The 121,896-nt window shown below is 45.7% G+C and overlaps 3 protein-coding genes across 4 annotated transcripts; 1 reads left to right on the top strand and 2 right to left on the bottom strand.

Moving 5' to 3' along the window:
• Window positions 1-15,148: 15,148 nt before the first annotated feature.
• PASD1 (PAS domain containing repressor 1) lies at window positions 15,149-58,898 on the top strand. The gene is made up of 22 exons (XM_072336350.1): window positions 15,149-15,289; window positions 35,763-35,854; window positions 37,317-37,373; window positions 38,470-38,624; window positions 38,894-38,985; window positions 40,521-40,610; window positions 41,313-41,433; window positions 42,130-42,243; window positions 43,063-43,181; window positions 43,914-43,996; window positions 46,356-46,462; window positions 48,118-48,265; window positions 50,007-50,088; window positions 51,190-51,313; window positions 51,529-51,698; window positions 52,088-52,162; window positions 52,579-52,737; window positions 53,338-53,532; window positions 54,175-54,371; window positions 54,738-54,830; window positions 55,065-55,272; window positions 56,278-58,898. The coding sequence occupies exons 3-22, from the start codon at window positions 37,342-37,344 to the stop codon at window positions 56,446-56,448; spliced, it is 2,535 nt and encodes an 844-aa protein (XP_072192451.1). The 5' UTR covers window positions 15,149-15,289; window positions 35,763-35,854; window positions 37,317-37,341; the 3' UTR covers window positions 56,449-58,898.
• A 617-nt stretch (window positions 58,899-59,515) lies between these two features.
• Window positions 59,516-92,215, bottom strand: TBC1D8B (TBC1 domain family member 8B). 2 transcript variants are annotated; one of them, XM_072334736.1, is made up of 21 exons: window positions 91,988-92,215; window positions 85,416-85,526; window positions 81,688-81,806; window positions 80,893-81,118; window positions 80,201-80,441; window positions 78,531-78,738; window positions 76,905-77,069; window positions 75,410-75,559; window positions 73,030-73,180; window positions 72,021-72,235; window positions 71,479-71,596; window positions 70,504-70,789; window positions 68,726-68,855; window positions 67,710-67,808; window positions 66,477-66,545; window positions 66,033-66,273; window positions 65,121-65,186; window positions 64,759-64,842; window positions 63,744-63,800; window positions 63,371-63,468; window positions 59,516-63,146 (listed from the first exon to the last, which is right to left on the bottom strand). In XM_072334736.1, exons 1-21 carry the CDS (start codon window positions 92,115-92,117, stop codon window positions 62,736-62,738), a joined length of 3,375 nt encoding a protein of 1,124 aa, XP_072190837.1. In that variant the 5' UTR covers window positions 92,118-92,215; the 3' UTR covers window positions 59,516-62,735. The 2 variants fall into 2 exon arrangements, with proteins under 2 accessions (XP_072190837.1, XP_072190838.1); XM_072334737.1 differs by lacking the exons at window positions 59,516-63,146; window positions 63,371-63,468; window positions 63,744-63,800; ... (5 more) ...; window positions 68,726-68,855; window positions 70,504-70,789 and adding an exon at window positions 70,935-71,060.
• A 2,837-nt stretch (window positions 92,216-95,052) lies between these two features.
• Window positions 95,053-120,582, bottom strand: RNF128 (ring finger protein 128). The gene is made up of 7 exons (XM_072336513.1): window positions 120,109-120,582; window positions 107,950-108,197; window positions 102,257-102,328; window positions 101,088-101,170; window positions 98,671-98,767; window positions 98,056-98,224; window positions 95,053-96,481 (listed from the first exon to the last, which is right to left on the bottom strand). Exons 1-7 carry the CDS (start codon window positions 120,542-120,544, stop codon window positions 96,363-96,365), a joined length of 1,224 nt encoding a protein of 407 aa, XP_072192614.1. The 5' UTR covers window positions 120,545-120,582; the 3' UTR covers window positions 95,053-96,362.
• Window positions 120,583-121,896: the final 1,314 nt, after the last annotated feature.

Below are 121,896 nucleotides of genomic sequence, written 5' to 3' on the forward strand. Positions count from 1 at the left end.
TTGCGCCCAGATATTTTTGTTGTCAGCATTTTCTTTCTTGTTGTATTTTTGTAGCAAACAAGAAAGTGAAATTCTTTATGAACTCCTTCCCCTTCCCCTCTCCGTTCCCCTCCTTTTTCCCATCTTTTGCCTTCTTTTCATCTTTTCTCTTTTTGAAATATTGACAGAGCTTTTCTGATGGAAATGTGAGAGTAATGACAATTCACATTTTGTGGCTGTTTTCTTCCTTTATCCATTTAGCCCCACAAAGTAATGCAAAGGTGATGGCTACTCATGGCAAATACATTGCTCTTGTTTCAGTGTGGAGTAATAGAGCCTTTCTGTGAAGGCCAAAGCTGGGTAGATACACCCATGGGATTGAAAGCAATGACAATGATCAAGATTTTAATAGTCACCGTTAAATAGCCACGGTGCTGTAGTTGGAAAGAATACAGTCAGGGATACTAAGTTATATTACTTCTGTTATTTGGCACTCATGGCAACGCTGATGCAAGACTTCCCTTAATTCAAGAAGGGTAATGAAATGCTGCAGAAGACTTAGGGAGTGTGAGGAAGTAGAAAATGTGTATGTTGGTGAAGGCCTCCAGGACTACCTGATTGGCTTTGTGGAGTAAAAGTCTAGAGGTTACTCTGACTGCAGCCTAGAGGGAGCCAATATTCTCAGCAAGGTGGAGTTACTAGCAAGTTCTTCTGATTAGCAGATAAGTGGATAATGAGGGCCAGTGCGTAGGAATTGAAGTTGGAAGAATTCCCAAATCAATTAAATATGTACAGATTGTGTGATTACGGAAGGACTGGGTCAGAACCTCCTGTGCAGAATAGCTGCAAGCCCAGACTGACTTTCCAAAGCACCAATGGCTGTTAGCTGAAGAATGCTCGCAGCCATGGATGCTGGCAGCACCAGCTCTGGCACCAACTTGTGCAGGTAGCATATAGTGGTTAGCATGCCAGTGGTCTAATGCAGTGTGCTTGAGCAGAAGTTCAAGCAGGGGTTAATCCAGACATCGTATGTACTGCAATATGGCCCATAGTCCTGGTGAGCTGACCAAGGAGGATTTACAGTATAAGAACAATATTATCTTTTATAAATGCTGTGAAGAAATCTAACACTGTTTGGCCTGATTTTCAAAGATACAGAGCCCCAGCAAGGAGTTTAAATTTGCATAGCATTCATGAAAATCAAGCCATAAACTTTCCCCACTTAATCTAAGAGAGAAAGAGATAAGGCCTCTCCACACTGTGCAGCAAGTCTGCGGCATGATCTGAGCTCAGAAGATCCTGATTAATCTTTCCATCACTACTTCTTCCCCACTTCTAATTAACTCTGCTTTTATGTCATCAATGCAATCTATTATACAACATGGACTATATAAATTCCAGGAATAAACCCCTGGAATACACTCACCAGCATTCCCACTCAGAACTGCAATAACCACAAGCACATCCTGCCTTTAATTATACAGAAGAGGTTTCGGTGATTTGGTGTCCTACATCAGTATTAGAAAGCTTGGGCACAGAATTGCTATAAATCAAGAGCTTTGCTGCTCTCACAACAAGCCCACTGGGAGCCTGACTTTCTCAAAGAGCTTAATTAAAGAGTGCTTATTGATAGCTCACCCCTGTAGCCCATTAGAGCTCCGCAGAGATATCTGTTCTCCAACATCACTGTGAAAAGTGGGACAGCCCTTGCTTCTTAGGAAGCTCTGTGTTCTTAATCACTTCCTTAGATGTCAATATGGTCCTGGTGATCTTACAGTCATGTTGCAATTAGTTGCTGATAGGTGTGAACAGGGCATATCTGAAAAACTCTATGGAGTCACTCTTGACTAGACAGTTATTCAACACGGCCACAATTTTCCACAGTACTTTTTCTGGCGATATCTCAGTGCACTTGGAAAAGTGAGATTAATGTGTGGCATTTCCAAAACCACTCAGATTTTTTCCTCAGAAGCATGTAAGTTCCTTCCCTCTGATGAATGCAGCTCCTTGTGACTTACAGAAAGTAAGAACCCATGTTCCTATCTCACTAAGGCCCTTCAAGATGTTATTCAATTTTGGCTTGAAATCCACATTGGAGTGGAAGTTGTGCAGTGGTGCATCAGCCTGCTGATGGCAGAACCAACTTTGTTGTTACACGTGAGTGGTTTAGGTGGTCCCTCACCTGTTGGGGAGGTTCATATCCTTCCATATGGAAACAAGCAATGCAAACAGCGGGATGGCGAGAAGGGAGCAGTAGCATTTTAGACCTGTGCGGGCCACTTGTGGTATTGTCACCTGCACATGTGAACAGAGGGGGTGATGTTGTCCCTTGAGTTTGACTGGCACCACCTATGGTGCAAGGCCACTTGCACTGTGGTTGCTGGGCCCATCTCGTCCCCAGCCTGCAATATTCTCTGAGCTGAGTGGAAGCCATCATGCACAGGCACTGCCCAGAGCTGAGGGAGCTTTGTAATTTGATTTGGACTTATAACTCCACGTTGCAGAGGCAGAAGTGGCCACCTCCCTTGACTCTGGCCTTGGTGTTGCAGGGGGCACAAGCTGCTCCACCAGCACACTGTACAATCCTGGCTCTTCTGGCCAAGCTGCATCCCAAAGGAGCTGGCAGGATTCACTAATTTGGGTTTGCCCATTACTAAGTATTATTTCCCAATGCACTTATGAAGCCATCCTACCTCCAAACTCCAATAAGTCAGAAAGGTTTGGAAGCTTCAGAAGAAATTTCGGACAGCAGATATGAGATCTCATGGATCTAGTTGTTGTCCTTATTTTGAATGCTCTTCTTCCATCTTTCTCATCCTTCGTGATTGCAGGCATTAATCTAGAATTATTTTTCATTAAATTCTGGCCAACTGAACGTACCAGGAAGATTAAGGAGAGAAGTATGGGCTGTCATCCTGCTAATGGCTGTATCCAAAGCAAAACTGGTTTTAACAGAACCATGTGATAGACAGGAAGTAATTTGCAGTGGTGTTGCGAGGAAAAGGCTCCTCTGATTTGTGTTCATTATTATAGCAGGGCTTTGTGAACTTACTGTGGGAACTTGTGTCCTTCACTGTATGGGAAGCAAGCCAGACTGCTTTAACCATGTGTATCGTCATTGCCTTCCTGATGCGTGCTTTCCTTCTCTTTCCCAAGGAGGGAAGAAAGAGTTTGCAGGATCCTCACAGAGGAGAAGTTTGTCCTGGAGACAAATTGGCTCTGGAAAGGAAGTTCTGCCTGTCAGCAAGTTATATGTTATAATATGTGAAGCTGGCAGTCACTTGCTTATGCCTCATGGCTCATGTGATGATTTGTGCACAGTTCCCCACCCTGATGTTTCACTGTGCTCTTTTTGTCCAGATGCAGATCTGCCCAAACACAAGTCCTTTGATTGCCTTTGGGCATAGGTGAGGAAATGCTGCAAGCCCCATGATGCCCCCACTCAGGCTGCACCTCCCCTGCTGCAGCCCTGAGCAGCCAGTGAGAGCAGAGCTGCTGCAAAGCATGCCACAGTGCCTGCAAGCCAGGTGGATTTCTGATATTAGGCAAACCGGCTGCATACCCACCACTCTGCACTCAGCAGATGACAGCTGATAGCTTTAGGTATGAGCTGCAGCATGCTGGGTTTGGAGATCTGCTCAGGGTTTGGAGACCTGCTCAGGGAGCGGTGCTGCTGGTGGGGACACTGCCCAAGTGCAATGGGTGCCAGAGCAGGGCAAGCACAGGACTTCTCTGCCAAGTGCCATTGTCTTCCCTTGACTTAACAGGCATGTGGAGATGGAGATCTCCAGAGACCTGGCAAAGGAAGAGAAAACGTGGCTCCACTCCCCTCACTGTCCAAGTGCTCTGACTTTGCAAGGAGTGGAGTTAGGCTCCTGGTTTGAAGCAAGGAAATTCAGCAGCAGACCATTCCTGAGCAGTCTGAGGGAGCATCCCCTGAGACAGCAACTGCCTTTGAGCAGTGTGTTTAATGAGAGATAAAATATAATTGACGGTTCCTCTGGGCAAAATAGCATATTTATAGAAAGAGCCAGCCACATCAAACCAGCCCATTTTATTAAGCTAAACCTCACCTATTCATCTGTTACCAGAGGAAGGGATGTTCCTCTAGTCTGGCTGAGTTGCTAAGTTGTTTAGTGGTGATCCTCATGTACCACTGCTTACAACTCAGCTTGACCAGAGCACTGCCTCCTCACTAGTGAATTTGTGCTGTTATGGCTCCACGCAGGGTACTGCACACAAGTTATTGCCACAGGAAACCGAAATCATTTTTCTTCTCATGTCTTCATCTAAAGCTGCACTTTATTGATGATGGAAATGCTTTTAATAAGAAAACCAGAAGCATTACCACACTGGCATGGAATGTTGTAAAGCATGTGATTGGGGTGAGGTACAAAGTAAGGAAGACTCATTGCTGCTGTGAGGCTGACTCTGATGAGCAGAGATCAAAATCCAGGCTATTCTATCATCCTGACTTTTCTTATTCAGAGACCACGCTCTTCCAAGGCTGGAACGCCAAGGTGGCTTTCTCTTGTTCACTGTAGTAATGGTGGCTGTGAAGGGTGCAGCTCCCTCTTTTGTGCCTTCGTTGCAAGCGGATGGCTGTATTCCACAGATGCTGACATACAAAGGTGATGTAGGCTGGTGCTGTGTGCTTGCTTGCCCTCCTGACCAATATATTCTGTGAATGGTATTGTGGAGTGTGTTAGTCATAGGTATAGCTGTGCCACATCTGGAGTCCTTATTAATAGAAGAAAAGCCTGCTTGTGCCGCTGGGTTATATAAAATGAAAAGAACTAGAAAGACACGGGGCAATGGCACTGCCATTATTTTTCAAGCTTTAGATTTGTGTGAAGTAGAGATATTAAATTGCGTTTACATCAGAGGGCGGCAGGCATGAATTGAGGATACCGGGCTGAACTTCAAAATGAATAACAGCAACTAAATTTCTACCTCAAAAGCAATAAAATGAACATAATTACTCATTAATTGCAAAGTCTGGACCGTTTGAATGAAATGCAGTCATTTAGCTCAATGTTGTAATTGCAGTAATAATGAAAACCTCAATGTTGTGAAGCTTTTTTCCTTTTTAACAGAACTTAACCTGATTTAACTTCATATACAGTTGGCACATGATAGCAACAATATTATTAATAATCGTTTGTTATCATTGGCAAAATAATAACATCGTTGTGAAGTGTCATAGAAAATGCCCCACTAGATTTTGCCAAAATTCACTCTGAAAGGCTTTATCCTTTATGCATCTATGGGAGAAGAGATCACGTAATCTCTAGTAATCTTGGACAAGAGTTAGAAGTTTGTATTCCCAGAGAATTACAAAGTATTCTGATTGAGGACAGTGATAAGTCTTGGGAATAGTAACTCCCATCTTCACAATGCCTTATTGGTGTTAATGAGTACTTCCCAATACAAGAATAGCTCGGTAGTTATCATAGTATAAATATTAACTAATGATGGGTTGAATTCTGAATACTTTTGAAGATGGAAGTGCTGTGTTCAGTGTTACAGTTACATCGTGGAGGTAATTTCTAGACGCTGAAATCACTAATTCCTGTCTGTGAGGATAATGAGTGAGAACAAAAGTCTTTTTGGCCTGGTGGTAACAGCAGTGTGATGCATGGTGGTTGTGTACCAACATCCTGGCAGCACCAAAGGCTATGTGCTGTGCTCAGTGCATCCATAGCACAGCTAGTGGGAGCCTCAAGCCTTTCCTCTCTCCTTGGTATGGCTTCTTTAAAATCTCTTGGTCTCCCTCTATTGTATTTAATGTTCTGTGTGCTTGCGTAGTTCCATTAAGCCACACAATCAACCCTGGGGAATTTTATGTATCACTTTTCATGTAAATTGGCAGATTTCCACCTGATAAACTGACTGAGCAAGTTTTGAACCCATTGGCTCAGCCCATTCCTCTCCTCAGAGAGGACTGGATGCTGCCAGCTGCTCCACATACGTCTCCTACACTCTGAAATGAAGGACTGAGAACCTGAGTATGTTAATTCTCAAGGTACTTCATACCAATTCATACCCAAAGCTGCTCTTTCCTTCCGACTTTAACCCGACTATCTATAGCAGTAAGAAGGATGAGATTTTCCTCGTTATTTACAAAAATAATGCTGGCAAGAAAACTGTATTTTGCACAATCACTCCTCAGTGTGAGATACTTACAGGCTAAATATATACAACTAAGATATGTCTTTGGGCATCTGTTTTCATGCTGCATTCTCTCTATGAGCTGCACAGAGATGGCTTTCTTTAACATCAATGCATGCAGCGTGGGTAGATCTGAGCGCAGAATTCTGCCTGAAGATTTCTGTTGTCTTTTTGTTCAATCAAAGGATACGGCTCTAATTTCTCCCATTTGTAAATTGCACACAAATCACAGTCATATGCTTGGCTGAAAGTCTCGAGTTTTACCTTCCAAGCTACTCTAAAAATACATCTCAGGCTCTGCAGCCTCCCAGCTTTAAATCTAGTGCTCTAACACGCAGGGTAGCCTAAAAGAGCATGCATCCTTCATAGCACACAGCTACGGTCATGCAATCGTTGCAGAAGTGAGTTGATACTCACAAAGGCTTAGTTCCCTTGCAGCATTGCCCAGACTGTATTTTATGAGGACACACAAGCAACGGTGCCCTGTTTTACCATTCTGAGGGGATATTTAGAATGTGTGAGTAAATTTGCTCGCCACTAGACACCATCAAGGGACACCTTCCCACTCTTTTTTTGGGAAGCATAAACAATACCAGTTTTGTAATCAAATTAAAAACAAATAAGACATTTGTCCAGCTTTATTTGTACAAGTGTCAGACTTCAACAAAGCTTAATGTCCTTCCCTTACAGTGCATATCGTTCCACAGAGCTCTCTAAGGCAATTCTTTTCAGTCTTACAGGTCACTCTCCATTCAACCATCATGAGCTGGCACTGAGCCCCACCCAATGAAATTTTGCTTGTTTCCAGCATGCTGTCTAGGTTTTTGTTTGCTAAATCAATGAACATTTTCAGTTTATATTCCTCCAAAAGAGGAAGGGTCCTGATACAGAGCTATTCAACCCCTTTGTAGTTGTGAGCAGTGGAAACCCTATACAGAGAGGAAAATCACCCTTCCGAGGCTGACAGATCAGTGCTATCTCTGATGCCTCAGATCTGCTTGCTAGACTCAGAATGGGTTTGAAGCCTGCCTTGTGGATATCCACATTTCCAGCACTTGGAATGCAAATGTTTTTACCTCTTTTTAATTTCTTGTGCAGCCCTTCAAGTCTGTAGCCTTTGTGAGCAGGGAAAGCTGAGCACACAGACCACTGCTTCCAGCTGGACAAGGAAAGTTTGCCTTGCCCCAGTACAGGCGTGGTTATGGGGGCAGCCTTGACATTTGAAGCTCACTCTCAAAATGACTTGGTGTAGGAAAGACATGTATTCAACCCAGAAAATCAGCTCCCCCCAAAACAAACAAACAAACAAAAACCCAAACAAACAAAACCAACAAACCAAACAGTCCATCCTTGATTCTTGTTACAAGTCATCAGGCAGAAGTGTTGCTGTGTCTGAAAACCCCAGTGAAAGGCAAAGTTTCCTTGTAGAGAGCAGTTCCCATGGCTCTTTCTGTCCCCCTGCATGCTAGCACAACCCCAGACCTGCCTGGGCTGGGTTGGGGCCAGCTTGTCCTCATTCAGGCCCTGATACTGCGAGGCAGCAGGTAAGCCGATCAGCCATCCCAGCCAGCTCCAGCAGCCCAGACCTGAAATAGAAACACACAGCTGAGGAATGGCTGCACACTGAAGGATCTCCAGTGTCCTCCAGAGGGAGGAGGAGGAGGGCACCTTGCTCTGAGATCATTCACTGCTCTCTGCCCTCAATACGCCTCATTGAGCACTGCCAGAAGCTGATGTCCACATGGGTTTTGCCCATGGCAAGCAGGAGATGGCTGAGTTCGGCCCCTCTGGCTGTGGGCCCTTGTTTTAGAGGAAGCTTGTTGAAAAGTTGAGGGCTGTGTACCGAAGCTTCAAGGTATTATTTCTGTTGCTAAAAACAAAAAGAAATATTATATTTGTTACTCAGTTGGGGCGGCACGTGAATAGTGTTTTGTAAGATGCTGTTAAAGGATACACTGGGTCCCTACAGGACGTATTGGATCACAGAGCTTTAGAAACAATGCAAAACAAAGGAGGAAAAAAAAAATTGGAAAGTAAACTATTGCCTCTATGTGCCAATGGAAAGTAATTTAATTATGGAATGAAACTGCTGTACAACACCGCCAAGGGGGCAAGCAAATGGGAACCTAACAAAAAGGAGCAAACTGTCAGTCTTTCAGTGCGCAACCATTTTGTTCTGAACAGCAGCAATTATGGAAATGTGCAGAAGAGCGTTTCAATGATGATAAATCTGCAATATGTCAGGGAATATTTGGAGATTCTTATTTAATTACTGTGACTGCACAAATTAAACAGTGGAAAAAAGTTGTCAATGCTGTTTTTTTTAAAGCAAAGTAATAGATCCAGTGCCAAAAGCAACATGGTTAACGTCGACAGCTAAAAGAGTTTCCCTCTAGGCTAAGCCCTGTGATAAAGAAGAGATGTCACTTGTTAGGCACTTTTGAACATGTTTGGAAAGGTTAGGAAGTAAATAGCCAGAATGACTACAGGTTGGTTCACTAGCGGTTTGCTCAGCCATATATGTCATCTCAACGCACCGTTTGTGTTCCAGGTTACCCACAGTTCTTGATGACAGTTTGGTGCGTTATTTCTTCCCCTTCAGGAATCACTTGAATCCTGGGGGATGCTGGCCATCCCCAGTGCTGCCTGCGGGTGGCATTTCAGACACAAACACACCTCATTTCTGATAGATAAATAACGTAAGGCGTTCCCCTGGTGTTTGTCTAAGAGACATGGCTGCAAGTGCCAGTCCCAGTACTGTTGTGCTGTGAGGGCTCATGCAAACTTTTTGCCTGATTTTCTCATCTGTAAATGAAGCAAAGGGTTTTTTCTTGTTTATTCTGTTTTGGTTTGTTTAAAGGTTCACCTTTGCAAAGTGCTTTAGGGTCTAATATTGAAAAGGAATCTAAGAAACAGGTAATAACCAATTGTAGACACCAGGCAATACCCCACTGTAAAACATAGAAAAGCAATGGCTGCGCCTAAAAACCCCACGCCGAGCTGCTGTCAAGGACACAGAATTTGTAGGACGTATGAATGGGAGCGTTTCCTTATGAAGATGCAGCATTGAAGTGGGTTGTGAGCCACGATCTGCTGCAGTTGTCATGGCAAGTATTCGCATTTCCCATAGCAACAGAACTGGTAAATAACTGCATAAAACGCTGCATTAAGTGACCAGGGCACAAGTTAATTCTCTCATCGGCATCCTTAACTTGAGCACTCTTCTGTAGATGAAGCACTCCACTGAAAAGCGAGCTTTCCTTTGTGACATGTTTCCTCTTCATAGTTTCATTATGATTCACCCACCGGTTGCTGCGCCAGTGACACGCTCTGTGCCGCGCACGCACTGCTGTGTGCCGCCTCGGTGAGCCCAAGGAGATGATGACGGGGCAGCAAACCCGCAGGGAGGGCCGTTTTTATAGCACTCTGTGCAAGCGTTGCCTAATGCAGGTCAGCCCAAGTTCTGGGAGTGAAAGGACTGAGGCTCTACAGGAAACAATGCGCTTTTAAAATTATTGTCTGAGTGTCTCTCTCTTGTTTTTCCTCAGTTGAAAGGACTGTTATTCCGCAACCTAGCGCTGCCGTCGGTGTCAGAGGCAGGCAGAGAGGTATTACGTGGGCAGGGCGGGGGGATGAAATTTACGGGGAGCTAAAAGATGCTTTATAACACAGCCTCAACTCTTCATTAATTGTGCTCCAAAATGAGAGGGTTTTTCGTTTCCGTTGAAATAAATTTGTTGTAAGCAACCATTTTCCAGAGAGTGGCTGTCATGGCTTTGCAGTTCTGTAATTTTGCTATCAGTTTTCCACATCATAACATCATGATAAAGCATGGATAATTTTGACGGTGTGGTGGTGTCTGGAGAAGCTCTGGGCTGGATCCACAGAGCCAGGCTGTGTGTATGAGGTGCTGAAGGCAGAATTGTGTACAGGTGGGGATGGCCTCCATGAGTAACCCTGAACCTTGCTGGCAGATGGTTAGTGCAAAACAAACAGGAACCAAGTGTCTGAACCCTTTCGCTGTGGGCAGGCTGGAGGTGTCACAAAGGTGCCCAGCCAGGCGGGATGCAATGGGCAGCCTCAGGGTCTTTGTGAGAGGGTAGCAGTTCCACACAGGCACCTTACTGGGGCCAAGAGGAGAGACAAGATGTCCAAAGGAGAAAAACCCAATCCATTTCCCATATGTCTTGCCTCTGCAGAATGACCCAAGTTCCATGGCAAGCAGGTTCATCAGACTGTTGTTCTTTATCCCTTGCTCACAAACCCTGACCAAAGGTGATGGCATCCCTACTTGGATAAGGAAACTCCAACTGTATATTCACTTTCTGTAGACATTATAGTCAATTCATTGATGGTGCTCAGCACCTCCTCTGTGCCCAGAAAAATGCACGTTTCTGTGAGTAGAGAGTGCATCCCACGCAGTTCTGTCTAATTCTTGACACATTTCAGTATTGTTTAGTGGTGAAACTCTGTAACAAAGTCTCCCAGACTTGCATTTTAACTTGCTTTTGGGCAGGTATGAGCACAGCATCTTGGCACCAGCGATGCCTGGTGCTTTCGGTCTGTCTCACACCCAGGACTAGATCTCTGTGGAATATCAGATCATTTATTTTATGCATTCGTGAATTTATTTAGAAGCCCTCGATGCTTAAATAAACAACTACATCAGTACAAGGGCAGAAGGAAAACAGTGGGATGCACCCAAGGACCAGGTTGAATTGGGATCAGGGATACACACTGTTTTCTTTCCTGCGTGTGTCCTAAAAGACCATTGCAGGAGATGTTTGGAGAGCTGTGCCTCTGTGCTTTCAGCCATGGGTGATGTTCCAGCCATGGCATCACTTGGTGCTTGGACTGCAGAATCCAGGGGTGTTTGTCCCTTTAACAAAATTGTTATTGAGTTTTTATTCTATGATGTCAGTTCAGGCCCCTCAGTAGCTGATTATACTAATCAGAGGTGATTATTGCCTATGCCCACTTAGCCCACATTTAAATGCGGCAGCCTGAATTTGTCTTCAGTGCAGCTTCCAGAAGATACAAACCCAGGATCAAAGCAAATTAATGCATAGGTGTGTTATCCTATAGGATCCCACCAAGATACAGCTGGAGGAGCTTCAGAGTCTGGATGCTCACAAAACAGTAAGGAGAGAAGGGGGGTGGCCCTGCTTTTGCTATTGCAAGGCTTTTTCCCCACTTCTTTATGGCAGGCAGAATAGCAGAGCATGAGGATTCTTATTTACAACAGACAGTAACAGTTTTTCCTTTATAAAAATAGTAATAATTGTTTAAAGTATGAGCATCTTCATTAAAATATTCTTCTATTCCTTTTCCTGACCTGGTCTCTGACTTTGGTGTCTCTCAGGTTTCCAAATGAGTACCAACATATTCTACGTGGTTGCAGAGGAGATGGATATCACTCTTGCTTCCACAAGAACCACCTAAAACTACACTCTACAGAAGGTGCTGGATGAGGAAAATGAAGATGGTTGGTCCCCTAAAGCTTAGGTGGTAATCTGTGATTAAGTTTGTGTTCCCAGTCCTTTTGAGAGGTTGCATGAAGCTTCAAAGCAGCACTCAGGTGCCAGGTTGGACACCAAAGGGGAATCCCATTCACATTAGAATAAATGTGGTTGTGTTGTTTTGTTTTTTTTTTCTCTGCCTTTAATGGAGTTTCCATTCCCTTTTCGGAGCCTAAACGAGAGTGGGATTTTACCCATCTTCTCATATGACTGTGGTGCAAACCTGACTTTTCATTTTAGTCTTTTTGAAGGGGGAAAAAATGAAGGCAAAGCCGCGTAGGCCCCAAGAACAGATGCATCTGCAGAGGGAGAAGCATGCTAATACTTGTGGGGTGCTGCCCAGAGCACAGGGCTGCACATTGACAGGCTCTGAGGCAGTATATCTTGTATATTACAAGTAAACGTGACTAAAATATCCCAGACACTTCAGCTATATTCTTTAAATTCAACCCACTAATGATTTAACCACCTCCCAACTTTGATTTTGTTAAATAACTAATACCATCATTCGGAGCCAAGAACTTAATCTGCGGAAAATTCTACCCTTGGAGAAGATGAAAGTGACTTCAGCAGTGTTAGGCACACACACCTACAGCACTTGATCCTGAGAATAAAATGAAGTGTGTATTCAAATCAGCCTATTCCTTCATGTAGGTCCCCATGCATTAACCTAAGCCCCAGTGTCTGCATCAAGGACCCGTAGAGATGTTGGAAAGCAGAGATCTGAAAATGGGACAAAGGCACCAGAACACCACCAGGCTGTGAGGGAAGTGCCTGTCTGCTGCTCTGCACCCACCATCACCATCATAAAAGGCAGAGAGTCTCCTCGGTGGTATAAGTATGAAAAATAAGTGTGTACATTGGAACATAAGGGTGAGATAGCTCTGTTTCTCAGGCACAGCTCAAACGAATACAGGACAACTAAAGAAGGAGCTTAAATTCTTTACCTGGCACAGTATTGAGGTACCAACAAAGTGCAGCAGTGCCAGCACGATACACTCCATGTCCTGCCAGTCCCGCAGCACAACACCTGAGCCACATCCCAGGGCCCAGCATAGACTGCACTGCCCCAGCCCCTGTGGATCTAGGCAAGGGTGCTGTTTCTGCTTTGTTTCCTCTGTTCCCCTCTATCCTTTTGGTGTGGCTTACCCCAAGCCTCCCTGTGGCTGCTGCATAAAAAAACAGAGCATCACGTTGAAATTACAGGCATGCTTTGCAGTGTGACAGGGTTGGGTGCTGGTTTGGGTCTTGGCACTGTGTAAAGGTTCCCCAGAGTGCTGGGTACATACCACAGGGGCAGGCTGTAAACACATACGTGTAAACACATATTTTCTTTGCTGTTCTTATTTTATGACCAAACTCAGTCACCCTTTGGCTTTATAGCTACTGACATGTCCTTGCAACGCAGCGCTGTCAATAATACCGACCGCTCCAAGGGTTGTTCTGTGTAATGGGTGCCAAACTACAGTTGCCCACCACTGTGGTGTGCTGAGCAGTGCATGGGTTCTCTTGTGCCAATGTCTGCCTCTCCGCTCCTGTTTAACTTCTGGAGGGATCTTAGCAGAGAGCGCATTCTTCACAATGAGGTAATTAAAGCCATCCACATGGAAACTCCTTCAGCTTTGCCACAGGGAGAGCAGCCCCACGCTCGCTCAGCCTGCTCCCTGCTGTGGCTCTACCTGCCAGGAGTCTGGGTTCGAACACTTAAATTACAGCACGACCTCTGGTCAGACCATCCATCACATTACTGTGCTTAATGCATGCCATGACATCCCACAGGGTTTTGCTGCATTGTAGCAGTGTTGGTGTTGTTTGCTGAGCTCACTGGGCTCGTAGGATGGGCTGTTCAGGCTTGACCTTTCTCTGCAGGCGGAACCAGCATGCATCCCGCAGCTGGATACAGAGCTATCACTGTGCCTGCAGGGAACCCAGCCCTCTGGGGCCGCATCCTACCTGCGCAGCCCACGGCATCCTTCTGCAGGGGCTCAGCTTTAAGCATCACACCTGCAGAGCACGTGGTGCTCTCCCTGGGATGGAACCAGTTCCCCACATGACTCTCCGTGCAGGCAAAAGCATCCTCCCAGTGACTGCTGCTCACTTAGCTGGGCTGCTCTGCAGAACCACATCCCAGCTCAAGTGAAAAGCAGAAGAATGCCACATTTGGCAGCTACTTGCACCTTGCCCGAGAGAAGGTGGAAAAGAGTTTTGTTACGTGGACCAGAGAAAGGGTTCCTTCTTTCATGGGACCAGGCTGTGATCCCACAAAACACCAGTTCTCAGTGGGAAAACAAGCTTTGCCATGTGCGGCAGATCACACAGCCACACCACACTTCCTCTCCTGCAAGAGAGCAGAAATAATAACTGAATGAAGAGGTACCCATTCCCTTGCCCTCATCAGTAACAGCAGACGCTCCTCAGGGTTATCAATGTAACATCCCTTTCTGTGGTGGCATTAGGTTTCCCTGTAGCAAAGTCCATCTTCCAGAGCCTCCTTTGTGCTCCGTTCTGCCCCCGGAGCTGTGCCAGGGGGATGGGGCGATGCAGAGCGGGAGCCCTGAGCTGCGAATCAAGTATCGCCGTGGGCAACACCGCAGGCAGCAGCGCTCAGGTCTGCAGCACCGCAACCACGCAGCGGAAAGCAATAAAGCCGACCTGTCGGTGTGAATGTGCTGCCTTGGAAGGGACTTACAGGATGCGGGTGCCCGCAGCGAGTGAGGTGTAGCTCGGGGACCCTAATGATGCCTTCAGCCTTCAACGCCAACGCTTCAGGTGCTTCCAGAGCCAAGAGAAGCGGCATTGAAGTCCCGTCCATTAGCGTTAGCCAAACGAACGAGAGAGAAGCGACCGCAGCGCCCCGGCCCGCTGCCCCCGCCGTCGGCACGGGATGCTGCGGGAGCGAGCGGGGTCGGCGAGCCGCCCCTGGCCCTGGGAGGAGGGGAGAGATTCACGGCGAAGAAAGGGAAGGAAAAAAGGAGTCCTATGAGGAAGGAAGCGGCAAATGTTAAATCAGTGACTCATGGTGCGGAATGACTAATCACGTCAAAGAGCAGCTTGTTTGGGGCACGGACTCGGTGCCGAAAGCCGGTTGGACAAAGAGTTGCGCTGCCGTGCCCGGCGGAGCTCGGCGGTCGGAGCGCTCCGGTGCGTTCCCCGTGGGTCCCGCGGGCTCCGCGTGCCGGGCAGCGGCCCCGCCGTACCTCGGCCCCACGGCGCGGCACTGACCCACTTTCCGCCGGCCCCACGCGGGCTGCGCTCCTCCTGCGCGCTGCCCCGTCCCGTCCCGTGAGCGCGGGGCGGGGCCGCGTTCCGCGGGTGGCGGCGCGGGCGGCCGCCGGTGGCAGCGGGGCGGGAGGAGGAGCGCGCCTGTGCAGTGCCGGGAGGCCGGGCTCTGCCCGCCGCCGCGTTACACAACCGGCCGCCGCCACCGGCCTCTCCCCCGAGTCCCGCCGCAGCGCGCCGGCAGCTCGCACCGCCCGCGCCCCCCGCCCGCCCCATGCCGTGCGTCCCGCGGGCAGCGGCGCCCCGGGCCGGGCGGTGACCCCCGGCGCAGCGGGGGCAGCGCGCCGGGACCGGGCATGGCACTGAGAGCGACTCCGGAACGCGCATCCTCCTCCCGGGCGGTACGTACCCTGCGGGACCGCCGGGGGGTCACGGGGGCGGAGGGTTCCCGTCTCGCTGCGGGGGATCCCCGCTTAGCCCTGCCCTCGTCAGACACCCGGCGAAGTTTCGGGAATACGGGAGATATCCAGCGGCAACTTTCACGCCGAAGTCGTGTCGCGGTCCCAAAAAGCGGCGCGGGGCGGAGGGCGCAGGCAGCGGCGGGCGCGAGGGTGCGGGGAGCCGGTGGGGATGCGGGGAGCCGGTAGGGCTGCGAACTGCGCCGTCCTGCCGGTGGGAGCCTGTGCGCTGCGGGCTGCCGTGGGCTCCATCGGAGTTTCCTCGTTCTGCCGCCGATTTCGGTCAGTTTGGCATCGCGTTTTTCTGAAAATACGGTGCAGATCGGCTTCGAAATGAATGTCGCGCCTCACTGTAGAACGTAAAAGCCAGGCTGAAAAGTTACTCTTCTCACGGGGGCTGCGGGAGCTCTCGGTTGTACAAAGTGTTTCCGCGAGAAGCAGAAATTCGGGGAGGTTTGAGAGCTCCTCGTGTGGTTCGCCCACGAATTGGGTTTGCGCGAGGTAACTCCACGGGCGGCCGGCGCTGGGCTGGGAGCGGAGCGGAGCCGGTCCTTGCCGCTGAGTGTGCGCGGTGGAGAACCGCCGGGCGGCAGCGAGCCCTCCGTCGGGTGCCTTTCTCTATGGCGGGGACGAGGATGCAGCGGCCGCGGTGAGCCGCTCAGGTGCCCCGAGGGCTGCGGGCGGCCGGGGCAGAGCTGTGCGCAGCGGGGCTGCCCCGTGTGCCCGGCGAGCGGCGGCACTGCCGGAGCTCGCGGCGTGCGAGGAGTCGCTTTGTTTTTAGCAGAATGACGGCTCCCCTATGTCCTTAATTTGCTGGATCGCTGCTCAGCCATCCTCACCATGTGGATACGGGAACTTGCCTTAAAGGAGCAGCGTTTGTGGCTTGTGCGGTCTTCATAGGTCGGTCCTATGATTGCTCTTTGAGCAGAGGTGTTTCACGAGGATGCGGTGTGAACCTCTTGCTCTCAATATAGTGCAACACCGCGTACCGTTCTGTTGGAGAATTTCTTTAATTCTTATAAACTTCCTGGGCTGCAGCTCCTTGCTGTAGTTATCCTCTGGGACAAAAGAAGATACATTCATATTTCTGGTTTTCTGGAAAATACATTCCAAAGTCAAGAGACTTCTCCTGTCATGCACTGATCAGAGTGGATCAGCATGTCGGTGATGTGGTGCAGAGCATCCTGAGCACTGAGAGCGTGGCGAGGCTCCAGGGCTGCCCAACGGCTGGCCCATGGCACAGAGGGGAGGCTCCTGGGGAAGCCATGTAGGGAGGCTGTATGAGTGGAAGGCATCGGTACCTCTTGGGCTGCCCGTGTGTTCACTGCTGAGTCTTGAAAGCTTTTCTGGATGATGTTCTAGGAAAAAGTAAATGTCTGTAAGAGTGGTTATTTCTGTTCCTTTGTTCCGTTCGTTCAGAGCAGTGGGTCAGAATTACTTGATCTAGAGAAAAAGTAGAATTGGTTTGAATGTTTTTTGCTATGCTACGTGGCATTTGGCAGAAAGTCCTGCAGCGGTTCCTGTTTCTTCACCACTCCTTTTATGTCTCAAATTATTTCACTTGTTTAAGATACATTGAGTACTCAAAACCAGCTCAAGGTTAGGCATTAAATGTAGCAAGTGGGTAGGTCTTAATTAAAGTCACATCAAGTTGGAAGCAACATTCGATTTCAGAGACACTAGTGTCAAATCCAACTTCTGCTCATCAGTAATATAAGAAAATGGTGCCATGGCTTTACAGTTCGGAAGGAGGGCTTCTCTATGCACACAAGTTGCATTGTTTTGGCCTGAATTATGCAACTGGCCAAGAATGATACAAAGGGTTTAATGCCGGCATAGCTTGTTCCTTCTGAACTGGAGGAATGAGCTGTGTGCCTGTACCAGAGCTCTGAATCCAGGCTTGTGTTGGGGTAGTTATGGACTCTAGGGGAATAACATCTTTAACCAAAGTAGTAAAATGAAAACCACGTGGAACAGTGCTGTTAGTGTTAGCAAAGTGATCCAACTCTGTTTTCCTTACACACCTCCTGTTTCCTTGTTTCTCTGCTGTTTCTGGTTGTGTGTAGCCCGTGGTCTTGTGCTGCGCCAGCCACCAAAGCTTTGTCACCAAGGCCCCCTGAGCCCTGCATTGAGTCCCGGCTGGTGGCAAAGCTGCATCTGCAGCAAGCCCTGCCACCTCGAGACCATCAGGTTTGGTCAGAACACAGGGGCACGTGCGCTTAATGAGAGAACTCAACCTACTTCATGTTCCATTATTGGCTTTGGCCTTGCCTACACAGAGAGATTACACCAGTTGACCTTAAGTCCATTTTTAAAGTGATTTGATTAACCTGATGTGACCTTGTGCATGGGCGTTCTTATTTTGGTGCAAATGAACTTATTTTGCTTTAACCAAAACCTGTCTTTTGTCAGCTTAGGCAGAACTGAAATAAACCATGCCCAAACTGAAAGGAGAACTTGTGTCTGTATATAATGACACAACCTGTGCGTGAAAGCGGGGCCTTCTGTAGGATCTGGAGCAGAGTGCGGTGTTCAACAAATCTGTAGGAGACCAGCAGCTATTCATAGCAAAGTTAAAACACAAAACAAAACAAAAACAACAGCAGAGCCCACAAGTCAAACCAAACCAAGAAAAACTGAAACGACTTGGTGGGACAAAAGGAGGAGTCCCAGTGATCTTGGTTCTGGAAAACCAAAAGCAGCACACCAGGCTTGCAGTGAGGCTGTCCTGGGGCTCCTCAGCTGCAGAGAGGGGAAGTGTTTGCATTCTGTACACGCAGTCCCAACCCAGCTGAAAAAAGTGGTGCAGGGAACTCTAGGCGTGCTGGCTTGAGTGCAATAGTACATGGTGTCTCATGACATATTTTGTAGGAAAGAATAATTAGACATGGAAATAATGAGGAAGAAGAATAAATTGCAGCAAGATTTTATCAAAGATGGATTGTGGCAGACTAATCTAACATCTTTTGTATATAGCAGATTTCTTAGGTGGGGTAACGCAGGAATGTGATTTATGTAGAGCCAAGCACTTGATACCATGCCCCACAGGACACGGTTGCTTAAAATGAAAGTGGTGGCTCAGTGGAAGAGCTGAAGGGTAGGGATGTCCAAGCAGAAGGTATGGCAGCTATATCCAAATAAAGCTGTATGAATGGAGAGTGGTGCTCACAGAGCCTGGGGGGCACTGGGACAGTGAGAGTGCCGTACTGCTTCAGGCCATGCAGCATGGGGGGGTGTGGGGAGCTCGGGAGGGTGGGGTCCATACGGAACAGCAGCCGACTGCCATATGAAAGGAATTTAGATGACTTTGTTGATTGGAGTGATAGAAATGACATAACATTTAATAGCACTGGGTGCAAAGCCGTGTCGAGTTTTGCACCTGTAGATCAACAAGAGTTTCCAGTGTGAAGCAGGGCTCAGCGTGACGTGAACAGGAGGGAGGGACACGTGGCACCGGTTGACCTTGAGCAGGCAGTGGGATGCTGCTGTTGGGGGCACCAGCGCCATTTGTGGGCATCTGAGGAGGGTAATGGGGCAGATTCCAGGAAGTGTGGTTTCATCACTGCGCAAGGGCTTTCTGCTGCCAGTGGAGCGGCCCAATGGGATCTTGCATAGTTCTGGAGAGCCAGGGCAAGAAAATGTTAAATTAGAACAGCAGGAGGGCTAGAGATGTGGTCACACAAACGAGCTCTCTATTGTATGACGTGAGAGTAAACAGCTTAATTTGTTTAGCTCTGGCCAATTGAACAAATGAAGGGATGGTTTACAGTAAGTCTTTTTACGCACAACTGAGACTCAATAGCAAGAAGGAGGAAAACCTGTGTAAGTCAAATGTTAGCAACCACACAAGATTAAGTTGTGTAAGTTGGTCGTGAATAAATTTGAATGGGAAATTAGAAGAAAGCTTCCAACCACGTAAGGATTGAAGTTGTGTAATGGTCTTTCAATTAGGGTGGTTTTGAGATAGATCTTGATAATCTTATGAAGGAGATTACACAGTTAAATTGGAGAGAGAGAGTTCCTGGAGATAGGAAATTCAGTTTGCAGAATTAGTCCTTTGGTCTCCGCTGTGTTTATATTTTTAATGTAAGGTTACAAGGAGAATGGACCTGGTTTTGTTAGTAGTAGCTACATTGACCATGGCTTCTGCTGTGTCCTTGGGAGGTGGGGTGAACTTGCTGGTGGGGTTAACTGTAACTTTGTTGAGGGTGTGAGGATGTGTTCTGGGTCATGGCTGTAGGGTGAAGAGGTGCTGTCAAGTCAGCCCTAACAGCTCTGACTCCTGAGGTTAGAGAGCTGATCTTGATGTCCTCTCTGCTCCCTCACTACCTGATGCTCCTAAAGTTTGTTACAAAGCTGGACTTAGAGTGAGCTCTGCCCTCGTACTGACCAGAGCAAAGTGCTGTAAATTGTGCACACACACAAAAAAAAGAAATAGGAGGTTGCGGGCCATTAGGGTTGAGTTAGTATTTTTAACAGGACGGTTTTGTTTTAGGAAAGTTGGTGTGTAATAATGTACGTTGTATTTCATTTTCATATTACGAGAGAAAGAGGAGGAAATGGAAGAATAAAAGATACAAAGCAAGCAGGAAAGCACAAAGGAAAACAGCTTGACTTAGCCTGGAGCAGAGATCCCGTACCTGATAAGCTGCCTGTTAAGAGAAATTGAAATATGGAAAAATGACAGTGCAGATGAGGATAACACGGAGATTGCAGATGAGGAAGTGTGCTAACCCGGCTGCTGCTGAAATGCGTTGGGTCATCTGACTGTGCTTTGTATTCTTAGCAAACACGATTGTATAATTGATTAATTTGCCGACATTGCTGTAGCGCAGCGCTATGGTAACTGAGAGGCTCCCCAAACATTGGCTGTGCTTTAGCCCAGCAGCAGCTCAGTGCCACACAACCATGCATGCCTGCTCCCCAGGTGGGACGGGCAGAGAATCAGGAAGGTAAAGGTGTGAGAGCTCGTGGGCTGAGGTAAAGACAGTTCCCTAGGTGAAGCAAAAGCCACGCATGCGAGCAAAGCGAAACGGGGGGCTCATTCACACTTCCATGGGTAGGCAGATGTTCAGCCACTTCCAGGAAAGCAAGACCTATCATACATAATGGTTTCTTGGGAAGACTGACACCATTGCTATGGGTGTTCCCCCTTCTTCCCTCCTTACCCCAGCATAATGCTGTATGGTACGGGACACCCTTTTGGCTGTTCTAGGTCAGCCGTTCTGGTTCTGTTCCCTCCCAGCCCCTTGCTGGCAGGGCAGCTCGCAGAGCTGGGTGTCCTTGGCTCTGTGTAAGCACCGCTCTGCAACAACTGAAACATCAGTGTGTTATCACCACTACTTTCATCAAAAATGCAAAACACTGCATCATACAAGCCTCTGCGAAGAACATTAACTCTGTCTCAGCCAAAACCATGACAACGCTGTCCCAGAGAGCACTGCGAAATGCACCTGTCCTTGGGAAGGAGGCAGGGAAGACCTGGGCTGGTATGTACTGATGGGATGCTCGGCAGCCATGCAGGAGCTGGCTTTGACCAACAGCCACCTGCTGCATAGCAGGTGGGCCAGAGACAGCTGTGCCACCTGACAGAGGCAGGGGGCACCCATGGTCCTGAGCACCACGAGCTTGGACTGCAGTATTGCTGTCAGCAGCTGTCATCCATGCTGCCCTCAGCCCTGGCTCCGGGCTGGGATTTAGGCAGGCCCCTGTTGTCCCCACAGCAGTGTGGCATCTCAGCAGACACTTAGGCCAGACATCACGTTCCCCACCATTACTGTTCCTTCTGCCCTGTAAGTGATGTATAAGTCAGTGTGAGGTGCTTTGTTGGGTGCCAGGCATAGGTTGATTAATTGACTGACTGGTACCTAAATGCAGATATATTTGTAGGTGTATTTACTCTTGTTTACAAACTGCCCAAACCTAAGCAAGATTTTCAAGTGTGTAGCAATGGCAGGAATCATATCCATAAAAATGCTAATCTCTTCTCTTGCCTCATCCGTTCAACCCACAAACACACGCATACGCACATGCGTAAAAGAAATTAGTAAGGTCTGTTTGTTCTCTTCTGGGCTCAGCCTACTTTAATCTGACTTCATCTCACAGCTCAGCATGGCATGTTGCTTCAGGACTGTGAAGTTTTGACCATAGGCACCATGCTGGGTAAACCATTTTTTGGAGAAATAAATAAGCAGTAGATGAGCCGATAACAGCTCCCTTGCCATTAATTGGTTTGCATACACACGGCAGCACTCTGAGAAGGCTTTTAAGCGAAGGCAGAGGCTGTATGTGAAAGGGCTGAGCTGTCTGGCCCCATGGAGGCCAAGGCTGAGCTCGCATTTCTGTTTGCTCAGTAAGTGCCAATCCCACAGTATGTCTTTATGGACTGAGGAGGATGCTATGTGTTTGGCCCAGTGTCGGCTTGTTGCAGCAACCAGCAATTAGAGAGGCAATAATAGCTGGGGAGGCGACAGCCACGCTGAGGAAGTTTGGCTGTAAACCTGTTTGTCCCGTCTCCAAGCACAACGTATGCATCCATGATTTACAGTAAATTCGAAATACTCTGATCAAACTGTTTCTAATCACATTTTATTAAGTGATGCATTAAGTAAGTGCTTGCATTAAGTGAGTCATATGTGACAAAAAGACAGCCCTTTGGTCAGCCCCGCTAATGCTGAGTATGTCAAAGAGGAGTACCAGTGATTTGCTTTTCACTCGGTAATGGGAATGGCTTCATTTGGGGCAAGCCTCCAATGGAAGGGACACAGTAGGAACTTTTAACAAAACAAACGCTTTGTGCTAATCTTAACACCTACGTTTTCTATTTAATCTCGCTTATTGCAGGGAGCTGGGCCTCAACATTTACTGGAGACAGTGAGTCTACGCAGAAAAAAAATGAACTACTTTATTTTCTTTCTATCAGAAGCTCTGGGGTTGGCTTCCTGCATGGCAGCAGTGATACGGAGCTGTGGAGTGCAGGAGGGAATGTGTGCTGGCCCTTAGGGCCAGTCCTGCTCCGTTCTGCTTCTGCGAAGCTTGTTGCCTTTCTTAGCTGGGGGTTCTTCATCTCTTGGGACTCGGTTCTTCTGCTCTCTGTGTCTCATTGGGGATGGAGCAGAAGTCCACAACTCAGGAAAGTTTGCACAACCCAGGAACCCTTGCTGAAAATTCTGTTATTTGAGGAGAGCGTGTGCAGTTCTGGTTTTCTACTTTCAGGAAATTATTTGGTTTGGAAGGAGGGTGTCCCAGAAGAGGTTTGAATAGGAAAGCGTAACTGCAACAGTCCTGATGTCCTGTCCATACAGGGCAAAGATCCCACACCAAAAATGGGAGAAAGTGAAGTGCAGTGGACTAAAACTGGCACTGAATGGTTTGGGAATAAGAAATGAGTCTGGATCAGAACTCTATCTTCCCAGCGCACAGTTTAGAATACAGAGTTGAATTCCTCGAGTGTATTCCTAGCTGAAACTGCAGCTAGTAGAGCAGTTAAGATCTCGAGTCCTTGGCTGATGTGATGGCTGATAGTAGGCTGTCGTGACTAGAGGAGAATCTCTGTTTTCTTGAGAGGGATGGAAAAATACTAACTCAAAAGAGGACGACAACTTCTATGTTTTTGTTTTTATTTTTCTTTTTGAAGGAAAGCATATAAATATTAATAAGTGATCCGGCTGGAATAGCATCTTTCTTAAAGTTGTTGTTAACGACTGCGTGAACGATGTGAATTTGATTGCACAGTGAGTAAAATGTTATAAATATAAATCATCTTATTTCAAAAGCTGCTGTACCCAGAGACTAGTCTGGGGTTTTCCAATATAGTCCAGTTTGTGTTGTTCAAATGAGAAGCTATATCAGTGAATAAATTGGATGATCAGCTGCTTGACGTAGAAGGCACAGTGCTTATTTGTGGTGTGTTGAAGTCCTAGGAGAGATAAAATGTCAGTTTAATCTTCTTTAGATTGTGTTTGAAATGTACTTTTTATGAGGCGTCTCTAACTGTTCCAGAGTTTACTGCTCAGACAGATACGTAGACTTTGTTTCTGTTTGACCGACAGCTCCTCGAGGTCCTTTGCAAGCAAATGCAGGCAAATTTCCTTCCATTATTTTTATTTGCTTCCTTGACCGTGAAATAAAATTCGTAGCAACTATTGGTGTTGCTGAAAGTTTTCTTCTGACCTGGCTTCTGTCATGAGATCTGACTGCTAGCACAACCAATGTACAATACCAATGGGAGCAGTAATACCAATCTCGTTTTGTCTTTGGCATCTTTGACATAGGACTGAGGTGCTCTGCAGTTGATCTGAGAAGCTCTTTGCAATAATGAAGAGCGTGGAGTTTAGAGGCACTCCGATAAATACTTTCTTTTTCTTCATTTTTTAAGTCTTTGAGGTAGACTTACTGCGGAAAAGAGGATTGCTGGAATACTTAAAATAACCAAGCATTAGTTTTTTTCCTATGTTTCTAACAGTGTCACAGCTTTGAGAGTCTGCTCATAGAACAGCAGAAGTGTGGCATTTAATTTGGTGCCTTTTCTGGCACAAATGTCATGTTTTATTAAGGAATTATTAGAGTCAACTTAACCCACAGCTGATTTTCCTCCTATCCTTGCAACACTTGCAGTATCTTCAATCAGAAGAGAGCCCTGGTAAGGAAGCGTTGCTGGAAGGAGGACATGCAATGCCAGAGTCTGGCAGAGCAGGATTGCTCTTCTGCATAGAGGAAGCAAACAGGTGTGAGATATTAAAAACTTATGACAGGTATAGGGAGATAATTCCCAAGATAATTTGATACCAAGCTCTGCTCCAGCTTCTATCTCCTGACAGGCTTCCGAAGCCCTAGGTCATAAGGTTAGAGAGAACTGTGGGCTGGTGGTGTCATCCTCACCTGGTGCTGCAGGCCTTCCCCACCGCAGCCCGTGCCACCAACATCAGATAGCCTGTCATCACCCTTCCATTAAGGATGACTGTTTCTAAAACATTAGCATTCATGTCAGGACTAGAAATGGATCGGCACAGGCTGAAATCATTGTCAGGAACAGATGTGAGATACCTAATCAGTTATTTCCCAAGGAAAATGAATTTGATTGCGTGAATAGTTGTAAATATTTAATTCAGCAGTTCAGCTACTACAGCAGGGGTAAACAAGCTTCTGCCACTGTTGAGAAGCATTTTGTGGTACTGCACTTGATTTCTCATTCATTTACACTTTAGTGTTGAAGGAAGCAGCGTGGGTCCTTGGGTCACTGTGGCAGCCCAGCTGTATGCAGGGCCTGCATGTTTTGCCACTAGGGCACGATCACGGCTCAGGTTTTGATGTTGACATGAAAGTGACCATCTGAGCACCCAAATAGTGCTCTGGGCCCAGCCCCATGCTGGCTCCGGTGCTGAGCCATGGCAGGGAGAGTGGCTGCTGTTCCTGGTGGTAATTAAACAGTAATTAGGGATACAGCTTTAATTTCATGAGCAGTTGCCAATTCTCACTTATTGACAACAGAAGTAAATTGAGTTGGAAGGAACATTCATGCTAGGAAGGACGTGATGCTGATTTCTGTGAGCTCGCAGGGAGTTTTACTGTTGACCTTTTGCAGAGGGGCTGTTGAGAGGAGGAGAAGGAAGGCGGGAGATTGTTTTTCTTTCTGCCTAACTGATTGTTTTCCTCGCTTGAGTTTAGTCTAAACCACTGTGAAGCTGGCTCGTGGTTTGTAGGGGACGTACGCGACAGCAGTGCACGAAGAAGGAGGCTGTGAGTACAGATGATATTTGCCTCTCCAACACAGTGTGAAATCCTAAGGAAACTGGGACTGCTCTCTAAAGGTCACGGACATTTTTAACTTCTGCAGCTTGCTTCATGCCACTGCGTAAGTCTTTGTCAGGGGTCGTGCTGGCCTTGGTGGTGTTACGTAGTCCGACTTCCACAGAAACAAGATCCCCTTTAACCCCTATGGTTTGTGAGCATGTACATGGCAGCACCTTTCTTTCCATCAGCTGGTTCTGATGTTTATCTTCTCAGACAGACTGATTTTATTGTGTTAAACACAGTGTGGACAATGCTGGTATATGTGGTTTAGGGTGCTTTGGTCAGGAAAGCCCTGAGTGACAGATTTGTGTCTGTCCTCATTCTGGAAGGCACAAGCCAGTCTCACTGCCTTCACCCAGGAGTTATTCAGAGCGGTGTGCCAACGAATCTTCCTAGATGAAGGCCTGCATTCTGCAGCACACTTTGCACTCTATTGTGGGGGGATGCCATCTGATGCTACAGCCATTTCAGCTGTCCAGGTCTCTAACCTGAGAGCCAGGGAGTGCCTGTGTCTGAAGGTGTGGATCCACTGTCCTTTGCAGCCCTGCCTGCACAGCCAGGATGCTCTGCAGGAGAGTATTGCCCAGCACTGCTGCCATTAGCTACTGCCTAGAGGAGAGCTACCCTTAGAGAGATGGACCCACGCTTTTAACTTACCGCTTGTGTTTGAGTCCTAATTTGGACTCAGAGTAAGAGGATTCTTAATACTAGGCTAATGCAGATATGAAACAGAACATATCTTTAAAAGTTCTGCATGCTCACACTATTATTGCAGTCAACGTAGAGCACTCTGTTGTCCAAAAAAAACCACACGTGCCTAATTTCATGGTCTCTCATCCTTTAGGGATGTTTCCAGATCTCTGTCCCACATCCTCCCCTCTGCCAAAGGTGAGGAATCCCTAACAGCCTGCAGGTAACGAGGGACTGTGTGCCCTCCAGCAGGATCAGAGCCCTTCCTCCTGTAGCATCAGGGCTGGAGCATGGGTCAGACCAAGCCTCTTCAAGGGTCAACAGCAGGAGCGTGTCTGTTTGATCCCTTCCTCTCCCCAGAGTCTCTGTGTTTACTCGAATCTTTTTTGTTTGGACGTTGTCTGGGAGGGAGGCATCTTTTTTGGTCTTACAGAGCTTAAGGAAAAAGGCCTCCAACAGAATCCCCAGAGCAAAGCGAACATTCAGCCGTGCTGAGTCATATTTTGTTATTTTGGCTGATTATCCAGCCAGCCATGCAAAAAAAATCTGCAAGGGAAAAAAATGTGTGTGAATATCTTATCTGCGTGACAGAATGAGGACTTGGGTCTTTGTGCATAATATGTGTAACAATAATGACCCAGTATTAAAGTGCTCCAGTGGCTGTCGTACTTGTAGTCTAAAAATGGTAGCAAGTAAAAAGAGAGAGAGAGAGAAATGTTGATGTGCATCCTCTCCTTTTGTCTCTCAGAGCAAAAGTTCTGCTTTCTCATTAAATTTCCAGTGTGCATTTGCAGTAGTGCGCAGAATGAGGAATATGGTTGTGGTTGGTTGTTTAAATATTCTTCTAATCCCAAAGCTTTCAGAACAAATCACACCTTTTGAGGAGCTAGTTCAGAAGTGACGCGGGCAAGATATCACAAGAGAACGTTGGACGTGAAGTTAAATGTGACTCAGCGAAGGGAAAGAGAAGGTGTGTAGGTTGTTCTAAAGAAGGAAGGAAAACCAGCTATATTATTAGCACTTCCAGTAGCGTACATGGTAGCAGTTCTTCTTGGGAAAAAAAAAACCACGTAGGCTTCAAGAACTCAAGTCCATCCTTGGTGTAACCACAATGGAATTACGGTTGGATCAGCAGCTTTGCTGGTTCACAGGTCTTCTACTGTTACTGATGAGCATTACTTGGACCAATATGCGTTTACTGTCTATGTTTAGTATCTGTCTTCTTCACGGTAAACAAGGAGAAAGTTTGGTAGCCACAGAAGATACTTTGCATCATGCAGTCCAACTGGGGCAATCGTTAGCTATTCTCAGCTCAAAAGAGCTGCTCCTAAAGCTGGCTGAAGCACAAACCTGTGTCTGGGGTCTTTGGGACCCCCTTGTAACCACATTATGTATTTGTGTGCAGAAAGCAAAACATGGTTGGCAAATTACCACCTCAAGACAACTGCAAGGTGTTTTGGGAACTCTTAGTAATGAGATGCATTTTCTCCCAGCAATGCTCACGTCCAGTGCTTAATCATACACTTGAAACATTTGGGCTCAGACCTTACGAAAAGTGTTTACTTACTTGGCTTCAAGTCACAGGCCAAGAAATAACTTGATCGGATTAGTTGGGGTTGAATAGGAACGGCAGCAAATAGAATCAAATGAGTGTGAACGGTGCTGCTGTACTCTGCATTAGAAGAATATCTGCCAGCTGCCGTTGCAGAGCATAATCCTGCAAGATGCTGACGCCTCCGGTTCCTGTTCCCTGAGGGAGCAGGCGGGGCTGCTCTGGCGTGCAGTTTCCATCACTCACCTGAGTGAGTTTTTTTTTCCTCTGAACTCCTTCTTTTCCCTCTTACATAAAAGTTGGTTCTTCTGTACCTCCTCTTTTTGGTAAGGCTCTCCGTGCTTGCAGGGATGGGGTGCGTGGCTGGTTATTCTCAGCCGCAAGATTACAGCGATGGCAGCAGCAAGGTCAGTGGGGCATGAACACACAGCTCAGCTGGAGAGCAGATGTGAGCAGATCATTTAAGGGAAGCAGCTGAAATTCTCAGAGCCAAATGAGGATAAGATGAAATTTTGAAATGTAAGCGCTTTGTTTAAATTCCTTTTTACTTATGCACGTCGTACCTGGAACACTGCAGAACTGAACACACTGAGAGGGGAAAGAAGTTTCTTTCGCTTGAACTTGGATGCGTGAAGCCAAAGATATAAAATGAGGTCAGTTAGCTCAGCCGCAGCGAATCCTTTGATATTCATTTAATGGATAAGTAGATAAAACTCTAAGCAAGCTTGCATGCGAGACTTTGAATTTAAACTACTAAAGCTCTTTATAGTTTTCTCCCAGATTCCTCACGTAGGGCAGTACCACTGCTCAGATAACTAGTGCCCCATAGGGGAGCACTGCATGGCCTCAGGGCTCTTCTCTCCTTCTGCCCAGAGTGGAGCAGAGAGGTGGGCTGGCTCTGGGAAATGCCATCATCTTGGCAGTGCCGGGGTTGGAGATTTGGGCTGAAGTCGATAAGTTTGGATCAGCAGCTGAATTCTCCTCTTCTGCAGGGAGGCTTTCAATCTAGTTTAGACCTATCATCTCTAATCCTTTTGTCATAATATTTCCTTTTCATTTGTTGGTTTTTTTTTGTTGTTGTTGTTTTTGAATAGCTTCCTTATGTATTGAGTTCCAGAAATTCCAGGCTGGTGATACACATGAAAAACAGATTGCAACAGAGAGCAGATTAAATTACTCAGGTCTAAGATTACTGAGGCAGAACTATTTCTTTTTTTTCTTTGCGTTGTTTTAAAAAGGAAGGAGAATCTCTTTTTCACTTTGTGTTGTTTAACTGGGAGGAGTTTGCGCTCAGTGAGCTCTCCTTCCATCACTGCTCACTCAGCAGCCACCTGAGGAAAAAATAATGAACTGTTGTGTTGGCTTTTTTTTTTTTCCTTTCTTCATTTGAAAATCAGTTCTTATCAGTGCAGCATATTTAAGGGAGCTCTAAGACTGCAGCCTGATGCTTCAGGAAGCTTTTTTTAGGAGGGAAGGTTTGACCGAGTGCCAGTAGACAGGGCTAATCGTCGGGACATCTGGATTCACTTCTTAACTCTGCTGCCTGACCTTGGTCAATGATTTAGGTCAAGCTTTTCTGAAATGTGCCTTGTTTATAGGTACTTGTGCTAGGTTTCAGCATTGCTGAAAATGAGGCTGTGACTGTGTTTACTCTTTTAAATCCAACTTCTCAAAACTGGTGCACTCTTAAAAAGAGACAGAAGTGAAGTGTGTGCCCTTGTTTCCTTGCCGGTACAACAGCGATAACCGTGTTTATAGACTGCACTGTAGAAGCAGTAGAGGAGAAAAGGGATGGCAGCGAGCCACTTGCATCGCATCAGGAGAGTAGATGTGGTTGATAGAAAATCCCAGGGAGCTGCACAAGAACTGGACTTCCAAGGTCTCCCACTGCTCATCTGGCACTACCTAGTTTGTTCCTGAGGCAGCAGCCCAGAATTTGCTTGTCAAAGAGATGGTAGATCCATCTTACTTTCAGAAGTGATAGAGCAGTACCTCACTTCTGCAGCTCTCCGACCTCCAAGAGTGGTCAGGCGCTGGAATGGGCTGCCCAGGAAGGTTGTGGAGCCACTGTTTAAGAAATGTTTAGATGTTGTATTGAGGGACGTGGTTTAGTGGGAAACATCTGTGAAAGGTGGACGGTCAGACTGGATGATCTTAGAGGTTGTTTCCAACCTTGGTGATTCTATGATTCTATGATTCTAAGGTCTGCCGCGGTTGCTATCAGGCTTCAGAGTGAGCTGAACATCTGTAGAGGGATGGCCAGTGGAGAACTGTGTGTAGGCTTTCTGGTGTGAGGGAAGATCCTCTGGTCCACAGACAGCTCCTGCTCCCTGCTGGTCCTGCAGCCTGTGAGCAGATGGACTTTGAAGGAATGTCATGCAGCCCATTTTTCACCTTTCCAGAACACAGCAGTCTTGGAAGTGTTGTCCTGGAACCATCTCCTGTCCCTTAGGAAGGCTCCTGCATTTACTCTGAAAGGCAAGCAGCCTTCAGGCCTCACTGTTACTTTTTCATCATGAGTTCAACATCCAGCACAAGTGAACACAAAGCCCAAATGGTCTCACTCCCTCACCTGTACCATCCACCATCACTTGAAACACATTTTGCATATATGCCTGAGAACTACAAAGGAACTGAAAACAAGGGAATGTATTGAGTGGAAAAAGAGAGCAACTAAGTACATGAATGGTTCTCATCTCATTCAGCGAACTGGTGGTTTCTGAGGGTTGGCCTCTTTCTGACAGAAGAATAGGGGAAGGTATTTAGTTTGACTAGGTTTCTGATTTCCTTTACTGTGCAATGATTACATTTATTCTGCATGCAGGGAGAGCGCAAGGTCTAAGAAGAGATAGATAGTTTAATGACATACAAACTTTATGTTAGCTTGGGATGAGTTTCAACCATAGTAAAGAAAACAGTATCATAGAATGGTTTGGGTTGGAAGGGACCTTTAAGTTCATCTGGTTCCTACCCCCCTGCTACAGGTACCTATAGACATCTCCCACCAGACCAGGTTGCCCAAAGCCCCATTCAGCCTGGAAATCTGAGTGATATTTAAGGGTAACGCATCCAAAAGGACAGCATTGGCATGTTGGTTCTAGTACCTACACAGCTGCCAAAATAGAGACCAAACCCAAGAATCACGCTGTGACTTCTGGCAGTCACAAGGACAGTTGCTGCAGGTTGTGCCCTGACCCAGCTGGCAGTGTGGGGCCGTGCACAACCACCATGGGCACAGGCCTGGCACTGCTTGGCTACCAGACACCATAGGTTTCTTTTAAACAAGCGTCGAGATGGTTTGCTCCAAACCTCTGCTGAACGAAACCATCACCGTGTCCAGAATCTGAGCTATGGATTTATGACCAGATTTTGCCCATCTTGCTTAAGCTGCAGATTCAAGTTGTTGTTTTGTTGTGTTTTTCTGTTTTTAGCTTGTTGGAGCTGCTTTTATCATTGCTGAAATTTGTTGGCTTAACCTCCACACACACAAAATCATTACCTTTTGTGATTTGCAAGGGATGTGAATAATGATGGAAGCACCCCCGTATGTCTGTGTGCCTGCGCGTTCCCACGGGCCATTGCACCATCCGGATCAAACAAAAACAAAACCAGAATTGCGTGTTTTCTGGAAATTTTGGAGAACATTCTGTTCACGGGAGTTCTGGTTGTGAGATTTCAGTCTTACTGCCTCTTTGTCTCCATCTGCCTTTCCTGGAAATGGTCATGTGATAACACGTCTCAGTTTCTGCTGGAGAATTCGTTGTGAACAACTGCTTTTGCACTGTTCCACACCAGGGAGAACTGTCTGTTTGTTACTGTTTGCGGATGACTTGGCTCTAAGCGTTCGGGTCTGGAAGTACAGCATCTGAATGAGCCAGGTGTGTTAGTGACACACTGATAGGTTAGATGCATGATCATCATTTTCTAGTGCAGCATTTACCTTTCCTGTAGTAACTGCAGATAAATGCAGGTACTCATCCAAGACTGCAGAAATGCTATTTGCATACTCGTTTTTATCCTTGCTAATGGCAGTGGAATTGTGGTTTTGTGCTGTTAGGGCTAATGGGTATTCCTGCCTTTGTCCGTGTTTTGAGAATTTTAATAGGCTATTAGACAAATTGATAGAATTAATTAAATGCATGCTCTTCTCGTTACAGAAACCCTGGAGACTTTTAAATAATCTTCTCCAGTGTTGTATCTTTAGCCTTCGAGGCTTTGCAAATTGCTGGAACAGAACAAAGTTGGCTGGCTATTTTCTCCAGGATCTGACAAAAATCCTAGAGAACACCATGTTCCAGTAATCATCTCTTCTTTTCAAGTGTCTGCTCATGTTTTTAATCTCTCTTCCCTTTCCCTTTGTCAGAAGGCAGCATATCCTAGTTAAGAAAAAACACAAAACCAAAAAACATAGAGAAAACCTACAGCAGCGTTGTTCCTCCGTCTTTCATTTCGCTTCGTTTCTGTGCTGAATCACAGTGTTCTGATACAGCCTTCTTTGTGGTGTAATTGTTTTCTGTAATCCATTTTCTTTGGGCTCCTCTTAGCTTCTGTCTGAAGCTGTTGCTGCTATAATGAATGTAGTCATAAATCTGTCACAGGTAACAAGCTAAATGCAGAGCTCGGTGCAGCAGGGAAGGGTATCTGCAGCTCAGGGAGCACACTGAGGTGCTGCAGTCATGGGGCAGGCAGAAAAGATCATACCACACGTCCTATCACTAGGTAAGTAAGCAGAGGCCAACCCCCACCTCATCACAACTTCCTTCCAGGGAGCTGTAGAGAACAGTGAGATCTCCCCTGAGCCACCTCTGCTCCAGACTGACCCATCCCAGTTCCCTCAGCTGCTCCCCATCAGACTTGTGCTCCATAGCCCTCACAGCTCCATTGCCCACCCATGGACATGTTCCAGGGCCTCCGTGTCAGTATTGCAGTGGGGGGGGCCAGCACTGCACACAGCACTCAGTGTTAAGTAAGAAGAAAGGACACGGAGAGGAGGAAAGCAACGGGAATACAAAGATGACGGATAAGGAACAAGGACGAGGAGAGAAACAACTTTTGAGAACGATGTGGTTCCCTGAAAGCTGCAGCATGTCCTGGTGTGATGGGTGAGTGGCCGGGCACTGAGAGAACACAGCATCTCTGTCAAGCACTTTCCTGGTGCAGAGCAGCCAGAAACATTCAAAGGCGTTCGCTGGTTTTTCAAATGTCACTTACATTAGCATCCTATAATTGAATCAGTAACACTTTACTGAAAAGGTTAAATTGTGCCTTTTAAAAATTAAATCAGCTGTTTAGCTGTCAGTCTCAGCCATGCCCTCTCGTTGCCTCTGGGAGAATGAAGCATTGGCATGTTGACATATATATCGTCTTGCTGGAGAATTTGCAGCAAAGTCTCTTATTTATGACTACGTTGTGGCGCAAAGTGCTGCTGCTTGTAATTGAGGGCTCTCTGCTGAACTCGTTGCGTGTAAAATCTGTGGAAATTATGAATGTGGCACTTTTCCATAATTAAAATACTTCCTATGGTATAGATTTGAAGAATTCCTAACTGCTGTACATCACGCAAATGAAAAGTTCTACGCAAGTTCGAATGAAAGCATAACCAACCTTTTCTGCATAGAGAATATTTTTAATTGATTCAGTTTGGAAAAGCACTCCAGTTTGCTGGGGTAAAGGCTGGTTTGGGGTGACTGATGAAAGCTCACAATCACAAAGAAATCAGCATTATCACACCCGCCAAGCAATCTCCATCTTGCCATCAGTGGCGAATCCAAACCTTAAACATTAAAGCTGCATTGAAGCATTCATATGAGCTGTTGGCTTCAGGGCATAATTCTTACTAATCCTATATGCCTTTAAGAGATGTCCTTAAGGTAATGCATGTGTTCTGATGTTTTACAGCTACCTCATGAATAAGCATTTTCTTTACTCAAAATGTTGCAGCGCCTGAAGTCAAATAGCTCTGCAAAACAAAGAGGGAAGAACAAATCTTTTCCCTCTTCAGAGGATGGATGCAACGATGAATGTGCATTTCTTGGTGGCAATACTGAGCATCACCCGCCATAGTCAGCATAGGAAAGGATGCTGGCAGTACTACAGGTGTCCTCTCTTCACCTGTATGGAGAGTTCAGGAGTCCTTCTCACCGAGCACTGCAGGAGAGGATTTTCAGGAGGCAATAAATAAATTTTGATCCCTCTGGTTAATACAGTTAAGGTCAAAGAGATCCTATCTGGAGCTATTTAAAATACTCTTAGCATGCAGACACGCTGCTGTCAGTAGTGCTAAGTGCCTTACCTTGCTGAGGAGTGTATACAACCCTTATGAAACTATTCTTAAGTATTCTGGTTACTATATTTAGCACTGGCTCATAACAAGACAAAAAGCACTTAGCTAAATGTAGTCCTGAAGTGCTTAATCCGGCTAAGAATATTTTGTCCTTAGGTGTCTCCTGCTGGTTCTTTTTACAGCTCACCATCCTGCTGCATCATGCAAAAAGCTTCTCCGTGCATTTGGGCCTGTGACTTCTTTTATGACCATTTATTTTGTCTGAGCCTGGGCTGGCATCGCTCACCCAGGAGAGATGCAGGGCAGGCTCATCGCCCCTCTCCTTCATTGGCCACGCTCAGTGGGATGCAGTAGCTCTGCTGGAGACCAGGGAACTCACTTAGGCTTGGTGACACTAGCTGAATCCTGCCTGGCTCCTGGCAACTTCCAGCTGTCAGACGGCCAATGGATGAGACATCTGAGAGGTTTCTGTGCAAAGCTTTGCACTCAAAACCCAGAATGAATCTTTGTTTGACTCAGTTTTTGCAATGAGGGTGGTGAGACACTGGAACAGGTTGCACAGAGAGGCTGTGGGTGCCCCCTTCCTGGAAGCATTTGAGGCCAGGCTGGATGTGAGTGTGAGCAACTTGCTCTAGACGGAGGTATCCCTTTCTATAGTAGGGCAGTGGAACTAGATGATCTTAAAGGTCCCTTCCAACCCAAACCATTCTATGATCTCTGTGCTTAGGCCTGTGTGTGAAAAATGTTTTCTGACAAATGGTAATAAATCTGTGGGTGTAGATCCAAGTAGCTTGTTTTAAATATAGCTCATTGTTTTAAAAAGAATATATATATATTTTTAGCTCTCTATATTAGAACTTAGTAAGAGTTAGAACAACTTCAATGTGGGTCATCCTTCTGGAGGAGAAGCAATGATACGATCTTGAAAAAATAGCACTGACCATGAGAAGCATCGGCCAAGATAAGAATTTCAGTTGTAATGTAGGTCAATAGGATAGCAAGTAAGATCATGCGATCCTTTTGAACTGGGATAGAAGCTTGTAATTTGACCAGCATAGGGCTGCCATGAGACAAGGCAGAGTGGGGCTGCTGTACCTGAGCTCATTACCTAGCTGTTGTTCCCAGCTGCAGCTTCACTGAGGATTCCAGTCGTTGCATAAGGTTTTCCCTGAAAGTTTGTATTCTGAACTGAAAATGATGGCTTAGTCTCAGCCGCAGTTTCCTGAATGTCTTATGGCTGAAACACTTGGAATGTTTATGCATTACTCTCATACTTCTGCTATGTCAGGAGCTTCAATCCCCTTCTAAGTAATGTCTGCACTGTGCTGGATAAGCCCCTGTCATTCAGTTTTCCTGAGCTGAGTGCTCTGAGTAGACAGACTGACATAATTCCACTAAGCTGCAGTGAGCAGGAGCTTGGCCTGTTGTTCCAAGCTCCCCTACAAAGCCTTGTCCCTGTACTACTGGACAGGCTCCTGGTGGTTAGCAGTGGGTCACACACAATGAGTTCTACCTCTGCACTCTCCAGTGCTTGTCGTGTATTGCGCAGTGGTTCTACAGTGTCTTCCTGGGCTTCCTTCCCTTTGAGGTGCTTTCATGTCTTTGAGAAGGGAGGAAGCTATTGCTTCTCCTCTGGGTTATCAGAAATGTAGGCATGTTTGCTTGGTCACTGTGGCTACAAGTACTGATGGTGTCAGCGAGCATTTTGCAGCGTCTTGAGCAGTCTAAAGGTAACAGAAGTGGTGATGAAGCTGTGACTCAAAGCAGGGCTTCAGGGGCATTAAAAGTTTGTTAAATTTGGAAGCACAGCGTTCAGCTCTGGTTGGTGATGCTGCTTTCAGGCATGGCACCTCAGTTGTGTTCCTCCAGCAGCAGCTGAGCCCTGTGACGTTTTGGACAGCCAAGCCTGCTGACAGCAGGTACAGACAGACCAGCAGTCCCAGGCCTGGTCCCAGCACCAGGTCCCAGAGTGCTCATAGTCACACCTGTGCACGAGTCTCATCTGTGCCGTCATCCTTCTTCAGCTTGCAGTGATTGCTGCTCTTTAGGCTGTGTCTTGTTTGCAACTCTGTTTTAACTGGATTTGCTTTTCCTTCCAGGATTAATTTTTCTCCATCTCTATTTACATGGTGATAAGAAGTGCTAATCCCACTCCGTCAGTCTGGACTGATGAATCTGAGGAGTAGAGCAGGTAATGTTTCACTTGGCTGTTAGCTTGCAGTGACTCAGGCAGCGAGAGCCACTCCCTCCACATGGAGTACATTCACATCTGGGGACTAAAGAAGTCACACAGTTTCCTCTGCCCAGATCTCCTGCAGAGAGGGGATTCCTGGTTCCAGAGCAGGGGAGGGAGGGCGACTTTCTATCGTGTTTCACAGAATCACAGAACCGTAAGGTTGGAAGGGACCTCTATAGCTCTGCATCCAACCCCCTGAAGCAGTTTGCTACAGCAGTGGCACAGGAACGTGTCCCATCGGGTTTGGGTATCTCCAGAGAAGACCTCCCCCACCTCTCCAAGCAGCTGTGTCAGGGTTGTGTCCCCTCATAAGAGTTCTTCCTTATGTTGGTGTGGGACTTCCCATGTTGCAGCTGGTGCACACTGCCCCTTGTTCTGTCACTGGACTTTAGAGCCCGACCCCATCCACTTGTCTCCTACCCTTTAGATACAATGAGCAGCATCTTTGGCATGTTCTCAGTTGTGGATGGTTTTATTTCACTTTATCCATCAGAGGCGCTGAGAACGAGTCCCCAGTGAAGAGGTCACCCTCACTGTGCTGAATTTGCCATTGTTGCATGGGGCTTGAGAGTACCACATCCTTCCTGGGAAGTGGCTCCAACTGTTCTCACCTGCTGTGCTGCAGGAACAGTTAGAATACACCACAGGCAGCAGCCCGTGCTTGCAGGCAGGCCCTGGGGAGGCCGGCTCTCGTTCCCTTCCGTTCCCTGGGTGATGCCAGTTAAGGAATGGTTCTAGATTGGAATGTCGGCTGTGAGTCCCTATGGTAGGATGCAGCGAGGAGGATGGTGGAGCCAGCAGTGGGCGATGGCTGCAGGGCACTTCAGGTGAATCTGTCTCATATTGTCCCTTGGATCATACCTTGCTGTTGCCTAATACTAATCCTGTGGGGGATCAGCACAGCTTCCTCCTTCTTCCTATGCCCTTGCACCAGGATAGGAATCTCAGGTGCTCCTTAAGCACTGCAGTGAACTTCAGCAGCCAGGCTGGCTCCCCCAGGCAGGCCAAACACAGTGCTGCCTGCCCCAGACACCGAGCTGAGGTCAGCTCTCACATTTGCTGGGAGATGCTGGGCAGAAAGCAGGGTGCTGGTAGGGCTCCCCATCCCTTGTGTTCCCCTGGCTATATCAGGTGCTAGCTGGGCTTGCTTGGGACTGAGGCCATTTCACGTCGGGGACTGCAAGGGCAGCCTGCGGGCTGCTGGCTCTTTTTCAGTTCGATCATATGGCAGAGGTTTCTCTCCTCAGACCTTCGGTCAGAATAAACAAGAAACTAAGTAATGGAAAGGAGGCTGGGGAATTAGATGGTAAAACCATCCAGGAGGTCATAACACACAAACTAGAAAGCTCCATGATCTGACATCTTCAGCAAGATCTGGCAGTGTGTCTCAGTAAGTACTTCTGTCCTTTCCTTCCAGAGCCCTGCGTTGTGTAAACGAACTGATGGATGAAGATGAGAAGGACAGGGCAAAGAGGTATGGGGGAACGCGTGGAGAACAGAAGCTCTCCCAGGGGAGAACTGTAATTGCTGTGTTGTGTGATGCTTGAAAAAGTACTTGGGACACTCAGAGGCAAAATTTTGTGGTTTTCAGGCCATGTACAGTGGGCCGCGTAAAATGTAATTACGTCACCATTTTCAAGCTCAGTGCTCCTTAGATTATATGTTCTAATTACTCACCAAACAGCAGTGCCAAAACAGAGAGGGCTGCTGCAGATGTGTGTGTGAGAACCTCCAAATGCCAACCTGAATGTGAACAGGAATGCTTGCTGCATACCGCCCTCGGTCGGGGGCACAGGAGCATGTATTGTCATGAATATGCTTGTAAAGAAAATTAATGACTGCTGGATGAGGTTGTATGAAAATAGAATTGTCTGAGTTATGAGCTTTGGAAAGAACGTTTTGGAAGAAACTGAATGGATTTTCTTCCCTAATAAAACTCTAATAAAAGCGTTCTTAAACTGCATTAATGCAAGCTGAAAACTAGTCTGTGGTTTCCTCAGCCAGACTCTTAACGTGCCCAATTTCATAAGTCATGCCGCTGCTACTCTAGATTTTCAAAACCAGATAGGAGAGCCTGTACTTGACTTTATTCTGCAGTCAAGTTGCCTCTGCACAGTGTTCTCTGGCAACGAGCTACTTCTGCAATTACAGATCTAGGAAGGAGGCAGCCTTCTTGTTTTTACCTTTATGTGCTTGTATACTAACTGCAAAGCAAGAGTGGGCAAAAAGACGGTGTGTGGTGACAGCACTTTCTTACTGGAGAAATTTTACCTTTGTGTAGTCATCCCTGATTTTGAAAGAGTGAGAGATGCTGCAGAGATGGATGTAGGAAGGCATAGGTGCCTGTAAATGCTATTTGCTACTTGCAGGCATTGCTTGCTGACAGGGAGTTCCGTCCTGCTGCAAGGCTCCAAGCACCAGCACTGACACCCAAGCCTAATTGTGTACAGGCGAGCAGTCCCAGCAGAAGCTCAGATTCCTGTATTTAAAGCATTTTGCTGAGATGGGGCCTTGTGCTGAGCTGCAGGCCCTTCGTTTTACTGAATGGCATTTACCTTTCTGTCACGCAGGGCATCACGCAACAAATCTGAAAAGAAGAGGAGAGACCAGTTCAATGTCCTCATTAAAGAGCTCTGCACCATGCTGCAGGGGCACGGCCACCCTCTCAAGATGGACAAATCCACCATACTGCAGAGGACCATCGACTTCTTACAGAAACAAAAAGGTACTGAGGGCACCCGCCTGCCCCAAATGCCCCCTTCTTCCTTCTCTTGGTTTCTGATATATCTGTATCGTGACGATGTGAAAATGGAGTGTCGCGTGTAAGAAGGCTTTGTGCAGAGAATGATCTGAGGATGATTCCTCTGAAAGCCTCTTAAAAGAAATTGTGTTACTTGAAAATGGAAAAAGGAAAAAAAAAAAACAAAAAACAAAAAAAAAACCATTCCGGTGATTATGAGTAATGTTGCTTTTTTCATGCTTTTTTTCTCTAAGAAATCACAGCACAGACAGAAGCCTGTGAGATTAGACAAGACTGGAAGCCTTCATTTCTTAGCAACGAGGAGTTCACCCAGTTGATGTTAGAGGTAAGAAGAAATTAAAGCCCCACAGATTAGCGAGAACTAATCAGTTCAGTGGAGTCTCTCAGAGATGCAGTTCTGTTCACCTGTGGGTCCCCGTGTTAATGATTTCTCCTCTGCTGGCACATCTAATCCAAACCAGATAGAGACCAGCGTTATACTAAATGCCTTGCAGGCATGGAGTTAAAAATATGACTGCTTCCCCTTAAAGAAAAAGGGCATTTTGTTTGGAAGTGGGACCAGTTTGTCCCGTATTTGGCTCTGGAAACACCCAACGAGCCTGCGTTTTTCCTTTCCCAAGGATGCAGCTTTGGTTTTGTACTGCATGTTCCTCTGGTGAGGACTTCTCTGCTGCATGGCTGCAATGTGCCCCACCAGAATCAGGGTGTATGCTGGGCCGAGCTGGGAGGTGCAGTGGTGCCTTCGTTACTCCTTTTCATCAGGATGTCATGACTCACCTCCCTGGAAAAGTCTGTTCATTCTTTCTGGGAATTTCTTACCAAACAAGCCAGCTTGTTCCAGCTGAACCAAAACACATTTCCCTCTTAGAAGTGGCAGGGGGGTGAGCCTTCTAATAACTTCTGGTGTGCCGGGCTGAGCCCATTGACCAGCTTACCTCGGGTTGGTGGTTTTACCCAGAGATGGCTTATTTTTAGCAAAAGCAGGGAGTCACAGTGAGGTAGGGAGCGACCAGCTGCAGGGGATGCTGCTGAGTGCTGCTTCTGCACGGCATCTCTGGCTCCCTGCAAACTGGGCTGCAGAGCAGCCTAATGACGGCTTTAAAGGAGCTGGTGTTGTGCATGGTGCTGGTCAGATGGCCAGCACCTTGGGAGTGTTAGAGAAGAACAGGGACAGAGCCTGGATGGACGGCACAAGAAGGTGATTGTGAAGAGCAGAGGGAGTGCTCAAAGAAGAAAGCAGATGCAGAGACTGAGAAGGCGCAGAGAACATGGACTCCAGGCCATAAACCACTATGAAAAAGAGGGAAAACAAATTTTCGACTTGTCACGTCACTTGCCTAGAAAATGAGTGCTCTAAGCAAATTAAATACGGCTTTAGATCTTGTCCTTTGATCTATGTCTATTAGTCACGGATTGCTAAAAAACAGTATCCTTCCATCTGTCCATCCATCCATCGTGCTGGTTTTGCTGTGATTCTATCTAACATCTCCGTACACGCTGAATTGGTTAGCTGTTGTGCAACTCAGAACACATAATGAAGTGACTGAAGTCACCAGGACTGTGTGGGTGTAGAAAATGTAACCACCACTGTCTTGCTTCATATAAAATAAGTGCTCACTGGGTACAGAATAGAAGTCGATTTAGTATTAATGGGCAAATAAGAACATATACAAAGAATGCTGAATTGAACAGCACTCTTTTTTTCCCCCGACATTGGACTATCGTTGCCATAAATGATTTATGTTGGGTTTAGAATCCAGCAGTCTAAAACCACAGAATAATTTAGCCTATTTATTGTACTGGAATTTGCTCCGGCGTGTAATTCTTTTGTTTTCCTTTTGTCTCATCTTTTGTCATTAGGCATTAGATGGCTTCCTCATCGCTCTTACCACTGATGGGATTATTATTTATGTATCTGATAGTGTCTCGTCTCTGCTCGGGCACTTACCGGTAAGTTCTGACAATGCAGTGCATTGCAGGATGGCTCTCCTGTCTTAACACAGCCCTGTCACCGCAGCCCAGGGTCTTTAGTACCAAAAGTATTTGAGTTTTCCATTTCTGTTGGGTATGGAAGCTTCTGCTGGCTCCTCAAAAACATTTCTTGTTTTTATCTGGCATAGATTATGCTGTGTGAGGACAAATTTGAGCCTGAGTATCCTAACCTGTCTGAACATCTTGATGTGCAGAGAAACAAATATGTGCTGACGTTATGGAAGAACCCCTTTAATCAGGACATATGGGTTCATCAGCACCGGGGCACTTGCAGAACAAGTTAATTTTGCCAGTCAGCCTGAAAGGCCAGGGGAGGAGGTGAGCAGGAGCCGTCCATCTTCTGTCTCATGCTTCCAAAGGGAAAGGTTTCATGTTTTCATTCTGAAACGATAAATTTCACTTCCTGTTGTGTTTCTGTGGTACCAGGGCTCCTCCAGCTTGCATGTGGCTGAACTGAAGGGCAGCCACCGGGGCCTGTTCAGCCTTTTGCAAATAGATGGCAGCCTGGGGGTAAAATAAGCTAAGGGTGATATTCTGCCCTAGATCCTTGTGTTAAGTGTCTTCTAGATCGGCAGCATCCGTGCTCCACTGTAGGATGAAAGCACGTGTGGTTGTGTCAGCCTGTGCTGTTGAACATGACAAAGCATTCTTTTGCATCAGTCAGATTTGGTGGACCAAAATATATTAAACTTTCTGCCTGAGCGGGAGCAGAGCGAGGTGTACAAGCTCCTTTCTCCACATGTGCTCATGACAGAGCCCGCTGCAGCTGATTTTCTAAACGGTAAGCTCTTTGCTCATCTGTTGATCAAGGAGATTTGCCACAGGCAAACAGCTCCCAGAGGGAGCTCCCAGCTATTTAGAGTTCTCCTGTCTGCCACTGCTGCTTTGCCTCTGTGAATACTGAGTTTTGATGCAGTACCTCTGCTAATGTTTCTACGCTACCCATGCTCGATTTGGACAGTGTGTGCTTTACTGTTTGCTTTGGCTCACAGGACAGAGGGAAATTCCCCTCATTAAGTATTTTTCCCAGAGTGGGAATAAGCCTGTGAAAGGAGTTTGGGGTCTGGGGGAAGAATGAGGGCAGGAGAAGTCCCAAATGGTTTTGGCAGTCTTGTTCTTTAGAAACTGGCACATCTCGGGACACTCAAGAAGCAATTTAAGCAGTGGCCTTCCTATCTGAGCTGCCCACTTGGGTCTCTGCTGTCAGCTGCTGTCCTGCTCCCAGATCATCCCCTCTCTGTCAAGGGCAGCTGCCACTGACTTCAGCTGGGTACTGCACAGCCATGGGTGGTGACATGCTGGTCAGAGCCAGCTGATCATTGCTCCCACTAGTTACATTCTTGCTTGTGGCCATTCGGAGCATCTCAACAGCAGCAGGGTGGGACTAAAAACATGGACACAGTCCATATATTGAGCGTTCTAAAGTGCAGGCTGCTGGTCGTGTTCCTGATGTCTCCCTTTCTTTCTCTCTTTTCAGTGGAAAAGCAAATAGAGTTTTGCTGCCATTTAGCGAGGGGCAGCTTAGATCCAAATGAACCTCTGACATATGAATATGTGAAATTTGTAGTGGATTTTAAATATTTTACTCATGGTAAGTCACTTCTCCAGCCTACCGCTACCTCTTAGCCTCTCTCATTTATTTTTGTGTTCTTCTGTAGCCACATAAAGCCTTGTATCAGCTAAACAGGCTGTAACCAGCAGGGATGGAGTGTGCTGTGGGTTTGTTAGAGGGGCTTTTCATGTAAAGGAGCTGAGCAAGCTGCTGGTCAGAGAAAGGGCACCAGACCGACTGTCCCTCCATTTGATTCACTGCCGGTTGTGGGTTGGTCTGCGTTGTTCTGTTTTACTTGTGATAACTGAGTGTCACCTTTTAAAACATGGAGTTTGAGGAACTGGTAAAATGTTGGCTCTCTCCAAGATTGAGCTGCAGGAAGGTGCTGTCTCCTGCAAGTCAAATGTAAGAAAAGGGGACATTTCTGGATTTCATGTGAACAGTTTCCTCGGGACAATAATCCAGCCTTTTGGTCACCAAATGTTTTAACATCCAGTAGTGACTTCCTTTGTAATGCTAAAAAAGGCTCAGGCCAGGATAAGGCAATAGTTCTTTCTGTATCCTCTTGATTTTCAGTCTGAGGTTTTAAAGGGACACTTGCAAAACATGCACTGGAATTGAGCAGAAATGCTAGCAAAGAGGCTGTAGCTGTGTGCTGTGAGCAATCAGAACTGACTTGAGGTGGTGCAGCCCTGCACAGCCTAAAGGATCATGCATTGAATAACGTCAGTATTTATCAGTGTGGCATCGTGGTATGGGTAGGAGTTTGCTGCTTGGGTTTCATCAGTCATTACACCTGTCCTAACATGAAGAGTCTCCTTCCTTTTCTTCCTAAATAAATTCTCTGGTTGTGTCTAGTGCCTACACCCTCCTGCAATGGCTTTGAGTCAGCTATTGCACGAGCTTTCAGGTCAGCCACGGAGGAGCAGATTTGCCTCGTAGCGACGGTTCGTCTTGTCACACCACAGTTCTTAAAGGTGAGGGTTCTCCCACTGCCGTACTCCTTTCATGCCAGGTGGTCATTCCCAACCTTTATGTTCTGTGATTCTGTGATCCAGTGACACAGACTGGCCATGCTGAGGGCCTGGCTGAGGGGGGTGATGTTTATTTTGGAAAGAGTGAATGTAAAACGGGAGTTGCATTTGAGAAGAGGTGGCTGTGTGATGATGGCCGGTTTCAGGGCAGCAGGCTCAACTAAACTGCTTGAAACATTGGAGCCGCTGAAGAAATAGAGCCCACTGCTCCATTGGGTAGAATTGCCACCAGCACCTCAAGACCCTGAGCACCACAGTACGTGGTGGTTGTGTCCTGTGGCACAGTGCAGCAAGGACAGGGGTGATGACTAGTGGTGCTTCTCACTGCAGAGAGCACTGGCCAGGCCAGCTCGAGGCCAGGCCTGCTCTGCCATCCACCTGTCATTGCCAGTTGTTTACTTTGGGGAATTTCACCTGCAGATGAGGCCCTCAGACTTTTTATCTGAGCTCTGAAACTCAGCACTGAATAAATTGTTCAGCCGTTTTTCATCAGTTTCTGCCTCTGTAAAACAAGGTTAATGCATTTTTTGGAGGAAGAAAAGCCAAGTGCTTTTAAAGTGCTGTGTTTTGCTAGGGTTTGTTATATATCATAAGTGATGCATTTTTGGTCGTGAGAGAGGACTCCTTTTGTCACTGTGCATAATTAAATGCCTGAGAGAGCCAACTGTTTTGCAGGAGCTCTGCAATGTTGAAGAGCCATGTGAAGAATTTACATCGAGGCATAGTTTGGAGTGGAAGTTCTTATTCTTGGACCACAGGTAAGAGATTTGGGCACTGAAGTATAAGCAAATGGTAGTTTAAAAATATAAATGTTTACGTTGCTGTTGCTTGAGATCCCACGTAAAATGGCAGTAATTAAACTGCACTACATAGATAGTGATATTCCAGACTTACTTATCAAGCTTCCTTAAAAGCTTTGTTTACTGTCATACTTAAAGAACCCTGGTAGGTAAGGATAAGCTCTACTGGAGAGGGAGCGGAGGCTGAGTGTCATCTGCACATCTGGATCAGAGAGAGGGAACACAGATAGGGAACAACTTGCATTGCTGCAGCAGGGGCAGTGTGCTCTTGTGCGGCACACCTTGAAGTGCAGACAGCCCCACTTACTGCTGTGTGGGTTGGCACAGCCGGCTCGTTAGTCCTGTTGTTGGGATCTCACTGCAGTGACTTTGTTAGACTTTAATTGGCCTGTCCAATGAGGCACACTTTCAGAATCAGGTGATTTAACAAGGATTCCTCAAAGAGCCCTAAGCCCCTTATGTCACTGTCTGAAGCAGCGAGCTGGCTCTCCAAAGGGCTGTGCCCAGAAGCTGCTGTGAGTAAGGCAGGCAGGAGCTTCTTTGCAGCATATCAAAGAGCCTTTTGATGAATGAATCTAGGTTATGACTCAGAGAGGAAGCTCTGCACCAGGCTTTCGCAGCCACACCAGTCCCACTGGAATCCCAGTGAGGAGAACATTGTTGCTGGGAGTGGATTAAGCTAGCACAGACACCGAGTCGGTTTGTGACAGCACCGGACCCCAGAACTAGAAGGGAATCGTGTGGGCTGTCTCATGTAATCAATGCTTCAAACCTCTCTCCAGTGCAACCCCTGGGAACTCTAGGATGCTGTGAAATGTTGTTGGGTATTATCCTGTTTCTTCCTTGGCGATGTCAGCTCACAGGTCTTGATCATAGAGGCGTGCACTCAGTAGGATCCTGTGAACTTTGTTAACATTCTGCTTCTCTTCTTCATTCTCTTGGTTTTCCCTCTTGTTACTAAAAGACTGCAAGGTCTGCAAAGTCTGCTCTGGCCAGGCTGAAAGCTGGTTCCCTGTCCTTTGGGCTGCTGACCCAGCCTTCAGCCATGCACTCAGAGCATCACTGGAAAACATTGCTTTGCATTTGCACAGCCAGCTGCAGGCCCCAAGGCTGGAAGTTATGCTAACAAGGCACTTCTAAATGGTTCCACAAGCAAGCCAGCTCCTTGTCAAATGACAGATGAGGAGCATTCTGTGGTTGCTTTCTCATTTAAAGAAGTCTGGCGAAAGTCATGGAAGCATAATACTTCCCTGATCAGCTTAAATGTTTATCTGATGTGCGTCTGAAAGGCATTATTGTCTTGAAGATAAGCATGTCGAGAGACACCGGCCAATCTGCCAAAGAGACAGCAAGGACACTTTAATAAATGTATTATCATCATTAACAGAAATCTGGGTCACATGAGGAAAAGGAACACAGTGCTCTATGAAGAGTCCTTTGGCTCAATGAGGCTGTATTGTGGCTGAGACCACTGTGTGCTGAGAGCTCTCTGTGTCCAGAAATTCGCTGTCAGAGTGCAGAATCCTGGTTCTTGCAGACAGCTCCTCACACCGGGCCAAGTCCGGCAGATCTCTTGGGCTCCAGAGCTCCTGCTGAGCCCTTGATCCTTATAGGGGTGTGCCACAGGGCTGCTGCCCAGCAGACCCCCATCCATATGGCCTTTTTCTCCCTCTGCCCTGTTAGCCATTTGCTGCCAGGCTGCCCACGGCCGTGGGGAAGCACTGGGGAAACACAGCCAGGACTTTGAGCGTCCCTTCAGGAAACTGAGCCAAGGAGGGGAGTGGTCATGGACCTCTTCTGGCCCTCTGTACTTGAATAACCTTTTATGCCCCCAAGGGGATGAACGTGGAGCTGGGTCATTAGGAAAGACAGGGGAGGATTTCCCATTAATATCCAGAAGCTTCCCACTTACTTTTTCCTTTGCAGTCACTACCCAGATGACATTTATATCCAACCTGCTGGAGAATTTTGCTGGGGCTCTGGGTTATTACGCACACAAACATCCATAGTGTTTCTCAAGCCACATCTCACGGGCGTGCTTAATGGATTGAGTCACTGCATACGCACATGCCCTCCCTACACCCACATAATGAATAGGCTACGAAGCAGTAAACACACACCTTTTCATTTTTTTTCAGTTTTTGCCTCTTTCTCTTTGTGCCTTTTGCTTGTGTCTGGCAGTGCATTGCTCTATATGTGACAGTCTGCTCCCAGATGGAGGTACCAAGCGGGTACACCTGATAGCTTCGGTCGTAGTATTGCCCTGATGTCACAGTACAGGTTTGTGCTCACCACCTGCCCTTTGCTTCTTTCCTAGGGCTCCACCTATTATAGGATACTTACCCTTTGAGGTGCTGGGAACGTCAGGGTATGACTACTACCACGCAGATGACCTGGAGCTTCTCGCTAGGTGCCATGAACACTGTAAGTCCCTCCACAGTGTGCCTGTCTGTGATCTCACGCGTCACTCATGCAGAACGTTTTGCTGTCATCACAAAAGGTGTCTCTGTCTGGGAAGGAAGGAACAAAGGCTGTCTTAGTATTACCTCCCTGGGAACCCAAATCCCTCAACAGTCACTTAGGGACCCTCTGTCCCCTGTGTATGAGGGCAGTCCTGGGGATGTTGTTGACTTGTCACCCTTAATGGGGACTTTCTGAGACCCAGAAGGATCTGATGTCACATGCCACCTGCCCTGGGGCAGAGCAGAGCTGTGGAGCAGGAAGAGGGCTCTTCTTCCACCAGCAACATCTGTGGGCACAGGAAGAAGGCCATGGGCTTTTAGCGCAGATTGTTCTCCGTGTTGCATCATTGTGAAGGTTTGTCCAGTTCTGTCTGATGTGGGAACACCAGAGAACATCCACAGCCTTGGCAGGGCAGTGCAGAAGGAGGCAGCAGACATGGTGCGGTGCTCATTGGTATGGATCTCTAGCCAGAAGGGTGTGAAAGGAGCTTTCTCCCAAAGACTGTCTTTCCATTTTGTTGCACGCACTTCAGAATCAGTGGAGAAAATGACTTTCAGAGAGGATCTGTTTGTGGTTTACGTCTGTGCTTGCCACTGATCTGTCATTATATTCTAGAGGCGTGTTTGCTCAGCACACCTGCAGAGATGGCTCTTTAGCTTTACTGTTCAGACAGGCAAGGGCAGGTGCTGGTGAATGACTTCCAGGAGTAGCTTCAGGACAGCTCGGACAGGACCAAGTGCTGGGCAGTCAGCAGCAGGGCACATTAGCCAGAAGGCCTTCTCGGAATGCTCCTTCTGAAGCACATCCTCATTAACAGGATGGCCGAGATGGGCAGCCCTGGCAGTTAGGAAAGCAGAGTTTGTAAAAGTCCCTGTGTCCTCGTGGCTGGACAGGCTCCCAGCTGGCAGGTTGGCCGCCGTGGGCTGGCATCCCATCCTGCCTGCAGTAAAGTGCAACGGGTTTGCTTCAACCGCGTTTTTATTTCACTTTGCGTTAATGATGGGTATTTTAAGTAAGCATGTTTCATTTTGTACTGCCAGCAGTATGGGAGCAATTAAAGTGGTTATTTAATGTAGTTCCCCTTGTTACGTTCCTGTTATATTACAGCACCTGTGATTTTTCTGGATATACTCTGATATATACTCCAATTGTTGCATTCGGGGCAGCTCTTACAGCTCTCAGCGTGACTGCTAATTCCTACCACCATATTATTTGTGCTGTTATTAGGATCAAGCCCACCATCTGAAATGCATCGTCATCTATTTCTGAAAGACCAATACTTTGCTTAAATGATATTACTTACGCTTATTGCTTTCAGAGAAGCCCACTAATTAGTTGTGGGAATATAACCAGTCAGAAAATTATGCCAAAATTAGTAGTTACAAGAACAAGTTCTAAATATTAAAGTGCACTCGTACGGAAATTGTGGAAGTTGGTAGCAGGAAAGAGCCCAAAGGAAAGCTGTCAAGTGGCTGTGTGCCTGTCATGTTTATAAAGCCACAAGAGCAGCATTAGCTTGGTGACAAGGCTAGGGCGGAACGTTTCTCCTAATCACCTTTGCACCATGAGCGTTCTGTAGGTCGTTTGCTATAATGTGCTTTCTTTTTGTTTACCAGTGATGCAATTTGGAAAAGGCAAGTCGTGTTACTACCGGTTCCTGACCAAGGGCCAGCAGTGGATCTGGTTGCAGACGCACTACTACATCACTTACCACCAATGGAATTCCAAGCCCGAGTTCATCGTGTGCACTCACCTGGTAGTTAGGTAGGGCAAGTACCAAGCACTTTAAAGTATGTGTTCCATGTCCTCATCCATTATGTTTTCCGGTCCTGTTTTGTGTAAGCCAAATATTTGCTGCATGGATTAGCACGCTAAACAGTATGCAATTGTAGAAAGCTATTACGACAGGGAACCTGGGGAAGAACGTCATGTGTTTTCACCTTGCTTTGGCAGCTAAGCCTGAAAGCCACCACTGTCCATGACAATCAGGTTTTGCACTTGGGCTGGAGGAATCCCAGGCATATATACAGACTGGAAGGAGCAGTCCTTGACAGCAGCCCTGCAGAGAAGGTCCTGGGGGTCCTGATAGATGAAAATAGTAATGTGAGCCAGCAGTGTGCTCTTGTAGCTCAGAAAGCAAATGGCATCCTGGGCTCCATCAGAAGAGGGGTGGCCAGCAGGGACAGAGAGGTGATTGTCCTTCTCTACTCTGCTCTTGTGAGGCCCCGTCTGGAGTACTGTGTCCAGGCCTGGGGTCCCCAGTACAAGAAAGACAGGGAGCTGTTGGAAAGGGTCCAGAGAAGGGCCATAAAGGTAATTAGAGGGATGGAGCACCTCCCCTGCAAAGACAGGCTGAGGGAGCTGGGCTTGTTCAGCCTGGAGAAAAGAAGGCTGTGGAGTGATCTGACTGCAGCCTTATAGTACCTAAAGGTAGTGTATATACTCCTATGAACAGGAGGGGAGTCAACTCTTAGAAAGGGTAGATAACAGCAGGACAAGGAGAAATGGTTTTAAGATGGAGGAGGTAAGATTTAGGTTGGATGTCAGGGGAAGATTCTTTACTATGAGAGTAGTGAGGTGCTGGAACAGGCTACCCAGAGAAGCTGTGGATACCCCATCACTGGAGGTGTTTAAGGCCAGTTTGGATGGGGCCCTGGGCAGCCTGATCTAGTATTAAATGGGGGAAGTTGTTGGCACTGTCTTTGGTGGGGGGTGTTGGAGATTTGTGATCCTTGAGGTTCCTTCCAACCCGGGCCATTCTGTGATTCTGTGTGAAATGAGGTGATACATCTCCTACCAAGCCTTTGCTCTGAGCATTACGTACTCAGGCAGGAAGGTGGCTGCTGTCCTGCTGGCCGTGTTCCTCACCCATGGCAGCACCCAGAGTGCCCTGCAGTGCACTCGGCTGCAGGCTTGGTGGCAGAGCTGGGCTGGAGCGAGCCAAGCTGTGCCAGGGACCTGCTGCCTCCCACTGTCAGCACACAGCAGTGCTCAGAGCACAGGTGTATTTGCTGAAGGGACTGAAGAAGTAGCGACATACTGATTTGATCTGTTGAGTCAGGTTGTTGCTCAGTGCATCTTTCCCGAAGAATCCATTTCCTTTGGAACCAAGTTGTTGGAATCAAGTGCTATTTTAAACAAACATCAGACAGAGCAATTGCTTCTGGGCTGCGTTGCTTCTGCTGTGCTTCAGGCAGTTGAGCTGTGATTCAGGCTCTGAATTTGTTGTTCAGGGACTTGTTTCAGTGCCCACGCTGCTGTAAGTAAGCTCAGCTCAGCAGTGCCTCTTGTGCCCCACAATGCTTTCACTCACTCACGGTTCAGCAGTCCTAATTCTGACCCCACAAGTGCTCAAAGCCTTTAGAACGTTCTCTCCAATATATCCCGGGGTGAATCATGCAGCATTGTTTGCTGTAAATATAATTTAAGGGGAAAAAATAGTAAGGGGAGCAAATACAGACTTGTAGAGGCAAAGTGGTTTAATTTTCTTTATTGTTTCTATCAGTTATGCAGAAGTCCGAGCTGAAAAAAGGCGAGATCTTGGCCTTGAAGAGTCCTCAATTGAACTGGCGTCCTCTTCTATAAAGGTACTGCATCCCTTCTCAGTTAAATGAACAGAGACACTTCCTACTACCTGTTCTTACTCCTGTATTCCTTTCTCCTTCCAAGTCTTTGCCAGGGCTATGATTTAAGCAGGTGCTCAGGAGTCATGCACTGCATGGCTCTAAGCTGCCCCATCTTGGTGCAGACACGAAGCTGCAAATCCAGCATTTACATTGCTCAGCTTTTCCATGTCTTTCTGAGTGTAGGGCAGGACTGCCATGCACCTGTTTGGTTAATGCCAGCTTGGTGCAGATATTCAAACAAAGGTAGGAAGTTCAGGGAAAACAATGCACTGGTTCTTATTCCAGATTTCAGCTCTGTTTGCACTGGGCAGGATGGCCTCAAGCGCAGGAATGTGACCGAAGCAGTAATTTTCATGGCTTGAATCATTCTCACATCCCAACATGCCTGCCCAATTAACAAGGTCATTTCAGTTCCTTTTAAATTCCTCCTCTCAATAGTTTACAGATAAGGCCGGTAATCAAAGCCACTCTGAGGGGATTGTTGTGTAATTATCATTCCATTAGCCTCGCTACTCTTCAGCCATTGTTTTACAGAAATTACTTATAGGATGCACCGTTAATCAGTCCCAGAGACCTTCTGTGCTGGAGCAGAGGCCATCTTGCTAGCAGCAAATCTCACTGCAGCACACTGCTGTAATTTTCCCTTTCCCATATGATAGCATTTATGTTTCGCTGCAACTATGAAGCTACATCTGCTGGTGCAAAGCAGTAGGAAGAGCAGTAGGGCAGCTGCACCCATTGCTTGCTCCTGGGGAGGAGACTGAGGAGCTCCTGGGGAGGGTGACAGCATGGGACAGCATGGTTGGCACATCCTGCAGCCAAACAGTTCTGCTGTGGGCTGTTAGCCATAAACCAGCTGCCAGTTGCCATCTGTCGTTTTGGTGACAGGGCCATACAAATGCACTAGGTTTGGCTATTCCCACTGGGATATGTGGGTGGGGAGGATAAAGTCATCAGGACAACCATCAAGGGAGAGCCCTGCGGTCAGCTGGAGGGGGCGGGCAGCACCCACCCTGTTATTTTACCCCCGACACCCCCTTATATGTGCTTCTCTCCCTGCAGAGCCACGGCAGCTACCTAGAGGTGGGCCACTGTGGCAGCAGCCAAGATGCCAGCCGGGAGGGAATGTCGCTGTCGTCCCACAGCTCCCGCCGCTCCTCTCACACTGCGCTCTCTGACTCTGCCTGTAAGTACCTGGTTTGGTGGGGAAGTGAGGGGCAGAACACCCTCCCAGGTCTGGGGTTGGGTGAATGGCTTCCACCAGCTGGGACTGAGTCAGTGAGAGGTGCTCAGCTTCAGCACTGACACCTTGTGGTGCTGTGTCCTCCATTGCCCTAGTGAGAGCAGGGGTGACTGGGCACAGCTCTGCTGCAGTGTGACAGCAAAGCGTCTCTTTTCCAGCCACCTCGTCCATGCGACATACCGATACCAGCACTCCCACCCGGCCAGCAGTGCCAGAGAAGGCAGCATTGAGGCTGGCAGCAACTGGAAGCGCTCAGGTCAGTGCTGCTGAAGGGAGCAGATTGCAGGCTTTGGTCTCACCCTTGGAGGGGTCTGATCCCCAGCTCTGGGTGTGTGGGGCCAGGGCTGGGATTTTCTGGGGCCATAGCAGAGGCAAAGAGGGCTTCTGAAGGCACCGCAGCCACCTGCTGGCTCGGGGTTCATAATGCCTCCAGGCCAAGTTCTGTCATTTCTCAGCACACATCTCTTGGGTCTGCTCATGTTAAAAGGCTTTTGTCCAGACATAGATGCTGACACCAAGGGTTTGCTATCAACTAGCAGCAGGCATGTGGGAGCTCAAGTTCTCCTTTCTGACTCACCTTCAGACTACGCATGAAGCTTTCAGGCTTTCCAGGCTCTTTTCATCACTGGGGCTGTGTGGCCAGCAGCAGCTCATACTGTGACCACTCAGCACTAGAGGTGATGGGGACCTCCAATAAAGCAAAGGTTTCATTTTTAGGCGGTAGCAACGCCTCCAGCCACGGGTGAACACCTCCCTCAGCAGTCGGCGGTTCCCTCCCAACAGCCTGTGATGGTACGTGGTGTGGTGCAGCTCCTGCCCCATGCTGGGTGGAAGGGAAGGGGTTGTGCTGGGGCTTTGTGATAAGCAGGAGAGCTGGGCCCTTGCCTCCCAGCCAAGCTGGGATGCTCAAAACATAGGTTAAAGGAAGGCTCAGTCCTGTCAAACTGCTTGGGGCTGCTGAAGACTCATCTGTGTTGTTAGCAGCTGGCACAGACTGACACAGCAGTGTTACAGCCCTGGTGGAAGAAGGGGGTGATGTGACCCGTCTGAGATAGGCCAAAAAAAGAAAAGAGCCAAACACAAATAAAAGAGAATTATAAATCATAGCTAGTCAGGTGTTCCAATAACCTGCCTGCCTTGCACAAAAGCATCACGATGAATGTGTGCAATGGAACTGGCCCAGGCCATGCTCGCTCTCTGCCCCGCAGCCCGTGTACCACTTCCCAGCCCCACTGGGCATGATGCACCAGCTGAAGGAACAGCTGGAGGAGAGGACGCGCATTCTGCAAGCAGACATCAAAACACAGCAGGAGGAGCTGCACGTCATCAAGGAGCAGCTCCAGCTGGTGCAGGACTCCAACCTGCAGGTACCGCTTCCCTGCCCCCAGACTGTGCACCCTTTGCTTTTCCTTGGAGCGTGCAGATCAGTGACAGAGTCATCTGCAGCAGAAGTGTTTGGAAATGAGCTCTGGGTGACTGTTCAGTGTTGCCTCAGGCATGGGGATGGCTGGCAATGTAGCTGGTGTCTGTGACTGCTTAAGGATGGAGTCGTGACTTAGAAAAACAACCACAAGTAAGGGGTCAGGTTGGTCAGAACTCGCCCTGATCCCAGCAGTTAATGCCACTTGTGCCATCCCACAACGTGTGGCAGGGATAACGGCACCAGGCGGTCATGGCTCTGAATATCTGTGCAGATGCTGACGTGGTTGCCCATCCCCATGGCATTCTGTGCTGCTGGGTTTGCAGGCACAGCGCCCATGTGCTGGCAGAGGCCTGCTAGGAGCAGGAGGGTCTCCCAGCAGCTAGGAGCATAGCACAGGTCCTGTGGAGGCCCTGCCAGCTGCACCCCTCAGCACAGGGCAGGAGCCTACAGAGCCCAAGCACCATCTAGTGGCGATAGCCCAGCAAGGGCTGTCTTATATCCCTTCCCGATGTGTAACGCACCCCTGCCTCTCTTCTCCTTAAAGATGCTGATGCAGCAGCCAATCCCACTGGTCTTCAACAACGCGCAGCGCCAGAGCCCACGGAGAGCCCCGCCGCCATCCCGGCAACCCAGCACCAAGAAGGCCCCACAGCCGGGCCCCATGGCCAAGCACTACGGGGGTCCCCCTGTGTCCACCCCACACCCGTTCCTCAGGGAACCCTGCAGCACTCCCTCCCAGGTGCCTGGCAATGATCACACACGGGCAGGTGGCACAGAGCGTTTCGTGGTCGTGAGAGGGGAATTCGTTTCTGTCTGAGAAGTCTTGGAAGGCAGCTGTGATAAACAAGCTCAGCATCACTGGGTCTGCGTTCATAGTGTAGAATCACAGAACAACTTAGGTTAGAAGGGACCTTGCAGCCCCCCTGGCTGCCCCCTCACTTAGTGGGCAGGGCCCACCCGGTCTGACCTTGTGCATCTCCAGGGATGGGAACCCACAGCTCTGGCAGCAGTGCCAGGGCCTCATTGCCCTCCGCATAAAGAATATCTTACTCATATGGAACCTAAATTTCCCCTCTTTTAATTTGAAGCCATTATTCCTTGCACTCGCTGATACTGAATCCCCTGCTCTCCTGCAGGAGGTACTGGAAGGCAGCTAATAATGTCTTCCCAGAACCTGATTTAGATGAAAGAATTTTTCCTGCAACTGAGGATCATAGAAGGGTGACAAATGCCAACAGGGTGTTTGTGTGCATAGACGGATTCCATTCCTACCACTTCCTTCACTCAGGGAGAACTTGAGCTGTTCTTTGCCTTTTTCCCAGTTTGAAGCTAGCTGCATAACTGAGGGCTTCAGAACCTGATCTGTGCATCTGCATTTCAGGTACCACAGCAGCACCTAATGCGAGGAAACCAAGCGCAGCCAACATGTCTGCCAGGGCAGACGAGCATTTCAGTGCCCCTCTACCACAACCCCACGGTGTTTTCACAAGCACATCCCGTTACAGTGGCTGCACAGCTGCCAAGTGATGTTAGCGAAAGGCAGATGCAGTCTGACTACAGCCAGGACAGGAGCCTCAGGTAAGAGCAGCTGTAAACTGCCCCATACTGTGCGGCTGCCTTTCAGGATGGTGTCTGCAGGCATCATCTCTGGGATCTGAGCGCTGCAAAATACTCTGTAAAGAAACAGCACAAACTATGTGAGCTAGAGATCTCACCATCGGTAAAAATGTATTTCTGACGTGGAAGATGTGGCAAGTTTCAGCCCACCTCTGTGGGTCCCACAGTGATGAGAAGCATCCCATTGCATTGGCTTTTTTTTCCGAGGAGAATCAGTGGTACCTTGCGTGCTTTTGGGGAGGGCTTACAGGACTTGTTCCTAGAGGTTGGCAGCCAGCAGTCTGGACCTGGCCTGCCCTGACTGCCCCCTCTTTTTCCTCACCACAGGATGCTGCTGGACCAGTCCATCCAGGCCATGGTGCCTGCTGCCAATGGCAGCACCCAGCCCACGCCGAGCAGCTCCAGCAGGCAGCCGGGGAAGTGAGTCTTTGCTTGTCCCTGCCCCCACGTGGAGGTGTAGCATGGTGCTGCTTCGTGGCTCCAGAAATTGCTTTGAAAAACCTGTGTGCAATTCTAGTCAGTTACGCTTAGTGGGAGGGGGACTTGTGTGTGGGATTTGGCACAGCTTGACAAGCCCCATTGCTCCAATTCCTGCAGCATTGGGCAGCCAAGCCAGGCTTGGGTTCTCACACTGGATTTTCTTCCCTGTGGCAGATTCGTGGCAGAGCAGCAGCCCTTGCCTCCTGTCACGCAGATGCAGCCCATCAGCAGCAGCACGGTGCGGCCCCCCACCCCCTCGCCTGTGTTCTCCCCATCCGTGATGCTCCCCCATGGCAGCTTCGTGTCCCACCCCGGCAGCACCCCGCTGCACCTCCACCCCTGGCCACAGCAGCAGGTTCAGCAGCACCGTCTCTACCTTCAGGTAAGGTCTGTGGCTGTGTACAGGGCTGGGGTGGGATCTGAGGGATCTGGGGAAGAAATGGGACTTAGCTGACCATGATTAGATGTGAGTTGTGCACTCACGTGCCCTCCATCCCCACTATATCTATGTGTGTGTGCCCATGTGCACAGCATTTCCAACCTGACTTGGTACCCAGTTTCAAGGCTGTATTTCCAAGCCCAGCTGCCCCTTAGTGAGCAAAAAACAGAGCCAGGCCTTCAAGTATGACGTCTCACCCAGAGGGCCTGGGGTGGGAATCCCGCTGTGGAAGAGATGGGTGATAAGGGATTGGTCCCCTTGAAAACAAGCCTCCTGCTGCTAGGTCTCAGCATGGCAAGGGGTTTTTATCAGATGCAGTCACTGCTTTCTTTCAAAAAATGGTTGCTTCCCAACACAAACCTCTGGGAAAAGCAGTTTTGTTTTTTTGATGCATGTTTTCATCAGTGCTTGCCAAGTGAATGGGGCTGCCAAGGAGGGGGGCTGTTGAAACTAATAATTAATGTGGTCTCCAAGACTGGCTGGGTTGGCAGAGGCAAGCTATAGTTGTCCTGGAAAAGGTGGTAGAAAACAAGAATGGGAAGAGCTGCAGGGCTGCATTTGGAGTGAGAAATCAATTGCTGTTGCAAACATGGACAGGAAATGCTCCTACTGTTGTATGTGTGTGTGCACAGGAGCTGCTGTAAGCCCAGGGAACAGCAATGTAACTGTACGGGAGGAGAGAGCTTCAGTCAGCAGCAAGTCAGGCCTCAGTGCCATGGTGAGGTGATGCTCTGTGGAGCAGCCATAGGGCTGCCCATCCCTCAGCTGTGCTGTAGCTGCCTGCTGGAGGCCTCTTGCTGGGCTGCCTGTAGGGCTGGTAGGATGGGGCGTCCCACCACCCCGCCATACTCTTCTGTCCTTAGCTCACCGCTGGGTGGGCACAGATGAGGGAGGGGTGCTGGTCCTGGGGCAGGTCCGATCAACAACTGCCTTCGTGTCTCCCTGCAGATGCAAGGAGCTGAGGCGGTGCCGGGAGGCCCCAGCCCACGTGTGTTCCAGCCACCCCACCTCCCGCAGCAGAGCCCCCTGAGCTATTTCCTGCACCCGCAGCCACAGGGCCGCCACACCCAGGGCCAGCCCTGCAACCTGCCTGACCTGCCCGAGATGCAGCTGCCCTGACCGACCGCCGCTCAGACCAGCAAGACCCCACCAGGGGACACCTCACAGAGTGGGATTGCCATGGGGCCCAGCGGGGGTCTCCTGTTGGCACCACCGCTCAAAAGAGCCCGTGGGCTGCGAGTCTCAGCCAGGCCTGCCCCAGAGGGAGCGCGCCGCGGAGCTGAGGAAGAGGAGGATGCTCACCTGGGGCTCCTGCCCACCGGAGCCGCAGACTTGGTGAGAAAGGTGTGCTTGGGGCAGGGCCCAGCATGCTGCTGCCGATCGCCGAGCCGTGCCTGCCTGTGCCAGTGCTGGCTGCAGATCTTTGACCTGGAGGGCACAGCCGCCCGGCTGTGGGCAGGTTGGCTGAGGCCCCCGTGGGGATGCTGGCACCGCAGACAAGCCCCATCCGATGAGGGCCGCGGTGCTGGAAGTCACTGTGACGCCGATCCCAGCGCCGCAGCACACTGCAGGGTTCCCCTGTACATAGCTCGTCTCGCTCGCGTAGGTCCGTCGTGGAGTTTTTCCTTATTTCTATACCTCAACCCCCCACCATTTTGTTTTCCAGGAGATTGGGATAATGCTGCTAATTTATGTAACACCACTTTTGCCTGAATTTCTTACTGTTGTTAAACCAGCTCACACCGCAACCAGTAAGATATTCCTCATCTTTTATGTTGGTTAAGAAGAAGTGCAGAGAAATTTATATGGTTTTTACTCCCTGTAGCCAAATATTTTTTCAGGTTACGTACAGAGAATCTTTACTCTTTCTCCTCCGTCATCCCGTTCTGGTCCAGGTGGATGTTGTTGTGTATGTATGTTTCTTGACATGAAAACAAACAAACACAGTAGAACACCACATGGCAGCAAACTTGGTGGTTTTGCTCGGTCAGATTTCAGTCTGACAAACCCGAATCGTATACTCACAGCGACACAGGCCGTGTTAACAAGCTCACAGGGTCAGCAATAAATTGTATTTTTGTAAATTGCCACTTTTTAACTATACGTTTATATTTATGGATCGAAAACCAGTCTTTCCTCAGTGGGTGTATAGCCGTGTCCTACTGTTTGTGTCTTTCCAAAGGAAAAAGGAACTTGTACATTTCTGAGGCGCTGAGGGCTAACCCTGGGCACCGCTGGAGCCCAAACACAGATGACGGCATAGGCCGTTGCTTTCAGGAGGGGAGGAAAACGTGCACGCACAGAGGCACACACACTTACACCACAGATACACTATTGTACACAGTTTATGTCTCAGTGTTGCTGGTGGGAGGAGAAGGCTGCAGCACGGTTGCTGCCCTGCACGTCCCCCCTCCATGTGCCAGCCCTGGTGTGGCTGGGGGTTCTCTGCTTTGCAAGGAGAGGGGCTGGGGGTGGTGGGTGTACCGGATGGGGCTGTGCCCCTCCACGGCCCTCCTGATGGCAGCACTGGGCTGCATGGTGATGGGGAGGGCTGTGGGGTGGCACGGCTGTCCATCGCTTGCAGCCTCTGAGAAGGGAGCAGGGGAGATTTGCAAGGATGTTTACATGTGAGATTGGCCTTGCTGAAACAAGCATCCTAAAACATGCACTTTATCACACACACCCCCTTTATTTCTGCTAGCACAGCCGCTCATGGGCCCGGTGCCACCCGGGCAGAGCTGTGTGTGCCATGGGGCAAAATCCCAGAGCTATGCCTGCCTCCAATGAGGCATAGTAGGCTCAGGGCCATGGGATTTTTGCCTTAGTTATCACTCACGCTCAAAGAATTAATGTCTAAATGAATCTCTTTATTCAGGTGAATTCCTACCCATTTACCTCGGTGATAGCTACGACCTGTGTTTTTGGGATCCCTTTGGAATTGAGGGTTGCTGGTGGGCTTGGTTCCCCCCGGGTGCTGATGAGAGAAGTGTGAGCGGTGCTGCCTGCACCAGGGGTTGGGCTCCAGCGCTCAATGACATCCTGAGGCTTTCTAGCACACAAGCACCTACGTGCTAGCTCTCTCTCCCTTCATATATAGATATACAGGTGTGTGTGTTTTTAATATACATATATATGTATGTGTGTATCTATAATCAACAGGCCACACAATTCCAGACCTCTGAAAACACAGGCAGCTTTAATTAATAAAGTCTTGCACTTTTAGCGTATTTGTACATATAAGCTAAAGCCTGGTGGGTACAAATCAGGCTGGTTTGACAAACACAGTGAAAAATTGACTGTATATATTGTAACATACGCTGTGTAAAAGAAGAAGAATCTTAGAAGCGACTATAAATCTTGGTTTATTTTATATGATGTCAAATATAGATACATTTATAAATGTTATTATTCTTAAAAGTATTTTGTAACGGGGAACAAAAGGAAGTGTCTTATGAAGATGAAGAGTAAAGATTTTATTCTTGTCTTGAATCTGTGTCGCCGCACGGCTCCGTTGGACGGGAACGTGTGCGTTTGGAATAGCTTTAAGCAGATCATACGCGGTATTTTCCAAAAAAAACCAAAAAAACAAAACAAAAAAAAAAGATCAAAGAAAGAAAGGAAGAAAGAAAGAGAAAGAAATAAAAGCATACCTGTAACACCTCGGACACAGTCGTGCTGTGGTTTTTCCCAGGCACTGCGGGTCAGCTGGAGGGCCGCACTCTGCCCCTTGCTCTCCAGGAGCGCGGAGCTGCAGCGCTCTCACACACACGTGCACACACAGCAGGAGGGATGGGGCTCAAGGCAGAGACTGGGATTGTCCTGACCATTGCCAGAGGCAATAGGGGCAGTGCGTGAGCCAGAAAGAACAAGGCATCACAGCCACCGCAACACGCTATCCATGTCTTCATTTGGATGCAAAAATGAGCCATGCCACTCTTCCTGGACTAACTCAGCAGCCAGCCCAGCATGGAAGCACACTCGGGTTGCGTGCAAGGCTGAACTGGTCCCAGTCTGCAAAACCTGGGTCCCCTCTTCACCTTTAGGGGAGCTTGAAGGCCTAGTGTGGGTTTTCTATGGCTCAGTCCTTGCTAAGAATGCCTTTAACACAACTGATGCCCTTGAATAAACATCTGAAGCAGCCCATCACGAGAAAGAACGTTGCTTCAAGCACAGATCATTTTTTCTTAAATGAAACATATTTTATTGAACGCCCCATTTGTCTTACAGTACTTCCACATACAGCACGCTGTATAAAAAGCCAACCTGCCAACACAGGTGTGTTGCCTTCTTGGTAAAGTGACAAAGCTGTAACAAAAAAAAAAGCAAAACAGTCTATTCTTCCTTTCCAGACAGCAACTGCAGTCACAATCCAGAACCCTGTATAGTACAACTGGATGAGAACATTCCAGGAGATTCAACATACAGCTATTTCTTACTTGTTATATTTCTGCTTTATAGAATATTATTACGTTGTCATTAGAATGAGGAACAAGTGGTTTGTCTTAGGAACGGACTGATGCAGAGGGGGCATTTTCTGAATCACATGGCAGCCACCATTTCTATGTCTCAGAAGATGCCCCAGTTTGTATTATAAACAGTTCACCCCGTGGTGGAAAAGGCCCAAAGGGCCGATCCTCGTGCTGTGCTCAGGCCCTGGGGTGACCACTGCTGAGTGGAGCACACAAAGGGGCAGAGCAGCTGCTCCTTGTGGCGGCTGGACTCACCCAGTGCGGCGTGATGGGGGACACCAGGCTCAGAGGCTGTGCCGGTGTGCACAGGGATATGTTTGACAAAGGCATCTGATGTGTGTATCAGCAATAATGATGGCCCAGCCACTACTAAAGGGCGGTGAAGTTCACACCAACAGCTGCTGGGAATGTTCTGGGATAAATCAGCATGGCAGAGCTGCCCAGTCAAATAGCATGACCAACATGTGTTAGCAATCTAACACTAGCGACCGCGTGTGTTCTTATACTGACGGATGCACACTCTGTTCCTAAGACAGGACCATGAGATAATGGGCATGGTTACAGAAAGAAAACGACAGATGTGAAATGACACGTCTGTACTTATCTAACCACACCGCTTGCTGCTGATGGATAAGCTGCTCAAAGCTCAAAACCGTGTCTAAAAGCCTCCAAATGACAACATGAATGGACGTCCCTCTGCAGGGTAGGGCTGCTTTCCTGGACCGACTGTAATAGAAACTGGTATTTCAAGAAGTCGCTCAGTTTTGCATAACCAAACCATGTAATAAGAGAGGGCCATTGGATTTGGCAGGTTCCTTCAGCACAGTCTTTTGTACTTAACTTCACCCTGCATGTGCTTTTAAAAACATCTTGGCCCTTCACCAAAAAGCGCAATTGAGTTTTAAGACCTCCACATCCCTGCGCTATGTAGCTTAGTGAACAGCCTGTACCTCTCACTGCCTCTTGACGTTTGCAGTACCCACCATGGACCTACAAAAGCATTTCGCTTGGGTAGCTGTATCTCTTTTCATGGGGCTTTGTTCATTTCAGCACAGCTGCTTACACGAGAATTACACGCTGAGCAAACCTTATCTGAGCACATCCTAGACCAGAACATCAGCATCGTCTGCTTCGTGCTTCTAAGTCAGCATTAGGAAAACATCTACACAGCGCTGTCCCAGTTTGCCTCAGAAACATCCATCTGAATAAATTCATTTGTATATTTGATGCACGGATATGCAGATCAGAATGATGCTGTATCACGTGTGACTACTTCACAAAGGTTTCTGAACAAATCTTCATCCTTTTTCACAACTATTTTTTTTTGGAGTTCCTGCTCATTCAATAACACCTTAATACCTGAGAGTGTCGGGGAGAGAAAGTCATTCGTACATTCATTACTCCAGATCAAAACCGCCTGCTTTAGAAGCAGCACGAGAACTTAAACGCCGATTGCAATGGTGGCATTTCAACAAATGCTTCTAGCACGAAAGTCGTGTTGTTCCTCCTTCTTTTTAGCACTGCGAGAACAACAGCCAGCAGTGAATGATACCATCCCCATTCTGCTTCTTTACAAAAAAACATGCACAGTATAAAAATAACACTGCTCTGCAGACAAAGTTTGTCACAGGGACTTTAAAAACAGCTCTTCTGAACCAGTTTAATGTCGTTAAAATACAGACTCTTCCCATCTTTCTGTAAACCCATTCTAGCACACGTTACCTAAGGTTCAAGGTCAAACCCCATCAGGAAAGCACTGGCAGAGCTTACTTCCCCAGCATCTTCACTACATCATCTTTATGTACATAAAAAATCCCACATGAGGTTCACAGGCATTTTGTTGTTGCCACGAATCCTGGCAGACAGAAAATATTACAGCAGCAATAAATCAGCGAGCTGCAAAAAAGAATTCATTATCACTTGGTTGGGGTGCGGACCCAGCGTAGGCAAAGGAGCAACTGCAATCTGTCCATAACAGTGCCATAGTCAGCATTCAGCTTATCTGGAAGCAACTATGCACAGTCTGTCCTTGGGCTTTCCAAACTCTCTATATTTCTTCACCACACTCCTAAGATGCCAACAATGGCTCTTGTAAGATGACTGAGAACCACCACAGGATCAGGCACTGCTCTCCCTTTGTTTCAGCAATCTATTCCAGCCTTTGCATCTGCCTGCAACTTGGAAGACCAAGCAGCTTCTACCATTTCTGCCTAAGCTGAAAGAGGATCAATATGAAAATAGGACAAAGATCTCAAATATAGGCTGAGCTATAAAGGAAGGAAATTAGTTTGAAGGGCCACACTGCAGAAACTGAGACGTGGGTCAAGAGAAGGCAGTTTGCAATGTGATGACAAGGGGCTGAAATCGGTCACAGTGCAGGACCACTGGTGACACCAAAGCAGGGAACTGTGAGCAGGGTTGCTTTCTTCCCTAACCTCAGGCTCCCGTGCCATCATAGTTACCAGCTGAAACCTCTGTTCATAGTCTTCACCTCATTCCTGTCCACATGCAAGTTTGGAAATAACTAACCTGGATGTCAACCTCTGAGCTGTTGACTCATTTTAAGTGGAAAATGTCTAGACAGAAGTCATGACATTTATCACAGGAATAGAAATGAACGTGGGGAGTGCACAGCTGTCATTCAGAGAAGTTTGTCACAGGTCACATCTAGTATTTCCTACCAATGCTGCATATTTTAATAGTACGGGAGGGAGTTTATCCTTCAGCCCCTGCTTGGATCGAAACTTACGAACAATGCAAGAAAGTGATTGTGCTTCAAACTATTTTTATTTACATTAAATCATAGCAGTAATCTGACGTTTAAAGCTAAATCTTCAAACCCCATTCCCTATGTAAACAACGTATTCGATATCCATAGTAACAACCTTCATCTGCTAGTGCTCTATGTAGTTAATTCAGAGTCAAAGACAAAGTAAATTACATCCTAGTTCTTGCTTTAAGTTGTAAATTTTTAGTGCTCTCTATTCTAGCTTTTACCTCACGAGGTTTCTCAAAAAATCTCACAAAGGCCGGCTCGTTCAGTAAGGATGCCAGAATCTGTTCAAAGGCAAAAGACCATTCGTGGCTCTTTCTCAGACCCTGCTCTCCGCTGCCTTCAGTCTGCTCAGAGCTGCCTTCCTCCTGTCCTTTATGAGAGCCTTCAGCAGGTACCTCTGTTGTGGCAGCCAGACTTCTGACCGGTGATGTGGGACCCTGAAGCCTTCTCCCAACTTCTTCCATTTTCAGCAGGAGGCTGGTAACCACTGCTATAGCCCGGTACAACAGTTCCTCCTCAGGATCTCCGTGGAATAGATTGTACAAAGTTTTTGAGAACTGGATGAACTGAGACTAAACAGACACACAGAGGAGACTATTCAGAGAACAGCGACACAACTCTCCTGTTTCACTACGCACTGCAGTCTCAACCCACTGCTTGCAGCTGTTGGGCCCCTGCTGCAAAAACTGCTCTACTGGCAGCATCGTCATGGACCCTGGTAAACATGTGTGCCTGAAAGCCCCCCTCTTACAGTCTATAGTAAGCTTACAGTTAAAGTAGACGCAGACAGTTTTACCTGATTCATTCTTGGCAAATCCTTAATGTTTTCTTCTTTTCTAAGAAGTTCATCTTGCCACTGCTTCAGATAGGCCTGGATATCAACCTTGCCCTTCCCTATTTGACCAAAATAAAGGAATAAAGATGAAGGGAGCAAACAAGAACTGAGAGCTTCCGTGAGGTACGATGAGTAGAACAACTGCATCCTCCATGTCATTCATTTGGGGCTGTGGGGCCAGGATCAGAGTTTACATTACTCCCTCCTCCACAGGTCTACACTTACAGAAGTGGTTATAAAGTTAGCACTACGCTGGAGGTTATGTGAATTAGTCTACTATGTCAGCATGCACTTTCCAAGTGTTGCTCCCACAAAAGACTTTAGCATTCCCTACCTTTTTCTGGGCTGCTCTTCAAAGCATCACTTTCAAGACTATCCCCAGCTGATGAAACTAGAGTTTAGAAGAGGAAAAAAAAGTTATTGCTTTGAGACAGGAGCATTAACGCTTCACCTCCCTTTATCAAAAATTCTTTCCTTAAGGAGAAAGACCCCCAAAAGAGCCTCCCCACAAAGAAACCATGTGGCAAAATCTGGATACCTTCTAACAGAAAAGTAGAAGCCACCGCAAGGCTGGACACTGCAAATAACTACCATCAGCCCTATCAAGTAGAGAACCTTCAGAATGCTTTCTGGCCTGTGCACTGAGCAGCACTGAGGACAGAACCAACATGCTGTGGATTAGGCATTTTTGGATAGTTTCTAAAAATCAAAAAGGGTCTTCCTTCCAAACAGTTTTCCAACTCCATACATTTAAATCCCTTTCCCTCCTCCCCCCCAACTTACAGGATTTCAAATATAAACAAAGAATTCTGAAACCCAGTGCCTCAGAGTCATCGAGTGTTTGGTTAATAAATATCTTGAAGCAGGAAATATCGTCTCTTGAATGCAAAACTGCAATGGCCACCTCTTCAACAACTGTTGTAACAGAAAGGCTTCCTACTATGCTGAAAAATGCTGACCAATTATATTCCTCTATTTCAAGTAAACACTTGCAGCCTTTGAATTCATTCATCAGGCATACCCAATTCAGGACAGAACATCACTATTCTGTGTGCAGATACCAGTGAAATGGCCCCTAAGTGATGCTCACAATGAAGCCACATGCGGCTACAGAAGAAAACTGCTGTGAAGTGAGATGGTTACCCACAAATTCTGCACTGCTTTGTATGACAACGGAGCTATTTACAGAACATCTTCACAGAAGATTCTCGCTAACAGTAACACGATTTGCTGGAACAGGTAAATTCAAACCAGATTTTGGAGGGTTTCAGAAGAAAACTCCCCATTTTTCACCACGAGATAATTAACAGAATCCTTCCAATATTCTGTAGGCAAAGCCACACACTTACCACTGAGTTGACTGAAGTGGATGAGTTCTTCTTTTGAAAGATCAACACCTTTGGAAGGGCTTAGAGATTCCACTTCAGTAAAAGCTGCAATAAATAATTGAATAAAGTGGTTTTGGAGCTCCCAAGCATTGCCAGGCAAGGGAGAAAAAGCAAAAGCTTTAGACTTATATATCATCCCTACAAACAAAATGGGAATGGTGTTTGAGTGTATGAAGTACTTCCCAAAGTGTACATCACCCAGCAAAAAAATACACATCTGTATTACAGCTACAGGACTGTACTGTAGCCAGAGCTTGCAGGAAAAGAAGCTAAAAAAATATAAACCAACCAACCAAACCCACCAGGAATAGCCTCTTACTAACCTGGAGGGATGTGCAACTTAAAAAGAAGCTTGAGTTTGTCAGTGAAGCTTCCATTATACATGGTATCTGTTTGAGACAAGAAGAAAACAGGTTATTCAACTGGACCAAGATTTAAAATGCCCTCTTAACCTACACAACCACAATCCACAGACACTGGAACAGGACATGTGTCATGTCCTACATGGAGTGCAACTAGATGAAGCTTAAGGAAATATCAGCTGCAACTAAGCCTAGGGTTTGCCTACACTGAGGAAAGAACGCTACAAAATTGTCACACACTATCCCATGAAGTACTTCTGAATACCCAGTGAAACACAAAAGCACGCTCACTAATTAGACTGCAAACACCTGTAACAAGCTAACACTGGGGTTACAGAAGAAAGTACAGAGCACAGGATGCCTGCGACTTACTGAAATAAAACCACAGCACCAAAGAAACGTAGCATCAAAGTCTTCCCAGCATTTGCCTTTCCTATTTTTACTCCCGAGCTTTGAAAACAAGATGAAAGGAACAGAGCAGCAACTTTGAAAACTTTCAGTTCCCCAGAGATATGAGGCAGCGGTGATCGCGCACAATCTGTGTATGAAACGGCTTACAGCGCGAGGAAGCATTTATCATCAAAACCACAAGGTCATGCCATTTTCTAACTTGCCGATGTTTTTGATAGTAAAGCTGGATTTAAATATAATTTCAAGTAAGAGATTACCCTCCAGGGGGATTAAGATTTCAGAGAAGTTACTAATTTGTAAAGCTTTCTGTTAGCTACTTCAATACAGCTCAAGACAATTTGACCCAAAAATAAGAGGCTCCTTAAACTCGCTACATAGTGAACAGGAGGTGATAACACTCGGGTCTACTTCCAAAATGGAGTTCCCTTGTGAGTGTACTACGGATACGTGTTGTTCTCCTACCAAGAACACAGGCAAATTGTTTGAAGTTGATAAGGCCATGGCAGTTCTCATCCATCAGTCTGAATGTCCACAATGCAATAGAGTCTCTGTTTGCACAGTGCGACCATGGGCTCAGGAGACGACAAAGAACTCTGAATTGCTGGCAATCAATTCGATACTGCTCAAGATACGGCAGGCTGGCATCATGGTGATCTAAAACAGGACTATTTACATTCCAATAGCAGGAAAGAAAGTGTTCCCTCTGCAAAGGGAAGGTTATAGATATTAGATTGTATGAATAAACAACTATTTATCTGGGTTAAAGAAGTGGGGAGTCAGCTATGTAGCTTGCTTTTAAACAGATGTAAAATAAACATATTGAATCTAGCTTTCACCTACTCCACACCCTTCATTCTGTCCACCATTAGGATGGATGTTTGAGAAGCGATGAAAATGGCGTATTACCTTGAATAATTCATAAAGCTCATCAAGATCATTAGGACTGAATTTTACATCCTGAGACACAACACGCAGCTGAAATAAAATTAAGAAACAATGAATGAGTAGCGTCTTCATGGAATAAGCCCATAAAACGTGAGAAACAAACTTGTACTAAAAAGATAGTTTGAATCTTCCAGGTTTGGGTATGTTAGAATTAGCAGTAAGAACAGAATTGCTTCTTAAAAGGAATTAGAGGGTGATTGGAAGGGGATTAATGGGAGAAATAAATTCTCCCTAAAAAGGGAGCTTAAAGAGAGTCACATCATTTGCATACGTGAAGCCTACACTGTGATACCCAAGAGATACAACTTGAATGTTAGATTATTTATAATGAACTAGTGTACAGCTTCCTTTATAATGGACAAATGCACATCCAGCCCTTACTGTGAAGCTGAATCCCCATTTTTTAAATGTCGAAGCAAAACAAACAAGATTTTCAAACAAGACCAGTATCCATCTTCACAAGATGTATGCTTTATAAAATGGAATATAACAGATAACATCTTAGCTTAATACACAGCATTTAGTATTGGTTGCTACAAGCCACATCTACTATTGATAAAAGCACTGCTTGCTAAGTAGACTACTGTTACCAGTTACTGCAAATAAGCCAATGTAAAAAGCAGACAAACCAAGGAAGTACTTGCAACCCCTACCTTCATTCAGAAGCCTGAAATAAAAGGTGTTGGTAGCTGAAGAGCTGCTACACCAAGCATGCATTACCACACACTCACACACACCACAGACTCAAGAAGCAACACTTGGTGAATGCTGACAATAATGCAATACAATAATCTCTTTAGTGACATTTGGGATAGCTGCCAAAAGAAAAAAATGCTAGTAATTAATTGTGCTACTGTAGCACTATGTCTCAAAGAGAAATGCATTAACAATTTAAGAACAGCAGAAAGAAATATAGGTCAGCCTGTTCCCATCAATGCAAAATGTCTAAGTTATGCCAGCTTTTAGAAGCTGTAGGTGATTATGGCATTTGTAATGAGAGCAGAAGGTCATGCTGTGATTCAAAGACTGAAAACATCACAACTCAAACCTCAGCTAACAGACACCCTGCAGACAACAGGGATTTCAGCCTACAGAACGACTTATTTGGCTTTGGAAATTGTAGTTGTTCTAAAGATTTTCCAAAAACGAAGGGATTTTACCAGATGAAAGGGTTTTGTTTTTCAAGTTACTCACCACATTCTGCTTGGTTGTAGCTTCTAATGTCTGGATCACGTAAAGCCTGTTTCTGCAGCGCATACTCTCAACATCTTCATACCGAATATCACCGTATCTCTATGAGGAAAAATACAGTTCTATGAAAACAACTCCTGTTAGATATATCTAACCAGGTATTTTTGCTTCTTCTGCATCAAAATACAAGTGTGGATGCACAGGAAGACCACAGAAACTGAGCAAGGAATCATTTATTACCACATCAAGACTTTCAATAAATAGTGCAATTTTAAAGAACAAAGTGTTTAGAAGACTGAAGGAAGAAAGAGAAGAAACTGCAGTTCACTGCATGGGAAGACAAAGTCTAATGTGTATGTTGTCAGGCTTGAAGATCACTATAGAGAACTCTAGGTGAAGGAGAAACCTATCTACAAATGGATTAATACCCTGATCTAAAACTCAGGATAGAACAAGAAGGAGAAGCTAGATCTATATCCTCCCCACTACTACACTGCAAAAATCAAAGCAGCACACTGAAAGGAAATGCTAGAGGATCCTAACCGATCCTCCTCACCCAGCACATCCCAAAACATCTATTTCATGAGTACAGTAAGCTAATTATGTACAGTTTCCTGCAGTAGACATTATGTCAGATGTTACCACCATCTGCAATGTAATCAGACTCAATGAGTAAACACAAGCGCTGTTTCTTCTGTGCTTTGTTTGTCATTGAGCTGACATACTACTAGACACGCTATCAGAGTGAATGAAGGATGACAAAGATGCACGACCTATGATGAGTCCAGGGAACTCCACTGCGGACAGCCTAGCAAGAACATTCCAGGCAGTTTAAAGAAAAAAAGACAAACAAACAAATACAAAAACAAATCTATCTTGTAATATAGACGGTTTTCAGTGAGCCTCAGCAAAATGCACACTGTAATCCCTTCCACTCTAGAGAGATCTCCTACACTAGTTTGAACCATATAGTGTAAACACTGTGTGGGGTGCAAAAACATACCCACAAGAACACATACTTCATTTGACTCTCGGATCAAATCAGTAATGTCCACTTTGGGGTGGTCACCCTTTGCATCGCTGAGGTTGGAGCCCTGCTGCACAGCTGGAGGCAAAGGACTGTCTTTGTTGGTGACACTGTCAAAAAACCTGCGTGAAGCAAACACATGAGAAAACAGCAGGAAGCAGATTATCACAACAAAATAGTAACATCAGCATCTACTGAAAAAACACGAGCATAAATACCAAAATAACCTCAATGTGCAAAAGTAGCAAAGAACATCAGCATGAATAGTACAAATCTGATGCAACAGTAGTACTGATACACAAACACAGGAACCCACAACCCAGAAAAAGCTGTAGAGCCTTGAAATTTTCAAGACACGGCTAGATAGTAACATAGCTGATGTGACCTACTGCTAACAGTAATCCTTTCTGCAGGTGGAAGTTGCACCAGAGGCTTCCAGAGCCCCCTCCACTTGCTTTTCTCCTGGTTCTCAGTGTGCTACATAACCAGGGGAGAGGAAAGGAGCCTTGGGCTGAACTATGATCCAGGCAGTCTTAATTCTCTCAGATGCATAAGCCAAGACATGCCCGATCTGTACTATTTATCACACCTACATAACCAGGGTAAACAGTTCCAACATGGAGGTCAGCCAACTCTTTGGTCAGCGTTGAGAAACAAATGTCTATGGAGTGACGGCTTCCTGCTTTTGGAGGTGACACAAACCACTGCCATCATTTTATAAATACACCAGAATGCTGCAGGCTGGATTAAGTGTGCAGCGGAAGTGTTGCAACCAAAGAAAATGTTAAAAGTCAAAGTTCAAAAGAAGTTCACAATAATCACCCAAATAGTGGATTGTCAGCTGGAAGAGGCAGTTTATTCGGTTGAAGTGAAACTTAAAACTTCACTCTGCTTTTAGATGTTATATTTTAATAAATCAAAAACCTGAGTGAATGTGCTCTTACTGCTATTGCTTTCAAGTGCTTAAAATTTAAACAAACACAGTTAGGTTCTAAAACAAGCACCAGGCTGTACGGCATCTTAACATAAAAATACAATTCCCTCATTAATTCTGTAGTTCATACCCCATCCAAACATGCAACGCTTAAAAATCTGGCTAAAGGGAAATTCTTATTATCCCTACATAACAATTACAAACTCATAACTTATAGAGCAGAGTCTCAGCACAGGGTTTCTGTTTTAACACTCCCTGGAGCAGCAACAGCGCTATTTAGGCAGCTGGTCAAGCAAAAACCATGCAAAGTAATGCATTAATTAAGAACATATTTGATATTGTGTATTTGAATTTTTCTTTAAATGCTAACATAAAACAGCTATCTGGTCACTGCTGTCCTCAACATCATTATTTCCCTCCCTCCCCCTATTATCCACCATTAGCAGCAGAGGAGCCAGCAGCCAAAACTACAAGAACTTAGCTGCAGAATGTTTTCTTACTAAGTGAATGTCTGAACTGTTTGGAACAGCCTTAGTGTTCTCTAGACTAGCTGCTTATCATGAAAAGTTATCTTTTAGTTAAAAATAACAACAGTTTTTACTTTAAAACACATGAATTTGCAGTGATTCTAGTAAAGCTTTAAAGGAGGATGGGATTTTCAGAGTACCCAGGCAAACTTCCCTGCCATCCCTTCCGGAATTTCAACATGAGATGAGCATTTCATTACTCTGAAGAGTCCGGAATTCTTGGCTAGATGTCTCCCTGCTGCCCCACACATCTATTTGCACTTACAGCAGCTGTTACGCTGCCTTGAAGAACAAGACATGCACTGATACCTGTTGAGAACTGTCACTGCTTCTGCATCATCCTTACAAGTCAGCAACTTATCCATGTTGTATTCCAGCACTGCAAGTCCCAGCTGCAAGATTGCCTTTATTCCATCATAGAAGAAACAGTCCACCACATTGACTGCACTTTCAATAGGCAGCACGCTGATAAAAAGGGTAAGGAACCAGGAGAGAGAGACCGAGGAGAAAAAAGTCATGCCCATCATGTGGTCTGTCAACTGAGGCAGATGAACTCTGATGAGCTCCTCAAATACTGCCTGATCTACCAAGGCACCTGCAGGGAGAGGATAACAAAACCACCACCCAAGTCTTAATAAAGAGAAATGTACTTTTCTCAGAGCACTGACCAGAAATCAAGCTCCTATCCAAATGCAATTTGTTGTAAAAGCAAACACAGACCTAGCTGCATGGCACCACTGTCTCCATTCCCTGTGATGGAAGCTATGCACTCTACACATGGACTTCTGCATTCTGTAAAGTATGCTGGCACTCCTGCATGTGCATGACTACTGCAAGTGATTCCCCTGTCAGCCGATGTGTCCTCTCTGCAATGAGAGAGAAACCTCACAAGTAATTTTCTTCTAACATATATGCCTGCAAGCTTTAGTACTAGCCTGTCTGCTTCTGGAACAACTCTATTTCTTTTATTTCAGCTGGCTAAGTTCCAATGAATAAAATGAACTGCAGTTTTAATTCCAATAGAATTGTGTAGTAGCCTAAGAAAATATTTCTTGAGTAGTTATCGCTAGAATAACAATAGTATTTGAAAAATCATACCCACTCTCACTTAAGAAGGGTCTTGGGATGTTCTCTGTTACTTCCCATTTTCTACTTTACAATACTGAACCATGCACCACTGTTTCCCTGGTTACTACTTAGGCTTCAGCTCATTCCTTACGTTTGTTCTCAAGGACTGATCATTATATTCAGCTCTAGATAGACTACAAGACTGACTGATGTTACCAATGATTCGACGATTGAAATAATCAGGTAGCATCCTTTCACACACAGCAACCAGCAGCCAGAATGCTTCCTCCTCCTTAGCATACAGCAGAAGTACTGATGTCAGTATGTTCATTGCCTGTAAACATTTACACAAGAAAGGAAACATGTATGAGGAAAGAGGATGAAAGCCCAACTGTATCATCATTTGTTAAGGTTTATATTTCTGAAGGCCTTTTATACCACATGTTTAGATAACCTGCAGTCCTACTAGGTATGAGGGTTCTACATTTATATTATCAAATTCAGAACACAGCATTTAAGCTACATAAAAATGTCTTTAAGTTTTGAAAGTCTAGTAGAAATGCAAGCATAAGTGCAATGGAGATAGTGGTGTTTAACAACAAATTCAAGTACAACACAAAAGCTCATGTGACATGGTGGGATGAAATAAGCAATATATAAGAACAAAAATAAACCGTTACGTATTTCTGTGATTGATTTTATGAGGTACCCTATGCTGCCATGATGAACTCATGTTTAGGCTCTCAAAACTACTGTACCTGACAATATCCAATCTGAGGATTCCTGTATGCATAAGCCGTAAGAACTCTCCGGAGCGCAGAAATTCCTGTGTCGCTTTGAAAAGCGGGATGCTCAGGTAAGGAGCGACGTAAATCACGTTCAATTTCATCAGTAGCTAAAGTGCATGTTCCCAAGGACTTTTCCACCAATTCAGTGTAATAACCAGGGCTGGAAGCCATATCATTGACAGCACCTGACAATAAATATTACTGAACAGCATTAGAGGGCAATACTAAAGCATCTACCCCATTTCCTGCCATCTGTAGAATTCTAGTGACTTCTGAGATACCTCCAGCTGCTACTGAAATTAATGGCATTCTTCCGAAATAGAAACAGAAAAGCAAGAGAAAATAAGGCTTGGAGGAAAGTTACTTTCCATTACAAAGTTGACTTTGACTTACTTTATTTCCTGTTTCATTAGGGAAAAAAAATAAAAGCTTCCTTTCACCTCTGCTCTGACACAGGTATGTTCTACAGCAGGAACTCACCTGCTATACTCAGAGTTCAGGCAAGAGATTCCCTATGCATATGAAAGTTCATTCTCTAAACCAAGCAACAGTGGCTAACAAATAGCTACCGATAATGGAGCCAAATTCTCCTCTAGGAAAACACTTATTTTTGTTGTGCTGGGAACACCATCCTCCCAGAAAGCTTAAAACAACAGAAAAAAGGGCCCACAAACACATTTTGCTATTTAGCAAGTAGAGACGCTGCAGAAACTGACGGTCCCCTTGAAGTTCACAAATAGAGCACACAGTCATTGTTTTTTTGGCTGAGTTTGTTGCAGAAGATGATGACACAGGTTTCGTTTGAATCAATGCTGGATGTATATTAAAGGCTCTTCCTTCAGAAAGGTTTAGACAAATTGCCACAGGAAAGAGCTTTGTTGTTGTTGTTTTTTTTTTGTCAGACTATGGTCAGCCAGTAACAAGAACATCCATATAATATAGCTCACAAAATGAATCCATTATACTTGCTGTGCAGTACCTGAGAAGAGCAGCCAGAGTTCTCCTCTTAAGGCCTCTGGGATTCCTCTTACAACTAAGTCTCGAGTCTTCTTGGTTCGAAACATACTGACACCATGACCTCGTTCGAAAAAAAGGATATTCCAGGACTGTTCTTTCATTTTTTCTTTCAACTACAGAAATATTAAAAAAAAAACACAAGACTATTATGCATACTGAAAGGGTTTTTTTCATGTTTCAGAAAACAAAACTCTATTTTTCTCTCAGTTATATTCACATAAACTGTAAATGGCAGCACCAGTATCAGTATTGCTATCTGAAACAAATGCTGATGAAGATCAGAGCCTACTGCAGGGAACCCGCGTTAGCAGGGGGGGCTGGACTAGAGGGACAGGACACAGTGCAAATATGCAGATAAATTCTGTCATTGCAGTTCTGATGCACACCAAAAACACACTGCCAACACAATGGGTAAAGACTCAGCATTTTATATCATTCCTGTGGCAAAAAAAACAGAGGCACTTGTTAAGATTCTTTGTCAGCTATTTACATGTAAATACACATGTTTATATGATATGTACACATAAAAATCTGATCGTAGCTTGAGTCAGTTTTCAAATATTCTTAGTTTTGCTTCCTGGTACATTTTCTTGATAAACAGTAAATTAACAGAAGGAGGAAAAAGGGTGAAATTGAGTGAAAGCAGTAGAAAACCAAGAAAAATAGGAGAAAATGCTTCAGATGGCTTCTGTGTGGTTCCAGTTTTCTCTGTACTAATCTGCAAGCTCTAACGAACAAGCATTTGGCCATGATGATGCAGTGTAATTAAGCAAGTGATTACTTGCATAGTCAAATCATACTGTTACAGATATCTGCTTAATTATTCAGATAAATCAACATTCTGCAGTTTCAATGTGCCTTTGAACTGTTCTTTGCTAACAGCAATGAAAATGTATTAACGCTGATACAGACAAGATAATATCCCACAGAAACTCAACAGAGAAAGCAGGCTGTTCTCCCTTCTTTCTGGTTCATCACACTTTGTTACATTACATCAGTTGACAGATTTGGAACAGGGTGGGTACAAATGGTGCAAAGCACACAGTGATGACATGACATCAGCACCATTGTTTTGCCACTGTTTCTAAATCGCTCCTCGGTTTGGTTTTATTTAATATGAGCTCCAAATAGCAATGGGAAAGAATCAGTAATCAGGAAAAACTGCAAAAGAATGAAGCGGAGTTAGATTAAGAAGGGGAACTAACAGCTGAAAACACACCCGTATTGGTTTTACATTTAATCAAATATTTATCAACCAGAGAGAACACTTGGCAAGCCAGCATTTACCATCAAAACACAAGACAACTGTGTACGCATCTGAACTTCAGCAGCACCAGCCATGTAAGTAAAACCTCCTGCGGAGGGAGAACTGGCAGAAATTCCCACTTTAAACATAACTGAAGCTACAGTCATTTTACTCGCAGAGAAGGAGGTGAAAAACATGGCAGCAGTGAAATAGGTCCTTTGTAGGGTACAAGACTTCTAATAAACTATTAATTGTGTTCCTAAAGAGCAATTCAACTAATCTAATGTAAAACAGCTGACCGTCTGCGGTTGCAGCCCACGAAAGACTCCAGTGCTCAGACAGGGTGAACACTGACACCGTATTTTCTACCCTTGCAGCAGTAATATTTAATACTGTTAAAGCAATTAAAGGTAAACTACAGAAAGTAAAAGTAAATTTTGCCACTTCTTTCCACTGGACTATAAAAAGTAGAATTTCAGAACCTGTTTTCCTTTCATACCTACCAAAGGAGTGCTTATTTTTCTGATACTTCTAATATCTTAAGTTCCACATCTGAATTTGCCTAATTTTGCTGAAAGCAAAATGAAACTCTTCTGTCCTCCTGTACACATCATGGAGAAGCAAAAATAGTACATCTGACTGCAAAAATAATATATATATGCATTTTTAAACATCCAGAGCGTGGTTTTGACGGATGGATGCATAAAAGAATGAAGCAATTAAGAAATGAAGTAAGTTTCCTGATAACGATTTCCTTCTCCTGAAGACTTTGTAGTGACTTTGCACCTTGACAATTCAGATAGCTCTGAAACATGTTCACTATCACAAAACAAGCAGCCAGCTCTTCCCTGAGGGGCTGGAAGAGCAAGAGGAATTAGCTCCATGAAGATGAGGCGTATCATTATTAAACAAGTTGAGCAGAAAATTGAATACAGCCATGAAGAAGAACCCTGTGGACTCAAAATAGAGAACACGCAAATGAAAGAAGACTGGCAAAGCCGCAGCAGAAATCAGCAGCCTTGCTGGAGTATATTTTGAATATGCCTAAGTCTCTTCTAGTTAAATTCCAGAAGCAGTTGTGCACTTCATCTCTTACCATTTTGGGGTCTAGATTCTCGGCATCCTGAGGATGGTAGACAGTCATTAGGGCTTCTGTACTGACAGTTTTGCTGTTATCTCTCAGATCCATCTTTGGTGGTACCTCATCAAAATCCTTCGCACTGTCAGAAGCAGAACTACTTGCAACCTTAACAAATAAGTAAATAGGTTTTAGCAATGGTAGTTATAAATGCCAAACAATCCTTCAAGAAGCAGCACTCATAGCAGAAACCATTTTGCTACCAGACTATCTTTGCTTATCAGATTAATTTACAGGTACCGGATTCTGTACTAAAATGCAGACTTGCATACAATTAATATATGTACAAACAGACTTTCAAAATAAATGAATAGAAAGCAGTCCCCATTCTGAACAAGCAGGCTTCAAGACTGGTAAAAATCATCTCTACAGCCAAAAACTTAATGATGAAAGGACACTTCTTCAATAGGAATATGGTAACAGGCAGAGACCTGACCATCAATCAAGTCAAAAGAACACCATTAATTTCAAGGGAGGCGCTTACAGAAGTACAGAGAAATACTGAGAGCATTTTGAAAACAGCATCAGAACCTGGATGCTTTTCAAAACCCGATGGAAACAATATAAGAGAACCCAAAAAATAAAGCATTCAACAGTAACATCATTGTTCACATGCTCTCCCACACGTGAGCACTGAAATATTTACTTTTCCACACCTTGAAACCAAAGCTACAGAACTTAGCGTGCTGGGCCAAAATGATGCAGATATTACCCAAAAGAAGGTGTTCAAACTGGGAATTCCTTTGAGAAGCAGACCTTAGCTCTTAGACCTGCCAGGGCTGTGCTGCACACTTACCAGATGAGCATTTCTGCTGATATCAAACTGTCTTGCTTTTATTATTCTTTTGTATTTTTGAACTCTTAAGAAGCACAGTCTGAACACCGAGACACACTGATGTTCAGTCTGATACACTGATTATTTTCTACCAAGAGGCATTCAGTTGTACACTTGTACACACAACTGTCATTCTACATGCTGCTCCAGCAGATTCTAATTTTTTCAATAGAAAATCTTCTGGGAAGAGATATAGAAGCTCTAACAAGTAATGCTTGTTAGGGCTGTCTAATCATGCTTTCTTATTTCTCGTGCATTAAATTAAGTACAGATTTCTTCACATCCAGAAGTAACCTTGTAATTATTCCATCCACTTTCTAAGTCAAAAAGTCAGCTGACTGAAAAAAAGGCACAACTAAATGTAATTTTCTATCAGACTGATGGGCTTCAGTTTTCAAGTAAAGGGGCTGAAGGTAAGAAATGGGAACAGAATTTAAAAAATGGAAAAAGAGACAACTTGTTAACCAGAGGTGAAGCAGACCCTCTCTGTAAAGATTCAGACTTAAATAGCGCATGGCACCAAAAACACAGATAACCATACATTAAACTTTTAGTGAGACTAGACGACCTTATTTCTAAGAGTAGCTAATGAGAAACTAGAGTTAGCTGAAGAGTTACCTCTGTGGTTATATGCTGTGGACTTGAAGTTGCATTGCATTTGATTCTGAGCTTTGCGACAAGCTGTTCAAAATCTCTAACTTCAGTGAAACGAAAAGCTCTTTTTCCTTTGGTACTAATGTTGACTCCTCTGTTGGCTGGGTCAGCCTTATCCACGCCTATCACCTAGAGAGACAAGGCTGTGTTAACAAGACAACTCATCCCAACACATTTTACCACCTTGTTTCCAAAAGAAAAAAAAACTATTAAAAGTGCAAACACATATGGAACAGCAGAATGAGGCACTACACAAACAGAATTAGTAATGTAAATAATGAATTGGCTATGTTACAGCTTAGTGGTCTCGAGCTGTTCTAACACAAGGCAGTAAGCATCACGCCATCGGCTTTCTACAAGGTACTGAACATCTTCAAAAAGGTTTTTCTCAGCAGAAAGTATGGAGCATACTTGAAAATCTTTCCACCTCCTACCTGCTGGAGCTGTTACTTTTTACCCTACCATCAAAAAACAGACAAGTAATGAAACGAATTGAGTTTCATGAAAATGAATTTCCACTGAGAACACCATTCAGTGACAGCTGTCATAATATGTGATGGCTGGAGCTGATTTTAATTGCTATCGTGAAACAGCTACACGTTAGAGAAGCTAATACACTTTAATAACGCACATACCTGTAAGATAATAATGAATTTCTAGAGCGGCTGTCACTGCTGATGTTTTTACATTGTTACAGGAAAGGAAAGGAAGACAGACTAAATGAAAGAACTCCGTGGTACTGTAGAACAAATAGTGAGGGTCTGACAAACTACAAGGAGATAATTTAGCTCCATTAACACCGTCTCTTCTTCTCCCCCCACCCCCCAGCTTATGGATGTTGCTATTGTTTGCAAGACTGTTTAAAGATCCTGGTTAATTTTTAAGCTATTGTAGCACGTATTTGGATGCTGCTGAAAAATCTCTAAAAAAATGTAAAAAAAAAATTATCTATAAGACTGAAATGTGGCGATGTCACGGATTGCACAAAGTCAGGACAGAAATGGAGAAGGCTTTTTTATTCCTAGTTACGATTCCACAGTCTATCGGCAGAACCCTACAGAACTATGAAAGCTGTCCTTCACAATACAGTCCTTGTTCGGTTTGTTCAGACTACCAGCTGGCACTGGTATTTGTCCACTGAAGAATGTCCATGGATTTTCCTACAGATGTTTGAACAGACAGCACTTCTCAACTGCTGCAAAGAGATGAATGATACTACAGAGCTAAGTAAGAAACAGAGCAGAACAATTATCGTCAAGATCCTCTACCCTTTCCAATCCTTTTTATCTCGAGAATCTTACATTAACTCAACTTCAAAAATTAAGCATTATTAATATATGTACTACTTGAAAAAAATGGATTCTGTACCCAGATATAAAAATGGGAGCAAATGGAAATGGATAGATGACACAGAGGACAAAGTCAAAATGTGAAAGTAATTCTATAAGCAGTATTACTACTACACAGTATCAAAAGTAGAGGGAAATCATGACATCCATGTAAACTAAGCTTATTCTAAGGAATATCTGACACTATGCTACACAACTGCAATCTTCTGGTATAAGTGGCTCTGACCGTAGTTTGCATTACCTCTCTGAATGGAATGATGACACTGCACAGGCTGCCATCCTGGCTAGCAAAGCAAATGTAGTTTTCCGAAATGCACATTTTCCCATGGGCATTGTAATGAGTGAAAGGAACCCATAAGAAGCATTCATGAACTTCCTTCAAAGTCTCTTCTTTGGGTAGCCTGAAGAATGCTCTGAACTGCTGACTGTGTGCTCGGCTCTCCAGGCCTCTAGATTAAAAACCAAACAAAACAAAAAACAAGGCAGGAGAGAGAAAAGAAAAACAAAATATTTCAAAAGTATCCTTCAAAAAACAAAAGTTGCAATGTCTTGCAGAAAGGCTATTTAAAACAGTCAAATGTCATGCACCCTCAGAACTTACGGTGACAATTGGAAGGTTCAGCATTTTACTTGAAGAGGCAACAAAGTGCAGGACCAGACCTATACACACCCACTTAATAAAATACTTCAGTGCTTCAGTCAATAGGAATAAATTCAGACATTCTTACACAGCTAAGAACTCTGCTGAATCATAAAGGTAGAGGAAAAGAAATACACACTATTAGCCTAGTCTGCTCTGCTTTCCAACCATCAAAATAATCAATTTAAACCTAGACCAAGTTTTGTCTTGTCAGAGGGTTAAACAGCTAGAAACGCAGCACATGGAAACATCTCTCATGGGATGATTTTTCACAGACAACTGCAGCCAGAAACGTTTTTGTCATAGACTAACAGCTCTCTCTAGCACAGCTACTAAACCAAAATATCAGTTACCTAGGAAATTCACCCCAAACCAGGCTTTGATATTAGTGCACTGTACAAGGAAAGAACAATTTGACTTCTTGATTTTTTATTTTTATTTTTTAAATCTGTTGCATAGTTGGCTTTAACTAAGCGCAAATTAAATGGAGCTACTGGAAATCAAGGCTAAGGCTGAAATTCATTAGAAAATGCTTTCTCATATTTTCTTCTTTACACACGTAATGTTTTCCAACATAGATTTAGTTAATTAAAATTACCCAACTGTAGCCTTGCTTTTCCTGGTTACTTTTCACAGTAACTAGCCAATCAAAACCTCACAATTTGAGTGGGAATTTGAATAGCTCCTCCAGGAGAGGGCAACATCTGCATCAACAGAAACTAGAAATTAAATCATAAATTTACTACAAGAAATGATCACACTTTCCTGAGAAGGAAGGACTCTAAACCATCTGTTTATTTGTGCACACAACCCTGCCTAAAAAATGGCCATAAACAAGGAAAGCCTGTAGCTCACTGACTCTATCACCTATCTCCAGTGACAGAAAAGCCATGCAGTTATGTACATATGCATTTTAAATCACTTACTCTTCTCCTTCTCATTGAGATTCTTTGTAGACTCTGAAGCTCCATTCTTGATTTCCTATTCCTAAACACTGCTAAAATGTCTTTTAAAAATACAAACTACTATAAACTATAACTGAAGCCCAGTTCTGAAGGTTTGATCACTTTCTGTCTTCATACAGGCTTTGATACTGCACAGTAATAAAAGGTTACAATGTCATGAAAGCCTTTGATCCCAAATTTGAACAAGACAGTTATTTAAGAGAACACCATCTTTGCCAACATCTACTGATCTCCCTCAAACAAGGATTTTCCTCCCTTTGTCTAAAAATATACTGAGTCCAGAACTGATGGATTACAAGCAGTTACCTCTTGGTGATCTGCAGGGGGTCGTGAAGGACTGGGTCATTTTCAAAAGTCTCCTTATCAAAAAGTCTTCTAACAGCGTAGTTTGCCAGCTGCTCCATGAGAAGGAAGGTTTCATTAATGTGTAAAAACATGGAAAAATAGTGATCTTCTCCATGGGAGCAGACATGAATGCTCTCTGTCAGGATAACATTGGAAGTCTTCTCAAGTTTTGATATTGCATCCCAGGAGATAATAAGCTTTACTGAAAATACAAATATAAGCAGATATGAGTAATGTCTCTCTAGCTGCTACCCTTGTATTAATCAAAAAAGCAGTAGCACTAGAAAGTATGATCACATAACAGTTAGATCACAACTCATTTGGAAATGGCTACAAATTCACAAGGACCAAAAAAACCAAAAAGACTCACTTCACAATTCCTACCAAATAATTCCACCGGAATGATTTTTATAGAAAGAAACATTCAAGACACACCATTTATGAAAATACAAGTCTATATTGTCTATTTGCTTTGCTCTACTATGAAACTGCAAAGTGCAAACAGACTCATGTAAGCTACCCTACTTTAACAGATTATCAGACACCTGCTCATGTGGCAAATCTCTTCCATAAGAAAAACGCCTCCACATGTGAAAGATACATAGTAAAACATGAAAGGACTAGGCTTAGCATCGGGGCTAAGTCTTACGTACTTTCTGCTCCCAGCAAAAATGAGTAAAAGCTCAGGAAGTTGGTACTAAGATAAAGCCATCCTTGACAAGGCACACGGCCCTTCCAGTAGCTGCATGAGTAATAGGTAACCAACTTCTCCTGCTCTGGTAATCCAAAACACTTTTCAAACTTCATAAGACCTTCACGAAACTTCTCAGGATCTTCTTCTTTTGTAAAAGAACCTTTTCCTTCTTCAGCAATCAAACCCTAAAACAAGAGAACAGTTATTTCATGTACGTATCCACATCAGTGGGTGTCTTATAAAAAACTGTACATATACAACGGAGTATTCTCCTTACAGGATATTATATTTTACAACTTGAAGAATAGTCTGAGGATCAAAACACAGGTTATAGATCACATGTGCTACTTCAGACTCATACAGCTTCAGCATGACACACATCTTCAGGTTTCCTTATCTGAAAACAATGCATTTTCCTCACTTAATCACATGAATTTCAGGGCTAAATGTTTAGTAATTGCAAAATGGACTCTCGTATACTTCCTAGGGGTTCCCAAAATTATTGTGAAATGATATATTATCAGTTCAAGACCACTATCTAGAGGCACCTGGTGTACCATTTACCAAAAAGAAATCACTTAAGTTAAACAACTTTACTTAACTATGTGGCAGATAAACAGTAACAATGGAACATATTACTCACTCAGAAGTACACAATATCATGGTGCTGTCTACATGGAACATAATATTTGTGTACATTTAGGGGGGAAAAAAACTCAGCCTTTCCCAACTGTGTCATGTGCCTTCTACTTACTCTTATCTTCCCCTGGACAAAGCTTGTAATATCTTCATTTGAATCAAATACTGATAAAATGTTCATAACATTGTGTTCTAACCAGTCCCAGTGCTCTGTTATCTCTTCTCTGCTGGCTCCTGGTGGAAAGGAGAAAGATATAAGTGACTTCAATTACTTCATGAAAAACATTAATCGAGAATATTCAGTATATTTCAGGTTCACAGGTTAATTCAAATCCACGAGTCCAAAACACAGTGCTGCTGTGTTTTTATCTTTCAGGCTCCTTATGCAGCTGTATTTCTAGCCTTTACCCCTAGAAGCATTCCGCTTTGTCAAGCTTTCGTGGCTCAGTGCTGAAGCCTGACTGGGACTGACAGTTCCTTCAGCTCAGCAGCATCACCAGCACACACCCATGTTAGTAAGTAGGATGCTCCCCTCGAAGATGGGAAACATGAGATCACATTCAGAAACTAATAAGAAAATGAAACAAGAGCTTTTGATACCCTTGGCTTTGATCACTAAGCCACAGCACTTCCCAGAGGAGAACTCCCAGCCTTGGATTTGCAGTGGTGCACAAACACTTCTAACAAGTGTAAGGTTGTATCTCCATATGCATCTCCACAGCCAGGATGGTAGCAAAGATTTCTCTCTCTCTTTGGATACATAAAACAACTGTTTATGCTGCCTACAACAAACATTTGCTTGTGCTTGGTACAAGTCATTGTTGTATCTTATTTTCTATCAAGTCACATTTTAATTAGATTTCTAATCACACTAAAGCCAACCACCATTCAGGAAACAGCTGTCATTCCATCTATATAGCAAAGTTCTGCTTACATTCTAATTCCAAACAATGCAGTGTTTTCCCACAGTCAGAGAATTCTAAAAGAGGACAGAAGCAGAACTGCGCCCTAGATGGAAAGCCATATATACCAGACCTGATCCAGGACAAAAGGCTCAGCTGAATGACCCCTGAAGCAGCATCTGGCACCTCGAGTATTAGTACTGTTTTTCTTCTGAACCCTATGGGACTCCAGTACTGAGGAATTAAGGAACGCTTCCTTCTCTTTTGTTACATACAAGACAGAGAAGTAACTTAAAAACCTGCTGTCAGGAGCCATAAGGAACATACAAAACATAGAGATGAGACAAAATTCAGTGTTCCTAGAATGTAAATATCGCACTCATAAACATTTTAGAGAAAAGCCAACCTCATTATGCTACTTTACTCACTTGACAGTGCTTTTTCTCTAGGTTTCTGAAGGCAATCACTTCCTTTACGATAAATATCACTGAGATATTACAGAAAAAAACCCAACTATCTCACCTGAACTACCTAGAAAAAGATCGGTGGCTTGCTTCAAATGCAAAGGAAAACTCTTACCTACTAGATACGAGCTGTGAAATGCTTATGATAATTCATCTTACTCTTTTCACATACTTTGTTACAAATTACGCAGGTGGAAACAAGTAATAAAGCAGAGCTTATACTAATGAACCAACAGAAGAGGTCCAGCAAATTCTACACTGAATCAACTCTGTAAAGACAGGTGACTCCACTCCATCAGATGGGGTGAAACAGGGAGAAGGAAATGGAGGGGAAGAATTTACATAGGATTCAATAAAGGGATTCTAGAACATACATGAGTCGGTTTTTATATCCTTAATGAAATCAAACCTAATTCTTCCTCTCAGACTACACATATAGAGCAATTATTTGAGTCATTCTAAGAACCAAAGGCACAGATGTGACACACTGAAGATGAAACTATTTCTAAACATTTAAACTATTTAGCTGTACTGTTTCAGACCCTCACTGTACACAGCCAGGAAAGAAAGCAATCTGTTCCATTTATTCACTTCACAGAAGGAACAGTGTGGTTTATAAGACGAAGTATAATTACACTGTGAAGCCTTTTGTTCTAAAGTATATTTATGTAGCAAAGAACTAGTAAAAATTCAGTCCTAGGGTGAAGATTACCTTTCATGTTTTCTCAGGGGCCATTAGAGTCCCCCAGAGTGCACTTCCAATGCATTTATCAAAGCATCTTTCTTAACAGCCTGACACCATTTCTTCCAGAAGAAGTCTCGAAATTTTACTTACAGTCAATGCAGAAACCATACAAATTCTATCTCATCTATAATGCTGCCCTTCTTAAGTGAGATGTTATGAATTACATTAAATCATTTAACAATTCTCTCGCTGACAACTGCCCCTCAGATGTGCCTTTGAAGAACACAAATACAAGCCAATTAGCACTGCAGCATGAAATGCAGAAACAATGGAGTCAAACACAGAAAAGGAGAAAGCATAATTGATAAAGCAGCTAATTTAATTTTACAAACAGGAAAAGGCACAATTGCTTATTTAAGGTGAAGTAATGAAGGTTTATAAAGAAAACAGTAAAATTCAATGCAACAAGGGCACAGCATTTACTGGTAAAATTATTTGGGCTGAGGGAGCTGGGCTTGTTCAGGCTGGAAAAGGGAAGGATCCGGGGAGATCTCATTATAGCTTCCCAGTACTTCAAAGGAGCTTATAGACAAGAGGGAGACTGAGTTTTTAGGTGGTCTGATAGTGATAGGACAAGGAGGAATGGTTTTAATCTAAAAGATGGGAGGATTTAGGTTAGATGACTGGGGAAAATCATTCACTCAGAAGGTGGTGAGGCAGTGGAAGACTCTGCCCAAAGAACTGGTGGATTCCCTATTCCCGAAGACATTCAAGGTCAGGTTGTATGGGCCCTGGGCCCTCAATTGATGCCTGATTTAGTGGTTGGCAATCCTGCCCACAGCAAGACATTGGAACTAGATGATCTTTATGGTCCCTTCCAACCCAAGCCATTCCATTACTGTGATTCTTTCTATTACATAAGTGTTTGCAGAGTGGCATCTCTAATTTTCCTTCAAAACTCATCTTTTGCCGCAGGTCTGGATGCCTGTGAGACCAGAGAAGTCCAGACAGAGACTTGGGTTCTTTACTTTTGTACAGAACAAAACTAACTAAAAAACCTGAAAGCATGGAAAAAAATGAACTAAAATGTGGGGGTTTTTTTTTAAGTGTAATTATAGACTTTTCCACAGTTTTTAATAAGCCTAAGAAATAGATGAATCCTACAACAGTGACGTTTGTCATCTGACCATATGACTATCTTAGTTTCAATATAAAGGCAGGACCATGCTGAGGAGGAAAAAACAATTATGCATGTGAAGAACTGAGTTCTCTCAACTTTTGAAATGGAGGTCTCTCTGAATACTTGGTATTCCAGCAGCCTGTATAAAGGAATTTACACTTTATTCTCAGGGGAAGCTGCAGAATTTAAAACAAACAATAACAACAACAAAATCAATGTAGTCATAATTATGCTTTAGGAAAAAGTCATGTACTCCACTTTCAAGGTCAATTTTCTTTTCCATTTGCTACCGATTAATAACGTAACATGCAAAAGAGAAAGAACCTCTTACACCCTTAGAGTACTGCTGCAGAAAACAGGCAAGCTGACCTTATCATATGAAGGGTCCATAGGTATATTCTGACAATCTGGAACTATAAACCACTGTCAGTCTCAGGTCTGAAATATCCTGAGCATCACTACATCATTACCAAATAATTTTCAACCATGTGAAGGTCACTGGAATGAACAACGATGTGAGAGGATTAACCCAACCAAAAGATTCAGCCCATCCTTTGCATCCTGACTTTTCACTTTACAAACTCACTTAATTTCTAAAAGAATAATACATACCACATGCAATGGACCAGTAGACCTGTGAGTCTGGTGTCTGATGCAGGATACGAAATGGAGCCACTTTTGACGTAGAATCCAATACTGCATCTAGGGTTCCCACAAGAAGACCTGAAGAAAACACACACAGCCTGGTAAAACTAAAGTTCTGAAATGCACGCTTACCTCCCAGTTCCTTTCTTATTGAATAGGAATGTTATCCAAGTGAAAATTTATCCTGTAATAAACTCTGAGAAAAAAAAAAAAAGAAGCACAAATGAACAAAATGAAAAGTGCTCCCAGAGGAAGCTGCTGGAGAGCTGTTATAGACACAAAAGCCATTATAAACACAAACTGAGGGTGAAGAAGTTTGAGACGATGCCCATGGAAGCAATAGCCACCCATTATGGGAAACCAGAGGATAACTTGAGAAGGAACATGGTAGCTCCCAGCCTTTAATAAGCACAAGCAGAAATTGGACTGCCTCTTCATTAGTCACTTACTGTCGTTCTGTTTTACAGACAAAGGAAACAGTTCTAGAGAAACTGTAAAAACATCATGTCTGATTTATGAAAATCTCATGCACTCTCTTCCCATGGGAGCACCATGTCATGCTCCCTATACAGACAGAAGTTTTCCCGTTCATCCCATTCTCCAGGCATTGAGTTACAAAATGCCTTTCTTTATCAGGTCTACCAGAGGACTCCACTATAAACTATGGAACGTGAAGATTTCATTCTGCCATCACGTGTGAGTGTATTACATAAGGTGCATTACTCCATTACAGATTATACATACCAGATACAATGACCATGTCACCTCCTTGCCCCTAGATATGTAATTAGTTCCAATTAAAAACAGTTTACAGCAAAATACTAACAAAACACACTTCATCTCTAACAAAAAGAGACACACTCTCTCCTCTCTCCCGATATATTTTCTGAGAAAATTAGTATGCATTTTATCTTAGCAAGCAAAATCATTCTCACTGAGTGTAACAAAGCTGTGAGACAGCTCAGAGATCTTACAAGCTGAATTTAAAGCTAAGAATCAAGAAATTCTAACAGAAGAAAAATCTACACAGAAAGAAACACAAATTGTTGGATCCAGATGCTCAAGGAAACCTTGTTACAACAGTGATGAAAATACAAGCAATGCTATCACTCTGCTCTCCTTCCATTACTCCCCTCTCAAATTAGGAAAGTATCAGTTGTATACTCAGGGAAGCAAAGCAAGACCTTTCAGTGTTATCTAGGTAGACATCCTCTGAACATGATTTCCCTGGGACTCGCTTCCAGCACAGACCCCATGTGACCTATCAATGTGGCTACTCAAGTTTCAGAATGATTTTGTCTTAAAAAAAATGGAAACAAATAAAAACCACAAAGGGAACCCAGAGACCAGTACATTTCATCAATCAAAACTATTATCTTGCATTGCCTGCAATTCATAGACTGTACCTTCCTGTTGAAAACTAGCATTTCTTGTAATTTCAAACTACAGTCAGACATTGAATAGATAACGTTCATAATTGCTTTAAGAGCTTGGGCTTACTGAGTCACAACACTGAGCTCATCACAAAGCTGGCTCTGCTTTAGCAGATACTTTATTATCTTTTACAATTGTCCTAATCGTAGTTTTGTTAGGATATATGGTACCAAGACAGCAGTCACCATTGCTAAGGTTGACGCATCAGCTCAGCTTGCATGAATGAATGAGACAGCACACGAGGGAGCAGCATTCCCCAGTGCTCTAAGTGCTCCCATCATTTTGGAAGGCCATCGGATTTTAGGCACAATAAGCTGCATCAGGTCAGTATTGCTCATTTCAGTAGTTCCACTGGTCAGCAGTGCTCTGTCTACAACCCAACTGCAGGTCAGTGCTTCAGACAATAAACACTCAAGAGGTGATGAGCTCATTACACAGCTGTGGTTACTGGCATCACTACCCTGGGCCTGAATGTGCTCCAACTACAAGATCAGAACATTCACCTCCAACACTCACCTCTGCTCTAAGTCAGACCCACAGTTTCAGTGATTTCAGCCAAGTCCTCGCACAGGGAATGAATTCAGCTACACACAAAGAAAGTGATGCACACTCACAAGGAGAAAGGGTTCTGTTTTTAGAAAAGACTCTCAATTTCATGGTTATTTGAGGAAGACCATTGAGGTGCTGGTGAGAACACCAATAAGGTGTTCTTTCCAAAACTTTATGTAACCTTGGGCTGACAGAATACAAACATTAGCTGACAGAATATCGGGAACAAACTGCCTCGGTGGTCCACATCAAACCTTCAGAGTTGAGTGCAGGTGACTCAACGGTAACACAAAGCAATATGCCAACACCGTGCTTTGCATAGTATCCTTGGTATTTTGCTGCAGAGACATCTACCAGAACACATTAGCAATAAATTGTGCTCTCACTTGTACCAATTTATGGCAATAACGCCTATCTGTTAGACGAAAATAACCGCCCAGCACTATGTCCTTTGGAAGCAACTCTGCTGTGTTCTTCTATTTCACCATGCACAACCAGAGAGTGCTGCTGTTTGCTTTCCCTAAAGAAGCACTGTTGCGCTGAAGCAACTGAAACTTGTTGGCACAAGCCTGTCTGCTCCTCTGCTGCCTAACAGTACCTTTGAGATCAATAATTGATGAAATTAAAACCGGATCACTCTCCTGATTTACTACATTAGAAGTGTTACTGGACATCAAATATTGATATGAGAGTTAGAGCATCTCCTTACAGGCAGAGATGCCTCATCAGTACAGTGCTGGCCAGCCCCACGTCCCCAGGGTCTTTGAAAGCAGACACATCCATGTTCAACTAAGGCTTCACTCTGTGTTTGTTTATGCCAATGTAAAAAGGTGCCGTGTGAAAGTACTCTAAGAGCTGCACCTGAGTGACAACAAATGCGGAAAGTGGTGATCTGCCAGAAGAGTTTGTTTCGGCAGTAACTGCTCCATTCTGCAACCTGAGGCCTTAGCCTCCATTTGGGAGCAAGCCCAAAGGGGAAAAACACTGTGAAAAAAAGCAGGCTTGTGTCAGAAAGTATCACTGATTTCAATCAGATATTTGTTACAGTTCAGGAGCAACACCCGATTATAGTATAGAACAGAATGGGCGAACCCCACTGAGGGCACCTCCAAGCAGGGAGGCATGGAGCAGCCTCAGCAAGGTTTTAAATAGACACCTCTCGAGAACCAGCAACTGTGTGTTCACAATAAACATAAACGCGAAGAATAAAAAGCAATGGCTTTCACATGAACTGTTCAGTTGTTTTTATGGTAAAGTCAATCTGTTAAATAAATTGTGCATTAAAAAGGGAAATAAACCCTGGAGGCAATGCAGTGCAAGAGACCCAAACGGGTTCATTTAAGTCTCCTGTGAGAAAGATTTCATCTTTATTTGCAACGTACATTCTACAGCAACTTGAAAACTGGCTGGGCACAAGCTGCACCTCTCCAGCTTCACACCCAACTCCACAGCACAGACCTTAAAGATCTGAAAAACAAACATTGCCTTTGTCACATACTGAGCCTACTTACAGTGCAAAGGTTCCCAAGCTTCCTCTCCTGCCCTGCTATTTCCATTAAAATGAATTCCTATAAGATCACCAAGTACCATTTTTAATTGATCCAATAGAAAGTGTGAGACAAGGTCCTTGCCACTGATACCCACCACGTTAACGTGTTCTTTAACATAATGCCTTTTGACAGATAAATTTCCTCATAGTGCATATACAAGCCTAGCTCTGTCTCCCCTTCCTCCAGCCTCCTGTGCCAGCACTCTAAGCCAGCAGTGACATAGACAACAAGCTGCATCTTCTAAAAAGCAGAAATAGCATCAAGGACCTTCTACAGATTCAGGATAGCGATAATTGCTGCCGGAAATCGAGGACTTGAAGAGTCAGGATTTTTCCCTGCATCCTAAATCTCTCTATTCTCAAGCACATCACATTCAGTGAGCAGGGCAGATTATTCCCAACCATTGCTAAGTGTCTCTCCTCTCACAGCTGTGCTGTATACTGGAGCAGAAAGGAAAAAGCTAAAGCACGTCAGGGAAAGACTGGTATTTTGTGACATCAAATATAATTACTCCTGAATACCTGTCTTCTAACTGAGGTCCTATAACCAAGCAATATATATAATTGAAGCAACGTCTTTACGATCAACATACTCTGTCTCACTAGATCTTGTGTACAGCACATGCATTCACAGCAGCAGTTTTCTGTCACTGTAACTGTGCTCTGTCACACGAACCATTTTGTTTAACTGTGTCCTTACAAATACACCCTAGAAGGCCTAAGCAGATCTCCTGTAGTGGCTCTGCAGAAAACAGTAAGGACTGGAGGACACGGCCACACAGCTGCACTGCAGGCAGAAGATTGTGTGACAGCTCCATGCATGAGAAACACCAGGAAGTAGAACCAGTCAAACAGGTTACAGTATCTGCAGCCTTAGGTGAGGTCCAAGGAAGAGGAGAGAATGAAATGTAAAACTAAGCAGGTGTATAAAGGCAGAGAGGACCAAGGCTAAGCAAAACCAGCACAAGGGATCCATCTCTGTCCACACTAGCCAACCAGTGAACTGCACTATGCACAGCCATAGGAGCTAGCTGTCACCAAAAGATCACAAACTGACCCCCAAAAAGGGATGCACAAACAAAACTAAGCATGGATTTCCTTATAAACACATGCTAACACATCAAACCCTGCCTTCCTCTTCTACTTGGTCTGCGCCTTCTGCTCCTGGTTATGCACTCAATACTCACTTGCTCCCTCCTCAAAGTCTTCCTGACTGAGCATACTCCTGTATCACTGGGTGTCCACTGCCCCTCAGCCAGCCCATCAGTGCTATCCCAGCCATGCAGCACTCTGTGCCCTCCTCCCCACCCTATGTTGGGGCATCATCCCCTTCCACCTACAGGGCTCTGTTTCCCAGTCCTTCTAACCCTGCATCGCATCAGCTGGAAAACACTGCTCACAGGAGCAGCAAAAGGCTCTCTTTGGCACATCTGGTGATGTCAAAACATAATAGCTGCTCATTGCTTTTTTTCCCTGAAGTAAGCACTAATTCTCTGAGTCACACACAACACTAAGAAATTAAAATCAGGCGTAGCAAATGGTGCGAGTTTATACCTAGGAGGTGTGAATATTTTCATCCCTGCAAACACAAACCTAACCATGTTATTTTCCAATTCTCCTGCTAACCCTTGTTACTTGCCATTTTAATTTAGGAACACCTTCCTTTTGCTTCTGTTCACTAGAAAGTAACCTGTGCAAATAAAAGCTGTACCAACCTCAAACAAACAGAAAAGGTATCGAAACAAAACATGCAACACCACCCAGGAAGGCATAGCAAAGAAATTATCCCAGCTGGGTGCTTCTTCCATGCTGTCATATGCTTGTAAGGGCAGAAGAACAGTGACATACAGCCATATTTATTCACAGTTCTTGGATAAATCTTACCACGCTGCCAAACAACCTTCGTACCACTTCAACTTGCTTTGGTTTCCAAAGACACAGGGCAGAGAACAGCCAACCTAGATTGGTGACCACAAGACTTCCAGGGTTGAAAGACATCACCCTTTGCTGTAAGCTGAAGCCTGGCATTATCTACCTATAGCATTATGATATTCCTAGCAGGAAATCTGGAATTATGCAGTTATTTCTTTTTAACATTTTTTTCTTGCCCCCTATAAGCGGTTCACATGCCAATGAACCTCCTCTGGTGGGAAGGGCTATTTCTACATGTGGAATTTGTCAGTCAGATGATTAGATGCTATTACATTGTTGGGAAAAAAAAAAATAATAAATGCTTCAATAAGACAATTATGCTTCGTGTTCGGCACAGCTTACACTATGAGGACGCAATTAGGGAGAACCTGAAGATGCAACTCATATTCATGAACCCGGAGGCATAACTCATTCAGAACACTTCAAAACCACACCGGCCATGAGCCAGCAGTGCGCCCTTGTGGCCATAAGGCCAGCGGTACCCTGAGGTGAAACATCCAAAGGGCAGGAGTCAAAGGGATGGGGCCAGGCTCTTTTCAGTAGCATTCAGCGACAAGATAACGGGTAAAGGGTAAAACCTGAACAGAGTACGTTGGACTGGGGGATCTCCGCGAGTTCCTTCCAACACCTTTGATTCTGCGACATCCCAACGTGACTCCACATCCCTGTGCCATTTCCCCTTGCAGGGGTCAATGCCACGCGGGTTCCTAAGGAGTCAGCTCCTCCCAGCTGGAGCGTCAGAGGTGCCCGGAGTCCCCGCAGCACATTATGCCACAAACAATAACCAAACCTGGAAACTCTGCCCTGCACCATTAGTTCTCATGAAATCAAGTACATTACAGCGAGGCTGTCGCTGTGTCAGTGCCGTCTCCCGGGGCCGAGTCGAGCCCGGAGCCTCAGCTCTGCCACCTCACCCCCTTGCTGAGGGTGCACGCGAAGGGGAAGGAAAGCAATTGCGGGGGGAGAGGAAGATGCAAACAAACAACCGAGTCTCCCCGCGGCGGCGGAGCGGCCCCCGCTCGGCCACGCACCGCCGGCTGCCGCAGCACCGGCCGCCCCGTGCCCCGGGCAGTACCTGCCAGCCCGCCTCCACCCTCCTCGCCGTATCCCCGCCGCCTCTGCAGCACGAAGTACTGGTTGGAGCGCTCCAGCACCCACAGCTTGAGGGCATTTTTCAGCAGCACCTCCTCGGGCTTCAGCCACATCTTGGCGGCTTCACCGCCCTCCGCCGCCGCCGTCGCCGCCCATACCCGCCGCCGCCTCCCGCTCCCACGTACGCAGCCCGGCTGCCAAGCGCCGCCGCCGCCCCGAGGCACGTTGGGAGGCGTAGTCCTGACCGGAGCCCTCCGAGCCTCAGGACTACAGCTCCCGGTAGGCCCCGCGCGGCCGCCGGCTGTGAGGGAAGGCAGGAAGCGGCTCTTCGCTTACCGCCCCCTCAGGGTACGGGCAGGCCTCGGCCTTAGCCGTGAGGCTGCTCACAAAGCGAGTTTTGTCTTGACTCCCTCATGGCAGTCAGAGAAGTACCGCTAAGTTTGGCCAAACATCCAGTATTCATCGCCAAAGAACGCTGTATGGCTACAGTTTGACACAGGGGCTCTGCGGTTTTGCCTGTCTCCAAAAGCTTGGTCATTTGTTGCCATAGAGTAGCTCATCAGATCATCTACGTATAGACTAGCGCTACTGTTCTATGCTAGAATAAATCAATCAAGACCTTCCTAAAATTTTCCCAAAACAAAGCTTTATTGATTGTGCGTCTTATCAATATGCATTTAAACTCAGCCTCTTTTTTAAGCTATTTTTATAAGGAGATTATGCACATCGTGCACTAACAACAGACTTCAAACTTGGCACTTCTTCAGTTTTATCCATTCTTTCCTTTGGCCTTTCCAGCAGTCCCCAAGGCAACCCAGGTGGAAAAAGAAATTATTAGCAAACGTGGTAACTGACACAGACAAAACAATAAGGAGATGATCCCGATGATCTCTAAGCTCCCTTCCAACTCACACGATGCTATGATAAGGCAAACAATACTATGATAAGGCAAACAACTACAATACATCAGCAGATGCTCCATGAGAGTCTCTACAATCCCTCCCCACCTGAAGTAACAGATATCAGTGGAAGAGCTGTTGCTGTGGCAGCTCCTGGAGACTGACCAGAGCTGACAGCAGTTCCTGCACAGATGCTGCTCTTTTAAGAGCACTCCCAAAGGGAGTGTTTACCATTTAATTTTCCCCAATTAGCCAAGCCCTTGGATATGAAACACTTACTTAGGATCTATTACAGGCATTCTAACACTGATGCTAATCGCAGGGGAAAACGCCCTTGGCATTTCCTCCCCAGATTTTGGCTTTTGGCATCTCACACAGGCTGGACATGTTAGGATATATGTCGCTTTCTAGTGTAAGATTCAAACTTTGTTATTCTGATTATTAAAAAGTAACAACAAAAACATCTTTGATCTCCCTTCTGTTGTTTCAAGGTCTTTCCTTCCTTGTGATCCCTTCAGGCACTGGTTCCTAAGATGCAGAGTGAAGAGGGATTTATTTATAGGTACTTAAATTCTTTCTTAATCAGCACACAATCATCCTACAGTCTAATCAATGCATTCCGCAGCAAGAGAGATCCATTTAGTGCCCGCAGAATTTTTCTTTCACTGCACTAATGACCTCCTGGAAATGGTAAATGATTTCCCTCAAGAAACCACAGCCAAGTGTATATAAATAGATAAATAGCTGTGTAAACAGTTCGGCTTCACTTTGTATAACCAACAGTTTAACAATCAGTGCGGAGAATTACATAGCTGTTAATTCACAGTGGGTGAACAGCACAGTTTGGTTTCAAGTTTCCCTTAGAGCTAAAATTAAATAGTCAAAGCCAGTAGATTTCATCTACTCCAAAATGCCAGCCATTATGCCCCTGGGGGAGCTGAACACTATTTAGATCTGCACAGGGAAAGCATCCATCTAAATCTGGGTGAAAATAGACCAGTGCAGAAGCTAGCCCTCTTGTTAAACACTGAACAAAATTCATTAAATCATGCAGTCAATGTATGTGTAGGCATGTATGCTGTCCAGCTGTTAGGCCACTTGACAGCTTCTGCCTAGAGGTTGAGGTGGACAAAATCTCTCAGTTTCATAGGAAATCCAGCTGCCCTCTTAACTCACGTTGCATTTATATGCTTGTAGTCCCTCATCACAAGGCTTGCCTTTCCCTTATCTGCAAAATCTCAGTTACAACTACATTTCTGGAGTGATATTTTAAAAAAATTTCCTTCATATGAGAAAATTTTATTTTGAAGTTTGAATTTACAGTAAAATCCCATCCATGTAAAGTCTGGTTTACAAGAAAGCACAGTAATAGAGCATCTGGTGGCAGGGCTTACCCTCCTACAGGGATGGAAGGTTCTCCCAGTCACCCCTTGAAAATACATAAATGTTTATGTAAAACAGAACTTTCTGAAGGGAGAGAAATAGAGACAGTAAGCAAAAATGGGAGGTGATACCTGGATCTGTTTCTGCTTCCCCTACGGGGCAGAGCAACTAAAGCATTTGGAGGAGCGTACTTACCTCTTGGCAGCTCCCTTCTCTGCTCTATGCTTCAGATGTAGAATAGAAAGACAATCACAGCTACAAGCAAGATAAAGCTTCAGCAAGAGATCAGATTATATTCAGATTTACATTTTGAGCCCATAACCAACCAGTGCTTCCTGGACTTGATTTGGAAGCCTGCAAAAAGAGGGTTGTGGCCAACTCAGTTGGGTAGCATTTCTGTACTTCCACATTGTCAGTCAGCAATACAAGGCTGTACCTACTGCCAGATTAGATATAGTTAAAAAGTTGTCAAATCCTCTAACATCCCAGCAAAGAAAAACAGGTGTTTAATAGTTTCTAAAATGCCTTGCAAGACAAAGAACATTAACTTAACTAAAGGCAGAATTGCTGATCAACCAGCAGAAAGTGAAACGCAAGTGAAGAGTTCAGGTAAGACTCTTTATACATACCAGTTCAAGTAAGAGCTGCTGTTTTGGCTTCACAACGCTCAATGAGTTTCAGAGTTGTGGAACATGGCAAACCTGAGAAGTGCATCTGCTTCCACACAAGAGCTAGTAAGCAACATTTCATGTCAGCCATAAGGAGGTCATCAGAATATAGTTTTATTTACATTTTCATATTCAAATTCAATACAAATCACAAAATATTTACAACATTTTAAATTATACTATTAATAAGAAAATGCATTGCTTTTCCCCTGCAGATTCAACAGTACCTTATTGTGGGCTTTAAGACAAAGCTCTGCTAACATTAGAAACAAACCATAACTACAGAGATAAAAAAATAAAGTGCATCTGTAAGATGTCCTTACTTACCCTTAGCGGGCAAGGCCCTAGACTTAATATTGAGGCACCCAATGCTCCTCCACAGCCCCCCGCCCATTCAACTCCTCACAGATGGCTGAACATTTCTCCAATCATCTGTTACATTTACAGGACATTAGCTGGCCCTGCAGCTTTAGCACAAAGTCAAGACACTGCACAGCAATAGTCCAGAACGGTCCAGCATTTTCTGGAGACTTGGTTCTTCCCCAGGTATTGCCTGAACAAGACACAGCGGATCCTTTGAGAAGGATCTATTTTCCCCATCTTCAGTTCAAGTCTTCCACAAAGCCAGAGCTCTTGCATATTGCTGGTGCTAGAGACAGTTATAATTCCAAAAATCATGTAGGATCTTTCAAACTGTCTGGTATCAACAAGTTTGAAAAGTTCCTGCATTTGCTCCCTTTACAGTATTGTGCAAGTCAAATTCGGCCTGTCAGCCTGAAGCCCTCTTTTTCCCTTTAGGAATGTGGAGTTGAGAGGTAAATCGATGGATGAGATCTGATCACCAAATAACCGAAAGACACTGTGGGCAAAATCCAGTTTGACAGGCATTACACTTTGTACTTTCTCCTATCAAATTAGGGCACTGAAGTATTAAATATAGTGTTGCTTTAAACTGAACAACTGTGGTAAGTAAATATTAGGCCAGGTCAAAATCTATTTCTTTACAACGAGAACCCACTTGAATTAAAAACAAACAACAGAAGTCAAAATAATTCCCAGTAGAGACAGCTACTACATAAAGAAACTTCTCCTAATTTAAGCGACTCGAATGCTGAAGAGAAGCTTTGCTGAAGATGGAACTTCCGTTTTAGTGTTATAATCTGATGGTTTTCATTCTATTTAAGACAGCTTTGTCTGAAGGGTGCTAAAACTAATTTCCACATGGGAGATGTAGTTTTAAGAATTGAAAACCATGTCATCATGAATTAAATATGTTTAATCTTAGCATTTTCAAGGTATTGATGCTGCTACAGTCATCCACTGGGTTCTTCAAATATGTGGTGGTGTACATGCGACGGCAGTAGGCAGCTCCTTGCAGAAGGCTCATACCAAATTGCTGGACACATTCTTAGGACTTAACTTCAGAAACTTGTGTTTCATCTGCCTCAAATGTTGGGTTGTCAAGGGGAGGAAGGACAGTCACAGCTGAAGTCTGAGATTCGTTATTTACAAGATGTGTGTTGTCATCTGTCCGGAAGAAAAATAAGATGCAAAGAGTTATAGGCAAGCGTTACTACCTTAAGCAAAAGACGCTTGCTTTATTTCTACAAGCCCACTGCAGCAGCCTTTCCCAGACAGCAGGAAATCCAAACTACCACTCTTCTGCTGGCTCTCAGTTTGCGAGCACACTCCTGCCATTTTTTGTTATTTCTAGCAGTGTTCAGTAGGCCTTGGAATCCAGCTCTCACTAGTGTCAAGCAAGCCTAGGCTGTGCACAGCAGTGACAGAAGGCAACGTGAGTGTATCAAGTCCCACTGTAAGGAGACTGAGAATTCTCCTGTTTTTATGGTACTGAAGATGGGCATCAGGAGTGACTGAGATAACAGGGTCAGGAGAAACTGTGACAGACACAGCAGTTTGGAGACAGCGGCCTTTATCCTTACAGACTGCCTGTCAGGCTGACATTAGAATATGTCCTTACTGCTCAAGGTGAGAACAAGGGCCTGCACCATATAGCTTAGTCCCACATCACTTCACTGGCTTATAGGAATGCAATTCAGCTTCTGAAGTTTAGCCCATGGGAAATGCCTTCTTTTGTGCCCAAACAGGGCACAATGTCCCATAGGTGGCAGCAAATCCCACACTTTCCTATCAGCTAGGGACCCAGTAGGAAAGCTAGGCAGCCTCAGCACCTTTTCCCTACCTGAAAGCCTCCCCACTTATTCCTCTTTCCAAGGCAATTCCAGAATCCAATGGATAATTACATTTTATTTTATTTTTAAACTTCCAATCATTCCATTAAATACACACACACACACACACACATATATATATATATACACACACAGCTATGGCACTAAGGTTGTACAGACTCTCTACCAGCCAGCCACCACCAGCAAACAAGGACTTAAACAAGGACTTGATGGAGATGTTACTGGTCAGCTGCCTCCAGTAACAGAAGTACTCCTGTTATATTGATGAACTTGAGCTCACCTCCACAGACTTTGTTCAGGATCAGTAAACCTTACACAGAAACAGTGGCACTTCAGCATTAGAAATACACATGCTCGTGTTAAAAAAAAATGAATAAATACAAGGTATTTGGAAATGCTGATAGTCTTTTTCAATTAAAACACTCTGAAAGAGTTCAAGGATGATTCAGCCTAAGCAAAATGCGAAATTCAACAGGAAGTATTTGTCATGTCTTGCATCAGCTATGCTAAAAAAGGACCGACTTCCCAAAGGTTTTCTGAGTATTTAACTACTTTAATTAGACAGATGTGGTGGCAAAGCAACACTCACTCATCCAAGACAGTCTCCAAAGAGAGAAAGAAAAGAGGGGCTGCTTCAGAAATTTCTTCCGGCCTGCAATTTTCAGCTACTCTTTTTCCTGAGCTCCGTTTTAAATTCAAGTTTAGATTGTACTTAGATCGAAAACACAGAGCAACAGAGCCAAGTGTTAAAACAAAAGGAACATTAAAGCTACGCCAAAAAACAAGCACTGCTGTGCATTACAAAGGGAAAAAAACCTAACGCATAGCACAAGCAGTGGAAGGGCAATGCAACCCAGCAAGACAGGTGAAGCAATATACTTTACTTACTTTCTGATGGTGCATGTTCCTCCAGAACTGATTCATCTGCTCCTTGCACAGAAGCATATCCAGACGATGCGGTTTCACTGTGGCTATCCACTTCATTAATCGAAGTGACATTTGATGTCCCACTTGATACTGTGGCTTGCACAGACTCTGCCCCATCTTCTGCATCCACCTTCGTGAAAGAGAGAAAACGGTAAAGTTACAGCTTTGTAGGGGGATGCATCTTTCAAGGAGAGCAATGCTCTGAGGGACTGGAGCCTGGTGGACTATTACCCAGAAAAGGAGATTTAAAATAGAAAAGTAGAATTCTGCTGTTAACCCTCAGCATCACAAGTGAAAACCAGCTACTGCCTATTTAGAGTGAGAAGTTCAGATACAGCTTCTGTTTTCTTTAACCAGTTCTTCCTTTTTATTACCCAGTACCAGGAAAAGAGAATTTTTCCTCCCACTCAGTGTATACCTCCATCCCCCAGGCAAACTCTGACATATATTTTAGTTGCATTGGCAACAGCATCTTCCTCTGGTGTTTGCCACGCAGAGCAGTGACAGAATGCACCAGTTCCTTACATATCACAGTACTGACAGTGAACTCTGCCACTAAGTAAGACGGTGACTTACCTCAACACCTAGAACTTTGAGTATGTCACATTTGCACATCGGGCACGTCCTGTGTTCTAAAAGCCAAGGATCAATACAGTTCTTGTGGAAAAGATGGCTAGTGAAGGAAGTAACCAACAAGTTAGGTTTCACATCAGGAAAGATGTTTGTGCCACAGCAGCTAGCTTTCTCTATTAACAGAATTCACTGATTGCAGAATTGCCTTATTTGGCCACACAATACTGCTGATCCTTACAGCTAGTTGCACGGTCTCAACCTTTGACTGGCTTCTCTGCACAACTTGTATGAACTGCTGCATTATCTGCGCTACATCAGTGTTAATGGTTTTGTGGCAGGACTTCTTTGTTGTTTTCTTTGTTTTTAGATCACCATGCTATGTACTTCCAGATTACAATTTAAATAATACAGGCATTGACACCTCAACCTTAGCCTTAAGCTCAACTTCCATAATGACAACACAGGGCACAAATAGCACTCAGTTCCGTTAAACCTACATTAAAAAAAATCTTGCCAAGTTATGTTCCCAAGATAAACTATACTCCCACGCATTTACTTTGCCTATGCAGTCACTGTATATTCCAAGTGGACATTTGGCAGGCTGCACACACAAGAAATTAAACATAGTTCAGCCTTTACAGATGGAAGCGTGTGCTTCTATGTAGGTACACAAACTCACATTGAGTTTGATTTAGGGGACAAATTCAGGAAGGCAGCTTGCAACCCTGTAACCTGCCTGTTCCTTCTGCCTGAAAGGAAATGGCAAGGCTCTGTTCAGTGTTAATAAGCACTCTGTCATAAGACAAGCAAAGAAATCACCACATTTGGTGTTCTACGCCCAAGCTTGATACCGAATTCTCCAATTAAGCACACATAATCAGCACCTCCTCCCGGCCGCACCGGTGTAACATCTGTAGTAAAACCTGAAACTTCCTTAATGCATATTGATTGTGAGAACTTGTACTCATGTCTGGTGTACCTCTGCTACTATAAATGCCTACGGTTTGACTGTCTGGACAAGAATGCCTTCTACAAACACATACGCCCCAGATATTTAGATACCACTATTGTGACTCACAGAAGCATTCAGTTGCTTATTTCTTTTAGGCATACAGTTAAATGCTCTTAGCATGTAGGGTCTCTACACAGAGGCTGGCCACCAACATCAAGTACATTCTTGCAGTACCTAACAGTCTATAACTCATATGAGAGTTTAATATGGTTGATATTGGCAGAGATCACCACTGGCAGGGACTATCAAACAAATATGGTTATCTTGAGCAAGTCCCTGTTACAGCCATGTTTGGGCCAAAGAGGTTGACAACATCACAAAAGCAGCCTCGGAGCAAAACACAGTACAGCAAATTCACACATCAAGAACCCCTAAAAAGAACAAGTCACTTTCATCTGAACCCAGTAAGTCATGTTGTGCTTTGCAAGTTCTCACCAAGATTAGGAATCTTCATAGGGAACGAACATGAGAAGTCAGCTCTTCTATCAGCTCTATGTATCTAGCCAGTCTAAATGTCTCTGCACTCATGGAACTGAGTTCATGAATGTACAGGACTACCTGCTAGCGCTGGCCTGGTAAGACAGCTGAATAACCATCAACACATTTCTGAAAGCTTACTCAGTTTTGTTTCATTCTAAGCTGCTAAGCATTAGATGAAGGAAGTTTGCAGGCAGCACTTTACAAGGCCAGCCTCTTGGTACCTAGCCCACCGGGAAGTCGTACCGCTCCTAAACAAGAGCTTTCGCAAAACCATAACCTTGTGCAAAGGTAATGCCAGCTCAGATGTAACAGTGTTTGACAGATAACACTGCACAGAAAACAACAGCCACAGATTTTTCCATTCTTCAGAATTGGATTTTTCCCCACATCAACATTTTTCCAATCACTTCCACATAATCCTCCCCATGTAAAAGCAGCCTTCCCATATAAAATTCACTAAGTTCACACAGCATTTAACTTGAGCACTCCTCCTGTAGCCCCCTGATTTGAGAAGCTTTGCCACAGCAATCTCGTTCAGCAGGCATACAAAGTCACATAGAACAAGTTTCCTTAAACCCTGGAATAGTTACATTGCTCATCTTAGGAACAATCAAAATATTAATGGCATGTTGGGCTTCCACAGGAACACAACGAGATGCGATAGCAGATAATTCTAGATGAATAAACTGGAGAGGCTCTGTAGACAGCCAAGATGTTCAGGCTGAGTGAGGTACGGACACAAGCTGTAGGGGCACACTGCAAGAGTACACCTACAGTTTGGAACACTATTTGACAGAGACTCAAGAATTCTTGCCCTACAACAATTTGACAGAAGCCCCATCAGTTTTGTTAACACAGCCGGAGGAACATCCAAGTAAAGGCAAGCTTTATCATTCTGAATTAAGGGGCAGTTTGGAAGAGAACTTACTTGCAAGTCAAGATGCGCACTACTTCATTTGGCTTGTACAGCTCAATGCACACAGCACAGCTATCTCCATCAGGGCCGGTTTCCTAAAGTGGAGAAATGAATTTTCAGCTTTAACCAGCTTTGAAAGCTTCCTCTGAACTACAGTCAGATTTACTGTTGACAAAGAGGGTCTTGCTAAAGGAATATAAAATAACTCTTATCCATAATCTTAAATAAACGCATTTTATGGATTATTTATAGTAAAGCTGACATTTGAGCAGAAGCACTGGGAGCTTAATCCCATGGGCTTAGAAACAGCTGTATGCTACCGTGAATCCAGTTCTGAGTTGCCTGTTTCAAGAACGACAGGAATCTCCTAGTAAGTGTCCAGTGGAGGATGACAAAGATGGTGAAGGGCCTAGAGCATCTCCTGTGCAAGACTGAGAGACCTGGGGCCATTCAGCCTGGAGAAGGCTGAAAGGGGATCTGATCAATGCTCATAAGCATCTAAAGCGTGAGAGGCAACTGGATGAGGCCAGGCTCTTTTCAGTGGCATGCAGTGATAGGACAAGGAGCAATGACCAAGAACTGGAACATAGGAAGTTCCACACAAATACACACAACTTCTTTACAGTGAGGGTAAGATGACAGAGCACTGGAATAGGCTGCCCAGAGACACTGTGGAATCTCATTCTTTGGAGATACTCAAGACCCATTTGGATGCCAACCTGTGCAACCTGCTGTAGGGAACCCCCTTTAGCAGGGAGCTGGACTCTGTCATCTCTAGATCATCCCCGGAGCCTTTTAACCCCTGTGATTCTGGGATCACTGGATTATTTCAGTCAATACCGCACAGATCAGGAAAGCACTACCTCCAACGTCAGCCAGAAGAACAGCCACTGATACTGACGATGATTTTGTTTTCAAGTAAAGCATTCCTGGCATTTTCCATGTCAGAAAAACCAGGAACTCACAACACAGCAAGACTATGGGTAAGGTGCAAAAACAGATATATACAATTTATAAGTACGTGCAGATTTCAAAGATCTGTGCCCCTGAAAATAACTTGGTCTGAAAGTGGAAAAGGCAGTTATGAGTTCCAAGAGGCTTCTGCATCCTAACCCAATAGGAAGAGATCTACTCTAGGCTCCGTGTGAGGAGTGAGGCAGAATGCTGAGGAGTTGCTATACCTTGTCTCCTTGCTTCAGGGTGCGCAGCTGTAACTGTCCAATGGCCTTCTTAGCTTCGGCCTTCAGTTGTCGCTGTAACAGAAAGGAGTCCTGGTTAAACGCTTATTTTTTTCTCATAAGTGGTAGCTCCTAATTACTTACCACAGTGTCTAAGCAAGCAGGCACCAGTTTTATAACCCAGATGTTATCAAAACAAGCTAAGTAAGCATGACCACGCTATTTAGGCAAAACACAAAACAAGTTTCAGGACACATTCATGCGGCTATTGACTTCAAATGACACACCAAGAAAACACTCGCATATGATTTGTTTTTACCTAGCCTTCTCATAAAGCACTGTTCCTCCTTCTAGAAATCATAAGATAATACCTTGGTCAGATTAGACCTAGCCAAAATAAACAGAAACCTTCAAACGGTTATAGAAGGCTGAGCACCAAGTCCCACAAGCAATCCTTCATAGCCTCACACCTCGATGAAGGAAAGGTGAGGTTCCTTACCCAGCACTAAGCCACCACAGCACGCCCTGAACCAGCCCTCTGCCCCGTGACTTACAGAGCCAGCAGCCTCCTGGCACCGACCACTCCTGTCAGGTGGAAGAACTCAGTTTTATCAGTGTGGGTTCAAAGTAACACGCACGCACAATTCAGCACTACCTTTCCTTATTTCTACCCCTCACTAAACAAATCAAGTGAGCAGCCCCAAGAGGTTTGCAAAGCAGCTTTAATGAGGGCAGAGGAGGAAGCTGAATTGCATTCCCCTCCATGCCATTTCCTTGCTGCTGTCAGGATACCAGGGCAGAGATGAGCAGGAGCAGAAGCCTAGCTTGCCTGGCAACTGTTGCTGTCCAGCTGTCAGTACAATGCATTTAATTGGCATGGGAGCCAACAACCCTGTTTAAAGGTCACAGGTTGGTGCTGTTCTACCACCACTGCCACCTGACAGTCCTCTCTGGTGCACTTACTACCTCTGGATGCAGCGCTGCATCAGGCAGCACCAGCACTGCTGTCCCACCAACCCAAAATCCTCTTCCAGATTCAGCTGCTCAGTGCAGGAATACCACGCTGCCAGCTTTCCAGCATTGCCCCCCTTTATGCATTTTACTTCAGATATTAGAATCTTTTCAGGCTGAAGGTGCAGGGCTAGTGGCAGAAGCACAAAGGGGACAAGCTGGGGAAGGGCTACTCATGATACCTAATAAACTAAGCAAACTGATAATACTACATAAAATCCCCTGTGGTAAAGTAGTTCAGAGCAAAGGAGTTGATTTAGATGGTCTGCTGCAACACTATCACGCTGTTTTGGCACTGCCAAGCTTACTGATGCATAGTGTTGCTTTGGGCTTCTAGCCTGTAGCATCAATACGCATGATTTTAGAAGCTTAACAGGTATAACAATGATCAAGGAAGAGATCCATGCCATCCTAAGGTGAAAAATGCAAGCAGGTGTGTTTTATCTATTAGGAACAAGAACCAGGCAAGTTTTCTTCAAATAAAAGCTTGTAGAGCTCTTCTGTTGAAGACAGCAGCCTAAGCTCCTGTATGGCACTTCAAAATCATTCTCCCCTTGCCAATGCTTCATCCAGAAGCTGTAGAGAAGTAGCCATACAGCTGTCTCTGAAAATCCCTGAAGTTTCATTAACACAGCACCACAAACAGAGCAGGAGCGCAACAGTATCAGGTCCTGCACTACAGCTACTTGCTATAAATGGGGAATTAAACCATCTAGGAGCGTACTCCCTTGTGTACTATCTAATCTACACATCTAATGTCAGGGCAAGCATATTGACAGGACCCAACTGGCTGCAGAAACTGTTGGCAAACAGCAAAGTTTAAATGTACTCAACAGGCTGCATGATTAATAATTTACTGAGACAATATTTTAAGTTTTGCCAGAGCACAAGTTTAATGGCTGTTCTTGAAATGCACCAACGGCAAAGTCACCTTTCACATCGATTTTGTAAGCACAGCAGAGCACAGCTCCAGGGGGATGGAGAAAGGTTGCAAGAGGAAGCATTTATTGAGTAGTCTACCAGAGATCCAAGATACTCAAGCCTGGAATGGTCAAAGCATTTTGTGAAGCCAAATTTTTGGAGCAAACATTAACTTTTAATGACTCTGAAAGTCTCAACAACTCTGCACAGCCCTTGGGGATTAGAGGGTGAGCAGAAGCTGACTGGGCTGAGACAAGAAAAAGAATCAAGATATTCCAGGACAGGTCAGCTTCTGGCTGCCACCCAGGCTCTGGCAATGCTGAAATAGACAGGCACCTGACTGGGAAAGGTAGATCTGCTGTTTATTTCCTGGTTTTCTCCGGTCCCTCACTGGGAATTTAATCACCAGTCCCTTCTGCACGCTCGCAAGTAGAGTCGTGGCAGTACAGATGAGCAAGCTCTAGGAAGCTGAGGAACTTCTGCTTTTCTCTTGCAAGCAAAGGAAGTTCTTCTACTGCCATGAAAATAGTTCTGAATTCCAGCAAGTCAAGCAACTCACCTTCTCCAAAACCATTAATTAGGTCAGTTCTGAGCTATAACACCTAATCCTTATGAAATCAATGGAAATGAAAACTTGAGCTCAAATAAGAAACCAGGTCACAGATTAGCACACTCAGTCATTTTGCATTATTAAGAAAGGTTAATATATTGAGGAACAGAATTTGTCACTACTTTGCTGGTAGCAAGCAAACCTCCACACTGCCCTTTCCTTTTGTTTTGCCACCTGTGCTCTCAGACCTCACGATGCAGTAACAGACCACAGAGCTTGCCACTTGACTTTCAAGTTCAGAAGAAAATAGAGTCAGACAAAAAACAGCCAGATGTAAACAGCTTAACCAGTTGGTTCATGAGAAAATGCTGATCCACTTCAACTCACAATTAGGACAGATGGGTTATTAAACTTGCTTTCACTTGGACGTCGAGACAACACAAGTGGCTCATTTCAACAGTCAGTCAACTTTATAGAGAATTACAGTTTTCCTGTACACAGTTCCCTTTCAAGCTGAGTGAGAGACAGAGTTGCTGCCTTCAAGAAACATCTGCAGCAGATGTAAGACCTGGATTATGTGTGGCCTGTACATGAACCGTAAAAGTTCCTTCACCAGATAAAGTAAGTTGTCATAGCAAGAAACATGGAAACTCTGCTGGCAAGGGGCAAAGCTTTCATGTACCCAACAGCCTCACTGTCTATAAAACAAGACATGGCTTCTGAATTTTCAAGACAAGCCAAAGAAAATGAAAAAAAAATACTGCTGATATAGTAAAGACCTCAAAACCATCCAGTTCAAGCAAACAAGAGCAATACAAGTGGGATGTGAAGAACTTGTAGGTACTAGAGATAGACCACAGGGCCATATCATCACATCATAATTATCACAGTATTCTGTAGAGACCAAAGAGTTCCTCTCGGCTCTAGTGGTAGAACATGATGACACCAGGAAGGTCAAAAAAAATGAGACAGGTGCTCAGAAAAAAATTGTAACCCTGGTAGAGGAAAACATTCAGAAGGCAGTTTTACTTCTACAGAAGGGAAAGTTTGTAACAATTACTACCAAAACACAACTGCTCCCTAAGAACACTTCCCAAGAGAATGTGTAACTCATTGACATCTGTACAACGGAAGAGGAAAAAAAAACAACCCCTTTACTCCACCAAATAACAGACTAAAGTCCAGAGAGTCAGAGCTTCCAAAGGGCTGAATGATGACAGCAAAGTTCTACAGGCAGAATGCAATCCGATAAGTTGATTGACTAATATTCAGTGTTTCAAAGTCCCTATTTTGAGACTTAGAATATACTCCGAAAACCCAGTAAGCCGGTTAACAGAGAACACTGTGGAGCCACATTTTACTAGTTCCTCTTCACTAACAAGAACTTCTTTGTTATTCTTTCCTTATCTTATCCTTGTAAGGTTGGCTTTTAGATGCCTTGGGACAGAAACAATTGAATTAAAAAAAAAAAACAAACCTACAAAACAATTCTGGATTGTTTTGAGTTTCACTTTTACAAAGTAGTACATTTATTCCACTTGTCAGAGAATCTTTCTTTGATTCTGGTACTTTATAAAGCACTTCATGGCTCTTTAATTTCAGATCAGCTGAAATCATGTGGAACTGGCACGTCATTTGTCAATGTTATTTTTCAATTTAAAGTAAATTGTGTTGTGTGTACACAGAGCCCAAGATAGAAACAGTTTGAGAAGGCACAAGCCAAACCAACTGGATTTTCCCAGTACTGTCTACCATTGAAGCATTAATAACAGCTATAGCTCTTTGAAAGCCTGAAAGCTCAGAACAGAACTGGACTTCCACAACCGCTCTGTTAAATGCCTTCAAAGGAGGGAAGATTTTCTTGTGCTTTGATTAACAGCGTCTTTTGCAGGTCAGTTTCTAGGGCACTCCTGCCTGTTTGCAATTGGAAGCAAGTTCTCTCAGTGGGGTAGTTTCCAGGGAACGAAAGAAGAAATTCATCAGTAAGAGACCACATCTCTGTCCACAGATGTTAGGCAGAGGACAGCATCAAGATACAAGGCTCCACATGCCACCCCCCATGAAAGACACCACAAAGACAGCGTGACATCCAGGAGTGGCAATGCTGCATTTCACAGGTAGCTGTCAACTCCCAGTCCTTCTCTTCCGACTGCTCCTTTGTACCTTCACATTACTTCCAAGTGTTGCACATCAGAACACAAAGAGGCTAGAGTGAGGTCTGTTCACCATCCACAAGATTACATTCCAACAAGAGTATTTCAGAATATTGACCAAACTGAGTTAGGTGCTACAGTTACCAGAAAGAACTCGGTATTCAACAGCAGCCATGTTCCCTGTGACCACGGCAGGGAGAGAGACTGAGGTGAAAGACAGCAAAGAACTATGGTTACACAAGTTAACATTTTAGAGCAGTCAGTCCTAAAACGTTACACAAGCCCAAAAGTGACCTAGATCTCAATACCTGTGTCCAGCTTGTAGCCTCAAGTTGTTTTCAGAATGATCTATTCAGGGGGCCTGAAATCCTCAAGATAGCAGTGAAGCTCAACAGGGTGTGCGTCCTTCAATGGTACAGTACCATTGTAAACCAGTTATATCAGCTGATCGGACAATGGCACAAAAGAGAGCTGCTCAGAAATTTAACTTGTTAACAATGGGCTGCTTGGGATTTAAAAAGAACACAACAGAGGCTTTTTTTCAACATCTAATTGAGGCTGTCACTGCAACTCTGAGAAAGATTTTGGTTAGATAGAAGCTTTCAACAAGATGCAGTTTCTTAGCCTGTGGTCTATACTGAGGTGGCAGAAGTCATGCACCGTTTTGGAGGAGACACGTCAGTAGTCGTGTCTCACGCTCCACTACAGCTAGCGCACAGGCAGTGCTATGTGGGAAGTGTGAGGGTCAGCTAAAAGCAGTTTAGCTCTCTCACTTCCCCCAGTGCTTCAGCATTATTGCTGTACTGCTGTTCAGGAAGTAAAATTTGTAGGAGAAAGTTAGCTCAGCGTGACCAGTTACGCTCTCAAGACACAACCAGACAGGTGACTTTCTGCCACGTCCTTGCAAAGTTTTTAGCTGTTTAAAAATACCTCCCTTAGCTCACACTCCCTTTCCTTTGGAAAGGAATTTAGTCATCTTGGTGCTCAAGCACTATTTCAGCTTCATGATCCTCAGCATGGTGGCTCAGAGGGACAATAAATGAGAGACAGCACCAACTCACCTGCTTCCTGGACTGGGCCCTTGTGATCCTGAATCTGCGAGCAGAATAAAAAATGAAGTAGCCCACAGTTGCTGCCGTGACAATGAAAAACGACACTGAGACAAAGAAGATGGAATAGTGGTTCATCCAGGGACCGTGCTTTTTTCCCACTTCAATAACCATGGTCACTTTCAGGCCGCTCTCAATCCGGCGCAGGATCTCCATGCCTTTCAGGTTGCCAATCATAATGGCAACGATGCTTCCCGCACCTGCAAAAGAGAAACAGAACCCACGTTCACCAGAGCTGTATTTTAGTCATCTTAGAGGTCCCAATTCAAGAGCCAAAGAACAAACTGTTAAGCTCCTAACTGGCATCTGCAGCTTTATAATAACTAATAGAGTAAGTGCTATCTCCTTGTACTTGTTCAGCTGAACAACTATCCTTGATTACTTATGAGCTGAACCGTATTTAGAAATCATTCCTCTCCATAAGGCTCCTCACTCCCATGTAAGACACTCATCACCGTTTCAGATGCAACACTGGCAATTTACACTTTAACTTGCCTTTGAGCTGCATGAGGTTGAAAAGCAATCATAGACACAGCAAGGTCAGCTCCTGCCCAGATGCCAGGCACAGAGCTGGCAGCTTACAGATGCATCCTGCAACGTACCTGCCTCCCTCTCTGCTCTGCTACCCCTTAACACATCTGCCCTACATTTGACAGCACCACTGAGTACTGATCCAGGCACCAAATAATCAAACCTATGTAGACCACTCTTCATATCTGTATTTTCTAGAGATAACTGAGAAACATCGGAGTGAGATCTTGTGGTGACTACAAATGCTGTGAGTTTCAAATGTAAATTCAGAGAGAAGGCAATGCTGAGATGCACTTGCCTTTTAAACAGTCACTAGCAGACTACAAACTCCATTGTAACATCAGTTTTCACTTCTGTGGCTGGACATCACAGCAAACAGTTCTCCCGTCAGAAGGAAATTCAAGCAACTTTGGTCCCTAAATAATGACTTGAACAAAGACGACTTGAACTTCCATTTCAAGTGACAAAGCAATTGCTGAGAACACTTCATACTATTTGTGGGAACAGTAGATAGTCCCAACACAATGCTGATCATAGGAGAAAAAGGGAAAAGGGGAGATGAGCGAGTAATCACTGTCTAAAAAGCAGATTCACAGACTAGCCAGTAAGGAGCTCCATGGCATTAAGTCACCAGCTGCCCAACATTCATAATAGATATTACACGATGAAGCAAAGGCTGTTACAGAAGTGCTATTTTTAACTAACCTCCCAGCCAAACCAATTTTATTGGGGAGACCAATTTTTTCTCTCCATTAAGCAACCTCATCCAACCTTCAGCTATTGAAACTCCAACTGGTGTTAAATCACAAAAGGCTCTCATTTGAGAAAGCACTTATTAATTTTCTATCTTGCTCATGTAATGTCTTTGACCTGAGATCTCTAAATACGACATCTAGCAATTTTCCCCAGTGTCACTAAATTCATCTTCTACTCAGACGGCCTCCTGGAACGAGAAGTACATCTCAGAGCAGATGTGAAATAAAGAGGCAGCCAGACTGTGCAGCTACCATCCTTTATGATGAGATGGGATTTATATGCCAGTTATAAAACGGGCTGGAGGCAGGTGATAAGAGCGAGCAAAGAATTAGAGATAGAGGCAGGTCAGGAGCTGAGACTTCTTACTTTCGTAAGAGTAGAGGAAAGCGTGGGAGAACTGATTGTGACAGCAAGAAAATAGAAAGCCTGCCAAAAAGCCTCTTCTGCCTTCTGCCTCACCACTCAAATACAGCTCGTAGTTAAGTGCAATATGGCAAGTAGCATAGGGATGCCTGTTAATGAATTGTCACCATCAACCTGCAACACCATTTCAACTACTAAGCCACCAGGTGGGATGGAGTTTCACACCCTTTAAAAAAAAATGACAGACTTCCATGTAAGTTCCATGCTCATCACTTCACCAGGACGTCACTAGGAGACAGTATTCTTTCCTGGTGAAATCAAGAGATTTCTCACAATTTCAGCTACTTTGGATCAATCCACGTGAGTGGTTATGTGGCAGACTGCAGCCACTGAAGGAAGGAAGCTCAGGTAGCTATTCTCTGTTCCTCCTCATTCATTCAGGTACAAACTGCTGGTCTCAATGCAACGCATTAATGCTTATTCACACCTACTGGGATGGAGGAGACACTGCTTCACAAAGGAAGCAAACTGGCTGTGTACTGAGGTCAGAGCTCAGTGTAGGCCTGGCAGCTGTGGCAGTCAGACTTTCACCAGCTGTGAAGAGAGCACAACTTGCAAGTGAGAGCTTTGACACTATACAAACAAGAGCAGATTGAACAGGTGGTTGTGTCCACCAGCATCTACGCTGCTCCCCCACGACAAGCCCCTGCTGACAAACATCACTGCCCATCTTCAGTACTTTGAATTATGGGCGCAAGGCTTTAGAGCTGACGATTCATTTTTAAAAGCACTTACAGATGGGCTAACATGACATCACACAAAGCTAACCAAATGCCTTGTGCTAACAACAGGAACTGCCCCAACATTCTGAGCCCAGCTTACCCAGACCAACACTTGGTCACCATTACAGGGGCATCGCCTTTACCTCACAGAAAACAAGGCCTCCCTCCTCTGCCTTACTTCAGCAGAGCCCTGTTAGCCCAAAGCTAAGCACCCACATTTAGGCTACTGCCGCACTGCTAGAAACAAAGCAGTGAGGTCAGCCCGCACCCAGCACTCCCTGAGCTGCTAAGAAGGATCTCACCATGATGACAGGTACTGCAACATGTTACTGAGCCCAGGAAACCGCCAGCCTGCATGCAGGCTTCTGACAGCGCTTGAGCATTTTAATGGAAATGGGTTATTTGAGGGGACATAAGAAGCAGCATCTCAAGCACAGCTGCCCTGAGCTGATGGCTTTTTCCAGACTCCAGCAAACCAAGAGGAAAGTCAATGACTTGCGCACAGCAAAGAAAAAAAAAGAAATATCACAGGAACCCACATTTCTGGCCCATGAATCAGCCCCTGCGATTTAAGCAAGGCTTTCTACAACAGGTTTTAAGGGAATTCAGAAAGTGAGATTAAGCTGCTAATAATAGAGTCACTGCCAAACTGAAGCAAAACCTGTTTAGTCAAACATTTCCCAGCCTCTCTCCTTTACCGTGTCCCATGAAACTGGAGAGGGAAAGTTACTCAGGTCTTCAGACAAACAATCTGCCTTCGTAGGTCTGGAGATCTGCAAAAGGTTCCTCCCAGATGAGAAGGCAGCACGGCACAACGGTCAGAATCGGGAAGAGGCTGTTTTGTAGATGCAGGCAGGCACAGCCAAAACACAAGCATTCAAAGGGTTCTGCAGGGTGAGGGGATAAGAGCTAGCACACAAGTGCGGTTGGCACACAAGGAGAGTACATGACCAGGGATCAAAGTTTTTACCTTCCTGTATCAGGTTTACTTAGATGTGGAGTGGAGTTTCATCTATTTATACCAATATAAGTTACCTATGTTTAACTGAGCCTGCAGAGACCTTCCTTGTTCTGCCCTATTTCTGCTCTATGCACACTCTGCATGAAAACAGTTAAAGGGCTGGCAATTCAGTAAAGAAATTCAGCATGCAAAACATGCACAGAACCAGCAGGATTAACTCCTCCACAGTGAACACCTGCTCCTTCACGGGGGGGGGACTAATGTCACCCAGTGCAACTCCTAAGCACGCTACCGATAAGTCAGCTCTGAAGCACGGCTGAGTGTGGTGGGACTCTGTAGCATGCACCAAGGCAATGCCTGCACGGCAGGTCAACACCCACGTACTACACCGAAACCCTGTGCAGCCCCTGTACCTTGCACTGCTGACATCAAAGTCACTCCTCACAGAAGCAGCTCTGAGGAGCTGTCAGAATGAGTTCAGGGTCAAAGCTGACATTTCTGCCTTGTTGGTTTTTTTTCCCTTTCAAATGAAGGGAGGAGCCATCTTCACAGGTACTGATCAACCACAACCAGTAATGGGCACTCATTTCTTCCTTCTCTGTCAAGACTTGCTGAAATTGCTGTTCCTTTCTGGTAGTTAACAGCGCAGCCTCCAGACACTGGAGATCCACAAAGTGAGACAGACTCACATTAAGGAACACTCTATGTCTCCCATAACTGCAAGCCATGTGACGTTTTCTGTCCAGCCCCCAGGCTCACTGCTATTAAAGCCTTCCTTTGATAAAGAAACAAAATGTATTAGGAAGGAGCTCCACGAGCACGCCAGGTGGAATGAATAAAACAGGACAAGACCTAAAAGCCCAGAAGTAGGAAGACTTGTAGGAAGCCTGGTCCTCCAGAGACCCAGCCATGATGACACCAGCTTTCCTGACCTGAAACTGATGGTGAGCACAGCAGCACGGGAAGGTTGCAGCAGCTCTCCAAAAGACAGCTGCTAGGCCTATGTGAAAGCATAGCAGTAAGATTTCCTCACCCAGGATGAAAGCGTAATGCTCCCTTAACCATAACTGAAATTCAGCCCTACTGCACTGCATCTCCAGCTTACAGCAGATGCACTTGCTGCACAGGAACAAACCAAGCACTGGGCTCGACCAGAATGTCACCTGCTGCTACTGCCAGAACAAACATCCCTTCCGAGATGGCCTTGGTAAGCAAATCCTCCCATCTGGAGAGGAGCTGCTGTCACAGCACTGTGTCCTCCAGGGTGAAATCCTGCCCCCTGCTTGCTCCTGTGGGCTTAATCCTGTCTGCAGACAGCAGCCAAAGAGCAGGAAATGCCTTGCACACATCATTCCTCCTCACTTTGCTTTATCTTCCAGATCTTAGGAGAAAAAGAGAAACCTTTGCTGCCCTCATTTTGCTCAATGTAAGTTTTGCATTGCGCACGTCACTGTGTGCGTTTAATAAAAACAAAGCACAACATGGAAAGAGCCCGTGGTACCTTAAATCTTTGCTGTGTTACCAGTGCCCTCCTAAGTTAAGGCTAAGCTCCCCAGATAATTAAATGTTGGAAAACAAGTTTTCCTTCAAGGAAACTTTCCAGGCATTGGAATTGAAGGAACTTCTATTTCATTCTCACATTTCTCATTCACCACTCGAGTTTCACAACCAGCCCAACAGAACTGGCTCAGGTTGTCAGCCACAACACCAGCTCTGTGACCGAACACTGCTTTCAGTGCAGCACATTTCAAGCTCTAATACACCAGCAACTAACACTAAGCACCGCCAGGCTCTGCAGCTCAGGCAAAAGCTTCAGCTATGAAGCTTGCCATCACTATGCACTGCCACTTGCTTCTCTGCAGTTGACTTGAACACAGCAGCCCTGTCACTCTCTAGTATCTAATAGCACAGAAAATTAAATCCAAGAGAAATTATTAACATTTCTCCATGTTTTGCGTAACACTGCCAACTACAGACTTGCATGAGACACTGACAGAGGTCTTCGACGTGAATGATTAACTTCCAGTTGTTTGACAGTTCTGTATGTCAAAGCTCGCTCAGAAACCGACTCCACTCTTCCAGCCTCGCTTAAAATGGATTTCTCATTTTTGTTCAGATAAAGCTCACCACTGGAACTGCTTCGCGCTGCTTAAACATGAGCTGAATTCGGTTGGTTTAGAACAAGTCAACTCATGAAAGCCCCTTTCATTCTGTTTAAAGGCAGACACGTAACCTGGGGCAAATACAATAGATCTTCTAATGTGGCTTTTCTTGGATAGCAAAGGCCAAGCCCGTCACATCTCTTGCCAAGAACAGGCTGCAACACAGCCCAGTGGGACCCTTCTCCTCCAGGAGGGAACCTGGCTACCACAGTTTCCTTTGGGCATGTGAAGAAAGAAGGTATAAAACAACTACAGAAATCACAAGGGCTGCTCCGAAATGCAATGCCTCTTATTTTATTATCTCAGCCCACAGTGTCAGAGGCAGATATTGCCGGTACGGCAGAAGTTGAACCTTGATACATTTCATTGTTCCACTACAGATGGCAGCAGAGAGGCAACCTGATAAATTGGCACTGGTCGTGGAAGCGCACATGAAGGAAAGGTGTGCTACTGAGTTCCTCTATGTGGAAAAGATGGCACCCACTGACCTCCACTGACGCTTGCTGAACGTTGATGGAACCATAACCGAGGGGTGGGTGCTGTGTTTCAGCAGTGGTAACAGCAACACGAAAAGCAAGTCACGTTCTGGACTGTCACACAGGCTCTTGCTCATCGCTGACAAAAACGCACGGCTAATAATGGTGAACTACATTGAACATCAGTGTTTTGTAGCTGAGAATTTGCTTTGTCCTCTAGTGTTGTTGTATTCTTTGTATTTGTTGTAGTTTCCGTGGAAATAAATAGGAGGCATTGCTGTCAGAGCAACCTGCGTGTTTCATAACAAGGGAAAAGGCTAAAATGCCACGCACACAAGTGACAACATTCAGGAAAATGTCACATTTTCCTCCTTGACAAACATCTGAAGTTTTTGCAACACGTTTGAGGGCAGTGAAATTAAGTCTCGGCAGTTTCAACATTCTCTCTCTTTGGCCAGAGCCCTTGTGCAACCAACGGAGCCCTGCAGCACAGCTCCAGCTTCTATCCTTCCCTGCATAGAAAGCGTTCTCTGATGGGCCAGCCGAGGCCAGCCAACTGCAACTCACTGGATGCTGCAGCAGCAGACTTTTGGCTTCTATCTACCTGCAACACAGACAATGGCACTTGCTGTGTCTCCAGCCTAAAAGGAGTATCACCCTGGGCTTTGCTCAGCACCCTGGCCATCCCTCCCACTGCACCATGGTCAGCCAGCCACCCCGTGACAGAGCCATGTCCTGTGCTGCAACAGAAAGGCAGCCCCTGATCACTCTCCAAGCAGTCTCCTGCCACCTCAGCATGCTGCTTGTTGAGGCATGTGAGCTGTGCATTTATTACGCTGCCTTTCATGTTTAAGTACAACTGTTTGAATACTGCTTTCCTCACAGCATTGAAATACTAAGAAATAAGGGGGGGGCTCTGGTACTTGTTCAGCAAGCTTGTACAAGTCTATTAGCATCTCTCACGGCAGAAAGGAAAGTTATGCACACGCTGAGCCCCTATTTCTGGATGTGATGCAATTCTGAATACAAAAGCTGTTGTTTCCAGCACCACACCACGCTATGAACATAAGCTTCATACCTGGCCTCAGAAGCAGTCAAACCACAAAGCCTGCTTGCTAACTCTGCTCTAACACACGCTATAATGTTTACAGAAGCAATTACTGCTTTGCAGCACATGCAGAAGGCCAAGTCTTATCAGGAACGCTGATCTGACCAAACAGCACCTTTCCCAGAATATTTCCCACAGTCACAGACACTATTAGTGGAAATTTCATCCTCACACCTTCAAGTCCCACACAACAAGCTCTCCCTTTCTCAGGGGGGAGGTTGACTGAACTGACATTCCAGGAGCAATTTAAGCCCGGGCAAAGTGACTTGTCCAGTCCTGTCCAGTCTCTCCCCCTTCTACTCCTCCTCTGCTCTCTCCACCCCAAACATTACCTGGTGCCAAGAGAAAAATCACGCACTTCCAGGCTGCTTCTCAGTTATTTAAAGCAACAGCCCCTTATGACCCCAGTTGCTTTTTTTCCCCTTTTTTAATTAGGCTGTCTTCTTGAACACACTATGATCTAAACCAAAAGAAATCCAATTCCAGCTTGCTTTACTTTGCAGCAGCTGACACTACGCCTTATCTCTTCCTCCTCCTCATACAAAAACTACAGAGGTAAATTTGCAACAGCAAGGCACTTGAGGTTACAAAAACTGGCAGTAATAGGAAGCAACAGCTAGAGCTGTAAAAAGGGAAATAAGGAAATGCACAGCAGCAACAGAGGGAAATGCAAAGACAAGCAAGAGCCTTCAGAGATCCTGAGCATGGTGAGAAGAGAGAGGAACAAAGAAACCCCCGCTAACAGATGGTTTTATCAGGCAAAAGAAATGGCTGTTTGGGAAGCTCATGCTCCCAGCCTGGAAACACAAGCCTGAGCAGTGTACAGCCCTCTCCAACACTGCATTTATTAATGGCACTGCCCTGCCCAGGAACAGCCACCCATCAGCCCCGGAGACTGAGTGGCTGTTCCTGGCCCCCAAACCAGACACACAGCCATTGCTGTGGACAAGGAAGATTTCTACAGATAGAAGCATGGGAAACTTCTACCAACCAGGCTGGAGCACATTAAGACTAAACATTGTTTTAAATAACACAAATTTCCAAAGGCTCCTGGTGGGCCCTGGAGCTGGAAACCAACCTGCATTCTATTCGGTTAAATAGTGTTAAGAGCCTGAATTCAACAACCACCAGCATCAGCCCCCTTCCTCCCCCCAACCAATTCCTTCTGAGTCTTTAGGACTTGAGCAAACACTGCCAGGCTCTAAATCTTGGGAAATGAAACCATCCTTGAGCCCAGCAGCCACGAAAGCACACTTGGTGAGCACACCATGATGTGAAGGGAGCCACCCTAGAGACCTGATGCATGGTGTTTGGTCACTGGCGCTGGCAAGACTGAAATACTCCCCTTTCCATCTACCTAACGGTATCTGAAGCCCTCTACAGTAATAGCAATCAACATTCCTTATGGACAATTCTTCAGCAAATATTTTCAACAGCATTCAGCACCACTGATTTAGAAAACGCATTGCGCACCCTCTTCCAATGAGATCAAGCCTGCCACTATCAGCCTCTGCCCTTCACACACTGGTGGCAGCCCAGATCTTACTGGAAACGAGCAAGTTCGAGGCAGCTAGTGATAAAATAACACAAGTCAGCACAACGTAAGCCAGGAGGCACCTGTCAGCAGGCGGAAGACAGGGCACATTTGATATGATCAGGAAAAGCACTGAGCCCGACCACTGTTTGCTCAGTGGCATGTTCGGGACTGGAGGCAAACAAGCAGTGTCATTGTTTTAGGGCAGCAGCCCCACACAATGAAGCCTCTGCCGCCACATCTCACTTAAGATTTTAATTCATCCTTTCACATTTCAGCAGCCCAGTAAAGCCGAGGAGTAAGAGCACTTAACAGAACTGTACCGGGCTATTTAAGGGTTGATGCCAATCCCGCATATTTTTTCTATGGCACAGAGGAACCTAAACTAGATCAAGAAGAACATGGACTGGGATGAGAAGCCACCTGCAGCAGGCACCAATCTGCTCCTCACTTCCTCCCCGGGTGCTCACAGATCTCTGCACTGTGGTCAGCCCCAACTACTGCACTCCCACAGACCCTGCGAGGTTGAGATTTGGGCCATCAGCCAGACTCAGTGAAGCAGGTCCAGCTGTCTGAACGCCCCTACAGCCACAGCCTTAACTTTAAATGAGGGAGCCCCGAAGCTGCAGTGCGAGCCCCCAAACACCTACTCTCAGGTCCACAGCAGTGAACTTGAGGCACTGCAGGCTGCCAACACCGCCCTGGATGTGCTCTGTGCAAGCCCTGCTCGCTGCGAAGCAAAGCTGAACTTTTGTTTATACAACATTCACAAAGGCTCAGCACAGCCTCCCCTGGGCTTGCCATTCCGCCTCAATCCTCTGCTTTAGCAGGACCAGTTTTGCAGGTCACATCTGCCTCTCATAACAAAGTTATAGCTTGTTTCTAAATATCGTGCTTCATTCCAAGTTCCAGCAGAGCACAAGCACACTTCTTTGCCATATGCTATTTCCTCTAGACATTCAACTGCTGGCCTTAACCTTTGTGGAATTCCTGCAGAACAAGTTAAGTGGCAGCGCTATGTATTTAACCTTTCCTTCCCCTTTTCACCAACGGATGCAGTTTATAGACTCGAATCGGATCCCGTCAGCCCAAGATGCACTGTTAGGGTTGTAGCCAGAACCATTTAGCTGCCTTCTCCTCGAATAAGCCCTTTGCAGAGCAGGCGATGTGCTCCTCAGGGCTAGTTACACAACGAGAGAAGGCAAACAAAGTTACTGCAACAGCTTCTTGACCAGCAGAGAACCCTCCCTTACCAGGTGCAGGGACATACTGCCCACAGATCTAACGCTCCCCGACACCACGGCCACCTAACAGCCTGCTTCTATCTTAAGTCAAGGTCCACCTTTAAAACAAACCAAATCTTACTGCGCGCTTCTTCCCCCTGCGTGCAGCTGCTTCCCTCCAACCAAATGTCTTTTTCAGAAGGTCAATATAGATTGCAGAGAGGTGCAATTATAAGCACAGAACTGTACTTTGAAACCCTGCTCAGCCTGCCACGGAGAGGTACCATCTTCTTAAAGTGAACACAATTAAAACTCAAGTTTGCTAATTGATAAGGTGCTGTGCTTATAAAAGTACAAGGTAAATATTACTTTGGACTCCGTTAAATCCTTGACATGCTGTGTGCTGGAAACTCGCAAGCAGGAGTTAATCACATCTGATCTGCCTATTTATTGTGCTCTGCTGTTTTTATTGGTAGGATTTATTTATTTACTTGTTTCTAATAAGTTGGCGTGCCAGGAAGTTTCCACACAGAGCACTGATATAAGCAATAAAGATTGGTCAGACTAAACATGTTGACTGCAAGCCACGAACTCTCTCAAAGCAGGGTGACAAGGTCGCTATGGTGCAGCACAGGCAGGCCGAGGTCTTTGCAGGAGCTGCTCCAGAAGCCCAGGCTGACCCCACAGAGGACAGAAGCCGTCTTCTCCAGGAAGGTCACTGTCCTGTTCGACATCGGTTTGGCTGGGAAGTTTCAACGTGCCCCGGGACCTGAAACCAGCTATGAGGAATGAGAAGGACGGCCAGCAGCTCTCCAGCATCAGCCCCTGCAGGCAGCACAGGGAGGGAGGGAACGCTCTGCTTGGAGCAGCCCTGTGGCAAGCAGATGGCTCGTCTCAAGGAGCAGCTGCCGGCAAGATTAAGATGCCATAGGTTTCCCAGCAGCCAGGATGGTGGAGGGGGTAGAGGCAGCGACTTTCCTCTCACAAGACAGCTTTTCAACAGTGATCTACCCCAGTCAGCAGTGCAAACAGCTCCTCGGAGCTGCTGGCTCATGCTGGCACACAGCAATGCTTCTGTCAGAGCAGTGGGAGCAATGAGAGCCAAATCCTGACAGCATTTCATAGAATGGCTTGGGTTGGAAGGGACCTTAAAGCCCTCCCCAGCCCCAACCCCTGCCATGTGCTGGCTGCCCCCGGCCCTCCCAGCCCAGCCTCGGGCACTCACAGCTCCAGGCAGCACAACCAGGGACTCATTGCTGCCCGAATATAGACTTTCTACCTAACATCTAACCTAAACTTCCTCTCCTTTAGTTTAAATCCATTTCCTCTTGTCCTATCACTATCTGCCTGCGTAAAACATCAGTTCCCATTTACAAGTTCCCCTCAAGTACTGGAAGTCTACAGCGAGGTCCTCCCAGGGCCTTCTTTTCTCCAGGCAGAACAAGCCCGGTTCCCTCAGCCCGTCTTCACAGGGGAGGTGCTCCAGCCCTACGAGCATCTTCATGCACCCTCTCCAACAGCTCCATCCACTTGTCAGCAGACAATCTGATTACACCAGGAAGCTCCAAGAGCCCAGACTCCGGGTTTTAAATGCATAAAGTGAAGCACAGTCATTCAGCTCATTATGACTGCAAAAATGAGCCTCCAAGGGCAGCCACCGTTCCCTTACCAAGAAAACCTGCCTCTCACCAAGGGTGCAGCTGCAAGCACACTACTGAACAGCCTAAGCTTCGAGACTCACTATTCATCTTCTCTGTGCTGTCAAAACGGGGCTGCCCTTTAATGGGGCTTTCACTCCTCCCACTGTAAGTAACATTTTGCTGGTTATTTATGAAGAACCAAACCAGTCTCATGGCCCCACCTGTTTTCAGAGGCAGTCAGCATGAGCCCACGGGTAGAAACATGAGAAACAGCCCCATGCGGGCCCCAACCCAACCCACGGGCCGCACGCTGCGGCTCCGGGCAGAGCCGGCTCTGCAGGCTGCAGCCCCCAGCAAACAGCGGCCGGAGGCGCCGCTCCTCCCCACCCGCCCCGTTCAGCCCTCGTTCATCTGCGTTCATTCAGCTACGGCGGCACCTGAACGGGACCGACCGCTCCCCGCGCAGCCCCTCGCCGCGCCGAGGCGGCACGGGAGCACGGCTAACAGCGAGGCCGGCCCCGGCTCTCGCCCCCCCTCCAGCCCCGCCCGGCTCTCGCCTCCCTCCCGCCGCTCACCGGCGTGGGACATGGGCAGCACGTCGTTGCCGGTGCCGCGGTAGTTGTAGATGACGGCGGCGGCGGCGCCGCGCTCGGCGGCCAGGCGGATCTTGTCGGCGAAGCTGCAGCCGCCGCCGCGCTGGATGAGGGCGACCCAACCCGGGCCGCCGCCGGGGGGGGCCGCGCTGAAGTTGGTGAGCGCGCTACAGGCGTTGAAGCCGTCGCGGCCGTCGGGCAACACCAGGAGCCCCGCGGCCGCCTGCAGCGGCGAGTCCTGCCCGTACAGGCCGCTTTCGCCCGCCTCCCAGCCGCTCCGGTTGCCGCCCGCGCCGTCCTCCCACGACACGTTCAGCCACGCCGTCCACACCGCCGCCGCCGCCCCCACGCCGGGCTCCGGAGCGGCGCACAGCAGCGCGGCCACCGCCGCCAGCAGCCCCGCCGTCCGCGCCGCCATCCCGCACCGCACGGCTCCGCCGCCGTCACCGCCGCCTCCTAAATCGCCTCGGCCCCGCCGCCGCCCACGTGGGAGGAGCGGGGCCGCCCCCGCCGCGGCGCATCCCACCCCCCGGGCGGAGGGGAGCGATCCCGGCCGTCCGCCGTGCCGGAGCCCGCAGCGTCCGCAGCGCTGCGCACCGCCGGGTTAATATTTGCGGAGCGCTCGGAGACGGCGGCACTCGGAAGCCCCGTGCTTGTCGGTGCCCACGTCCTGCAGCATCCCTGCGTGTGTGAGCAGAGGGCAAGGATACTGGAAGCAAAGAACGGTTTGAGTTGGACGGGACCATAAAAGGCCATCTGGTGCAACTCCCTTGTACTGAACAGGGTCACCCGCAGCTCTATCAGGTGCTCAGAACCCAGTCCAGCCTGACTTTAGGTGTCTGCAGGGACGGGTCATCCACCACCTCTCTGGGCAACCCGTGCCAATGCCTCACCACTCTTACTGTAAAATACTTCTTTACATCCAGTCTAAATCTCCCCCTATTTAGTTTGAAACCATTTTGCCTTGTCCTATCACCGCAGGCCCTGCTCAAGAGTCTGTCCCCTTCCTTCTCGCAGCCCTTCTAGATACTGACAGCCTGCTCTCAGCTCTCCAGGCTGCACAGCCCCGGCTGTTCAGAAGCAGAGATGAGAAACCCAAACAGCTCGAGCTCCCCTTCTCGTGGGATCGCTGTTGTGATGGACAGCCCCCCCCCCCCCCCCCCCCCCCCAGCGTCTGCTCTGCATCAGCTGCCCCAGCACCCCCAGACAACTGCGTGTCACCACAGGGCTGGGATCCATGGCACGGTGGTGCAGAACCAGCTGCTGCCTATGCAGTCACAGACAAAATTGGTGTAAACGAAGAGTCAGGCCCTTTCTGATTGGAGCTGGCACTGCTCAGTCTTTCACACGGGCTCCTGCCTGACCCTGAATCCACGCAGCCAATAACCAGCAGTTCAGTGCAGCTCAGTGGTGCACGTTTCCCTTTGCTTACAGCTGTGCTAAATGCAGGACAACTGATGGGAGGCTGCCAGCCAGCCCTGGGGACGCGATAGGGGTTGGCACAATGAATGACAACTGAGGGGCAAGGGGCTGGAATGCAGCCCTCCTGTGCCCACCCTGCTGTCTGCACAGTGCCTGGTGAGGCTCAGGAGCTCAGCGTTGGTTTTGCTGCTGAAATAGCAGTGTGCAGAGCAAGTAATGGAGAGCAGATGAAGCAATTTGCTAAAGATCAATATTGCTAAATAAATACACAGAGCTCACCGAGAGAAGCTTTTTGTCCCAGCTTAAACACGCCTCTCCTTTTTTCTCATTCCATGTGCAAGCAGAAAA

This window comes from Excalfactoria chinensis, chromosome 4 (assembly GCF_039878825.1).
Source record: "Excalfactoria chinensis isolate bCotChi1 chromosome 4, bCotChi1.hap2, whole genome shotgun sequence".
In the NCBI taxonomy this organism is placed as follows: Eukaryota; Metazoa; Chordata; class Aves; order Galliformes; family Phasianidae; genus Excalfactoria; species Excalfactoria chinensis.

Bases quoted from the DNA above. Each gene is read 5' to 3' on its own strand.
- PASD1 (XM_072336350.1), top strand. From the start codon at position 37,342: ATGGATGAAGATGAGAAGGACAGGGCAAAGAG. The intron at 37,374-38,469 runs GTATGGGGGAAC...TCTGTCACGCAG, and splicing joins GAGAAGGACAGGGCAAAGAG to GGCATCACGCAACAAATCTG. The intron at 40,611-41,312 runs GTAAGTTCTGAC...CTTTTGCATCAG, and splicing joins CTCTGCTCGGGCACTTACCG to TCAGATTTGGTGGACCAAAA.
- TBC1D8B (XM_072334736.1), bottom strand. From the start codon at position 92,117: ATGTGGCTGAAGCCCGAGGAGGTGCTGCTGAAAAATGCCCTCAAGCTG. The intron at 72,236-73,029 runs GTACTGCACAGC...ATTTATTGTCAG, and splicing joins ACTCTGGCTGCTCTTCTCAG to GTGCTGTCAATGATATGGCT. The intron at 70,790-71,478 runs GTAACATCAGTC...CTCTCCCTGCAG, and splicing joins TTTCAATCGTCGAATCATTG to GTGCCTTGGTAGATCAGGCA.
- RNF128 (XM_072336513.1), bottom strand. From the start codon at position 120,544: ATGGCGGCGCGGACGGCGGGGCTGCTGGCGGCGGTGGCCGCGCTGCTG. The intron at 108,198-120,108 runs GTGAGCGGCGGG...TCTCTTTTGCAG, and splicing joins GCTGCCCATGTCCCACGCCG to GTGCGGGAAGCATCGTTGCC. The intron at 98,225-98,670 runs GTAAGTCACCGT...TCTTTCACGAAG, and splicing joins TCAAAGTTCTAGGTGTTGAG to GTGGATGCAGAAGATGGGGC.